The sequence below is a fragment of the Leptodactylus fuscus genome, unplaced genomic scaffold, assembly GCF_031893055.1.
Source record: "Leptodactylus fuscus isolate aLepFus1 unplaced genomic scaffold, aLepFus1.hap2 HAP2_SCAFFOLD_210, whole genome shotgun sequence".
NCBI lineage: Eukaryota > Metazoa > Chordata > Amphibia > Anura > Leptodactylidae > Leptodactylus > Leptodactylus fuscus.
The window spans coordinates 5,001-125,000 of record NW_027440233.1 but is presented as its reverse complement, the minus strand read 5'-3'; the positions used below and the strand labels follow the sequence as shown (position 1 = coordinate 125,000).

The 120,000-nt window shown below is 50.2% G+C and overlaps 1 protein-coding gene and 2 long non-coding RNA genes across 3 annotated transcripts; 2 read left to right on the top strand and 1 right to left on the bottom strand.

Annotated features, from left to right (window-relative positions):
- Positions 1-42,673: 42,673 nt before the first annotated feature.
- Positions 42,674-118,925, bottom strand: LOC142187372 (uncharacterized; the record flags this gene model as incomplete). Its single annotated transcript, XM_075261577.1, has 16 exons — positions 42,674-43,668; positions 64,925-64,984; positions 65,267-65,545; positions 65,625-65,705; positions 67,160-67,300; positions 67,690-67,737; positions 74,978-75,046; positions 75,183-75,311; positions 80,391-80,651; positions 87,478-87,534; positions 87,707-87,985; positions 88,060-88,125; positions 116,112-116,222; positions 117,258-117,384; positions 117,999-118,223; positions 118,635-118,925. Coding segments are annotated over 16 exons (2,529 nt in total), but the record flags the coding sequence as incomplete, so codon positions are not given.
- Positions 46,702-48,648, top strand: LOC142187370 (uncharacterized). Its single transcript, XR_012712579.1, has 3 exons — positions 46,702-46,788; positions 47,926-47,977; positions 48,574-48,648. It is a non-coding gene; the product is annotated as an uncharacterized LOC142187370 (long non-coding RNA).
- LOC142187371 (uncharacterized) lies at positions 50,159-53,401 on the top strand. Its single transcript, XR_012712580.1, has 3 exons — positions 50,159-50,218; positions 52,520-52,578; positions 53,345-53,401. It is a non-coding gene; the product is annotated as an uncharacterized LOC142187371 (long non-coding RNA).
- Positions 118,926-120,000: the final 1,075 nt, after the last annotated feature.

The window sequence follows — 120,000 nt, the reverse complement described above, 5'->3', positions numbered from 1 at the left end:
CATCCTGTCAGTGACCCATTGGGGTGACGTCCTGTCAGTGACCCATTGGGGTGACGCCCTGTAAATGACCCATTGGGGTGACGCCCTGTCAGTGACCCATTGGGGTGACGCCATGTAAATGACCCATTGGGGTGACATCCTGTCAGTGACCCATTGTGGAGACGCCCTGTCAGTGACCCATTGGGGTGACATCCTGTCAGTGACCCATTGGGGTGACATCCTGTCAGTGACCCATTGGGGTGACGTCCTGTCAGTGACCCATTGGGGTGACGTCCTGTCAGTGACCCATTGGGGTGACGTCCTGTCAGTGACCCATTGGGGTGACATCCTGTCAGTGACCCATTGGGGTGACGCCCTGTCAGTGACCCATTGGGGAGACGCCCTGTCAGTGACCCATTGGGGTGACGCCCTGTCAGTGACCCATTGGGGTGACGCCCTGTCAGTGACCCATTGGGGTGACGCCCTGTCAGTGACCCATTGGGGTGACGTCCTGTCAGTGACCCATTGGGGTGACATCCTGTCAGTGACCCATTGGGGTGACGCCCTGTCAGTGACACATTGGGGTGACGCCCTGTAAATGACCCATTGGGGTGACATCCTGTCAGTGACCCATTGGGGTGACATCCTGTCAGTGACCCATTGGGGTGACGCCCTGTCAGTGACCCATTGGGGAGACACCCTGTCAGTGACCCATTGGGGAGACACCCTGTAAATGACCCATTGGGGTGACGCCCTGTCAGTGACCCATTGGGGTGACGCCCTGTAAATGACCCATTGGGGTGACATCCTGTCAGTGACCCATTGGGGTGACATCCTGTCAGTGACCCATTGGGGAGACGCCCTGTAAATGACCCATTGGGGTGACATCCTGTCAGTGACCCATTGGGGTGACATCCTGTCAGTGACCCATTGGGGTGACGCCCTGTCAGTGACACATTGGGGTGACGCCCTGTAAATGACCCATTGGGGTGACATCCTGTCAGTGACCCATTGGGGTGACATCCTGTCAGTGACCCATTGGGGTGACGCCCTGTCAGTGACCCATTGGGGAGACGCCCTGTCAGTGACCCATTGGGGTGACGCCCTGTAAATGACCCATTGGGGAGACGCCCTGTCAGTGACCCATTGGGGTGACGCCCTGTAAATGACCCATTGGGGTGACATCCTGTCAGTGACCCATTGGGGTGACATCCTGTCAGTGACCCATTGGGGAGACGCCCTGTCAGTGACACATTGGGGAGACACCCTGTCAGTGACCCATTGGGGAGATACCCTGTCAGTGACCCATTGGGGTGACACCCTGTAAATGACCCATTGGGGTGACGCCCTGTCAGTGACCCATTGGGGTGACGCCCTGTAAATGACCCATTGGGGTGACGCCCTGTAAATGACCCATTGGGGTGACATCCTGTCAGTGACCCATTGGAGTTACACCCTGTCAGTGACCCATTGGGGTGACATCCTGTCAGTGACCCATTGGGGTGACATCCTGTCAGTGACCCATTGGGGAGACGCCCTGTCAGTGACCCATTGGGAGACGCCCTGTCAGTGACCCATTGGGGTGACGCCCTGTCAGTGACCCATTGGGGAGACGCCCTGTCAGTGACCCATTGGGGTGACGCCCTGTAAATGACCCATTGGGGTGACATCCTGTCAGTGACCCATTGGGGTGACATCCTGTCAGTGACCCATTGGGGAGACGCCCTGTCAGTGACCCATTGGGGAGACGCCCTGTCAGTGACCCATTGGGGTGACGCCCTGTAAATGACCCATTGGGGAGACGCCCTGTCAGTGACCCATTGGGGTGACGCCCTGTAAATGACCCATTGGGGTGACATCCTGTCAGTGACCCATTGGGGTGACATCCTGTCAGTGACCCATTGGGGTGACGCCCTGTCAGTGACCCATTGGGGTGACGCCCTGTCAGTGACACATTGGGGTGACGCCCTGTAAATGACCCATTGGGGTGACATCCTGTCAGTGACCCATTGGGGTGACATCCTGTCAGTGACCCATTGGGGTGACACCCTGTAAATGACCCATTGGGGAGACGCCCTGTCAGTGACCCATTGGGGTGACGCCCTGTAAATGACCCATTGGGGTGACATCCTGTCAGTGACCCATTGGGGTGACATCCTGTCAGTGACCCATTGGGGTGACGCCCTGTCAGTGACCCATTGGGGAGACGCCCTGTCAGTGACCCATTGGGGTGACGCCCTGTAAATGACCCATTGGGGTGACGCCCTGTCAGTGACCCATTGGGGTGACGCCCTGTAAATGACCCATTGGGGTGACGCCCTGTAAATGACCCATTGGGGTGACATCCTGTCAGTGACCCATTGGAGTTACACCCTGTCAGTGACCCATTGGGGTGACATCCTGTCAGTGACCCATTGGGGTGACATCCTGTCAGTGACCCATTGGGGAGACGCCCTGTCAGTGACCCATTGGGAGACGCCCTGTCAGTGACCCATTGGGGTGACGCCCTGTCAGTGACCCATTGGGGAGACGCCCTGTCAGTGACCCATTGGCGTGACGCCCTGTAAATGACCCATTGGGGTGACATCCTGTCAGTGACCCATTGGGGTGACATCCTGTCAGTGACCCATTGGGGAGACGCCCTGTCAGTGACACATTGGGGAGACGCCCTGTCAGTGACCCATTGGAGTTACACCCTGTCAGTGACCCATTGGGGAGATGCCCTGTCAGTGACACATTGGGGAGACGCCCTGTAAGTGACCCATTGGGGAGACACCCTGTCAGTGACCCATTGGGGAGACGCCGTGTCAGTGACCCATTGGGGAGACGCCCTGTCAGTGACCCATTGGGGTGACGCCCTGTCAGTGACCCATTGGGGAGACGCCCTGTCAGTTACCCATTGGGGTGACGCCCTGTCAGTGACCCATTGGGGTGACGCCCTGTCAGTGACCCATTGGGGAGATGCCCTGTCAGTGACACATTGGGGAGACGCCCTGTAAATGACCCATTGGGGAGACGCCCTGTCAGTGACCCATTGGGGAGACGCCCTGTCAGTGACCCATTGGGGAGACGCCGTGTCAGTGACCCATTGGGGAGACACCCTGTCAGTGACCCATTGGGGTGACATCCTGTCAGTGACCCATTGGGGAGACGCCCTGTCAGTGACACATTGGGGAGACGCCCTGTCAGTGACCCATTGGAGTTACACCCTGTCAGTGACCCATTGGGAAGACGCCCTGTCAGTGACCCATTGGAGTTACACCCTGTCAGTGACCCATTGGAGTGACGCCCTGTCAGTGACCCATTGGGGAGACGCCCTGTCAGTGACCCATTGGGGAGACGCCCTGTCAGTGACACATTGGGGAGACGCCCTGTCAGTGACCCATTGGGGAGACGCCCTGTCAGTGACACATTGGGGAGACGCCCTGTCAGTGACCCATTGGAGTTACACCCTGTCAGTGACCCATTGGGAAGACGCCCTGTCAGTGACCCATTGGAGTTACACCCTGTCAGTGACCCATTGGGGAGACGCCCTGTCAGTGACCCATTGGGGTGACGCCCTATCAGTGACCCATTGGGGTGACGCCCTGTCAGTGACCCATTGGGGTGACGCCCTGTCAGTGACCCATTGGGGAGATGCCCTGTCAGTGACACATTGGGGAGACGCCCTGTAAATGACCCATTGGGGAGACGCCCTGTCAGTGACACATTGGGGAGACGCCCTGTCAGTGACACATTGGGGAGACGCCCTGTCAGTGACCCATTGGAGTTACACCCTGTCAGTGACCCATTGGGGAGACGCCGTGTCAGTGACCCATTGGGGAGACACCCTGTCAGTGACCCATTGGGGAGACGCCCTGTCAGTGACCCATTGGGGTGACGCCCTGTCAGTGACCCATTGGGGTGACGCCCTGTCAGTGACCCATTGGGGTGACGCCCTGTCAGTGACCCATTGGGGTGACATCCTGTCAGTGACCCATTGGGGAGACGCCCTGTCAGTGACACATTGGGGAGACGCCCTGTCAGTGACCCATTGGGGAGACGCCCTGTCAGTGACACATTGGGGAGACGCCCTGTCAGTGACCCATTGGGGAGACGCCCTGTCAGTGACACATTGGGGAGACGCCCTGTCAGTGACCCATTGGAGTTACACCCTGTCAGTGACCCATTGGGAAGACGCCCTGTCAGTGACCCATTGGAGTACACCCTGTCAGTGACCCATTGGGGAGACGCCCTGTCAGTGACCCATTGGGGAGACGCCCTGTAAATGACCCATTGGGGTGACATCCTGTCAGTGACCCATTGGGGTGACATCCTGTCAGTGACCCATTGGGGAGACGCCCTGTCAGTGACACATTGGGGAGACGCCCTGTCAGTGACCCATTGGAGTTACACCCTGTCAGTGACCCATTGGGGAGATGCCCTGTCAGTGACACATTGGGGAGACGCCCTGTAAGTGACCCATTGGGGAGACACCCTGTCAGTGACCCATTGGGGAGACGCCGTGTCAGTGACCCATTGGGGAGACGCCCTGTCAGTGACCCATTGGGGTGACGCCCTGTCAGTGACCCATTGGGGAGACGCCCTGTCAGTGACCCATTGGGGTGACGCCCTGTCAGTGACCCATTGGGGTGACGCCCTGTCAGTGACCCATTGGGGTGACGCCCTGTCAGTGACCCATTGGGGAGATGCCCTGTCAGTGACACATTGGGGAGACGCCCTGTAAATGACCCATTGGGGAGACGCCCTGTCAGTGACCCATTGGGGAGACACCCTGTCAGTGACCCATTGGGGAGACGCCGTGTCAGTGACCCATTGGGGAGACGCCCTGTCAGTGACCCATTGGGGTGACATCCTGTCAGTGACCCATTGGGGAGACGCCCTGTCAGTGACACATTGGGGAGACGCCCTGTCAGTGACCCATTGGAGTTACACCCTGTCAGTGACCCATTGGGAAGACGCCCTGTCAGTGACCCATTGGAGTTACACCCTGTCAGTGACCCATTGGAGTGACGCCCTGTCAGTGACCCATTGGGGAGACGCCCTGTCAGTGACCCATTGGGGAGACGACCTGTCAGTGACACATTGGGGAGACGCCCTGTCAGTGACCCATTGGGGAGACGCCCTGTCAGTGACACATTGGGGAGACGCCCTGTCAGTGACCCATTGGAGTTACACCCTGTCAGTGACCCATTGGGAAGACGCCCTGTCAGTGACCCATTGGAGTGACGCCCTGTCAGTGACCCATTGGGGAGACGCCCTGTCAGTGACCCATTGGGGTGACGCCCTGTCAGTGACCCATTGGGGTGACGCCCTGTCAGTGACCCATTGGGGTGACGCCCTGTCAGTGACCCATTGGGGTGACACCCTGTCAGTGACCCATTGGGGTGACATCCTGTCAGTGACCCATTGGGGAGACGCCCTGTCAGTGACCCACTGGGAGACGCCCTGTCAGTGACCCATTGGGGTGACGCCCTGTCAGTGACCCATTGGGGAGATGCCCTGTCAGTAACCCATTGGGGTGACGCCCTGTAAATGACCCATTGGGGTGACATCCTGTCAGTGACCCATTGGGGTGACATCCTGTCAGTGACCCATTGGGGAGACGCCCTGTCAGTGACCCATTGGGGTGACGCCCTGTAAATGACCCATTGGGGAGACGCCCTGTCAGTGACCCATTGGGGTGACGCCCTGTAAATGACCCATTGGGGTGACATCCTGTCAGTGACCCATTGGGGTGACATCCTGTCAGTGACCCATTGGGGTGACGCCCTGTCAGTGACACATTGGGGTGACGCCCTGTAAATGACCCATTGGGGTGAAATCCTGTCAGTGACCCATTGGGGTGACATCCTGTCAGTGACCCATTGGGGTGACGCCCTGTCAGTGACCCATTGGGGAGACGCCCTGTCAGTGACCCATTGGGGTGACGCCCTGTAAATGACCCACTGGGGAGACGCCCTGTCAGTGACCCATTGGGGGTGACGCCCTGTAAATGACCCATTGGGGTGACATCCTGTCAGTGACCCATTGGGGTGACATCCTGTCAGTGACACATTGGGGAGACACCCTGTCAGTGACCCATTGGGGAGACACCCTGTCAGTGACCCATTGGGGTGACACCCTGTAAATGACCCATTGGGGTGACGCCCTGTCAGTGACCCATTGGGGTGACGCCCTGTAAATGACCCATTGGGGTGACGCCCTGTAAATGACCCATTGGGGTGACATCCTGTCAGTGACCCATTGGAGTTACACCCTGTCAGTGACCCATTGGGGTGACATCCTGTCAGTGACCCATTGGGGTGACATCCTGTCAGTGACCCATTGGGGAGACGCCCTGTCAGTGACCCATTGGGAGACGCCCTGTCAGTGACCCATTGGGGTAACGCCCTGTCAGTGACCCATTGGGGAGACGCCCTGTCAGTGACCCATTGGGGTGACGCCCTGTAAATGACCCATTGGGGTGACATCCTGTCAGTGACCCATTGGGGTGACATCCTGTCAGTGACCCATTGGGGAGACACCCTGTCAGTGACCCATTGGAGTTACACCCTGTCAGTGACCCATTGGGGTGACGCCCTGTCAGTGACACATTGGGGAGACGCCCTGTCAGTGACCCATTGGAGTTACACCCTGTCAGTGACCCATTGGGGAGATGCCCTGTCAGTGACACATTGGGGAGACGCCCTGTAAATGACCCATTGGGGAGACACCCTGTCAGTGACCCATTGGGGAGATGCCGTGTCAGTGACCCATTGGGGAGACGCCCTGTCAGTGACCCATTGGGGTGACGCCCTGTCAGTGACCCATTGGGGAGACGCCCTGTCAGTGACCCATTGGGGTGACGCCCTGTCAGTGACCCATTGGGGTGACGCCCTGTCAGTGACCCATTGGGGTGACGCCCTGTCAGTGACCCATTGGGGTGACGCCCTGTCAGTGACCCATTGGGGTGACGCCCTGTCAGTGACCCATTGGGGTGACGCCCTGTAAATGACCCATTGGGGTGACATCCTGTCAGTGACACATTGGGGAGACACCCTGTCAGTGACCCATTGGGGAGACACCCTGTCAGTGACCCATTGGGGTGACACCCTGTAAATGACCCATTGGGGTGACGCCCTGTCAGTGACCCATTGGGGTGACGCCCTGTAAATGACCCATTGGGGTGACGCCCTGTAAATGACCCATTGGGGTGACATCCTGTCAGTGACCCATTGGAGTTACACCCTGTCAGTGACCCATTGGGGTGACATCCTGTCAGTGACCCATTGGGGTGACATCCTGTCAGTGACCCATTGGGGTGACATCCTGTCAGTGACCCATTGGGGAGACGCCCTGTCAGTGACCCATTGGGAGACGCCCTGTCAGTGACCCATTGGGGTAACGCCCTGTCAGTGACCCATTGGGGAGACGCCCTGTCAGTGACCCATTGGGGTGACGCCCTGTCAGTGACCCATTGGGGAGACGCCCTGTCAGTGACCCATTGGGGTGACGCCCTGTCAGTGACCCATTGGGGTGACGCCCTGTCAGTGACCCATTGGGGTGACGCCCTGTCAGTGACCCATTGGGGTGACGCCCTGTCAGTGACACATTGGGGAGACGCCCTGTAAATGACCCATTGGGGTGACGCCCTGTCAGTGACCCATTGGGGTGACGCCCTGTCAGTGACCCATTGGGGTGATGCCCTGTCAGTGACCCACTGTATAATACTGCCACATGTCTCTATAAGAAGAGAGGCAGAGGGATTGTCCTGTACAGATTTCTTATACTATATGGTCTGAATAAGAAGCTTTATGGCGACATCTAGCAATGGCCTCGAGCGTCTGGTGTCAGCAATATCCTGAGAGTTTCATCATCTTCCAGGAATATGGAGAAATAAAGACACAATAAAGAGAGGAGCGGCGAGGAGAGCGGACATCTCCTCTAAGAGCGGCCATGATGGTGCCCTGGAGGCTGTCACTGCTGCTCCTCGCGGCTCTCACATTACACGCCTGTCTCTCTGCACAGTCTGAGGTCTCAGATGGAAGATCTAGAAGAGACATCATCGCCCTGTACAACCAGAGAGAAGGGGTCACATACTTATACAAAGCCCTGGAGGTAACGCACACAGCACGAGACGTCTCCAGAATACGGCCGCCATGTAGATGCCAGGACTGCAGAGAACAATCCATTTATACTCCAGTCACATTCAAAGCTGCAGCCCCAAGCGGAGGAATCCTGAGACAGCTCTGGATGTGTAACTGCCATCTGAGACCTCACAAGGCTCTGCACACTGGAACAAGGAAACCAGAGAAGAGTCGCTGCAGCTTTATATGTGACTGGAGTAGAAGAAACAAAGATACGAAAAAGAAGGATTAGAAAGTGAGAAACTGAATAAGAAATAAATCACTAAAGTAATTGTCAGCTCTTCAGGCTCCAGTGCGCACTATACAGAGAGAGTGTAAGATACTAACCATGTGCTTACTAATAATCCTATAAAGGAGGAAGAAACCGCGGACAGAAGAAACCTCATCATTAAGGAGACAAAGTGCCTGAAATCTGACAACCAGGATGTATCCCAATGTGACTACAAGCCAGATGGAGTAAGTATGACTAAAATAATACTGCCCCCTATGTACAAGAATATAACTACTATAATAATACTGCCCCCTATGTACAAGAAAATAACTACTATAATACTACCTCCTATGTACAAGAATATAACTACTATAATACTACCTCCTATGTACAAGAATATAACTACTATAATACTACTCCTATGTACAGGAATATAACTACTATAATACTACTCCTATGTACAAGAATATAACTACTATAATACTGCTCCTATGTACAAGAATATAACTACTATAATACTGCTCCTATGTACAAGAATATAACTACTATAATACTACTACTATGTACAAGAATATAACTACTATAATACTACTCCTATGTACAAGAATATAACTACTATAATACTACTCCTATGTACAAGAATATAACTACTATAATACTGCCCCCTATGTACAAGAATATAACTACTATAATAATACTGCCCCCCTATGTACAAGAAAATAACTACTATAATACTGCTCCTATGTACAAGAATATAACTACTACAATTCTACTCCTATGTACAAGAATATAACTACTATAATACTACTCCTATGTACAAGAATATAACTACTATAATACTGCTCCTATGTACAAGAATATAACTACTATAATACTGCTCCTATGTACAAGAACATAACTACTATAATACTACCTCCTATGTACAAGAATATAACTACTATAATACTGCTCCTATGTACAAGAATATAACTACTATAATACTGCTCCTATGTACAAGAATATAACTACTATAATACTACTCCTATGTACAAGAATATAACTACTATAATACTGCTCCTATGTACAAGAATATAACTACTATAATACTGCTCCTATGTACAAGAATATAACTACTATAATACTGCTCCTATGTACAAGAATATAACTACTACAATTCTACTCCTATGTACAAGAATATAACTACTATAATACTACTCCTATGTACAAGAATATAACTACTATAATACTACTCCTATGTACAAGAATATAACTACTATAATACTGCTCCTATGTACAAGAATATAACTACTATAATACTGCTCCTATATACAAGAATATAACTACTATAATACTACTACTATGAACAAGAATATAACTACTATAATACTACTCCTATGTACAAGAATGTAACTACTATAATACTACTCCTATGTACAAGAATATAACTACTATAATACTACTCCTATGTACAAGAATATAACTACTATAATACTGCCCCCTATGTACAAGAATATAACTACTATAATAATACTGCCCCCTATGTACAAGAAAATAACTACTATAATACTGCTCCTATGTACAAGAATATAACTACTATAATACTACCTCCTATGTACAAGAATATAACTACTATAATACTACTCCTATGTACAAGAATATAACTACTATAATACTACTATATACAAGAATATAACTACTATAATACTACTACTATGAACAAGAATATAACTACTATAATACTGCTCCTATGTACAAGAATATAACTACTATAATACTACTCCTATGTACAAGAATATAACTACTATAATACTACTCCTATGTACAAGAATATAACTACTATAATACTACCTCCTATGTACAAGAATATAACTACTATAATACTACCTCCTATGTACAAGAATATAACTACTATAATACTACCTCCTATGTACAAGAATAAAACTACTACAATTCTACTCCTATGTACAAGAATATAACTACTATAATACTGCTCCTATGTACAAGAAAATAACTACTATAATATTGCTCCTATGTACAAGAATATAACTACTATAATACTACTCCTATGTACAAGAATATAACTACTATAATACTACATCTATGTACAAGAATATAACTACTATAATACTACTCCTATGTACAAGAATATAACTACTATAATACTACCTCCTATGTACAAGAATATAACTACTATAATACTACTCCTATGTACAAGAATATAACTACTATAATACTGCTCCTATGTACAAGAATATAACTACTATAATACTACCTCCTATGTACAAGAATATAACTACTATAATACTACATCTATGTACAAGAATATAACTACTATAATACTACCTCCTATGTACAAGAATATAACTACTATAATACTACCCTCCTATGTACAAGAATATAACTACTATAATACTACTCCTATGTACAAGAATATAACTACTATAATACTGCTCCTATGTACAAGAATATAACTACTATAATACTACCTCCTATGTACAGGAATATAACTACTATAATACTGCTCCTATGTACAAGAATATAACTACTATAATACTACCTCCTATGTACAAGAATATAACTACTATAATACTGCTCCTATATACAAGAATATAACTACTATAATACTGCCCCTATGTACAAGAATATAACTACTATAATACTACCTCCTATGTACAAGAATATAACTACTATAATACTGCCCCTATGTACAAGAATATAACTACTATAATACTGCTCCTATATACAAGAATATAACTACTATAATACTGCCCCTATGTACAAGAATATAACTACTATAATACTGCTCCTATGTACAAGAATATAACCACTATAATACTACTCCTATGTACAAGAATATAACTACTATAATACTGCTCCTATGTACAAGAATATAACTACTATAATACTGCTCCTATGTACAAGAATATAACTACTATAATACTACTCCTATATACAAGAATATAACTACTATAATACTGCTCCTATATACAAGAATATAACTACTATAATACTGCTCCTATATACAAGAATATAACTACTATAATACTGCCCCTATGTACAAGAATATAACTACTATAATACTACTCCTATATACAAGAATATAACTACTATAATACTGCTCCTATATACAAGAATATAACTACTATAATACTGCTCCTATATACAAGAATATAACTACTATAATACTGCCCCCTATGTACAAGAATATAACTACTATAATACTACTCCTATATACAAGAATATAACTACTATAATACTGCTCCCTATATACAAGAATATAACTACTATAATACTACTCCTATGTACAAGAATATAATTACTATAATACTACTCCTATGTACAAGAATATAACTACTATAATACTACTCCTATGTACAAGAATATAATTACTATAATACTACTCCTATGTACAAGACTATAACTACTATAATACTGCTCCTATATACAAGAATATAACTACTATAATACTGCCCCTATGTACTATGTACCTCCATTATACTATATCCTTTCCTCTCTCCTGTAGATTATATTTTCTTTCTCTCTTTCGCAGGATGTGCGGATTTGTTCTCTGGATTTGGGTGATGTTGACTCTGAGGACATAAGGTGTTCCAGCCTGACCCAGGTAACCCCATTACGTACCATCATACGCCCCCTATGATATACGACCACCATATCTACTCTGATGCTCCTTAACATCTTCCTTTGACTCTTCAGATTTCTCTATGTTTCTCTCTGAGCAGATGACATGCCACCGATCTTGTCTCCATCTTGGCTGCTCCTCTTTCCTTCCTCCTGTCACTCTCCGTCTCAGTCCTCAGTGACACTTTGTGGAGTCTTCTTGCTCCTCTTCCTGGGGGTATCTTGCAGTCTGGGTCACTGCTGACACTTGTGATTGTGCTTTAGTAGTCACATGGGGTGCACCAAACTTCATGAAGTCACCAGAATCTCAGAAGAGGTCCTGAGAGAGCCAAGAAGGCCTAAAGGAGGTCCAGAAAGGAGCGGGAAGTGTAATTGTTTATTCCACCTGAAGTGTTTGAGAAAAACAATCCAAATCTGAAACAAAAAGGAACAGTTAGCGGTCCGCCCTTCCCTATTGGCCATATAACGCCCCCCCCCCCCCTTCACACACCTAGTCTATAAAGCCCATCCACAATGACTACAGTCTCAATATTAGGACCCCCCAGAAACCAAGCCCGATCCACGTGAACAAAAGCAGCCAGAGATGCTTCACCTTGATTTGGAAGGTCCCAAAACATCAATTATAAATTCACCTTGTTTTGTCAGGAGCCTAGAGGAGGATGGAGTAGTCTAGAGGGGGACTGAGGAGTTGAGAGGGGATGGAGGAGTCTAGAGGAGAACAAGGGAATCTTGAGGAGGACTGAGGAGTCTATAGGAGGACAGGGGAATCTCAAGGAGGACTGGAGAGTCTAGAGGAGGACTGAGGAGACTAGAGGAGGACTGAGGAGTCTTCAGAGGGACTGAGGAGTCTACAGGGGGACTGTGGAGGATGGAGTAGTCTAGAGGGGGACGGAAGAGTCTAGAGGAGGACAGGGGAGTCTCAATTAGCACTGAGGTGTCTAGAGGAGGACAGGGAAATCTCGAGGAGGAATGAGGTGTCTAGAGGAGGACAGGAGAATCTAGAGGAAGACTGAGGAATCTAGAGGAGGACAGGAGAATCTCAAGGAGGACTGAGGAGACTAGAGGGGGACTGTGGAAGATGGAGTAGCCTAGAGGGGGACTGAGGGGGATGGAGTAGCCTAGAGGGGGACTGAGGGGGATGGAGTAGCCTAGAGGGGGACTGAGGGGGATGGAGTAGCCTAGAGGGGGACTGAGGGGGATGGAGTAGCCTAGAGGGGGACTGAGGGGGATGGAGTAGCCTAGAGGGGGACTGAGGGGGATGGAGTAGCCTAGAGGGGGACTGAGGAGTCTAGAGGGGACTGAGGAGTTGGGAGGGGGATGAAGGAGTCTAGAGTAGAACAGGGGAATCTCGAGGAGGACTGAGGAGTCTAGAAGAGGACTGAGGAGTTTAGAGGAGGACTGAGGAGTCTAGAGGGGGTGGAGTAGTCTAGAGAAAGACAGGGAAGTCTAGAAGGAAACAGAGGATTCTGAAGGGGGCAGAGGATTATGGAGGAGGACAGAGGAGTTTGGAGGGGACTGCTCTTGATACTGGTGTGGACACACGGCTTGGATTCTGCCCATCACTGGTAGTGTATTCGTGAGATGACAGATTTGTATATTCTAACTCTAAGGGTTTTTAGTTTGCTCCTTCTGGTCGTTTCTCTGCCTGCGGGAGTGTTGGCCACTTGTCTTTCTCTTTCTTACCCATACAAGCTGTAACGTCTCATGGATGACATCTCATCACTTTCCAATCTCTATGGTGGATGACTGAGTCAGGATCTGCAGGGTCTGCACTAAACTCCTCTCGTACAGCATGGGGTAACATGTCTCCTATATATGATATAAGTGACCAGGAAGTGAAACATGTACAGTGTGATCTCTCTAAAGGGTTAATTAGAGGAGGAGTCCCGGTCATGCTATAGATCAGGGGTAGGCAACCTTTTCTGTTCGGCGTGCCAATTTAAATTAAAAACTCAAAGATGAGGTCCTCGGAGTGCCGGGCAATAATTGTAAAGCTGACGACACCTACACTAAAGTCATATAGCACAAACCGCAACATAGGGGTGCTGTCATACTGCGCTCCCAGCCACATGCGCTCACCACTATTTGCCTGGATACACATGTGCTTTTCCTTTAGAAGCAATGTAAGTACATGCGTAACCCACAATTAGTGGTAATGTATGTGACTGGGAGCAGAGTGAGGTCATACCTGTAAAGAGCTGACACACAATGTACCTGTATGCTCCATCCAGTCCTCGGCCGTTAGTAACTTCAGTTTTCTGTAAGGGAGCGTTCACACTACCGTCGGTGTCTGACAGCTAGTGTCCGCTGCTAATGTCTGTTCAGAATCTATGTGCGGATATTAGTATCGGACACTAGCTGTGTCCGTGACATTTTGCATGGATTTAAATGGACACCTGGTGTGTTCTTTTACTGTTCATGGGTGTCCTTAAGTGTCCGTTCTCCAAGATGTCCGACTTTTCAAGCGGACAGAAAAACCCGACATGTAGGTTTTTCTTTCCGCTTGAAAAGTCAGACATCTTTGGGAACGGACAGTTAAGGACACCCATGAACAGTAAACGAACGCACCCAATGTCCATTTAAATCCATGCAAAATGTCACAGACACAGCGAGTGTCCGATACTAATATCCGCACAAGATTCTGAACAGACATTAGCAGCGGACACTAGCTGTCAGACACCGACGGTAGTGTGAACGCTCCCTAAGTGAAACGCAGATTAATTTGTCACTTTTAGTTCCTGGCGGTGCAGTAACAGCAAAACCCCAGCCAGGAATTAATGGGTGTCACACTTACACCAAAGTGACCGCACTGGTGCCCAGGAACTGGATTTGGCTATAATTGCATCAAAATCTGCAACAAAAATGCTGCATTTCTGCAACGTGGGGCCTCAGCCTTAGGCCTCCTGCATACAAGTGGCACACATGTGGTTCTCACTGACCTATACATTAAAAATGAATAGACAGGGCTGCAAATGCAGACAGATATAGGGGATGTATAGGACAGATATAGGGGATGTATAGGACAGATATAGGGGATGTATAGGACAGATATAGGGTATGTATAGGACAGATATAGGGGATGTATAGGACAGATATAGGGTATGTATAGGGCAGATATAGGGGATGTATAGGACAGATATAGGGGATGTATAGGACAGATATAGGGGATGTATAGGACACATATAGGGGATGTATAGGACAGATATAGGGTATGTATAGGACAGATATAGGGGATGTATAGGACAGATATAGGGTATGTATAGGGCAGATATAGGGGATGTATAGGACAGATATAGGGGATGTATAGGACAGATATAGGGTATGTATAGGGCAGATATAGGAGACATATAGGACAGCTATAGGGGATGTATAGGACAGATATAGGGGATGTATAGGACAGATATAGGGGATGTATAGGACACATATAGGGGATGTATAGGACAGATATAGGGGATGTATAGGACACATATAGGGGATGTATAGGACAGATATAGGGTATGTATAGGGCAGATATAGGGGATGTATAGGACAGATATAGGGGATGTATAGGACAGATATAGGGTATGTATAGGGCAGATATAGGAGACATATAGGACAGCTATAGGGGATGTATAGGACAGATATAGGGGATGTATAGGACAGATATAGGGGATGTATAGGACACATATAGGGGATGTATAGGACAGATATAGGGTATGTATAGGGCAGATATAGGGGATGTATAGGACACATATAGGACCTGCTCAATAGTTTTCAGATCTTCAATTTGGCCCAGATACACAGCCACAAAAAGAATGGCTGTATATATGGGTCAATTGAAATATATTGGTCTGTACTTTTATCCACAGTTGTAGATAGAGTCTGGTCATGTATATTACAGGTTACAACTCAATGTGCCTCATATTAATAGCAGTTAACCCCATCATGTCCCTCACATTAACCCCCTGTGTGCTTTACATAAGGGGCACTGATATGTGAGACATATGGAGGTAATAAGTGAATATCTTCATTATATAAGTCCTTCATTAGTACCCCCATGTCTCACACCTCAGTAACCCTTATGTGAGCCACACAGGGTTAATGTGAGGGACATGATGGGGTTAACTGCTATTAATGTGAGGCACATGGAGTTACTAACACTAAAGTAATAACCCCAAATGCCTGACAGTAATAAGAATAGTCAGTAACACACGTACCTGGTGTTTCTACTTTCACTTTGCTCCTCTCCTCCTCCTCAGGGCTGCAGACGGCAGGGGCTCCTCCTCAGGGCTGCAGACGGCAGGGGCTCCTCCTCAGGGCTGCAGACGGCAGGGGCTCCTCCTCAGGGCTGCAGACGGCAGGGGCTCCTCCTCAGGGCTGCAGACGGCAGGGGCTCCTCCTCAGGGCTGCAGACGGCAGGGGCTCCTCCTCAGGGCTGCAGACGGCAGGAACTCCTCCTCAGGGCTGCAGACGGCAGGGGCTCCTCCTCAGGGCTGCAGACGGCAGGGGCTCCTCCTCAGGGCTGCAGACGGCAGGGGCTCCTCCTCAGGGCTGCAGACGGCAGGGGCTCCTCCTCAGGGCTGCAGACGGCAGGAGCTCCTCCTCAGGGCTGCAGACGGCAGGGGCTCCTCCTCAGGGCTGCAGACGGCAGGGGCTCCTCCTCAGGGCTGCAGACGGCAGGAGCTCCTCCTCAGGGCTGCAGACGGCAGGGGCTCCTCCTCACATGTAGCAGCAGCTCCAGGGAGCCCTTATCCTGTGCAGTGAGAGGCTCACCTCTGATTGGTGGGCAGGGAGAGAAGGGGGCGTGTCTCTAGCAGAGCACTGAAGGGGCGCTCTCTCTCTCTCTCTAAATTTAGTGCATGAAGGTTGCAGGCTGGCTGCCGTGCCAGCAACATATGCCTCGCGTGCCAGGGGTTGCCGACCCCTGCTATAGATAATGATGGATACATGATCCATGTCATATTGCTGGGGTCTGAGCCGCATCAGCTCCTTACAGCAGATACCAACACTGGACCATACACAGAGGACAAAGTAACAAGCAGGCAGCCAAAGTCTCTGTGATGTGGCCTTAGCGGGTCACTGCCACCACCTCTCTGTATTCGCTCTGTCACTGGCAGCCGCTTCGTGTCCTATCCCAACAATCGGATACAAATCAAGAACTAAGAAAAACCCTCTAAGCCTTGGCTGGGAAAAGCAGGATCTGCAGGAACTGTAGCGAGCAGCTCACTCCTACTTAGTCAGGATTGGTGTAACGTCCGGAGTCTTAAGCTGTCACTTCTTGGCAGGTGACTTACTTACAAGGCTGATACTGTAGTCAGGAGGAAGCCAGTGGTGGAGGCAGAAGATGAGCAGGAGAGAGCGGCTAGATTACAGGCAGAGCTCAATAATCTCACAAGGCAGGAGGTGCGAGGCCGGGTTATATAGGAAGCTCAATCAGACAACAGGGCGGAGCAACCCAGAGAGGCGGGAACTGAAACTAGAGGCCCCGGGAACCAGATCAGATCAGCACCGGAGCTGTCCAGGAGGAGGAATAGCTCAGATGGAAGAGCTGCAGCCTGGGACACTGAAGTCCTGGGGTTCAAGTCCTGACAATTGGCTGGTAAAACAGGATTGACCAGACAACTAGTCCTTCCCATGGCGCATTCTCATACAGAGGAATGACACACTGCCTTCTACTGTTACCATTGGGGTTAAAAATGGTGAAACTGAAAGGAGGCGAGAACTGCTGGACAAGGCTTATCTGGATTTTGAGAAGAGTATTCTAGAAAGATCAACTTGAGTGTAACTACAATGTGCCTTATTCTTACTCTGTTCCCTTCCAGGGCATTCGGGTGAAGAGGTCCAGGCAACGACCATGCAGAAGGAGGCCCTGCGGGAACCGTCTCACAGGAGGCGGAAGTCTTGTTGCCAGACCTGCTAATAATAACAACAAAATTAACCCTCAGCTGAACTGGGTGTGAAGATCCTCAGTCACCAGTAGATCTGAGAATGCAGCTTCTGGAAAACATGCTTTTCTTATGCCATGTATCTTCTGGAGAACCTTCCTGTGGGATGTCATGTATCTTCTGGAGAACATTCTCCTGGGATGTCATGTATCTTCTGGAGAACCTTCCTGTGGGATGTCATGTATCTTCTGGAGAACCTTCCTGTGGGATGTCATGTATCTTCTGGAGAACATTCTCCTGGGATGTCATGTATCTTCTGGAGAACGCTCTCCTGAGATGTCATGTATCTTCTGGAGAACGCTCTCCTGAGATGTCATGTATCTTCTGGAGAACATTCTCCTGGGATGTCATATATCTTCTGGAGAACGCTCTCCTGAGATGTCATGTATCTTCTGGAGAACGCTCTCCTGAGATGTCATGTATCTTCTGGAGAACGCTCTCCTGAGATGTCATGTATCTTCTGGAGAACGTTCCCCTGGGATGTCATGTATCTTCTGGAGAACGTTCCCCTGGGATGTCATGTATCTTCTGGAGAACGTTCCCCTGGGATGTCATGTATCTTCTGGAGAACATTCCCCTGGGATGTCATGTATCTTCTGGAGAACATTCTCCTGTGATATCATGTATCTTCTGGAGAACATTCTCCTGGGAGGTCATGTATCTTCTGGAGAACGTTCCCCTGGGATGTCATGTATCTTCTGGAGAACATTCTCCTGTGATATCATGTATCTTCTGGAGAACATTCTCCTGGGAGGTCATGTATCTTCTGGAGAACATTCTCTTGGGATGTCATGTATCTTCTGGAGAACATTCTCTTGTGATATCATGTACCTTCTGGAGAACATTCTCTTGTGATATCATGTATCTTCTGGAGAACATTCTCCTGGGAGGTCGTGTATCTTCTGGAGAACGTTCTCCTGGGAGGTCATGTACCTTCTGGAGAACATTCTCCTGTGATATCATGTATCTTCTGGTGAACATTCTCTTGTGATATCATGTATCTTCTGGAGAACATTCTCTTGGGATATCATGTATCTTCTGGAGAACATTCTCCTGTGATGTCATGTATCTTCTGGAGAACGTTCTCCTGTGATGTCATGTATCTTCTGGAGAACGTTCTCCTGGGATGTCATGTATCTTCTGGAGAACGTTCTCCTGGGATGTCATGTATCTTCTGGAGAACATTCTCTTGGGATATCATGTATCAGATCTGCCAGGTTCTGTCTGGAGAAACGTCTGCTTTTATTTTGTAACAAGTTTAATGAATGCAAGAATAGAAATAAACTGCAAGAAATAACCGTTCCGGTGTCCTTCATGGAGGTGGAGGATGGTGAGAAGGAGATTGCATGATGAGGAGGATGAACGAGTGTGGGCGCAGATCCATTGACAGCACATTGTGGAGTCTCCACTTCCTACAGTACTAATGATTTATACCGCCCTCCAGTCAGAGGTTCTGTTTGGCACAAAGAATAATACTGTACACATCGAATCCTCTGGAGTCAGTTCACACAGGGATTTTATGATGTAAGTCGGTGGCATTAGTGCAGGGTTACGTGTCATCTATGAGTTACTAGTGGACGATGGGAGTAGTAATAATAACGCCCTCCTGTGGACAATTCTCTCTAAAGGTGGGGATTACAGAGGGGCAAATTGGTTGGTTAATGAACCAGATCTGACCCAAATATTCCAAGAATTTTACTGAAACCGAACAAATGGCGATTGGTTTCGGATAAACAAAAATGAGCACATTACGAGAAAATGGCTTCCACCACGTGTGTGATCGGGAAGTACCGAGCGCACACAAGTGATTCTCCATGACATGGTAGAATCATGGGATAGCCTTGCAGTGGACCTTACAGTCCTATCACTGTCCTATGGAGCGTAGAAGCTTGGACACTTGTATCAGTCTTTAGTTGGCGTAATGGTGGACATGTGAACAGATCTGTGATCCATCTCACTGCCTCATAGGCCATAGTTATAGGAGGACGAGGAGAGCTTAGAGACCCCGGACATGACTGCTAGAGATGGCCTCATGGACAGTGACACAGTAGTAATGTAAATAGCAGCATGATTGTTGTCATTCCTGACAGTGAAGACTTAGTGGTTTAGTGCAGAAAGATATTGCATCTGAGAGTGATGTGATCTTTAGTCAGACTTCAGTGTGTTCCTCCTCCTACAAAACACGTCATTTATCTCAGGGCCTTCCTGGACTGTCAATCAGATCTCCTTCCCATTCTTCACTGGCACAGATCCCTAGTCGTGATAGAACGCCTGCCGAGCAATCTAATTCTCCTAGTCAGAGTCTTCCTCCTCTCTTTGATGAGCTGGATGAGAATAGTCAGCATTGTGTGCAAGCAAAAGAGGAAGACATGACTGGTGGTGGAGGTGGAGGTAAAAGCAGCAGGGCTTGTGGAGATACTACTACTGGAAGTTCTTCTGATATGGGAACTAGGGGATATCTGGAGGTGGAGGTGGTAAGCATGGCCATGATGATGTCTTAATAATGATGATAATGGCATCATGATGATTCTATGAGGACCTGGGTCAGGGTGACATAAGATGACGAGGGTGGTGGCAGTGGTGATAATAATTCCAGCCATTGTACAGGCCCAATATACAAAATGTCTGAACCTGTCGGGGTGGGGGTGGTGGCAATGGGACACTTGTTTCTCCTGCTGCAACCTTCACCGTTACACCATTCAGAATCCGGATTGTTCTGCAACTTCCTTAGTCTTGTCTTTACCATTGTAGTAATTGGCTTATAGATGTCACCGATTCTGTGGCCAATCACAGTCTAGCCCGTCCTCTATATACCCACAGCCGACGCCATCGTGTACTGATGATTCTGGATGTTCATTCCTGACTCCTCCTGTGTACTGACCTCTGTATACACCTGACTACGGCTGTATACTGCTCCGGTGTACTGACCTCTGTATACACCTGACTACGGCTGTATACTGCTCCGGTGTACTGACCTCTGTATACACCTGACTACGGCTGTATACTGCTCCTGTGTACTGACCTCTGTATATACCTGACTACGGCTGTATACTGCTCCGGTGTACTGACCTCTGTATACACCTGACTACGGCTGTATACTGCTCCGGTGTACTGACCTCTGTATACACCTGACTACGGCTGTATACTGCTCCGGTGTACTGACCTCTGTATACACCTGACTACGGCTGTATACTGCTCCTGTGTACTGACCTCTGTATTCACCTGACTACGGCTGTATACTGCTCCGGTGTACTGACCTCTGTATTCACCTGACTACGGCTGTATACTGCTCCGGTGTACTGACCTCTGTATACACCTGACTACGGCTGTATACTGCTCCGGTGTACTGACCTCTGTATACACCTGACTACGGCTGTATACTGCTCCGGTGTACTGACCTCTGTATACACCTGACTACGGCTGTATACTGCTCCGGTGTACTGACCTCTGTATACACCTGACTATGACTGTATACTGCTCCGGTGTACTGACCTCTGTGACATCTGCACACAGTATTATACTCCATAGTGGCCCCTGTACACAGTATTATACTCCATAGTGGCCCCTACACACAGTATTATACCCCATAGTGGCCCCTGCACACAGTATTATACCCCATAGTGGCCCCTGCACACAGTATTATACTCCATAGTGGCCCCTGTACACAGTATTATGTCCCATAGTGGCCCCTGCACTCAGTATTATGCCCAATAGTGGCCCCTGCACACAGTATTATGTCCCATAGTGGCCCCTGCACACAGTATTATGTCCCATAGTGGCCCCTGCACACAGTATTATGCCCAATAGTGGCCCCTGCACACAGTATTAAGTCCCATAGTGGCCCCTGCACACAGTATTATGCCCAATAGTGGCCCCTGCACACAGTATTATGTCCCATAGTGGCCCCTCCACACAGTATTATGTCCCATAGTGACCCCTGCACACAGTATTATCCCCCATAGTGTCCCATGCACACAGTATTATGTCCCATAGTGGCCCCTGCACACAGTATTATGTCCCATAGTGGCCCCTGCACACAGTATTATGTCCCATAGTGACCCCTGCACACAGTATTATCCCCCATAGTGACCCCTGCACACAGTATTATGTCCCATAGTGACCCCTGCACACAGTATTATCCCCCATAGTGTCCCCTGCACACAGTATTATGTCCCATAGTGGCCCCTGCACACAGTATTATGTCCCATAGTGGCCCCTGCACACAGTATTATCCCCCATAGTGACCCCTGCACACAGTATTATGTCCCATAGTGGCCCCTGCACACAGTATTATGTCCCATAGTGTCCCCTGCACACAGTATTATATCCCATAGTGGCCCCTGCACACAGTATTATCCCCCATAGTGTCCCCTGCACACAGTATTATGTCCCATAGTGGCCCCTGCACACAGTATTATCCCCCATAGTGGCCCCTGCACACAGTATTATGTCCCATAGTGGCCCCTGCACACAGTATTATGCCCAATAGTGGCCCCTCCATACAGTATTATCCCCCATAGTGACCCCTGCACACAGTATTATCCCCCATAGTGTCCCCTGCACACAGTATTATGTCCCATAGTGGCCCCTGCACACAGTATTATCCCCCATAGTGGCCCCTGCACACAGTATTATGTCCCATAGTGGCCCCTGCACACAGTATTATGCCCCATAGTGGCCCCTGCACACAGTATTATGCCCAATAGTGGCCCCTGCACACAGTATTATGTCCCATAGTGGCCCCTGCACACAGTATTATGTCCCATAGTGGCCCCTGCACACAGTATTATGTCCCATAGTGGCCCCTGCACACAGTATTATGTCCCATAGTGGCCCCTGCACACAGTATTATGTCCCATAGTGGCCCCTGCACACAGTATTATGTCCCATAGTGGCCCCTGTACACAGTATTATGTCCCATAGTGGCCCCTGCACACAGTATTATGCCCCATAGTGACCCCTGCACACAGTATTATGTCCCATAGTGGCCCCTGCACACAGTATTATGTCCCATAGTGACCCCTGCACACAGTATTATCCCCCATAGTGGCCCCTGCACACAGTATTATCCCCCATAGTGGCCCCTGCACACAGTATTATGTCCCATAGTGGCCCCTGCACACAGTATTATCCCCCATAGTGGCCCCTGCACACAGTATTATGTCCCATAGTGGCCCCTGCACACAGTATTATACCCCATAGTGACCCCTGCACACAGTATTATGTCCCATAGTGGCCCTTGCACACAGTATTATGTCCCATAGTGACCCCTGCACACAGTATTATGTCCCATAGTGGCCCCTGCACACAGTATTATCCCCCATAGTGGCCCCTGCACACAGTATTATGTCCCATAGTGGCCCCTGCACACAGTATTATACCCCATAGTGACCCCTGCACACAGTATTATGTCCCATAGTGGCCCCTGCACACAGTATTATGTCCCATAGTGGCCCTTGCACACAGTATTATGTCCCATAGTGACCCCTGCACACAGTATTATGTCCCATAGTGGCCCCTGCACACAGTATTATCCCCCATAGTGGCCCCTGCACACAGTATTATGTCCCATAGTGGCCCCTGCACACAGTATTATCCCCCATAGTGGCCCCTGCACACAGTATTATCCCCCATAGTGACCCCTGCACACAGTATTATCCCCCATAGTGACCCCTGCACACAGTATTATACCCCATAGTGACCCCTGCACACAGTATTATGTCCCATAGTGGCCCCTGCACACAGTATTATGTCCCATAGTGGCCCCTGCACACAGTATTATCCCCCATAGTGGCCCCTGTACACAGTATTATGTCCCATAGTGGTCCCTGCACACAGTATTATACCCTATAGTGGCCCCTGCACACAGTATTATCCCCCATAGTGGCCCCTGCACACAGTATTATGTCCCATAGTGGCCCCTGCACACAGTATTATCCCACATAGTGGCCCCTGCACACAGTATTACGCCCCATAGTGGCCCCTGCACACAGTATTATGTCCCATAGTGGCCCCTGCACACAGTATTATGTCCCATAGTGGCCCCTGCACACAGTATTATGTCCCATAGTGGCCCCTGCACACAGTATTATCCCCCATAGTGACCCCTGCACACAGTATTATCCCCCATAGTGGCCCCTGCACACAGTATTATCCCCCATAGTGGCCCCTGCACACAGTATTATGTCCCATAGTGGCCCCTGCACACAGTATTATCCCCCATAGTGGCCCCTGCACACAGTATTATCCCCCATAGTGGCCCCTGCACACAGTATTATCCCCCATAGTGGCCCCTGCACACAGTATTATCCCCCATAGTGGCCCCTGCACACAGTATTATGTCCCATAGTGACCCCTGCAGACAGTATTATCCCCCATAGTGGCCCCTGCACACAGTATTATCCTCCATAGTGGCCCCTGCACACAGTATTATGTCCCATAGTGGCCCCTGCACACAGTATTATGTCCCATAGTGGCCCCTGCACACAGTATTATGTCCCATAGTGGCCCCTGCACACAGTATTATGTCCCATAGTGGCTCCTGCACACAGTATTATGTCCCATAGTGGCCCCTGCACACAGTATTATGTCCCATAGTGGCCCCTGCACACAGTATTATGTCCCATAGTGGCCCCTGCACACAGTATTATGTCCCATAGTGGCCCCTGCACACAGTATTATGTCCCATAGTGGCCCCTGCACACAGTATTATGTCCCATAGTGGCTCCTGCACACAGTATTATGTCCCATAGTGGCCCCTGCACACAGTATTATCCCCCATAGTTGCCCCTGCACACAGTATTATGTCCCATAGTGGCCCCTGCACACAGTATTATGTCCCATAGTGGTCCCTGCACACAGTATTATCCCCCATAGTGGCCCCTGCACACAGTATTATGTCCCATAGTGGCCCTGCACACAGTATTATGTCCCATAGTGGCCCCTGCACACAGTATTATCCCCCATAGTGGCCCCTGCACACAGTATTATGTCCCATAGTGGCCCTGCACACAGTATTATGTCCCATAGTGGTCCCTGCACACAGTATTATCCCCCATAGTGGCCCCTGCACACAGTATTATGTCCCATAGTGGCCCCTGCACACAGTATTATGTCCCATAGTGACCCCTGCACACAGTATTATGTCCCATAGTGGCCCATGCACACAGTATTATCCCCCATAGTGACCCCTGCACACAGTATTATGTCCCATAGTGGCCCCTGCACACAGTATTATGTCCCATAGTGGCCCCTGCACACAGTATTATGTCCCATAGTGACCCCTGCACACAGTATTATGTCCCATAGTGGCCCATGCACACAGTATTATCCCCCATAGTGGCCCCTGCACACAGTATTATCCCCCATAGTGGCCCCTGCACACAGTATTATCCCCCATAGTGGCCCCTGCACACAGTATTATGTCCCATAGTGGCTCCTGCACACAGTATTATCCCCCATAGTGGCCCCTGCACACAGTATTATCCCCCATAGTGGCCCCTGCACACAGTATTATCCCCCATAGTGGCCCCTGCACACAGTATTATGCCCCATAGTGGCCCCTGCACACAGTATTATGTCCCATAGTGGCCCCTGCACACAGTATTATCCCCCATAGTGGCCCCTGCACACAGTATTATGTCCCATAGTGGCCCCTGCACACAGTATTATGTCTCATAGTGAACCTGCACACAGTATTATCCCCCATAGTGGCCCCTGCACACAGTATTATCCCCCATAGTGGCCCCTGCACACAGTATTATCCCCCATAGTGGCCCCTGCACACAGTATTATCCCCCATAGTGGCCCCTGCACACAGTATTATGTCCCATAGTGGCCCCTACACACAGTATTATGTCCCATAGTGGTCCCTGCACACAGTATTATGTCCCATAGTGGCCCCTGCACACAGTATTATGTCTCATAGTGAACCTGCACACAGTATTATGTCCCATAGTGGCCCCTGCACACAGTATTATGTCCCATAGTGGCCCCTGCACACAGTATTATCCCCTATAGTGGCCCCTGCACACAGTATTATGTCTCATAGTGAACCTGCACACAGTATTATGTCCCATAGTGACCCCTGTACACAGTATTATCCCCCATAGTGGCCCCTGCACACAGTATTATCCCCCATAGTGGCCCCTGCACACAGTATTATCCCCCATAGTGTCCCCTGCACACAGTATTATGTCCCATAGTGGCACCTGCACACAGTATTATGTCCCATAGTGACCCCTGCACACAGTATTATCCCCCATAGTGTCCCCTGCACACAGTATTATGTCCCATAGTGGCACCTGCACACAGTATTATGTCCCATAGTGGCCCCTGCACACAGTATTATCCCCCATAGTGTCCCCTGCACACAGTATTATGTCCCATAGTGGCACCTGCACACAGTATTATGTCCCATAGTGGCCCCTGCACACAGTATTATGTCCCATAGTGACCCCTGCACACAGTATTATGCCCCATAGTGACCCCTGCACACAGTATTATGTCCCATAGTGGCCCCTGCACACAGTATTATGTCCCATAGTGACCCCTGCACACAGTATTATGTCCCATAGTGGCCCCTGCACACAGTATTATGTCCCATAGTGGTCCCTGCACACAGTATTATGTCCCATAGTGGCCCCTACACACAGTATTATGTCCCATAGTGGCCCCTGCACACAGTATTATCCCCCATAGTGACCCCTGCACACAGTATTATGTCCCATAGTGGCCCCTGCACACAGTATTATGTCTCATAGTGGCCCCTGCACACAGTATTATCCCACATAGTGGCCCCTGCACACAGTATTATGTCCCATAGTGGCCCCTGCACACAGTATTATGTCCCATAGTGGCCCCTGCACACAGTATTATGTCCCATAGTGGCCCCTGCACACAGTATTATGTCCCATAGTGGCCCCTGTACACAGTATTATGTCCCATAGTGGCCCCTGCACACAGTATTATGTCCCATAGTGGCCCCTGCACACAGTATTATGTCCCATAGTGACCCCTGCACACAGTATTATCCCCCATAGTGGCCCCTGCACACAGTATTATGTCCCATAGTGGCCCCTGCACACAGTATTATCCCCCATAGTGGCCCCTGCACACAGTATTATGTCCCATAGTGGCCCCTGCACACAGTATTATGTCCCCATAGTGACCCCTGCACACAGTATTATGTCCCATAGTGGCCCCTGTACACAGTATTATGTCCCATAGTGACCCCTGCACACAGTATTATGTCCCATAGTGGCCCCTGCACACAGTATTATGTCCCATAGTGACCCCTGCACACAGTATTATCCCCCATAGTGGCCCCTGCACACAGTATTATGTCCCATAGTGGCCCCTGCACACAGTATTATCCCCCATAGTGGCCCCTGCACACAGTATTATGTCCCATAGTGGCCCCTGCACACAGTATTATACCCCATAGTGACCCCTGCACACAGTATTATGTCCCATAGTGGCCCTTGCACACAGTATTATGTCCCATAGTGACCCCTGCACACAGTATTATGTCCCATAGTGGCCCCTGCACACAGTATTATCCCCCATAGTGGCCCCTGCACACAGTATTATGTCCCATAGTGGCCCCTGCACACAGTATTATACCCCATAGTGACCCCTGCACAAAGTATTATGTCCCATAGTGGCCCCTGCACACAGTATTATGTCCCATAGTGGCCCCTGTACACAGTATTATCCCCCATAGTGGCCCCTGCACACAGTATTACGCCCCATAGTGGCCCCTGCACACAGTATTATGTCCCATAGTGGCCCCTGCACACAGTATTATGTCCCATAGTGGCCCCTGCACACAGTATTATGTCCCATAGTGGCCCCTGCACACAGTATTATACCCCATAGTGGCCCCTGTACACAGTATTATGTCCCATAGTGGCCACTGCACACAGTATTATCCCCCATAGTGGCCCCTGTACACAGTATTATGTCCCATAGTGGTCCCTGCACACAGTATTATACCCTATAGTGGCCCCTGCACACAGTATTATCCCCCATAGTGGCCCCTGCACACAGTATTATGTCCCATAGTGGCCCCTGCACACAGTATTATCCCCCATAGTGGCCCCTGCACACAGTATTACGCCCCATAGTGGCCCCTGCACACAGTATTATGTCCCATAGTGGCCCCTGCACACAGTATTATCCCCCATAGTGACCCCTGCACACAGTATTATCCCCCATAGTGGCCCCTGCACACAGTATTATCCCCCATAGTGGCCCCTGCACACAGTATTATGTCCCATAGTGGCCCCTGCACACAGTATTATCCCCCATAGTGGCCCCTGCACACAGTATTATCCCCCATAGTGGCCCCTGCACACAGTATTATCCCCCATAGTGGCCCCTGCACACAGTATTATCCCCCATAGTGGCCCCTGCACACAGTATTATGTCCCATAGTGACCCCTGCACACAGTATTATCCCCCATAGTGGCCCCTGCACACAGTATTATGTCCCATAGTGGCCCCTGCACACAGTATTATACCCCATAGTGGCCCCTGCACACAGTATTATCCTCCATAGTGGCCCCTGCACACAGTATTATGTCCCATAGTGGCCCCTGCACACAGTATTATGTCCCATAGTGGCCCCTGCACACAGTATTATGTCCCATAGTGGCTCCTGCACACAGTATTATGTCCCATAGTGGCCCCTGCACACAGTATTATCCCCCATAGTTGCCCCTGCACACAGTATTATGTCCCATAGTGGCCCCTGCACACAGTATTATGTCCCATAGTGGTCCCTGCACACAGTATTATCCCCCATAGTGGCCCCTGCACACAGTATTATGTCCCATAGTGGCCCTGCACACAGTATTATGTCCCATAGTGGCCCCTGCACACAGTATTATCCCCCATAGTGGCCCCTGCACACAGTATTATGTCCCATAGTGGCCCTGCACACAGTATTATGTCCCATAGTGGTCCCTGCACACAGTATTATCCCCCATAGTGGCCCCTGCACACAGTATTATGTCCCATAGTGACCCCTGCACACAGTATTATGTCCCATAGTGGCCCCTGCACACAGTATTATCCCCCATAGTGGTCTCTGCACACAGTATTATGTCCCATAGTGGCCCCTGCACACAGTATTATGTCTCATAGTGAACCTGCACACAGTATTATCCCCCATAGTGGCCCCTGCACACAGTATTATCCCCCATAGTGGCCCCTGCACACAGTATTATCCCCCATAGTGGCCCCTGCACACAGTATTATCCCCCATAGTGGCCCCTGCACACAGTATTATGTCCCATAGTGGCCCCTACACACAGTATTATGTCCCATAGTGGTCCCTGCACACAGTATTATGTCCCATAGTGGCCCCTGCACACAGTATTATGTCTCATAGTGAACCTGCACACAGTATTATGTCCCATAGTGGCCCCTGCACACAGTATTATGTCCCATAGTGGTCCCTGCACACAGTATTATACCCCATAGTGGCCCCTGCACACAGTATTATGTCCCATAGTGTCCCCTGCACACAGTATTATACCCCATAGTGGCCCCTGCACACAGTATTATGTCCCATAGTGGTTCCTGCACACAGTATTATACCCCATAGTGGCCCCTGCACACAGTATTATGTCCCATAGTGTCCCCTGCACACAGTATTATACCCCATAGTGGCCCCTGCACACAGTATTATACCCCATAGTGGCCCCTGCACACAGTATTATGTCCCATAGTGGCCCCTGCACACAGTATTATGTCCCATAGTGGCCCCTGCACACAGTATTATGTCCCATAGTGACCCCTGCACACAGTATTATCCCCCATAGTGGCCCCTGCACACAGTATTATGTCCCATAGTGGCACCTGCACACAGTATTATGTCCCATAGTGACCCCTGCACACAGTATTATGTCCCATAGTGGTCCCTGCACACAGTATTATGTCCCATAGTGGTCCCTGCACACAGTATTATTTCCCATAGTGGCCCCTGCACACAGTATTATGTCTCATAGTGAACCTGCACACAGTATTATGTCCCATAGTGGCCCCTGCACACAGTATTATGTCCCATAGTGGCCCCTGCACACAGTATTATCCCCCATAGTGGCCCCTGCACACAGTATTATCCCCCATAGTGTCCCCTGCACACAGTATTATGTCCCATAGTGGCACCTGCACACAGTATTATGTCCCATAGTGACCCCTGCACACAGTATTATCCCCCATAGTGTCCCCTGCACACAGTATTATGTCCCATAGTGGCACCTGCACACAGTATTATGTCCCATAGTGGCCCCTGCACACAGTATTATCCCCCATAGTGTCCCCTGCACACAGTATTATGTCCCATAGTGGCACCTGCACACAGTATTATGTCCCATAGTGGCCCCTGCACACAGTATTATGTCCCATAGTGACCCCTGCACACAGTATTATACCCCATAGTGACCCCTGCACACAGTATTATGTCCCATAGTGGCCCCTGCACACAGTATTATGTCCCATAGTGACCCCTGCACACAGTATTATGTCCCATAGTGGCCCCTGCACACAGTATTATGTCCCATAGTGGTCCCTGCACACAGTATTATGTCCCATAGTGGCCCCTACACACAGTATTATGTCCCATAGTGACCCCTGCACACAGTATTATGTCCCATAGTGGCCCCTGCACACAGTATTATGTCCCATAGTGGTCCCTGCACACAGTATTATGTCCCATAGTGGCCCCTGCACACAGTATTATGTCCCATAGTGGCCCCTGCACACAGTATTATGTCCCATAGTGGTCCCTGCACACAGTATTATGTCCCATAGTGGCCCCTGCACACAGTATTATGTCCCATAGTGGCCCCTGCACACAGTATTATGTCCCATAGTGGCCCCTGCACACAGTATTATCCCCCATAGTGACCCCTGCACACAGTATTATGTCCCATAGTGGCCCCTGCACACAGTATTATGTCTCATAGTGGCCCCTGCACACAGTATTATCCCACATAGTGGCCCCTGCACACAGTATTATCCCCCATAGTGGCCCCTGCACACAGTATTATCCCCCATAGTGGCCCCTGCACACAGTATTATGTCCCATAGTGACCCCTGCACACAGTATTATGTCCCATAGTGGCCCCTGCACACAGTATTATGTCCCATAGTGGCCCCTGCACACAGTATTATGTCCCATAGTGGCCCCTGTACACAGTATTATGCCACATAGTGGCCCCTGCACACAGTATTATCCCACATAGTGGCCCCTGCACACAGTATTATCCCCCATAGTGGCCCCTGCACACAGTATTATCCCCCATAGTGGCCCCTGCACACAGTATTATGTCCCATAGTGGCCCCTGCACACAGTATTATGTCCCATAGTGGCCCCTGCACACAGTATTATGTCCCATAGTGGCCCCTGCACACAGTATTATCCCCCATAGTGACCCCTGCACACAGTATTATGTCCCATAGTGGCCCCTGCACACAGTATTATCCCCCATAGTGGCCCCTGCACACAGTATATGCCCCATAGTGGTCCCTGCACACAGTATTATGTCCCATAGTGGCCCCTGCACACAGTATATGCCCCATAGTGGCCCCTGCACACAGTATTATCCCCCCTAGTGGTCCCTGCACACAGTATTATCCCCCATAGTGACCCCTGCACACAGTATTATGTCCCATAGTGGCTCCTGCACACAGTATTATGTCCCATAGTGGCCCCTGCACACAGTATTATGCCCCATAGTGGCCCCTGCACACAGTATTATGTCCCATAGTGACCCCTGCACACAGTATTATGTCCCATAGTGGCCCCTGCACACAGTATTATGCCCCATAGTGGCCCCTGTACACAGTATTATACCCCATAGTGGCCCCTGCACACAGTATTATGTCCCATAGTGACCCCTGCACACAGTATTATGTCCCATAGTGGCCCCTGCACACAGTATTATGCCCCATAGTGGCCCCTGTACACAGTATTATACCCCATAGTGGCCCCTGCACACAGTATTATGTCCCATAGTGGCCCCTGCACACAGTATTATACCCCATAGTGGCCCCTGTACACAGTATTATGTCCCACAGTGGCCCCTGCACACAGTATTATGTCCCATAGTGGCCCCTGCACGCAGTATTATGTCCCATAGTGGCCCCTGCACACAGTATTATGTCCCATAGTGGCCCCTGCACACAGTATTATGTCCCATAGTGGCCCCAGTACACAGTATTATGTCCCATAGTGGCCCCTGCACACAGTATTATGCCCCATAGTGGCCCCTGCACACAGTATTATGTCCCATAGTGGCCCCTGCACACAGTATTATCCCCCATAGTGACCCCTGCACACAGTGTTATGTCCCATAGTGGCCCCTGCACACAGTATTATGTCCCATAGTGGCCCCAGTACACAGTATTATGTCCCATAGTGGCCCCTGCACACAGTATTATGCCCCATAGTGGCCCCTGCACACAGTATTATGTCCCATAGTGGCCCCTGCACACAGTATTATCCCCCATAGTGACCCCTGCACACAGTGTTATGTCCCATAGTGGCCCCTGCACACAGTATTATGTCCCATAGTGGTCCCTGCACACAGTATTATGTCCCATAGTGGTCCCTGCACACAGTATTATGTCCCATAGTGGCCCCTGCACACAGTATTATGTCCCATAGTGGCCCCTACACACAGTATTATGTCCCATAGTGGCTCCTGCACACAGTATTATGTCCCATAGTGGCCCCTACACACAGTATTATGTCCCATAGTGGCTCCTGCACACAGTATTATGTCCCATAGTGGCCCCTGCACACAGTATTATCCCCCATAGTGGTCCCTGCACACAGTATTATGTCCCATAGTGGCTCCTGCACACAGTATTATACCCCATAGTGACCCCTGCACACAGTATTATGTCCCATAGTGGCTCCTGCACACAGTATTATGTCCCATAGTGGCCCCTGCACACAGTATTATGTCCCATAGTGGCCCCTGCACACAGTATTATGTCCCATAGTGGCCCCTGCACACAGTATTATCCCCCATAGTGGCCCCTGCACACAGTATTATGTCCCATAGTGTCCCCTGCACACAGTATTATGTCCCATAGTGGTCCCTGCACACAGTATTATGTCCCATAGTGGCCCCTGCACACAGTATTATGTCCCATAGTGGTCCCTGCACACAGTATTATGTCCCATAGTGGCCCCTGCACACAGTATTATGTCCCATAGTGGTCCCTGCACACAGTATTATGTCCCATAGTGGCCCCTGCACACAGTATTATGTCTCATAGTGAACCTGCACACAGTATTATCCTCCATAGTGGCCCCTGCACACAGTATTATCCCCCATAGTGGCCCCTGCACACAGTATTATCCCCCATAGTGGCCCCTGCACACAGTATTGTCCCATAGTGACCCCTGCACACAGAATTATGTCCCATAGTGGCTCCTGCACACAGTATTATGTCCCATAGTGACCCCTGCACACAGTATTATCCCCCATAGTGGCCCCTGCACACAGTATTGTCCCATAGTGACCCCTGCACACAGTATTATGTCCCATAGTGGTCCCTGCACACAGTATTATGTCTCATAGTGAACCTGCACACAGTATTATCCCCCATAGTGGCCCCTGCACACAGTATTATCCCCCATAGTGGCCCCTGCACACAGTATTATCCCCCATAGTGGCCCCTGCACACAGTATTATCCCCCATAGTGGCTCCTGCACACAGTATTATGTCCCATAGTGGCCCCTGCACACAGTATTATGTCCCATAGTGACCCCTGCACACAGTATTATGTCCCATAGTGGCCTCTGCACACAGTATTATCCCCCATAGTGACCCCTGCACACAGTATTATGTCCCATAGTGGCTCCTGCACACAGTATTATACCCCATAGTGGTCCCTGCACACAGTATTATCCCCCATAGTGGCCCCTGCACACAGTATTATCCCCCATAGTGACCCCTGCACACAGTGTTATGTCCCATAGTGGCCCCTGCACACAGTATTATGTCCCATAGTGGTCCCTGCACACAGTATTACACCCCATAGTGGCCCTGCACACAGTATTATGTCCCATAGTGGCTCCTGCACACAGTATTATCCCCCATAGTGGTCCCTGCACACAGTATTATGTCCCATAGTGACCCCTGCACACAGTATTATGTCCCATAGTGGCTCCTGCACACAGTATTATGTCCCATAGTGGCCCCTGCACACAGTATTATGTCCCATAGTGGCCCCTGCACACAGTATTATGTCCCATAGTGGCCCCTGCACACAGTATTATGTCCCATAGTGGCCCCTGTACACAGTATTATGTCCCATAGTGGCCCCTGCACACAGTATTATGTCCCATAGTGGCCCCTGCACACAGTATTATCCCCCATAGTGGCCCCTGCACACAGTATTATCCCCCATAGTGGCTCCTGCACACAGTATTATGTCCTATAGTGGCCCCTGCACACAGTATTATGTCCCATAGTGGTCCCTGCACACAGTATTATGTCCCATAGTGGCCCCTGCACACAGTATTATGTCTCATAGTGAACCAGCACACAGTATTATCCTCCATAGTGGCCCCTGCACACAGTATTATCCCCCATAGTGGCCCCTGCACACAGTATTATCCCCCATAGTGGCTCCTGCACACAGTATTATCCCCCATAGTGACCCCTGCACACACTATTATACTCCATAGTGGCCCCTGCACACAGTATTATGTCCCATAGTGACCCCTGCACACAGTATTGTCCCATAGCGACCCCTGCACACAGAATTATGTCCCATAGTGGCTCCTGCACACAGTATTATGTCCCATAGTGACCCCTGCACACAGTATTATACTCCATAGTGGCCCCTGCACACAGTATTATGTCCCATAGTGGCCCCTGCACACAGTATTATGTCTCATAGTGAACCTGCACACAGTATTATCCCCCATAGTGGCCCCTGCACACAGTATTATCCCCCATAGTGGCCCCTGCACACAGTATTATCCCCCATAGTGGCCCCTGCACACAGTATTATCCCCCATAGTGGCCCCTGCACACAGTATTATGTCCCATAGTGACCCCTGCACACAGTATTGTCCCATAGTGTCCCCTGCACACAGAATTATGTCCCATAGTGACCCCTGCACACAGTATTATACTCCATAGTGGCCCCTGCACACAGTATTATGTCCCATAGTGGTCCCTGCACACAGTATTATGTCCCATAGTGACCCCTGCACACAGTATTATGTCCCATAGTGGCCCCTGCACACAGTATTATACCCCATAGTGGCCCCTGCACACAGTATTATGCCCCACAGTGACCCCTGCACACAGTATTATGTCCCATAGTGGCCCCTGCACACAGTATTATGTCTCATAGTGAACCTGCACACAGTATTATCCCCCATAGTGGCCCCTGCACACAGTATTATCCCCCATAGTGGCCCCTGCACACAGTATTATCCCCCATAGTGGCCCCTGCACACAGTATTATCCCCCATAGTGGCCCCTGCACACAGTATTATGTCCCATAGTGGCCCCTGCACACAGTATTGTCCCATAGTGACCCCTGCACACAGTATTATGTCCCATAGTGGCCCCTGCACACAGTATTATGTCCCATAGTGACCCCTGCACACAGTATTATGTCCCATAGTGGCCTCTGCACACAGTATTATCCCCCATAGTGACCCCTGCACACAGTATTATCCCCCATAGTGGCCCCTGCACACAGTATTATGTCCCATAGTGGCCCCTGCACACAGTATTATGTCCCATAGTGGCTCCTGCACACAGTATTATGTCCCATAGTGGCTCCTGCACACAGTATTATACCCCATAGTGGTCCCTGCACACAGTATTATGTCCCATAGTGGCCCCTGCACACAGTATTATCCCCCATAGTGGCCCCTGCACACAGTATTATGTCCCATAGTGGCCCCTGCACACAGTATTATCCCCCATAGTGGCCACTGCACACAGTATTATCCCCCATAGTGGCCCCTGCACACAGTATTATGTCCCATAGTGGCCCTGCACACAGTATTATGTCCCATAGTGGCCCCTGCACACAGTATTATCCCCCATAGTGGCCCCTGCACACAGTATTATACCCCATAGTGGCCCCTGCACACAGTATTATACCCCATAGTGGCCCCTGCACACAGTATTATACCCCATAGTGGCCCCTGCACACAGTATTATCCCCCATAGTGGCCCCTGCACACAGTATTATGTCCCATAGTGGCCCTGCACACAGTATTATGTCCCATAGTGGTCCCTGCACACAGTATTATTCCCCATAGTGGCCCCTGCACACAGTATTATGTCCCCATAGTGACCCCTACACACAGTATTATCCCCCATAGTGGCCCCTGCACACAGTATTATGTCCCATAGTGGCCCCTACACACAGTATTATGTCCCATAGTGACCCCTGCACACAGTATTATGTCCCATAGTGGCCCCTGCACACAGTATTATGTCCCATAGTGGCCCCTGCACACAGTATTATCCCCCATAGTGGCCCCTGCACACAGTATTATGTCCCATAGTGGCCCCTGCACACAGTATTATCCCCCATAGTGACCCCTGTACACAGTATTATGTCCCCATAGTGGCTCCTGCACACAGTATTATGTCCCATAGTGGCCCCTGCACACAGTATTATGTCCCATAGTGGCCCCTGCACACAGTATTATCCCCCATAGTGTCCCCTACACACAGTATTATACCCCATAGTGGCCCCTGCACACAGTATTATGTCCCATAGTGGCCCCTGCACACAGTATTATGCCCCATAGTGGCCCCTCCATACAGTATTATGTCCCATAGTGGCCCCTGCACACAGTATTATCCCCCATAGTGGCCCCTGCACACAGTATTATCCCCTATAGTGGCCCCTGCACACAGTATTATACCCCATAGTGACCCCTGCACACAGTATTATGTCCCATAGTGACCCCTGCACACAGTATTATGTCCCATAGTGGCCCCTGCACACAGTATTATGTCCCATAGTGACCCCTGCACACAGTATTATGTCCCATAGTGGCCCCTGCACACAGTATTATCCCCCATAGTGGCCCCTGCACACAGTATTATGTCCCATAGTGGCCCCTGCACACAGTATTATCCCCCATAGTGGCCACTGCACACAGTATTATGTCCCATAGTGGCCCTGCACACAGTATTATGTCCCATAGTGGTCCCTGCACACAGTATTATTCCCCATAGTGGCCCCTGCACACAGTATTATGTCCCCATAGTGACCCCTACACACAGTATTATCCCCCATAGTGGCCCCTGCACACAGTATTATGTCCCATAGTGGCCCCTGCACACAGTATTATGTCCCATAGTGGCCCCTGCACACAGTATTATCCCCCATAGTGGCCCCTGCACACAGTATTATGTCCCATAGTGGCCCCTGCACACAGTATTATCCCCCATAGTGACCCCTGCACACAGTATTATGTCCCATAGTGGCCCCTGCACACAGTATTATGTCCCATAGTGGCCCCTGCACACAGTATTATCCCCCATAGTGTCCCCTACACACAGTATTATACCCCATAGTGGCCCCTGCACACAGTATTATGTCCCATAGTGGCCCCTGCACACAGTATTATGCCCCATAGTGGCTCCTGCACACAGTATTATGTCCCATAGTGACCCCTGCACACAGTATTATGTCCCATAGTGACCCCTGCACACAGTATTATCCCCCATAGTGGCCCCTGCACACAGTATTATACTCCATAGTGGCCCCTGCACACAGTATTATGCCCCATAGTGGCTCCTGCACACAGTATTATGTCCCATAGTGACCCCTGCACACAGTATTATGTCCCATAGTGACCCCTGCACACAGTATTATCCCCCATAGTGGCCCCTGCACACAGTATTATACTCCATAGTGGCCCCTGCACACAGTATTATCCCCCATAGTGGCCCCTGCACACAGTATTATCCCCCATAGTGGCCCCTGCACACAGTATTATACTCCATAGTGGCCCCTGCACACAGTATTATTCCCCATAGTGGCCCCTGCACACAGTATTATGTCCCATAGTGGCCCCTGCACACAGTATTATCCCACATAGTGGCCCCTGCACACAGTATTATGTCCCATAGTGGCCCCTGCACACAGTATTATCCCACATAGTGGCCCCTGCACACAGTATTATGTCCCATAGTGGCCCCTGCACACAGTATTATCCCACATAGTGGCCCCTGCACACAGTATTATGTCCCATAGTGGCCCCTGCACACAGTATTATCCCACATAGTGGCCCCTGCACACAGTATTATGTCCCATAGTGGCCCCTGCACACAGTATTATCCCACATAGTGGCCCCTGCACACAGTATTATGTCCCATAGTGGCCCCTGCACACAGTATTATCCCACATAGTGACCCCTGCACACAGTATTATCCCCCATAGTGGCCCCTGCACACAGTATTATCCCACATAGTGGCCCCTGCACACAGTATTATGTCCCATAGTGGCTCCTGTACACAGTATTATGTCCCATAGTGGCCCCTGCACACAGTATTATCCCCCATAGTGTCCCCTGCACACAGTATTATGTCCCATAGTGTCCCCTGCACACAGTATTATGTCCCATAGTGGCCCCTGCACACAGTATTATCCCCCATAGTGGCCCCTGCACACAGTATTATCCCCCATAGTGACCCCTACACACAGTATTATGTCCCATAGTGGCCCCTGCACACAGTATTATGTCCCATAGTGGCCCCTGCACACAGTATTATGTCCCATAGTGACCCTGCACACAGTATTATGTCCCATAGTGGCCCCTGCACACAGTATTATGTCCCATAGTGGCCCCTGCACACAGTATTATGTCCCATAGTGGCCCCTGCACACAGTATTATGTCCCATAGTGGCCCCTGCACACAGTATTATGCCCCATAGTGGCCCCTGCACACAGTATTATGTCCCATAGTGACCCCTGCACACAGTATTATCCCCCATAGTGGCCCCTGCACACAGTATTATGCCACATAGTGGCCCCTGCACACAGTATTATGTCCCATAGTGGCCCCTGCACACAGTATTATGTCCCATAGTGGCCCCTGCACACAGTATTATGTCCCATAGTGACCCCTGCACACAGTATTATCCCCCATAGTGGCCCCTGCACACAGTATTATGCCACATAGTGGCCCCTGCACACAGTATTATGTCCCTTAGTGGCCCCTGCACACAGTATTATGTCCCATAGTGACCCCTGCACACAGTATTATGTCCCATAGTGGCCCCTGCACACAGTATTATGTCCCATAGTGGCCCCTGCACACAGTATTATGTCCCATAGTGGCCCCTGCACACTGTATTATGTCCCATAGTGGCCCCTGCACACAGTATTATCCCCCATAGTGACCCCTGCACACAGTATTATCCCCCATAGTGGCCCCTGCACACAGTATTATCCCCCATAGTGGCCCCTGCACACAGTATTATGTCCCATAGTGGCCCCTGCACACAGTATTATGCCCCATAGTGGCCCCTGTACACAGTATTATGTCCCATAGTGGCCCCTACACACAGTATTATGTCCCATAGTGGCCCCTGCACACAGTATTATCCCCCATAGTGGCCCCTGCACACAGTATTATCCCCCATAGTGGCCCCTGCACACAGTATTATGTCCCATAGTGGCCCCTGCACACAGTATTATGTCCCATAGTGGCCCCTGCACACAGTATTATGTCCCACAGTGGCCCCTGCACACAGTATTATGTCCCATAGTGGCCCCTGTACACAGTATTATGTCCCATAGTGGCCCCTGCACACAGTATTATGTCCCATAGTGACCCCTGCACATAGTATTATGTCCCACAGTGGCCCCTGCACACAGTATTATGTCCCATAGTGGCCCCTGTACACAGTATTATGTCCCATAGTGACCCCTGTACACAGTATTATGTCCCACAGTGGCCCCTGCACACAGTATTATGTCCCATAGTGGCCCCTGTACACAGTATTATGTCCCATAGTGGCCCCTGCACACAGTATTATGTCCCATAGTGACCCCTGCACATAGTATTATGTCCCACAGTGGCCCCTGCACACAGTATTATGTCCCATAGTGGCCCCTGCACACAGTATTATGTCCCATAGTGACCCCTGCACATAGTATTATGTCCCATAGTGGCCCCTGCACACAGTATTATGTCCCATAGTGGCTCCTGCACACAGTATTATGTCCCATAGTGGCCCCTGCACACAGTATTATGTCCCATAGTGGCCCCTGCACACAGTATTATGTCCCATAGTGGCCCCTGCACACAGTATTATCCCCCATAGTGGCCCCTGCACACAGTATTATCCCCCATAGTGGCCCCTGCACACAGTAGTATGTCCCATAGTGTCCCCTGCACACAGTATTATCCCCCATAGTGGCCCCTGCACACAGTATTATGTCCCATAGTGACCCCTGCACACAGTATTATGTCCCATAGTGGCCCCTGCACACAGTATTATGTCCCATAGTGGCCCCTGCACACAGTATTATGTCCCATAGTGGCCCCTGCACACAGTATTATCCCCCATAGTGGCCCCTGCACACAGTATTATCCCCCATAGTGGCCCCTGCACACAGTATTATCCCCCATAGTGGCCCCTGCACACAGTATTATCCCCCATAGTGGCCCCTGCACACAGTATTATGTCCCACAGTGGCCCCTGCACACAGTATTATGTCCCATAGTGACCCCTGCACACAGTATTATGTCCCATAGTGGCCCCTACACACAGTATTATGTCCCATAGTGGCTCCTGCACACAGTATTATCCCCCATAGTGACCCCTGCACACAGTATTATGTCCCATAGTGTCCCCTGCACACAGTATTATGTCCTATAGTGGCCCCTGCACACAGTATTATGTCCCATAGTGGCCCCTGCACACAGTATTATGTCCCATAGTGACCCCTGCACACAGTATTATGTCCCATAGTGGCCCCTGCACACAGTATTATCCCCCATAGTGGCCCCTGCACACAGTATTATCCCCCATAGTGGCCCCTGCACACAGTATTATGTCCCATAGTGGCCCCTGCACACAGTATTATCCCCCATAGTGGCCCCTGCACACAGTATTATCCCCCATAGTGGCTCCTGCACACAGTATTATGTCCCATAGTGGCCCCTGCACACAGTATTATCCCCCATAGTGGCCCCTGCACACAGTATTATCCCCCATAGTGGCCCCTGCACACAGTATTATGTCCCATAGTATCCCCTGCACACAGTATTATACTCCATAGTGGCCCCTGCACACAGTATTATCCCCCATAGTGGCCCCTGCACACAGTATTATGTCCCATAGTGACCCCTGCACACAGTATTATGTCCCATAGTGGCCCCTGCACTCAGTATTATGTCCCATAGTGGCTCCTGCACACAGTATTATGTCCCATAGTGGCCCCTGCACTCAGTATTATGTCCCATAGTGGCCCCTGCACACAGTATTATGTCCCATAGTGGCCCCTGCACACAGTATTATACCCCATAGTGGCCCCTGCACACAGTATTATGTCCCATAGTGGCACCTGCACACAGTATTATGTCCCACAGTGGCCCCTGCACACAGTATTATGTCCTATAGTGGCCCCTGCACACAGTATTATGTCCCATAGTGGCCCCTGCACACAGTATTATGTCCCATAGTGGCCCCTGCACACAGTATTATCCCCCATAGTGGCCCCTGCACAAAGTATTATGTCCCATAGTGGCTCCTGCACACAGTATTATGTCCCATAGTGGCCCCTGCACACAGTATTATCCCCCATAGTGGCCCCTGCACACAGTATTATCCCCCATAGTGGCCCCTGCACACAGTATTATGTCCCATAGTGACCCCTGCACACAGTATTATGTCCCATAGTGGCTCCTGCACACAGTATTATGTCCCATAGTGGCCCCTGCACACAGTATTATGTCCCATAGTGGCCCCTGCACACAGTATTATGTCCCATAGTGGCCCCTGCACACAGTATTATGTCCCATAGTGGCCCCTGCACACAGTATTATGTCCCATAGTGGCCCCTGCACACAGTATTATCCCCCATAGTGGCCCCTGCACACAGTATTATCCCCCATAGTGACCCCTGCACACAGTATTATGTCCTATAGTGGCCCCTGCACACAGTATTATGTCCCATAGTGGCCCCTGCACACAGTATTATCCCCCATAGTGGCCCCTGCACACAGTATTATCCCCCATAGTGACCCCTGCACACAGTATTATGTCCTATAGTGGCCCCTGCACACAGTATTATTACAAGTACTCTTGTATTGTTGTATACTTGTATTAGTTGATAAGGGGTCCAGAGATTGCCAGACCTTTCCATTAACAAGAGAAACAGTGGCCAGGGCACCAGGTTTCCTCCAACTGGTATCATGGTTGGCCGTGGCCATTTCCATCTGGTCTCGGGCCCTGCACCTCTCCAGGCCCAGTTACACCCCTTTCACCACAATTGTTACGCCACTGGCCTAGCTTGGGGTGGAGATGTGTTCAGCCTGAGAGGTCATGTGTGCCCGCCGTTTAGGAAAATATTAGGATGTGACCTACTGCTTCTGACCCAGTGGCAGAGTAATCCCTAAACACATGGAGGAACTCAAAAGACCATCCATGTGCCATGGCAGAGATGGCAGGAGACTGCTGCCACTTCTAACCGGCCCACAGTTCTTCAGGCACTCGTCCCTTTCTTGTGCCTTTAAGTCTAGAGCAACCAAACGTTCTCGTGAGATCAATCAGGTGGCAAACGGAGAGCAAGAATATTTTATTAGCGGTATCGAGATCCAAAGAGAATCGGCAGCTGTAGGCGAAGTGGACACAGGGAGTTGATGGAGAACCTAAGAGGAGGATGAAGATGGAAAGCTTCACACAATGTATCACTCCCATCATCCCTGACCCCAGGAGCTGACAATCTAATCATCCCTGACCCCAGGAGCTGACAATCTAATCATCGCTGACCCCAGGAGCTGACAATCTAATCATCGCTGACCCCAGGAGCTGACAATCTAATCATCGCTGACCCCAGGAGCTGACAATCTAATCATCGCTGACCCCAGGAGCTGACAATCTAATCATCCCTGACCCCAGGAGCTCACAATCTAATCATCCTCTCCCAAAGACAATGTATCACTCCCCTCATCCCTGTATGGCTCAATGAAACAATGAAGGACGTGAACAATGATGTCATGGGTGTGGGTGGCGGTATAAGAAGACGTAATGATGTACACAGTGCGATGTCATTGTGTGAGAGTCCTAACGTTCCAGGAGACGTCTCCCCACCACTGATGATGTCAGCACACAGCTCGCTTCGGTAAGATACGAGGACCATGTCTGAGACCTCCTCTGGATCCTTAAGGACAGCGGCAATCGGAGGGAACTAAATCTGAAGCTTCCTTCCTCTAGGACAATCTGGACGATCAGAATCCTGGACTCAGATACTTTATTGCATCTGAGACGTCTCCAGCTCGGCGCCATCGTCCATGTTGAGGTCGGCTTTCCGTAGGAGTTCCTGACGCTGGTCTACCCGCCGCAGTAATCGCTCCATACGTAAAATGTGAAGCGCCATGTGACGATTTTTTTTCAATCGTGCCATAGAGAAGGAGTTTTTAAGTTTTGGAAGCCCAATGTGGTGCCAAGGTGTCTTGGGTGTGTTCTCCTCAGGAGGGTCCTGCCGAACCTGCTCCGGGGGCTGCACCTCCTCCTTTATGGTTTGCTGGGGCAAATGGGAACGTCTCCAATTCCTCCCTAGGAAAATGAACATAAAAACATGAGAATAAAGATGGACAGGAGATTAGGACATGTATGGAGAGGACAGGAGATTACATGTGAGGAGAGGACAGGAGATTAGGTCGTGTATGGAGAGGACAGGAGATTACATGTGAGGAGAGGACAGGAGATTAGGTCATGTACGGAGAGGACAGGAGATTACATGTATGGAGAGGACAGGAGATTACATGTGAGGGGGTATCAGGAGATTAGGACATGTATGGAGAGGACAGGTTGTGGAGATTACATGTGAGGAGGTATCAGGAGATTAGGTCATGTATGGAGAGGGCAGGAGATTACATGTGAGGAGGGATCAAGAGATTAGGTCATGTATGGAGAGGACAGGAGATTAGGACATGTATGGAGAGGACAGGAGATTACATGTGAGGAGGTATCAGGAGATTAGGTCATGAATGGAGAGGACAGGAAACTACATGTATGGAGAGGACAGGAGATTACATGTGAGGAGAGGACAGGAGATTAGGTCATGCATGGAGAGGACAGGTTGTGGAGATTACATGTGAGGAGGTATCAGGAGATTAGGACATGTATGGAGAGGACAGGAGATTACATGTGAGGGGGTATCAGGAGATTAGGACATGTATGGAGAGGACAGGTTGTGGAGATTACATGTGAGGAGGTATCAGGAGATTAGGTCATGTATGGAGAGGACAGGAGATTACATGTGAGGAGAGGACAGGAGATTAGGTCATGTATGGAGAGGGCAGGAGATTACATGTGAGGAGAGGACAGGAGATTAGGTCGTGTATGGAGAGGACAGGTTGTGGAGATTACATGTGAGGAGAGGACAGGAGATTAGGTCATGTATGGAGAGGACAGGTTGTGGAGATTACATGTGAGGGGGTATCAGGAGATTAGGTCATGTATGGAGAGGAAAGGTTGTGGAGATTACATGTGAGGAGAGGACCGGAGATTAGGTCATGTATGGAGAGGACAGGTTGTGGAGATTACATGTGCGGAGGTATCAGGAGATTAGGACATGTATGGAGAGGACAGGAGATTACATGTGAGGAGGTATCAGCAGATTAGGACATGTATGGAGAGGACAGGAGATTACATGTGAGGAGAGGACAGGAGATTAGGACATGTATGGAGAGGACAGGAGATTACATGTGAGGAGGTGACAGGAGATTAGGTCGTGTATGGAGAGGACAGGTTGTGGAGATTACATGTGAGGAGAGGACAGGAGATTAGGTCATGTATGGAGAGGACAGGTTGTGGAGATTACATGTGAGGGGGTATCAGGAGATTAGGACATGTATGGAGAGGACAGGTTGTGGCGATTACATGTGAGGAGAGGACAGGAGATTAGGACATGTATGGAGAGGACAGGTTGTGGAGATTACATGTGAGGAGGTATCAGGAGATTAGGTCATGTATGGAGAGGACAGGAGATTACATGTGAGGAGAGGACAGGAGATTAGGTCGTGTATGGAGAGGACAGGTTGTGGAGATTACATGTGAGGAGAGGACAGGAGATTAGGTCATGTATGGAGAGGAGAGGTTGTGGAGATTACATGTGAGGAGAGGACAGGAGATTAGGTCATGTATGGAGAGGACAGGTTGTGGAGATTACATGTGAGGGGGTATCAGGAGATTAGGTCATGTGTGGAGAGGAAAGGTTGTGGAGATTACATGTGTGGAGAGGACAGGAGATTAGGACATGTATGGAGAGCACAGGAGATAACATGTGAGGAGAGGACAGGAGATTAGGTCGTGTATGGAGAGGACAGGTTGTGGAGATTACATGTGAGGAGAACACCGGAGATTAGGTCATGTATGGAGAGGACAGGTTGTGGAGATTACATGTGAGGAGGTATCAGGAGATTAGGTCATGTATGGAGAGGACAGGTTGTGGAGATTACATGTGAGGAGGTATCAGGAGATTAGGTCATGTATGGAGAGGACAGGTTGTGGAGATTACATGTGAGGAGGTATCAGGAGATTAGGACATGTATGGAGAGGACAGGAGATTACATGTGAGGAGGTATCAGCAGATTAGGACATGTATGCAGAGGACAGGAGATTACATGTGAGGAGAGGACAGGAGATTAGGTCATGTATGGAGAGGACAGGTTGTGGAAATTACATGTGAGGAGGTATCAGGAGATTAGGACATGTATGGAGAGGACAGGAGATTACATGTGAGGAGGTATCAGAAGATTAGGTCATGTATGGAGAGGACAGGTTGTGGAGATTACATGTGAGGGGGTATCAGGAGATTAGGACATGTATGGAGAGGACAGGTTGTGGAGATTACATGTAAGGAGAGGGCAGGAGATTAGGACATGTATGGAGAGGACAGGTTGTGGAGATTAAATGTGAGGAGAGGACAGGAGATTAGGTCGTGTATGGAGAGGACAGGTTGTGGAGATTACATGTGAGGAGGTATCAGGAGATTAGGTCATGTATGGAGAGGACAGGAGATTACATGTGAGGAGGTATCAGCAGATTAGGACATGTATGGAGAGGACAGGAGATTACATGTGAGGAGAAGACAGGAGATTAGGACATGTATGGAGAGGACAGGTTGTGGAAATTACATGTGAGGAGGTATCAGGAGATTAGGACATGTATGGAGAGGACAGGAGATTACATGTGAGGAGGTATCAGGAGATTAGGTCATGTATGGAGAGGACAGGTTGTGGAGATTACATGTGAGGGGGTATCAGGAGATTAGGACATGTATGGAGAGGACAGGAGATTACATGTGAGGAGAGGACAGGTTGTGGAGATTACATGTGAGGAGAGGACGAGAGATTAGGACATGTATGGAGAGGACAGGAGATTACATGTGAGAGAGGACAGGAGATTAGGACATGTATGGAGAGGACAGGAGATTACATGGGAGAGAGGACAGGAGATTACATGTGAGGAGAGGACAGGAGATTAGGACATGTATGGAGAGGACAGGAGATTACATGTGAGGAGAGGACAGGAGATTACGACATGTATGGAGAGGACAGGAGATTACATGTGAGGAGAGGACAGGAGATTAGGTCATGTATGGAGAGGACAGGTTGTAGAGATTACATGTGAGGAGGTATCAGGAGATTAGGACATGTATGGAGAGGACAGGTTGTGGAGATTACATGTGAGGAGGTATCAGGAGATTAGGACATGTATGGAGAGGACAGGAGATTACATGTATGGAGAGGACAGGAGATTACATGTGAGGGGGTATCAGGAGATTAGGACATGTATGGAGAGGACAGGTTGTGGAGATTACATGTGAGGAGAGGACAGGAGATTAGGTCGTGTATGGAGAGGACAGGTTGTGGAGATTACATGTGAGGAGGTATCAGGAGATTAGGACATGTATGGAGAGGACAGGAGATTACATGTGAGAGAGGACAGGAGATTACATGTGAGGAGAGGACAGGAGATTAGGACATGTATGGAGAAGACAGGTTGTGGAGATTACATGTGAGGAGGTATCAAGAGATTAGGTCATGTATGGAGAGGACAGGCTGTGGAGATTACATGTGAGGAGAGGACAGGAGATTAGGACATGTATGGAGAGGACAGGTTGTGGAGATTACATGTGAGGAGGTATCAGGAGATTAGGACATGTATGGAGAGGACAGGAGATTACATGTGAGGAGAAGACAGGAGATTAGGACATGTATGGAGAGGACAGGTTGTGGAAATTACATGTGAGGAGGTATCAGGAGATTAGGACATGTATGGAGAGGACAGGAGATTACATGTGAGGAGGTATCAGCAGATTAGGACATGTATGGAGAGGACAGGAGATTACATGTGAGGAGAAGACAGGAGATTAGGACATGTATGGAGAGGACAGGTTGTGGAAATTACATGTGAGGAGGTATCAGGAGATTAGGACATGTATGGAGAGGACAGGAGATTACATGTGAGGAGGTATCAGGAGATTAGGTCATGTATGGAGAGGACAGGTTGTGGAGATTACATGTGAGGGGGTATCAGGAGATTAGGACATGTATGGAGAGGACAGGAGATTACATGTGAGGAGAGGACAGGTTGTGGAGATTACATGTGAGGAGAGGACGGGAGATTAGGACATGTATGGAGAGGACAGGAGATTACATGGGAGAGAGGACAGGAGATTACATGTGAGGAGAGGACAGGAGATTAGGACATGTATGGAGAGGACAGGAGATTACATGTGAGGAGAGGACAGGAGATTACGACATGTATGGAGAGGACAGGAGATTACATGTGAGGAGAGGAAAGGAGATTAGGTCATGTATGGAGAGGACAGGTTGTAGAGATTACATGTGAGGAGGTATCAGGAGATTAGGACATGTATGGAGAGGACAGGTTGTGGAGATTACATGTGAGGAGGTATCAGGAGATTAGGACATGTATGGAGAGGACAGGAGATTACATGTATGGAGAGGACAGGAGATTACATGTGAGGGGGTATCAGGAGATTAGGACATGTATGGAGAGGACAGGTTGTGGAGATTACATGTGAGGAGAGGACAGGAGATAAGGTCGTGTATGGAGAGGACAGGATGTGGAGATTACATGTGAGGAGGTATCAGGAGATTAGGACATGTATGGAGAGGACAGGAGATTACATATGAGAGAGGACAGGAGATTACATGTGAGGAGAGGACAGGAGATTAGGACATGTATGGAGAAGACAGGTTGTGGAGATTACATGTGAGGAGGTATCAAGAGATTAGGTCATGTATGGAGAGGACAGGCTGTGGAGATTACATGTGAGGAGAGGACAGGAGATTAGGACATGTATGGAGAGGACAGGTTGTGGAGATTACATGTGAGGAGGTATCAGGAGATTAGGTCATGTATGGAGAGGACAGGTTGTGGAGATTACATGTGAGGAGAGGACAGGAGATTAGGACATGTATGGAGAGGACAGGTTGTAGAGATTACATGTGAGGAGAGGACAGGAGATTAGGACATGTATGGAGACGACAGATTGTGGAGATTATTTGTGAGGAGAGGACAGGAGATTAGGTCATGTATGGAGAGGACAGGTTGTGGAGATTACATGTGAGGAGGTATCAGGAGATTAGGTCATGTATGGAGAGGGCAGGAGATTACATGTGAGGAGGTATCAGGAGTTTAGGTCATGTATGGAGAGGACAGGTGGTGGAGATTACATGTATGGAGAGCACAGGTTGTGGAGATTACATGTGAGGAGAGGACAGGAGATTAGGTCATGTATGGAGAGGACAGGAAACTACATGTATGGAGAGGAGAGGAGATTACATGTGAGGAGAGGACAGGAGATTAGGTCATGTATGGAGAGGACAGGTTGTGGAGATTACATGTGAGGAGAGGACCGGAGATTAGGACATGTATGGAGAGGACAGGTTGTGGAGATTACATGTGAGGAGGTATCAGGAGATAAGGACATGTATGGAAAGGACAGGAGATTACATGTATGGAGAGGACAGGAGATTACATGTGAGGGGGTATCAGGAGATTAGGACATGTATGGAGAGGACAGGTTGTGGAGATTACATGTGAGGAGAGGACAGGAGATTAGGACATGTATGGAGAGGACAGGTTGTGGAGATTACATGTGAGGAGGTATCAGGAGATTAGGTCATGTATGGAGAGGACAGGAGATTACATGTGAGGAGAGGACAGGAGATTAGGTCGTGTATGGAGAGGACAGGTTGTGGAGATTACATGTGAGGAGAGGACAGGAGATTAGGTCATGTATGGAGAGGACAGGTTGTGGAGATTACATGTGAGGGGGTATCAGGAGATTAGCTCATGTGTGGAGAGGAAAGGTTGTGGAGATTACATATGAGGAGGTATCAGGAGATTAGGACATGTATGGAGAGGACAGGAGATTACATGTGAGGAGGTATCAGGAGATTAGGACATGTATGGAGAGGACAGGAGATTACATGTGAGGAGGTATCTGCAGATTAGGACATGTATGGAGAGGACAGGAGATTACATGTGAGGAGAGGACAGGAGATTAGGTCATGTATGGAGAGGACAGGTTGTGGAAATTACATGTGAGGAGGTATCAGGAGATTAGGACATGTATGGAGAGGACAGGTTGTGGAGATTACATGTGAGGGGGTATCAGGAGATTAGGACATGTATGGAGAGGATAGGTTGTGGAAATTACATGTAAGGAGAGGGCAGGAGATTAGGACATGTATGGAGAGGACAGGTTGTGGAGATTACATGTGAGGAGGTATCAGGAGATTAGGACATGTATGGAGAGGACAGGAGATTACATGTGAGGAGGTATCAGGAGATTAGGTCATGTATGGAGAGGACAGGTTGTGGAGATTACATGTGAGGGGGTATCAGGAGATTAGGACATGTATGGAGAGGACAGGTTGTGGAGATTACATGTGAGGAGAGGACAGGAGATTAGGACATGTATGGAGAGGACAGGAGATTACATGTGAGGAGAGGACAGGAGATTACGACATGTATGGAGAGGACAGGAGATTACATGTGAGGAGAGGACAGGAGATTAGGTCATGTATGGAGAGGACAGGTTGTAGAGATTACATGTGAGGAGGTATCAGGAGATTAAAACATGTATGGAGAGGACAGGTTGTGGAGATTACATGTGAGGAGGTATCAGGAGATTAGGTCATGTGTGGAGAGGAAAGGTTGTGGAGATTACATGTGAGGAGAGGACAGGAGATTAGGACATGTATGTAGAGGACAGGTTGTGGAGATTACATGTGAGGAGAGGACAGGAGATTAGGTCGTGTATGGAGAGGACAGGTTGTGGAGATTACATGTGAGGAGAGGACCGGAGATTAGGTCATGTATGGAGAGGACAGGTTGTGGAGATTACATGTGAGGAGGTATCAGGAGATTAGGACATGTATGGAGAGGACAGGAGATTACATGTGAGGAGGTATCAGGAGATTAGGACATGTATGGAGAGGACAGGAGATTACATGTGAGGAGAGGGCAGGAGCTTAGGACATGTATGGAGAGGACAGGTTGTGGAGATTACATGTGAGGAGAGGGCAGGAGCTTAGGACATGTATGGAGAGGACAGGTTGTGGAGATTACATGTGAGGAGAGGACGGGAGATTAGGACATGTATGGAGAGGACAGGAGATTACATGTGAGGGGGTATCAGGAGATTAGGACATGTATGGAGAGGACAGGTTGTGGAGATTACATGTGAGGAGAAGGCAGGAGATTAGGACATGTATGGAGAGGACAGGTTGTGGAGAATACATGTGAGGAGAGGACAGGAGATTAGGACATGTATGGTGAGGACAGGAGATTACATGTGAGGGGGTATCAGGAGATTAGGACATGTATGGAAAGGACAGGTTGTGGAGAATACATGTGAGGAGAGTACGGGAGATTAGGACATGTATGGAGAGGACAGGAGATTACATGTGAGAGAGGACAGGAGATTAGGACATGTATGGAGAGGACAGGAGATTACATGTGAGGGGGTATCAGGAGATTAGGACATGTATGGAGAGGACAGGTTGTGGAGATTACATGTGAGGAGAGGACGGGAGATTAGGACATGTATGGAGAGGACAGGAGATTACATGTGAGGAGGTATCAGGAGATTACGTCATGTATGGAGAGGACAGGTTGTGGAGATTACATGTGAGGGGGTATCAGGAGATTAGGACATGTATGGAGAGGACAGGAGATTACATGTGAGAGAGGACAGGAGATTACATGTGAGGAGAGGACAGGAGAATAGGACATGTATGGAGAGGACAGGAGATTACATGTGAGGAGAGGACAGGAGATTAGGACATGTATGGAGAGGACAGGTTGTGGAGATTACATGTGAGGAGAGGACAGGAGATTAGGACATGTATGGAGAGGACAGGTTGTGGAGATTACATGTGAGGAGGTATCAGGAGATTAGGTCATGTATGGAGAGGACAGGTTGTGGAGATTACATATGAGGAGGTATCAGGAGATTAGGACATGTATGGAGAGGACAGGAGATTACATGTGAGAGAGGACAGGAGATTAGGACATGTATGGAGAGGACAGGAGATTACATGTGAGGGGGTATCAGGAGATTAGGACATGTATGGAGAGGACAGGTTGTGGAGATTACATGTGAGGAGAGGACGGGAGATTAGGACATGTATGGAGAGGACAGGAGATTACATGTGAGGAGGTATCAGGAGATTACGTCATGTATGGAGAGGACAGGTTGTGGAGATTACATGTGAGGGGGTATCAGGAGATTAGGACATGTATGGAGAGGACAGGAGATTACATGTGAGAGAGGACAGGAGATTACATGTGAGGAGAGGACAGGAGAATAGGACATGTATGGAGAGGACAGGAGATTACATGTGAGGAGAGGACAGGAGATTAGGACATGTATGGAGAGGACAGGTTGTGGAGATTACATGTGAGGAGAGGACAGGAGATTAGGACATGTATGGAGAAGACAGGTTGTGGAGATTACATGTGAGGAGGTATCAGGAGATTAGGTCATGTATGGAGAGGACAGGTTGTGGAGATTACATGTGAGGAGAGGACAGGAGATTAGGACATGTATGGAGAGGACAGGTTGTGGAGATTACATGTGAGGAGGTATCAGGAGATTAGGTCATGTATGGAGAGGACAGGTTGTGGAGATTACATATGAGGAGGTATCAGGAGATTAGGACATGTATGGAGAGGACAGGAGATTACATGTGAGGAGGTAATGTATGGAGAGGACAGGTTGTGGAGATTACATGTGAGGAGGCATCAGGAGATTAGGACATGTATGGAGAGGACAGGTTGTGGAGATTACATGTGAGGAGAGGACAGGAGATTAGGTTGTGTATGGAGAGGACAGGTTGTGGAGATTACATGTGAGGAGAGGACAGGAGATTAGGTCATGTATGGAGAGGACAGGTTGTGGAGATTACATGTGAGGAGGTATCAGGAGATTAGGTCATGTGTGGAGAGGAAAGGTTGTGGAGATTACATGTGAGGAGAGGACAGGAGATTAGGACATGTATGTAGAGGACAGGTTGTGGAGATTACATGTGGGGAGAGGACAGGAGATTAGTACATGTATGTAGAGGACAGGTTGTGGAGATTACATGTGAGGAGAGGACCGGAGATTAGGTCATGTATGGAGAGGACAGGTTGTGGAGATTACATGTGAGGAGGTATCAGGAGATTAGGACATGTATGGAGAGGACAGGAGATTACATGTGAGGAGAGGACAGGAGATTAGGTCGTGTATGGAGAGGACAGGTTGTGGAGATTACATGTGAGGAGAGGACAGGAGATTAGGTCATGTATGGAGAGGACAGGTTGTGGAGATTACATGTGAGGAGAGGACGGGAGATTAGGACATGTATGGAGAGGACAGGAGATTACATGTGAGAGAGGACAGGAGATTAGGACATGTATGGAGAGGACAGGAGATTACATGTGAGAGTGGACAGGAGATTACATGTGAGGAGAGGACAGGAGATTAGGACATGTATGGAGAGGACAGGAGATTACATGTGAGGAGAGGACAGGAGATTAGGACATGTATGGAGAGGACAGATTGTGGAGATTACATGTGAGGAGAGGACAGGAGATTAGGACATGTATGGAGAAGACAGGTTGTGGAGATTACATGTGAGGAGAGGACAGGAGATTAGGACATGTATGGAGAAGACAGGTTGTGGAGATTACATGTGAGGAGGTATCAAGAGATTAGGTCATGTATGGAGAGGACAGGCTGTGGAGATTACATGTGAGGAGAGGACAGGAGATTAGGACATGTATGGAGAGGACAGGTTGTGGAGATTACATGTGAGGAGGTATCAGGAGATTAGGTCATGTATGGAGAGGACAGGTTGTGGAGATTACATATGAGGAGGTATCAGGAGATTAGGACATGTATGGAGAGGACAGGTTGTGGAGATTACATGTGAGGAGAGGACAGGAGATTAGGTCATGTATGGAGAGGACAGGTTGTGAAGATTACATGTGAGGAGGTATCAGGAGATTAGGTCATGTATGGAGAGGGCAGGAGATTACATGTGAGGAGGTATCAGGAGATTAGGTCATGTATGGAGAGCACAGGTTGTGGAGATTACATGTGAGGAGAGGACAGGAGATTAGGTCATGTATGGAGAGGACAGGTTGTGGAGATTACATGTGAGGAGGTATCAGGAGATTAGGTCATGTATGGAGAGGAAAGGTTGTGGAGATTACATGTGTGGAGAGGACAGGAGATTAGGACATGTATGGAGAGGACAGGTTGTGGAGATTACATGTGAGGGGGTATCAGGAGATTAGGTCATGTGTGGAGAGGAAAGGTTGTGGAGATTACATGTGAGGAGAGGACAGGAGATTAGTACATGTATGTAGAGGACAGGTTGTGGAGATTACATGTGAGGAGGTATCAGGAGATTAGGACATGTATGGAGAGGACAGGAGATTACATGTGAGGAGGTATCAGGAGATTAGGACATGTATGGAGAGGACAGGAGATTACATGTGAGGAGAGGACAGGAGATTAGGTCATGTGTGGAGAGGACAGGTTGTGGAGATTACATGTGAGGAGAGGACAGGAGATTAGGTCATGTATGGAGAGGACAGGTTGTGGAGATTACATGTGAGGGGGTATCAGGAGATTAGGTCATGTATGGAGAGGACAGGTTGTGGAGATTACATGTGAGGAGGTATCAGGAGATTAGGACATGTATGGAGAGGACAGGAGATTAGGTCATGTGTGGAGAGGACAGGTTGTGGAGATTACATGTGAGGAGAGGACAGGAGATTAGGTCATGTATGGAGAGGACAGGTTGTGGAAATTACATGTGAGGAGGTATCAGGAGATTAGGTCATGTATGGAGAGGACAGGTTGTGGAGATTACATGTGAGGAGAGGACGGGAGATTAGGACATGTATGGAGAGGACAGGAGATTACATGTGAGAGAGGACAGGAGATTAGGACATGTATGGAGAGGACAGGAGTTTACATGTGAGGAGAGGACAGGAGATTAGGACATGTATGGAGAGGACAGGAGATTACATGTGAGGAGAGGACAGGAGATTAGTACATGTATGGAGAGGACAGATTGTGGAGATTACATGTGAGGAGAGGACAGGAGATTAGGACATGTATGGAGAAGACAGGTTGTGGAGATTACATGTGAGGAGGTATCAAGAGATTAGGTCATGTATGGAGAGGACAGGTTGTGGAGATTACATGTGAGGAGAGGACAGGAGATTAGGACATGTATGGAGAGGACAGGTTGTGGAGATTACATGTGAGGAGGTATCAGGAGATTAGGTCATGTATGGAGAGGACAGGTTGTGGAGATTACATATGAGGAGGTATCAGGAGATTAGGACATGTATGGAGAGGACAGGTTGTGGAGATTACATGTGAGGAGAGGACAGGAGATTAGGACATGTATGGAGACGACAGATTGTGGAGATTATTTGTGAGGAGAGGACAGGAGATTAGGTCATGTACGGAGAGGACAGGTTGTGGAGATTACATGTGAGGAGGTATCAGGAGATTAGGTCATGTATGGAGAGGGCAGGAGATTACATGTGAGGAGGTATCAGGAGTTTAGGTCATGTATGGAGAGGACAGGTGGTGGAGATTACATGTATGGAGAGCACAGGTTGTGGAGATTACATGTGAGGAGAGGACAGGAGATTAGGTCATGTATGGAGAGGACAGGTCGTGGAGATTACATGTGAGGAGGTATCAGGAGATTAGGTCATGTATGGAGAGGAAAGGTTGTGGAGATTACATGTGTGGAGAGGACAGAAGATTAGGACATGTATGGAGAGGACAGGTTGTGGAGATTACATGTGAGGGGGTATCAGGAGATTAGGTCATGTGTGGAGAGGAAAGGTTGTGGAGATTACATGTGAGGAGAGGACAGGAGATTAGGACATGTATGTAGAGGACAGGTTGTGGAGATTACATGTGAGGAGAGGACAGGAGATTAGTACATGTTTGTAGAGGACAGGTTGTGGAGATTACATGTGAGGAGGTATCAGGAGATTAGGACATGTATGGAGAGGACAGGAGATTACATGTGAGGAGGTATCAGGAGATTAGGACATGTATGGAGAGGACAGGAGATTACATGTGAGGAGAGGACAGGAGATTAGGTCATGTATGGAGAGGACAGGTTGTGGAGATTACATGTGAGGAGAGGACAGGAGATTAGGACATGTATGGAGAGGACAGGTTGTGAAGATTACATGTGAGGAGAGGACAGGAGATTAGGACATGTATGGAGAGGACAGGAGATTACATGTGAGGAGAGGACAGGAGATTAGGACATGTATGGAGAGGACAGGTTGTGGAGATTACATGTGAGGAGAGGGGACAGGAGATTAGGACATGTATGGAGAGGACAGGTTGTGGAGATTACATGTGAGGAGATATCAGATTAGGTCATGTATGGAGAGGACAGGTTGTGGAGATTACATGTGAGGAGAGGACCGGAGATTAGGACATGTATGGAGAGGACAGGAGATTACATGTGAGGAGGTATCAGGAGATTAGGTCATGTATGGAGAGGACAGGAGATTACATGTGAGGAGAGGACAGGAGATTAGGACATGTATGGAGAGGACAGGAGATTACATGTGAGGAGAGGACAGGAGATTAGGTCATGTATGGAGAGGACAGGTTGTGGAGATTACAAGTGAGGAGAGGATGGGAGATTAGGACATGTATGGAGAGGACAGGAGATTACATGTGAGAGAGGACAGGAGATTAGGTCATGTATGGAGAGGACAGGAGATTACATGGGAGAGAGGACAGGAGATTACATGTGAGGAGAGGACAGGAGATTAGGACATGTATGGAGAGGACAGGAGATTACATGTGAGGAGAGGACAGGAGATTACGACATGTATGGAGAGGACAGGTTGTGGAGATTACATGTGAGGAGGTATCAGGAGATTAGGTCATGTATGGAGAGGACAGGTTGTGGAGATTACATGTGAGTGAGTATCAGGAGATTAGGTCATGTATGGAGAGGACAGGTTGTGGAGATTACATGTGAGGAGGTATCAGGAGATTAGGACATGTATGGAGAGGACAGGTTGTGGAGATTACATGTGAGGAGAGGACAGGAGATTAGGACATGTATGGAGAAGACAGGTTGTGGAGATTACATGTGAGGAGGTATCAGGAGATTAGGTCATGTGTGGAGAGGAAAGGTTGTGGAGATTACATGTGTGGAGAGGACAGGAGATTAGGACATGTATGTAGAGGACAGGTTGTGGAGATTACATGTGAGGAGAGGACAGGAGATTAGGTCGTGTATGGAGAGGACACGTTGTGGAGATTATTTGTGAGGAGAGGACAGGAGATTAGGACATGTATGGAGAGGACAGGTTGTGGAGATTACATGTGAGGAGGTATCAGGAGATTAGGACATGTATGGAGAGGACAGGAGATTACATGTGAGGAGGTATCAGGAGATTAGGACATGTATGGAGAGGACAGGTTGTGGAGAGTTGTGGAGATTACATGTGAGGAGAGGGCAGGAGATTAGGACATGTATGGAGAGGACAGGTGGTGGAGATTACATGTGAGGAGAGGACAGGAGATTAGGACATGTATGGTGAGGACAGGAGATTACATGTGAGGGGGTATCAGGAGATTAGGACATGTATGGAGAGGACAGGTTGTGGAGATTACATGTGAGGAGAGGACGGGAGATTAGGACATGTATGGAGAGGACAGGAGATTACATGTGAGAGAGGACAGGAGATTAGGACATGCATGTAGAGGACAGGAGATTACATGTGAGGGGGTATCAGGAGATTAGGACATGTATGGAGAGGACAGGTTGTGGAGATTACATGTGAGGAGAGGACGAGAGATTAGGACATGTATGGAGAGGACAGGAGATTACATGTGAGAGAGGACAGGAGATTAGGACATGTATGGAGAGGACAGGTTGTGGAGATTACATGTGAGGAGAGGACAGGAGATTAAGACATGTATGGAGAGGACAGGTTGTGGAGATTATATGTGAGGAGAGGACAGGAGATTAGGACATGTATGGAGAAGACAGGTTGTGGAGATTACATGTGAGGAGGTATCAGGAGATTAGGTCATGTATGGAGAGGACAGGTTGTGGAGATTACATGTGAGGAGAGGACAGGAGATTAGGACATGTATGGAGAGGACAGGTTGTGGAGATTACATGTGAGGAGGTATCAGGAGATTAGGTCATGTATGGAGAGGACAGGTTGTGGAGATTACATATGAGGAGGTATCAGGAGATTAGGACATGTATGGAGAGGACAGGTTGTGGAGATTACATGTGAGGAGAGGACAGGAGATTAGGACATGTATGGAGAGGACAGGTTGTGGAGATTACATATGAGGAGAGGACAGGAGATTAGGTCATGTATGGAGAGGGCAGGAGATTACATGTGAGGAGGTATCAGGAGATTAGGTCATGTATGGAGAGGACAGGTGGTGGAGATTACATGTATGGAGAGCACAGGTTGTGGAGATTACATGTGAGGAGAGGACAGGAGATTAGGTTGTGTATGGAGAGGACAGGTTGTGGAGATTACATGTGAGGAGAGGACAGGAGATTAGGTCATGTATGGAGAGGACAGGTTGTGGAGATTACATGTGAGGAGGTATCAGGAGATTAGGTCATGTATGGAGAGGACAGGTTGTGGAGATTATATGTGAGGAGAGGACAGGAGATTAGGACATGTATGGAGAAGACAGGTTGTGGAGATTACATGTGAGGAGGTATCAGGAGATTAGGTCATGTATGGAGAGGACAGGTTGTGGAGATTACATGTGAGGAGAGGACAGGAGATTAGGACATGTATGGAGAGGACAGGTTGTGGAGATTACATGTGAGGAGGTATCAGGAGATTAGGTCATGTATGGAGAGGACAGGTTGTGGAGATTACATATGAGGAGGTATCAGGAGATTAGGACATGTATGGAGAGGACAGGTTGTGGAGATTACATGTGAGGAGAGGACAGGAGATTAGGACATGTATGGAGAGGACAGGTTGTGGAGATTACATATGAGGAGAGGACAGGAGATTAGGTCATGTATGGAGAGGGCAGGAGAAAAAATGTGAGGAGGTATCAGGAGATTAGGTCATGTATGGAGAGGACAGGTGGTGGAGATTACATGTATGGAGAGCACAGGTTGTGGAGATTAGATGTGAGGAGAGGACAGGAGATTAGGTTGTGTATGGAGAGGACAGGTTGTGGAGATTACATGTGAGGAGAGGACAGGAGATTAGGTCATGTATGGAGAGGACAGGTTGTGGAGATTACATGTGAGGAGGTATCAGGAGATTAGGTCATGTATGGAGAGGAAAGGTTGTGGAGATTACATGTGTGGAGAGGACAGGAGATTAGGGCATGTATGGAGAGGACAGGTTGTGGAGATTACATGTGAGGAGGTATCAGGAGATTAGGTCATGTATGGAGAGGACAGGTTGTGGAGATTACATGTGAGGAGAGGACAGGAGATTAGGACATGTATGGAGAGGACAGGTTGTGGAGATTACATGTGAGGAGGTATCAGGAGACTAGGACATGTATGGAGAGGACAGGAGATTACATGTGAGGAGAGGACAGGAGATTAGGACATGTATGGAGAGGACAGGTTGTGGAGATTACATGTGAGGAGGTATCAGGAGATTAGGTCATGTATGGAGAGGACAGGTTGTGGAGATTACATATGAGGAGGTATCAGGAGATTAGGACATGTATGGAGAGGACAGGTTGTGGAGATTACATGTGAGGAGAGGACAGGAGATTAGGACATGTATGGAGAGGACAGGTTGTGGAGATTACATATGAGGAGAGGACAGGAGATTAGGTCATGTATGGAGAGGGCAGGAGATTACATGTGAGGAGGTATCAGGAGATTAGGTCATGTATGGAGAGGACAGGTGGTGGAGATTACATGTATGGAGAGCACAGGTTGTGGAGATTACATGTGAGGAGAGGACAGGAGATTAGGTTGTGTATGGAGAGGACAGGTTGTGGAGATTACATGTGAGGAGAGGACAGGAGATTAGGTCATGTATGGAGAGGACAGGTTGTGGAGATTACATGTGAGGAGGTATCAGGAGATTAGGTCATGTATGGAGAGGAAAGGTTGTGGAGATTACATGTGTGGAGAGGACAGGAGATTAGGGCATGTATGGAGAGGACAGGTTGTGGAGATTACATGTGAGGAGGTATCAGGAGATTAGGTCATGTATGGAGAGGACAGGTTGTGGAGATTACATGTGAGGAGAGGACAGGAGATTAGGACATGTATGGAGAGGACAGGTTGTGGAGATTACATGTGAGGAGGTATCAGGAGATTAGGTCATGTATGGAGAGGACAGGTTGTGGAGATTACATATGAGGAGGTATCAGGAGATTAGGTCATGTATGGAGAGGACAGGTTGTGGAGATTACATGTGAGGAGAGGACAGGAGATTAGGTCATGTATGGAGAGGACAGGTTGTGGAGATTACATGTGAGGAGAGGACAGGAGATTAGGACATGTATGGAGAAGACAGGTTGTGGAGATTATTTGTGAGGAGAGGACAGGAGATTAGGTCATGTATGGAGAGGACAGGTTGTGGAGATTACATGTGAGGAGGTATCAGGAGATTAGGTCATGTATGGAGAGGGCAGGAGATTACATGTGAGGAGGTATCAGGAGATTAGGTCATGTATGGAGAGGACAGGTGGTGGAGATTACATGTATGGAGAGAGGACAGGAGATTAGGACATGTATGGAGAGGACAGGTGGTGGAGATTACATGTGAGGAGAGAACAGGCGATTAGGTTGTGTATGGAGAGGACAGGTTGTGGAGATTACATGTGAGGAGAGGACCGGAGATTAGGTCATGTGTGGAGATGACAGGTTGTGGAGATTACATGTGTGGAGAGGACAGGAGATTAGGACATGTATGGAGAGGACAGGTTGTGGAGATTACATGTGAGGAGGTATCAGGAGATTAGGACATGTATGGAGAGGACAGGAGATTACATGTGAGGAGAGGACAGGAGATTAGGTCATGTATGGAGAGGACAGGAGATTACATGTGAGGAGAGGACAGGAGATTAGGTCGTGTGTGGAGAGGACAGGTTGTGGAGATTACATGTGAGGAGAGGACAGGAGATTAGGTCATGTATGGAGAGGACAGGTTGTGGAAATTACATGTGAGGAGGTATCAGGAGATTAGGTCATGTATGGAGAGGACAGGTTGTGGAGATTACATGTGAGGGGGTATCAGGAGATTAGGTCATGTATGGAGAGGACAGGAGATTACATGTGAGGGGGTATCAGGAGATTAGGTCATGTATGGAGAGGATAGGTTGTGGAAATTACATGTCAGGAGGTATCAGGAGATTAGGTCATGTATGGAGAGGACAGGTTGTGGAGATTACATGTGAGGGGGTATCAGGAGATTAGGTCATGTATGGAGAGGACAGGTTGTGGAGATTACATGTGAGGAGGTATCAGGAGATTAGGTCATGTATGGAGAGGACAGGTTGTGGAGATTACATGTGAGGGGGTATCAGGAGATTAGGTCATGTATGGAGAGGACAGGTTGTGGAGATTACATGTGAGGAGGTATCAGGAGATTAGGACATGTATGGAGAGGACAGGAGATTACATGTGAGGAGAGGACAGGAGATTAGGTCATGTATGGAGAGGACAGGTTGTGGAGATTACATGTGAGGAGAGAGGACAGGAGATTAGGACATGTATGGAGAGGACAGGTTGTGGAGATTACATGTGAGGAGAGGACAGGAGATTAGGTCATGTATGGAGAGGACAGGTTGTGGAGATTACATGTGAGGAGGTATCAGGAGATTAGGTCATGTATGGAGAGGAAAGGTTGTGGAGATTACATGTGTGGAGAGGACAGGAGATTAGGGCATGTATGGAGAGGACAGGTTGTGGAGATTACATGTGAGGAGGTATCAGGAGATTAGGTCATGTATGGAGAGGACAGGTTGTGGAGATTACATGTGAGGAGAGGACAGGAGATTAGGACATGTATGGAGAGGACAGGTTGTGGAGATTACATGTGAGGAGGTATCAGGAGATTAGGTCATGTATGGAGAGGACAGGTTGTGGAGATTACATATGAGGAGGTATCAGGAGATTAGGTCATGTATGGAGAGGACAGGTTGTGGAGATTACATGTGAGGAGAGGACAGGAGATTAGGACATGTATGGAGAAGACAGGTTGTGGAGATTATTTGTGAGGAGAGGACAGGAGATTAGGTCATGTATGGAGAGGACAGGTTGTGGAGATTACATGTGAGGAGGTATCAGGAGATTAGGTCATGTATGGAGAGGGCAGGAGATTACATGTGAGGAGGTATCAGGAGATTAGGTCATGTATGGAGAGGACAGGTGGTGGAGATTACATGTATGGAGAGAGGACAGGAGATTAGGACATGTATGGAGAGGACAGGTGGTGGAGATTACATGTGAGGAGAGAACAGGCGATTAGGTTGTGTATGGAGAGGACAGGTTGTGGAGATTACATGTGAGGAGAGGACCGGAGATTAGGTCATGTGTGGAGATGACAGGTTGTGGAGATTACATGTGAGGAGGTATCAGGAGATTAGGACATGTATGGAGAGGACAGGAGATTACATGTGAGGAGGTATCAGGAGATTAGGACATGTATGGAGAGGACAGGAGATTACATGTGAGGAGAGGACAGGAGATTAGGTCATGTATGGAGAGGACAGGAGATTACATGTGAGGAGAGGACAGGAGATTAGGTCGTGTGTGGAGAGGACAGGTTGTGGAGATTACATGTGAGGAGAGGACAGGAGATTAGGTCATGTATGGAGAGGACAGGTTGTGGAAATTACATGTGAGGAGGTATCAGGAGATTAGGTCATGTATGGAGAGGACAGGTTGTGGAGATTACATGTGAGGGGGTATCAGGAGATTAGGTCATGTATGGAGAGGACAGGAGATTACATGTGAGGGGGTATCAGGAGATTAGGTCATGTATGGAGAGGATAGGTTGTGGAAATTACATGTCAGGAGGTATCAGGAGATTAGGTCATGTATGGAGAGGACAGGTTGTGGAGATTACATGTGAGGGGGTATCAGGAGATTAGGTCATGTATGGAGAGGACAGGTTGTGGAGATTACATGTGAGGAGGTATCAGGAGATTAGGTCATGTATGGAGAGGACAGGTTGTGGAGATTACATGTGAGGGGGTATCAGGAGATTAGGTCATGTATGGAGAGGACAGGTTGTGGAGATTACATGTGAGGAGGTATCAGGAGATTAGGACATGTATGGAGAGGACAGGAGATTACATGTGAGGAGAGGACAGGAGATTAGGTCATGTATGGAGAGGACAGGTTGTGGAGATTACATGTGAGGAGAGAGGACAGGAGATTAGGACATGTATGGAGAGGACAGGTTGTGGAGATTACATGTGAGGAGAGGACAGGAGATTAGGTCATGTATGGAGAGGACAGGTTGTGGAGATTACATGTGAGGAGGTATCAGGAGATTAGGTCATGTATGGAGAGGACAGGTTGTGGAGATTACATGTGAGGAGAGGACAGGAGATTAGGTCATGTATGGAGAGGACAGGTTGTGGAGATTACATGTGAGGAGGTATCAGGAGATTAGGTCATGTATGGAGAGGACAGGTTGTGGAGATTACATATGAGGAGGTATCAGGAGATTAGGTCATGTATGGAGAGGACAGGTTGTGGAGATTACATGTGAGGAGAGGACAGGAGATTAGGTCATGTATGGAGAGGACAGGTTGTGGAGATTACATGTGAGGAGAGGACAGGAGATTAGGACATGTATGGAGAAGACAGGTTGTGGAGATTATTTGTGAGGAGAGGACAGGAGATTAGGTCATGTATGGAGAGGACAGTTTGTGGAGATTACATGTGAGGAGGTATCAGGAGATTAGGTCATGTATGGAGAGGGCAGGAGATTACATGTGAGGAGGTATCAGGAGATTAGGTCATGTATGGAGAGGACAGGTGGTGGAGATTACATGTATGGAGAGAGGACAGGAGATTAGGACATGTATGGAGAGGACAGGTGGTGGAGATTACATGTGAGGAGAGAACAGGCGATTAGGTTGTGTATGGAGAGGACAGGTTGTGGAGATTACATGTGAGGAGAGGACCGGAGATTAGGTCATGTGTGGAGATGACAGGTTGTGGAGATTACATGTGTGGAGAGGACAGGAGATTAGGACATGTATGGAGAGGACAGGTTGTGGAGATTACATGTGAGGAGGTATCAGGAGATTAGGACATGTATGGAGAGGACAGGAGATTACATGTGAGGAGGTATCAGGAGATTAGGACATGTATGGAGAGGACAGGTTGTGGAGATTACATGTGAGGGGGTATCAGGAGATTAGGTCATGTATGGAGAGGACAGGAGATTACATGTGAGGGGGTATCAGGAGATTAGGTCATGTATGGAGAGGATAGGTTGTGGAAATTACATGTCAGGAGGTATCAGGAGATTAGGTCATGTATGGAGAGGACAGGTTGTGGAGATTACATGTGAGGGGGTATCAGGAGATTAGGTCATGTATGGAGAGGACAGGTTGTGGAGATTACATGTGAGGAGGTATCAGGAGATTAGGTCATGTATGGAGAGGACAGGTTGTGGAGATTACATGTGAGGAGAGGACAGGAGATTAGGACATGTATGGAGAGGACAGGTTGTGGAGATTACATGTGAGGAGGTATCAGGAGATTAGGACATGTATGGAGAGGACAGGAGATTACATGTGAGGAGAGGACAGGAGATTAGGTCATGTATGGAGAGGACAGGTTGTGGAGATTACATGTGAGGAGAGAGGACAGGAGATTAGGACATGTATGGAGAGGACAGGTTGTGGAGATTACATGTGAGGAGATATCAGATTAGGTCATGTATGGAGAGGACAGGTTGTGGAGATTACATGTGAAGAGAGGACAGGAGATTAGGTCGTGTATGGAGAGGACAAGTTGTGGAGATTACATATGAAGCGGCAGGGACAGGACTGTAGCCTTGCACCATCCATACATAGGTCAGCAGTCACATAGCAGCGCCCCCTGCAGGTAATTCTCATACTCTAATGTATCAAATGGAGAAACTTCAATAATTCTGATCCATTCACTTCTAATAAAATACTCAGTGTACATTATCATACTTGGATATGACTTAGACCACCCTGGTGTATCCTCTGGGGGCGGGGGTCTTCTATAGTACATTATCCATGTTGCTTTGTTACCTGCGGTGGAGGTCGACTCTGCGACTTTACTCGGCTTCATACATGACTCCTGTCGTCCAGCTGTAAAGCAGAGCAATAGGAACACATCATCAGAGGTTATAAGACATGACCGGCCGCGATCTAGAACACAACAGAGTCACTCCAGTCTAGAACCTGCTCTGCCCTGTCCTTGGCCTGTGCTCCTTCTGTTATACACTAATGGGGGTGCTCGAGGCACCCCCCCCCCCCCCACCATAGGATCTGTGCATTAATAGCAGCCACTAGATGACCGCTGCAGTGATGTCCTAACGGGGAACCAATCGGATGGTCATCCTGACATGACACGACCTTCCCAGCAGTTACCTCTCCTAAGACGATGTCTTATCTCTTCCAGCCGGTCTGGGTCGCGGTTATTGAAGTCAGTCCAGCGATGTCGGAGCTGTCGGGGGGTGCGCAAACAGCCAGAAAGAGGCTCCAAGCGTCGGGCAATCTCCAGAAGGATGGCTTTACGCTGTCTTATGGGGATGGCTCCGGCTCGTATGCGATTATCAGGCAAGAAGTGATCCATGAGCGCCACAAAACACTCCAGCTCTGCCGGAGAGAAGTTTGGAGACCTCTTGATGGATCTTGCCCCAGGATGGACTGTTTAAAAAGAACTGATATGAACATCACTGTGGCAAAGCAGAACCAATTACAGGACCGTACCCCGCGGATTCCTCACCTTCTCGCTCCGTATATGTCGGTGACTCTGGTAAATATGGTCCCGATGAAAGGTCAAACTCCATTTTCACATCAGTGCGACCTGTGAACCGCGCAGGAGAACCATTACGTACTTTATATCAGTACAATTATAATACAACCATAATATTTGGGGAGGAGCAGTATCCTCAAGTGCTAACCCTCAGCACTGCAGGATAATGGCTGCCCAGTATGTGCTTCCTGATCCACACAATCCATGGAAGCAGATCAACACCTTCAATATTTTTTAGTTAGAAAAAAAACACATATTTACTAAGAAAAACTCTCCAGAATTCTGTCACTGTCTATGCCAAAAACTGTCTAACATGCCTAGCACCACATTTACCAAGTATTATAAACACTTTGGGGACATAGGTGCAAATGGGTGTGGCTTCTGGAAAGTGGGAGCAGCCCAATTTGTGACACCAAAACATGGACAACAAGTAACAAACAAAAAGGTGTAACGTTAGATAAGACAGTACAACACTGTTAAAGAGCCATCATCCAACATCAATCACTGTGATAAATCTGGTGTAGTATAAGACTGTCTAGTCTAAGGTTACACTGTCTAATATTATACAGGATTAGTAATCTGTACAATGTATCATCCAGTATCAGTCACTGTGATAAATCTGTACAGTATAAGACTGTCTAGTATAAGGTTACACTGTCTAATATTACACAGGATTAGTAATCTGTACAATGTATCATCCAGTATCAGTCACTGTGATAAATCTGTACAGTATAAGACTGTCTAATCTAAGGTTACACTGTCTAATATTACACCGGATTAGTAATCTGTACAACGTATCACCCAGTATCAGTCACTGTGATAAATCTGTACAGTATAAGACTGTCTAGTATAAGGTTACACTGTCTAATATTACACAGGATTAGTAATCTGTACAATGTATCATCCAGTATCAGTCACTGTGATAAATCTGTACAGTATAAGACTGTCTAGTATAAGGTTACACTGTCTAATATTACACAGGATTAGTAATCTGTACAATGTATCATCCAGTATCAGGTACTGTGATAAATCTGTACAGTATAAGACTGTCTAGTCTAAGGTTACACTGTCTAATATTACACAGGATTAGTAATCTGTACAATGTATCATCCAGTATCAGGTACTGTGATAAATCTGTACAGTATAAGACTGTCTAGTCTAAGGTTACACTGTCTAATATTACACAGGATTAGTAATCTGTACAATGTATCATCCAGTATCAGGTACTGTGATAAATCTGTACAGTATAAGACTGTCTAGTCTAAGGTCACACTGTCTAATATTACACAGGATTAGTAATCTGTACAATGTATCATCCAGTATCAGGCACTGTGATAAATCTGGTGTAGTATGAGACTGTCTAGTAGTCTGTATAGTGCACCATCCAGGATCAGTCCTACATACACCCACAGTAGGTGGGACCTGCTATATGTGCAGGACACGGGGCCAGGACTCTGCTGTATATATAGCTATGTGCACCCTGATCACTAGCTATAACCTCTCACCTCCAGTAGGGGGCTCTCTATAGGGGTTGGGATTCTCTGGTGATGGCTGCTCAGCGCTCGCCCCCTCGCTCAGTTTTCTCCTGTGACTCCTGTTGGACACCACCGACTCCGGGGAGGGAATGTCGAGACTCCAACTTCCACCTATAAGACATGAAAGGACGGCCTGACATTGTGCTATTGTGTTCTGCAGACACAGAGCCCGCCCCCTTGTCACAGTTCCGGTGCTAGATGGAGATCTCTTCACGCCCTGACGCTTCTCCCCGCCATGCTATCCACTAGATCTACTCCCATGAATACTGATGGATCCAGTTTCTCTTGCCAAACCATTATTTGCATTGTGTCAATGGGGCGTGTTCTGTGCTACATCCGGAGATTCCTTCAGTGTTACTTTTGTGTGCAGTAAGATTTCTCTTCCAAAGTCTTCTTTAGACCCAAATGAACTGCCCCAAGTTTGGCTCTGGGGTCTATCGTGGCGGGGGCTCCCCCTGATGCTGCTGCTGGTGTCAGTTTACCCTTGTACCGCTCCTCACCTCCTTCGTCTTCTTCACTGTCTGGCTCCAGTTTTATCGTCCGAAGTCCTAAAAGTCAATCACAGGAGATAAAGGTCACAGAAAAGTAAAACCTGACTATAGAAGAGGGCGCAAAAGACCGACCAATCAGAGCCCAGAACGAGGGTCATCTGATACCGCAATCAATAGACACAGACCCCAGTCACATCACCATCCCAAATATCACCCCAACAAATGTATCACAACATGGACATCTCCATCACCAGCAACACAACATGGACATCTCCATCACCAGCAACACAACATGGACATCTCCATCACCAGCAACACAACATGGACATCTCCATCACCAGGAACACAACATGGACATCTCCATCACCAGCAACACAACATGGACATCTCCATCACCAGGAACACAACATGGACATCTCCATCACCAGCAACACAACATGGACATCTCCATCACCACAAACACAACATGGACATCTCCATCACTAGGAACACAACATGGACATCTCCATCACTAGGAACACAACATGGACATCTCCATCACCAGCAACACAACATGGACATCTCCATCACCAGGAACACAACATGGACATCTCCATCACCAGCAACACAACATGGACATCTCCATCACCAGCAACACAACATGGACATCTCCATCACCACAAACACAACATGGACATCTCCATCACCAGGAACACAACATGGACATCTCCATCACCAGCAACACAACATGGACATCTCCATCACCAGGAACACAACATGGACATCTCCATCACCAGCAACACAACATGGACATCTCCATCACCACAAACACAACATGGACATCTCCATCACCAGGAACACAACATGGACATCTCCATCACCAGCAACACAACATGGACATCTCCATCACCAGCAACACAACATGGACATCTCCATCACCAGGAACACAACATGGACATCTCCATCACCAGCAACACAACATGGACATCTCCATCACCAGGAACACAACATGGACATCCCCATCACCAGCAACACAACATGGACATCTCCATCCCCATCACCACAAACACAACATGGACATCTCCATCACCAGGAACACAACATGGACATCTCCATCACCAGCAACACAACATGGACATCTCCATCACCACAAACACAACATGGACATCTCCATCACCAGCAACACAACATGGACATCCCCATCACCAGGAACACAACATGGACATCTCCATCACCAGCAACACAACATGGACATCTCCATCACCAGCAACACAACATGGACATCTCCATCACCAGGAACACAACATGGACATCCCCATCACCAGGAACACAACATGGACATCTCCATCACCAGGAACACAACATGGACATCTCCATCACCAGCAACACAACATGGACATCCCCATCACCAGCAACACAACATGGACATCTCCATCACCAGCAACACAACATGGACATCCCCATCACCAGCAACACAACATGGACATCCCCATCACCAGCAACACAACATGGACATCTCCATCACCAGCAACACAACATGGACATCTCCATCACCAGCAACACAACATGGACATCTCCATCACCAGGAACACAACATGGACATCTCCATCACCAGGAACACAACATGGACATCTCCATCACCAGGAACACAACATGGACATCTCCATCACCAGGAACACAACATGGACATCCCCATCACCAGGAACACAACATGGACATCTCCATCACCAGCAACACAACATGGACATCTCCATCACCAGCAACACAACATGGACATCTCCATCACCACGAACACAACATGGACATCCCCATCACCAGCAACACAACATGGACATCTCCATCACCAGCAACACAACATGGACATCTCCATCACCAGGAACACAACATGGACATCTCCATCACCAGGAACACAACATGGACATCTCCATCACCAGCAACACAACATGGACATCTCCATCACCAGCAACACAACATGGACATCTCCATCACCAGGAACACAACATGGACATCTCCATCAACCAGCAACACAACATGGACATCCCCATCACCAGCAACACAACATGGACATCTCCATCACCAGCAACACAACATGGACATCTCCATCACCAGGAACACAACATGGACATCTCCATCACCAGCAACACAACATGGACATCTCCATCACCAGGAACACAACATGGACATCTCCATCACCAGCAACACAACATGGACATCTCCATCACCACGAACACAACATGGACATCTCCATCACCAGGAACACAACATGGACATCTCCATCACCAGGAACACAACATGGACATCCCCATCACCAGCAACACAACATGGACATCTCCATCACCAGCAACACAACATGGACATCTCCATCACCAGGAACACAACATGGACATCCCCATCACCAGGAACACAACATGGACATCTCCATCACCAGGAACACAACATGGACATCCCCATCACCAGGAACACAACATGGACATCCCCATCACCAGCAACACAACATGGACATCTCCATCACCAGCAACACAACATGGACATCCCCATCACCAGGAACACAACATGAACATCTCCATCACCAGCAACACAACATGGACATCCCCATCACCAGCAACACAACATGGACATCTCCATCACCAGCAACACAACATGGACATCCCCATCACCAGGAACACAACATGGACATCTCCATCACCAGCAACACAACATGGACATCTCCATCACCAGCAACACAACATGGACATCTCCATCACCACGAACACAACATGGACATCCCCATCACCAGCAACACAACATGGACATCTCCATCACCAGCAACACAACATGGACATCTCCATCACCAGGAACACAACATGGACATCTCCATCACCAGGAACACAACATGGACATCTCCATCACCAGCAACACAACATGGACATCTCCATCACCAGCAACACAACATGGACATCTCCATCACCAGGAACACAACATGGACATCTCCATCACCAGCAACACAACATGGACATCCCCATCACCAGCAACACAACATGGACATCTCCATCACCAGCAACACAACATGGACATCTCCATCACCAGGAACACAACATGGACATCTCCATCACCAGCAACACAACATGGACATCTCCATCACCAGGAACACAACATGGACATCTCCATCACCAGCAACACAACATGGACATCTCCATCACCACGAACACAACATGGACATCTCCATCACCAGGAACACAACATGGACATCTCCATCACCAGGAACACAACATGGACATCCCCATCACCAGTAACACAACATGGACATCTCCATCACCAGCAACACAACATGGACATCTCCATCACCAGGAACACAACATGGACATCCCCATCACCAGGAACACAACATGGACATCTCCATCACCAGGAACACAACATGGACATCCCCATCACCAGGAACACAACATGGACATCCCCATCACCAGCAACACAACATGGACATCTCCATCACCAGCAACACAACATGGACATCCCCATCACCAGCAACACAACATGGACATCCCCATCACCAGCAACACAACATGGACATCTCCATCACCAGCAACACAACATGGACATCCCCATCACCAGCAACACAACATGGACATCCCCATCACCAGCAACACAACATGGACATCTCCATCACCAGCAACACAACATGGACATCTCCATCACCAGCAACACAACATGGACATCTCCATCACCAGGAACACAACATGGACATCTCCATCACCAGGAACACAACATGGACATCTCCATCACCAGGAACACAACATGGACATCTCCATCACCAGGAACACAACATGGACATCCCCATCACCAGGAACACAACATGGACATCTCCATCACCAGCAACACAACATGGACATCTCCATCACCAGCAACACAACATGGACATCTCCATCACCACGAACACAACATGGACATCCCCATCACCAGCAACACAACATGGACATCTCCATCACCAGCAACACAACATGGACATCTCCATCACCAGGAACACAACATGGACATCTCCATCACCAGGAACACAACATGGACATCTCCATCACCAGCAACACAACATGGACATCTCCATCACCAGCAACACAACATGGACATCTCCATCACCAGGAACACAACATGGACATCCCCATCACCAGCAACACAACATGGACATCTCCATCACCAGCAACACAACATGGACATCTCCATCACCAGGAACACAACATGGACATCTCCATCACCAGCAACACAACATGGACATCTCCATCACCAGGAACACAACATGGACATCTCCATCACCAGCAACACAACATGGACATCTCCATCACCACGAACACAACATGGACATCTCCATCACCAGGAACACAACATGGACATCTCCATCACCAGGAACACAACATGGACATCCCCATCACCAGCAACACAACATGGACATCTCCATCACCAGCAACACAACATGGACATCTCCATCACCAGGAACACAACATGGACATCCCCATCACCAGGAACACAACATGGACATCTCCATCACCAGGAACACAACATGGACATCCCCATCACCAGGAACACAACATGGACATCCCCATCACCAGCAACACAACATGGACATCTCCATCACCAGCAACACAACATGGACATCCCCATCACCAGGAACACAACATGAACATCTCCATCACCAGCAACACAACATGGACATCCCCATCACCAGCAACACAACATGGACATCTCCATCACCAGCAACACAACATGGACATCCCCATCACCAGGAACACAACATGGACATCTCCATCACCAGCAACACAACATGGACATCTCCATCACCAGCAACACAACATGGACATCTCCATCACCACGAACACAACATGGACATCCCCATCACCAGCAACACAACATGGACATCTCCATCACCAGCAACACAACATGGACATCTCCATCACCAGGAACACAACATGGACATCTCCATCACCAGGAACACAACATGGACATCTCCATCACCAGCAACACAACATGGACATCTCCATCACCAGCAACACAACATGGACATCTCCATCACCAGGAACACAACATGGACATCTCCATCACCAGCAACACAACATGGACATCCCCATCACCAGCAACACAACATGGACATCTCCATCACCAGCAACACAACATGGACATCTCCATCACCAGGAACACAACATGGACATCTCCATCACCAGCAACACAACATGGACATCTCCATCACCAGGAACACAACATGGACATCTCCATCACCAGCAACACAACATGGACATCTCCATCACCACGAACACAACATGGACATCTCCATCACCAGGAACACAACATGGACATCTCCATCACCAGGAACACAACATGGACATCCCCATCACCAGTAACACAACATGGACATCTCCATCACCAGCAACACAACATGGACATCTCCATCACCAGGAACACAACATGGACATCCCCATCACCAGGAACACAACATGGACATCTCCATCACCAGGAACACAACATGGACATCCCCATCACCAGGAACACAACATGGACATCCCCATCACCAGCAACACAACATGGACATCTCCATCACCAGCAACACAACATGGACATCCCCATCACCAGGAACACAACATGAACATCTCCATCACCAGCAACACAACATGGACATCCCCATCACCAGAAACACAACATGGACATCTCCATCACCAGGAACACAACATGGACATCCCCATCACCAGCAACACAACATGGACATCTCCATCAGCAGCAACACAACATGGACATCTCCATCACCACGAACACAACATGGACATCCCCATCAAAAGCAACACAACATGGACATCTCCATCACCAGCAACACAACATGGACATCCCCATCACTAGGAACACAACATGGACATCTCCATCACCAGCAACACAACATGGACATCTCCATCACCAGCAACACAACATGGACATCTCAATCACCAGCAACACAACATGGACATCTCCATCACCAGGAACACAACATGGACATCCCCATCACCAGGAACACAACATGGACATCTCCATCACCAGCAACACAACATGGACATCCCCATCACCAGGAACACAACATGGACATCCCCATCACCAGCAACACAACATGGACATCTCCATCACCAGCAACACAACATGGACATCCCCATCACCAGGAACACAACATGAACATCTCCATCACCAGCAACACAACATGGACATCCCCATCACCAGAAACACAACATGGACATCTCCATCGCCAGCAACACAACATGGACATCCCCATCACCAGGAACACAACATGAACATCTCCATCACCAGCAACACAACATGGACATCTCCATCACCAGCAACACAACATGGACATCTCCATCACCAGGAACACAACATGGACATCTCCATCACCAGGAACACAACATGGACATCTCCATCACCAGCAACACAACATGGACATCCCCATCACCAGGAACACAACATGGACATCTCCATCACCAGGAACACAACATGGACATCCCCATCACCAGGAACACAACATGGACATCTCCATCAAAAGCAACACAACATGGACATCTCCATCACCAGGAACACAACATGGACATCTCCATCACCAGCAACACAACATGGACATCTCCATCACCAGCAACACAACATGGACATCTCCATCAGCAGCAACACAACATGGACATCTCCATCACCACGAACACAACATGGACATCTCCATCACCAGGAACACAACATGGACATCTCCATCACCAGGAACACAACATGGACATCCCCATCACTAGGAACACAACATGGACATCTCCATCACCAGCAACACAACATGGACATCCCCATCACCAGGAACACAACATGGACATCTCCATCACCACGAACACAACATGGACATCTCCATCACCAGCAACACAACATGGACATCTCCATCACCAGGAACACAACATGGACATCCCCATCACCAGGAACACAACATGGACATCCCCATCACCAGCAACACAACATGGACATCTCCATCACCATGAACACAACATGGACATCTCCATCACCAGCAACACAACATGGACATCTCCATCACCAGCAACACAACATGGACATCTCCATCACCAGAAACACAACATGGACATCTCCATCACCAGGAACACAACATGGACATCTCCATCACCAGCAACACAACATGGACATCTCCATCACCAGGAACACAACATGGACATCCCCATCACCAGCAACACAACATGGACATCTCCATCACCATGAACACAACATGGACATCTCCATCACCAGGAACACAACATGGACATCTCCATCACCAGGAACACAACAATCTACTACAAATCTACATGTGATACTAAGGTCTTACCCTGCACATCACTGCCTAGGTCTGCACATCTTGCATGTGTCTCTGGCTTCAGATCTATCACAGGGTCACCTATCCCATGTAAAAGGGAAAAACGGACGTGATGAAAGATCAGCTCGTATACGGCGAGGGCATGGACTATCACATGTGCCACAATCCTGCAGAAAGTCCTGGTAACAGGAACCTCCAGGACACTGGGCAGATTTACCTCCTTCATGTAGAGATAATAGTGTAGACATGGCTCTTCCTGGAGATCTCTGGGACGCTGCTGGAGATCCATGTAGATCACTCTGCTTCTCCATCCACTCTCCAGCACAATCCTGCCACTGCCTGCCTCCTGAGTAGAAACATCATACATCATGTCTGACAAGTCCTAGAACATGTTCATGATACAGGTCACTCTAAAGCCAAATGTTGGGCCAACCCCGTGCGGGCCACGATGTTCTATTCCAGTTCTTTACGTCTGCAACCTCCATCCCAAGACATAGGAACTGCCGACCTATCTGTATGGTCCTTCAGTAGCACATAATAACTACCTCTGCCAGGTCCAATCTAGATACCACCCATAGCACTATCCACAGCCTCCCCCAACTCCAGTCTAGATACGCACCATCCACAGCCTCCCCCAACTCCAGTCTAGATACGCACCATCCACAGCCTCCCCCAACTCCAGTCTAGATACGCACCATCCACAGCCTCCCCCGACTCCAGTCTAGATACGCACCATCCACAGCCTCTCCCGACTCCAGTCTAGATACGCACCATCCACAGCCTCCCCCGGGTACAGTCTAGATACGCACCATGCACAGCCTCCCCCGACTCCAGTCTAGATACGCACTATCCACAGCCTCCCCCAACTCCAGTCTAGATACGCACCATCCACAGCCTCCCCCAACTCCAGTCTAGATACGCACCATCCACAGCCTCTCCCGACTCCAGTCTAGATACGCACCATCCACAGCCTCCCCCGGGTACAGTCTAGATACGCACCATGCACAGCCTCCCCCGACTCCAGTCTAGATACGCACCATCCACAGCCTCCCCCGACTCCAGTCTAAATACGCACCATCCACAGCCTCTCCCGAGTACAGTCTAGGTACGCACCATCCACAGCCTCCCCCGGGTACAGTCTAGATACGCACCATCCACAGCCTCCCCCAACTCCAGTCTAGATACGCACCATCCACAGCGTCCCCCGACTCCAGTCTAGATACGCACCATCCACAGCCTCCCCCGACTCCAGTCTAGATACGCACCATCCACAGCCTCCCCCGACTCCAGTCTAGATACGCACCATCCACAGCCTACACCAGGTCCAGTCAAGATACGCACCATCCACAGCCTACACCAGGTCCAGTCAAGATACGCACCATCCACAGCCTCCCCTGACTCCAGTCTAGATACGCACCATCCACAGCGTCCCCCGACTCCAGTCTAGATACGCACCATCCACAGCCTACACCAGGTCCAGTCAAGATACGCACCATCCACAGCCTCCCCCGACTCCAGTCTAGATACGCACCATCCACAGCCTCCCCTGACTCCAGTCTAGATACGCACCATCCACAGCCTCCCCCAACTCCAGTCTAGATACGCACCATCCACAGCCTCCCCCGACTCCAGTCTAGATACGCACCATCCACAGCCTCTCCCGACTCCAGTCTAGATACGCACCATCCACAGCCTCCCCCAACTCCAGTCTAGATACGCACCATCCACAGCCTCCCCCGACTCCAGTCTAGATACGGACCATCCACAGCCTCCCCCGACTCCAGTCTAGATACGCACCATCCACAGCCTCTCCCGACTCCAGTCTAGATACGCACCATCCACAGCCTCTCCCGACTCCAGTCTAGATACGCACTATCCACAGCCTCCCCCAACTCCAGTCTAGATACGCACCATCCACAGCCTCCCCCGACTCCAGTCTAGATACGCACCATCCACAGCCTCCCCCAACTCCAGTCTAGATACGCACCATCCACAGCCTCTCCCGAGTACAGTCTAGGTACGCACCATCCACAGCCTCCCCCGGGTACAGTCTAGATACGCACCATCCACAGCCTCCCCCAACTCCAGTCTAGATACGCACCATCCACAGCGTCCCCCGACTCCAGTCTAGATACGCACCATCCACAGCCTCCCCCGACTCCAGTCTAGATACGCACCATCCACAGCCTACCCCAGGTCCAGTCAAGATACGCACCATCCACAGCCTCCCCCGACTCCAGTCTAGATACGCACCATCCACAGCGTCCCCCGACTCCAGTCTAGATACGCACCATCCACAACCTCCGCCGGCTCCAGTCTAGATACGCACCATCCACAGCCTCCCCCGACTCCAGTCTAGATACGCACCATCCACAGCGTCCCCCGACTCCAGTCTAGATACGCACCATCCACAGCCTCCCCCGACTCCAGTCTAGATACGCACCATCCACAGCCTCTCCCGACTCCAGTCTAGATACGCACCATCCACAGCCTCCCCTGGCTCTAGTCTAGATACGCACCATCCACAGCCTCTCCCGACTACAGTCTAGATACGCACCATTCACAGCCTCCGCCGGCTCCAGTCTAGATACGCACCATCCACAGCCTCCCCCGACTCCAGTCTAGATACGCACCATCCACAGCCTCTCCCGACTCCAGTCTAGATACGCACCATCCACAACCTCCGCCGGCTCCAGTCTAGATACGCACCATCCACAGCCTCCCCCGACTCCAGTCTAGATACGCACCATCCACAGCGTCCCCCGACTCCAGTCTAGATACGCACCATCCACAGCCTCCCCCAGCTCCAGTCTAGATACGCACCATTCACAGCCTCCGCCGGCTCCAGTCTAGATACGCACCATCCACAGCCTCCCCCGACTCCAGTCTACATACGCACCATCCACAGCCTCCCCCAGCTCCAGTCTAGATACGCACCATCCACAGCCTCCCCCGGGTACAGTCTAGATACGTACCATCCACAGCCTCCCCCGACTCCAGTCTAGATACGCACCATCCACAGCCTCCCCCGACTCCAGTCTAGATACGCACCATCCACAGCGTCCCCCGACTCCAGTCTAGATACGCACCATCCACAGCCTCCCCCGACTCCAGTCTAGATACGCACCATTCACAGCCTCCGCCGGCTCCAGTCTAGATACGCACCATCCACAGCCTCCCCCGTCTCCAGTCTAGATACGCACCATCCACAGCCTCTCCCGACTCCAGTCTAGATACACACCATCCACAGTCTAGATACGCACCATCCACAGCCTCCCCAGACTCCAGTCTAGATACACACCATCCACAGTCTAGATACGCACCATCCACAGCCTCCCCCGACTCCAGTCTAGATACGCACCATCCACAGCCTCCCCCAACTCCAGTCTAGATACGCACCATCCACAACCTCCCCCGACTCCAGTCTAGATACGCACCATTCACAGCCTCCGCCGGCTCCAGTCTAGATACGCACCATCCACAGCCTCCCCCGACTCCAGTCTAGATACGCACCATCCACAGCCTCTCCCGACTCCAGTCTAGATACACACCATCCACAGTCTAGATACGCACCATCCACAGCCTCCCCAGACTCCAGTCTAGATACACACCATCCACAGTCTAGATACGCACCATCCACAGCCTCCCCTGGCTCTAGTCTAGATACGCACCATCCACAGCCTCCCCCGACTCCAGTCTAGATGCGCACCATTCACAGCCTCCGCCGGCTCCAGTCTAGATACGCACCATCCACAGCCTCCCCCGACTCCAGTCTAGATACGCACCATCCACAGCCTCTCCCGACTCCAGTCTAGATACACACCATCCACAGTCTAGATACGCACCATCCACAGCCTCCCCAGACTCCAGTCTAGATACACACCATCCACAGTCTAGATACGCACCATCCACAGCCTCCCCTGGCTCTAGTCTAGATACGCACCATCCACAGCCTCCCCCGACTCCAGTCTAGATGCGCACCATTCACAGCCTCCGCCGGCTCCAGTCTAGATACGCACCATCCACAGCCTCCCCCGACTCCAGTCTAGATACGCACCATCCACAGCCTCTCCCGACTCCAGTCTAGATACGCACCATCCACAGCCTCCCCCGACTCCAGTCTAGATACGCACCATCCACAGCCTCCCCTGACTCCAGTCTAGATACGCACCATCCACAGCCTCCCCTGACTCCAGTCTAGATACGCACCATCCACAGCCTCCCCTGACTCCAGTCTAGATACGCACCATCCACAGCCTCCCCTGACTCCAGTCTAGATACGCACCATCCACAGCCTCTCCCGGGTACAGTCTAGATACGCACCATCCACAGCCTCTCCCGGGTACAGTCTAGATACGCACCATCCACAGCCTCCCCTGACTCCAGTCTAGATACGCACCATCCACAGCGTCCCCCGACTCCAGTCTAGATACGCACCATCCACAGCCTCCGCCGACTCCAGTCTAGATACGCACCATCCACAGCCTCCCCTGACTCCAGTCTAGATACGCACCATCCACAGCCTCCCCTGACTCCAGTCTAGATACGCTCCCTCCACAGCCTCTCCCGGCTCCAGTCTAGATACGCACCATCCACAGCCTCCCCTGACTCCAGTCTAGATACGCACCATCCACAGCCTCCCCTGACTCCAGTCTAGATACGCACCATCCACAGCCTCCCCTGACTCCAGTCTAGATACGCACCATCCACAGCCTCCCCTGACTCCAGTCTAGATACGCACCATCCACAGCCTCCCCTGACTCCAGTCTAGATACGCACCATCCACAGCCTCCCCTGACTCCAGTCTAGATACGCACCATCCACAGCCTCCCCTGACTCCAGTCTAGATACGCACCATCCACAGCCTCCCCTGGGTACAGTCTAGATACGCACCATCCACAGCGTCCCCCGACTCCAGTCTAGATACGCACCATCCACAGCCTCCCCTGACTCCAGTCTAGATACGTTCCCTCCACAGCCTCTCCCGGCTCCAGTCTAGATACGCACCATCCACAGCGTCCCCCGACTCCAGTCTAGATACGCACCATCCACAGCCTCCCCTGACTCCAGTCTAGATACGCACCATCCACAGCCTCCCCCGACTCCAGTCTAGATACGCTACATCCACAGCCTCTCCCGACTCCAGTCTAGATACGCACCATCCACAGCCTCTCCCGACTCCAGTCTAGATACGCTCCCTCCACAGCCTCTCCCGGCTCCAGTCTAGATACGCACCATCCACAGCCTCTCCCGGCTCCAGTCTAGATCCGCAACATTTTCGTAAATGATCAGATCTACCATGAATGTATGACACAGTGTCTTCTATTGCCTCAGTATCGCCCTCTCCCACAGGTCTCCACAATGTAGTCACAGTCAGAGATGGCGCGCAGTCATTTAGTTGTACAGCTGCAGTTTCTAAGCTTACCAGGATTAGGGGTCGGTGGTGGCACAATGTAGCGCCCCTCTGCATCAATGTGGGTGGGCAATGGAGCCTGACGAGGAGGGTCAGTCACGACAGGGAAATAAAGAGTGGAGGACTCATGAAGAGCCTCATCCCACTCAACACTCAAAAGGTCCCCGCAAGCCTCCTCTCCTTCCTCTGAGGAGCACGATGATGATGCTGATGATGAGGATGATGATGAAGAAGAATCGAGTGGGCAAGAAATCCTTCGTTTCCACCTCCTTTCTGGTGTTATAACAGAAAAGATAAAAATATAATTATAACATATGATCAAAGAAGGGGCAGCCTGCAGACATGTGACCAGCGAGGGAGGGAGCAGCCTGCAGACATGTGACCAGCGAGGGAGGGAGCAGCCTGCAGACATGTAACCAGCGAGGGAGGGAGCAGCCTGCAGACATGTGACCAGCGAGGGAGGGAGCAGCCTGCAGACATGTGACCAGCGAGGGAGGGAGCAGCCTGCAGACATGTGACCAGCGAGGGAGGGAGCAGCCTGCAGACATGTGACCAGCGAGGGAGGGAGCAGCCTGCAGACATCTGACCAGCGAGGGAGGGAGCAGCCTGCAGACATGTGACCAGCGAGAGAGGGAGCAGCCTGCAGACATGTGACCAGCGAGGGAGGGAGCAGCCTGCAGACATGTGACCAGCGAGGTAGGGAGCAGCCTGCAGACATGTGACCAGCGAGGGAGGGAGCAGCCTGCAGACATGTGACCAGCGAGGGAGGGAGCAGCCTGCAGACGTGACCAGCGAGGTAGGGAGCAGCCTGCAGACATGTGACCAGCGAGGGAGGGAGCAGCCTGCAGACATGTGACCAGCGAGGTAGGGAGCAGCCTGCAGACATGTGACCAGCGAGGGAGGGAGCAGCCTGCAGACGTGACCAGCGAGGTAGGGAGCAGCCTGCAGACATGTGACCAGCGAGGGAGGGAGCAGCCTGCAGACGTGACCAGCGAGGTAGGGAGCAGCCTGCAGACATGTGACCAGCGAGAGAGGGAGCAGCCTGCAGACATGTGACCAGCGAGGGAGGGAGCAGCCTGCAGACGTGTCCAGCGAGGTAGGGAGCAGCCTGCAGACATGTGACCAGCGAGGGAGGGAGCAGCCTGCAGACATGTGACCAGCGAGAGAGGGAGCAGCCTGCAGACATGTGACCAGCGAGGGAGGGAGCAGCCTGCAGACATGTGACCAGCGAGGTAGGGAGCAGCCTGCAGACATGTGACCAGCGAGGGAGGGAGCAGCCTGCAGACATGTGACCAGCGAGAGAGGGAGCAGCCTGCAGACATGTGACCAGCGAGGGAGGGAGCAGCCTGCAGACATGTGACCAGCGAGGTAGGGAGCAGCCTGCAGACATGTGACCAGCGAGAGAGGGAGCAGCCTGCAGACATGTGACCAGCGAGGGAGGGAGCAGCCTGCAGACGTGTCCAGCGAGGTAGGGAGCAGCCTGCAGACATGTGACCAGCGAGGGAGGGAGCAGCCTGCAGACATGTGACCAGCGAGAGAGGGAGCAGCCTGCAGACATGTGACCAGCGAGGGAGGGAGCAGCCTGCAGACATGTGACCAGCGAGGTAGGGAGCAGCCTGCAGACATGTGACCAGCGAGGGAGGGAGCAGCCTGCAGACATGTGACCAGCGAGAGAGGGAGCAGCCTGCAGACATGTGACCAGCGAGGGAGGGAGCAGCCTGCAGACATGTGACCAGCGAGGTAGGGAGCAGCCTGCAGACATGTGACCAGCGAGGTAGGGAGCAGCCTGCAGACATGTGACCAGCGAGGGAGGGAGCAGCCTGCAGACATGTGACCAGCGAGGGAGGGAGCAGCCTGCAGACATGCGACCAGCGAGAGAGGGAGCAGCCTGCAGACATGTGACCAGCGAGGGAGGGAGCAGCCTGCAGACATGTGACCAGCGAGAGAGGGAGCAGCCTGCAAACATGTAACCAGCGAGGGAGGGAGCAGCCTGCAGACATGTGACCAGCGAGGGAGGGAGCAGCCTGCAGACATGTGACCAGCGAGGGAGGGAGCAGCCTGCAGACATGTGACCAGTGAGGGAGGGAGCAGCCTGCAGACATGTGACCAGCGAGAGCGGGAGCAGCCTGCAGACATGTGACCAGCGAGGGAGGGAGCAGCCTGCAGACATGTGACCAGCGAGGGAGGGAGCAACCTGCAGACATGTAACCAGCGAGGGAGGGAGCAGCCTGCAGACATGTAACCAGCGAGGGAGGGAGCAGCCTGCAGACATGTAACCAGTGAGGGAGGGAGCAGCCTGCAGACATCTAACCAGCGAGGGAGGGAGCAGCCTGCAGACATGTGACCAGCGAGAGAGGGAGCAGCCTGCAGACATGTAACCAGCGAGGGAGGGAGCAGCCTGCAGACATGTAACCAGTGAGGGAGGGAGCAGCCTGCAGACATCTAACCAGCGAGGGAGGGAGCAGCCTGCAGACATGTGACCAGCGAGGGAGGGAGCAGCCTGCAGACATGTGACCAGCGAGGGAGGGAGCAGCCTGCAGACATGTGACCAGCGAGGGAGGGAGCAGCCTGCAGACATGTAACCAGCGAGGGAGGGAGCAGCCTGCAGACATGTAACCAGCGAGGGAGGGAGCAGCCTGCAGACATGTAACCAGCGAGGGAGGGAGCAGCCTGCAGACATGTAACCAGCGAGGGAGGGAGCAGCCTGCAGACATGTAACCAGCGAGGGAGGGAGCAGCCTGCAGACGTGTGGAGCGCCTGTCGGTACTTTAATGATTCAAGCATAGCACCTGTCAATACACTGATCATTCCCATGTAGCTCCTGTCAGTAATTTGATCATTCACATGTAGCGCCTGTCAGTACATTTATCATTCACATGTAGCGCCTGTCAGTACTTTGATCATTCACATGTAGCACCTGTTAGTACTTTGATCATTCACATGTAGCGCCTCTCAGTACTTTGATCATTCACATGTAGCTCCTTTCAGTACTTTGATCATTCACATGTAGCGCCTGTCAGTACTTTGATCATTCACATGTAGCGCCTGTCAGTACTTTGATCATTAAGATGTAGCGCCTGTCAGTACTTTGATCATTCACATGTAGCGCCTGTTAGTATTTTGATCATTCAAATGTAGCGCCTCTCAGTACTTTGACCATTTACATGTGGCGCCTGTCAGTACTTTGACCATTTACATATAGCGCCTGTCAGTACTTTGACCATTTACATGTAGCGCCTGTCAGTACTTTGATCATTCACATGTAGCGCCTGTCAGTACTTTGATCATTAAGATGTAGCGCCTCTCAGTACTTTGACCATTTACATGTGGCGCCTGTCAGTACTTTGACCATTTACATATAGCGCCTGTCAGTACTTTGACCATTTACATGTGGCGCCTGTCAGTACTTTGATCATTCACATGTAGCGCCTGTCAGTACTTTGACCATTCACATATGGCGCCTGTCAGTACTTTGATCATTCACATGTAGCGCCTGTCAGTACTTTGACCATTCACATATGGCACCTGTCAGTACTTTGATCATTCACATGTAGCACCTGTCAGTGCTTTGACCATTCACATATGGCGCCTGTCAGTACTTTGATCATTCACATGTAGCGCCTGTCAGTACTTTGACCATTCACATGTGGCGCCTGTCAGTACTTTGACCATTTACATGTGGCGCCTGTCAGTACTTTGACCATTCACATGTGGCGCCTGTCAGTACTTTGACCATTCACATGTAGCGCCTGTCAGTACTTTGATCATTCACATGTGGCGCCTGTCAGTACTTTGATCATTCACATGTAGCGCCTGTCAGTACTTTGACCATTCACATATGGCGCCTGTCAGTACTTTGATCATTCACATGTAGCGCCTGTCAGTACTTTGATCATTCACATGTAGCGCCTGTTAGTACTTTGATCATTCACATGTGGCACCTGTCAGTACTTTGATCATTCACATGTAGCGCCTGTCAGTACTTTGATCATTCACATGTAGCGCCTGTCAGTACTTTGATCATTCACATGTGGCGCCTGTCAGTACTTTGATCATTCACATGTAGCGCCTGTCAGTACTTTGACCATTCACATATGGCGCCTGTCAGTACTTTGATCATTCACATGTAGAGCCTGTCAGTACTTTGACCATTCACATGTGGCACCTGTCAGTACTTTGACCATTCACATGTGGCGCCTGTCAGTACTTTGATCATTCACATGTGGTGCCTGTCAGTACTTTGATCATTCACATGTGGCGCCTGTCAGTACTTTGACCATTCACATATGGCACCTGTCAGTACTTTGATCATTCACATGTAGCACCTGTCAGTACTTTGACCATTCACATATGGCGCCTGTCAGTACTTTGATCATTCACATGTAGAGCCTGTCAGTACTTTGACCATTCACATGTGGCGCCTGTCAGTACTTTGACCAGTCACATGTGGCGCCTGTCAGTACTTTGATCATTCACATGTGGTGCCTGTCAGTACTTTGACCATTCACATGTGGCGCCTGTCAGTACTTTGACCATTCACATGTGGCGCCTGTCAGTACTTTGACCAGTCACATGTGGCGCCTGTCAGTACTTTGACCATTCACATATGGCGCCTGTCAGTACTTTGATCATTAAGATGTAGCGCCTCTCAGTACTTTGACCATTTACATGTGGCGCCTGTCAGTACTTTGACCATTTACATATAGCGCCTGTCAGTACTTTGACCATTTACATGTGGCGCCTGTCAGTACTTTGATCATTCACATGTAGCGCCTGTCAGTACTTTGACCATTCACATATGGCGCCTGTCAGTACTTTGATCATTCACATGTAGCGCCTGTCAGTACTTTGACCATTCACATATGGCACCTGTCAGTACTTTGATCATTCACATGTAGCACCTGTCAGTGCTTTGACCATTCACATATGGCGCCTGTCAGTACTTTGATCATTCACATGTAGCGCCTGTCAGTACTTTGACCATTCACATGTGGCGCCTGTCAGTACTTTGACCATTTACATGTGGCGCCTGTCAGTACTTTGACCATTCACATGTGGCGCCTGTCAGTACTTTGACCATTCACATGTAGCGCCTGTCAGTACTTTGATCATTCACATGTGGCGCCTGTCAGTACTTTGATCATTCACATGTAGCGCCTGTCAGTACTTTGACCATTCACATATGGCGCCTGTCAGTACTTTGATCATTCACATGTAGCGCCTGTCAGTACTTTGATCATTCACATGTAGCGCCTGTCAGTACTTTGATCATTCACATGTGGCACCTGTCAGTACTTTGATCATTCACATGTAGCGCCTGTCAGTACTTTGATCATTCACATGTAGCGCCTGTCAGTACTTTGATCATTCACATGTGGCGCCTGTCAGTACTTTGATCATTCACATGTAGCGCCTGTCAGTACTTTGACCATTCACATATGGCGCCTGTCAGTACTTTGATCATTCACATGTAGAGCCTGTCAGTACTTTGACCATTCACATGTGGCGCCTGTCAGTACTTTGACCATTCACATGTGGCGCCTGTCAGTACTTTGATCATTCACATGTGGCGCCTGTCAGTACTTTGATCATTCACATGTGGCGCCTGTCAGTACTTTGACCATTCACATATGGCACCTGTCAGTACTTTGATCATTCACATGTAGCGCCTGTCAGTACTTTGACCATTCAGATATGGCGCCTGTCAGTACTTTGATCATTCACATGTAGAGCCTGTCAGTACTTTGACCATTCACATGTGGCGCCTGTCAGTACTTTGACCAGTCACATGTGGCGCCTGTCAGTACTTTGATCATTCACATGTGGCACCTGTCAGTACTTTGACCATTCACATGTGGCGCCTGTCAGTACTTTGACCAGTCACATGTGGCGCCTGTCAGTACTTTGATCATTCACATGTGGCGCCTGTCAGTACTTTGACCATTCACATGTGGCGCCTGTCAGTACTTTGACCATTCACATGTGGCGCCTGTCAGTACTTTGACCAGTCACATGTGGCGCCTGTCAGTACTTTGACCATTCACATATGGCACCTGTCAGTACTTTGATCATTCACATGTAGCGCCTGTCAGTACTTTGACCATTCACATGTGGCGCCTGTCAGTACTTTGACCAGTTACATGTGGCGCCTGTCAGTACTTTGACCATTCACATATGGCGCCTGTCAGTACTTTGACCATTCACATGTGGCGCCTGTCAGTACTTTGACCATTCACATGTGGCGCCTGTCAGTACTTTGACCATTCACATGTGGCGCCTGTCAGTACTTTGACCAGTCACATGTGGCGCCTGTCAGTACTTTGATCATTCACATGTGGCACCTGTCAGTACTTTGACCATTCACATGTGGCGCCTGTCAGTACTTTGACCAGTCACATGTGGCGCCTGTCAGTACTTTGATCATTCACATGTGGCGCCTGTCAGTACTTTGACCATTCACATGTGGCGCCTGTCAGTACTTTGACCAGTCACATGTGGCGCTTGTCAGTACTTTGACCATTCACATATGGCGCCTGTCAGTACTTTGATCATTCACATGTAGCGCCTGTCAGTACTTTGACCATTCACATGTGGCGCCTGTCAGTACTTTGACCATTCACATGTGGCGCCTGTCAGTACTTTGACCAGTTACATGTGGCGCCTGTCAGTACTTTGACCATTCACATGTGGCGCCTGTCAGTACTTTGACCATTCACATGTGGCGCCTGTCAGTACTTTGACCAGTTACATGTGGCGCCTGTCAGTACTTTGATCATTCACATGTGGCGCCTGTCAGTACTTTGACCATTCACATGTAGCGCCTGTCAGTACTTTGACCATTCACATGTGGCGCCTGTCAGTACTTTGACCATTCACATGTGGCGCCTGTCAGTACTTTGACCAGTTACATGTGGCGCCTGTCAGTACTTTGATCATTCACATGTGGCGCCTGTCAGTACTTTGACCAGTTACATGTGGCGCCTGTCAGTACTTTGATCATTCACATGTGGCGCCTGTCAGTACTTTGACCATTCACATGTAGCGCCTGACCACCTTATATCCTCTACACACCGCAGAAGTTGCAGGACGTGATGCCTACCCTGATAGGATCCTGACTGCATTTCTGATAAATTCCATTTTTGGTCATGACTCCCGCCTGGAACAAGAGACAATAAAAGACATTTAGCTCAACCAATCACTAGCTGATGTCAGATCACATGGTCAGATTTAGTACTTCTTCCCCCTCCCCCCATAATGTGACAGGTTAGTCGCCACTCATAGGTGATGACCGTGCACTCCGTCACACACAAGTATCGCACACGTCTCACCAAGGTGGAGCTGCATCCGTATCTCCATCAGCCGCTCAGGGTCTCTGTTGTTGAAATCTGCCCATCGGTGCAGCAGCTGGCGCGGGGTGCGGAGACATCCGGACATGGGCTCCAGGCAGCGGGCGATCTCCTGGAGGATGGCGCGGCGCTGCCGCAGAGAGATGGCGCCCACCCGCTGCAGCTCATCCGGCAGGTAACGATCCATTAACGAGACAAAACACTCCAGTTCTACACGGGAAAAGTTGGGGGACCTGCGGCCGCAGCGCTTCCTCACCACCCCTGAAATGTAAACAGGGGGCGCTATAATAACTGGGGAAACACAATACTCAGATAAAGAAGCCTCCGGAACTCACGTCTGCGGTAAGTGAGCGGCCGCCGATCTGACCAATCTCTCCGAAACCACACGATATCTCTGAGATCTATAACGGCAGCAGAATGATGATGTCACCAGAGGTGTAAACCCGTCATACATGACTGCAAGAGTGTGCAACATATCAAATTCTATCCACATCATACATACATTGTCACGTCTTCACACATTTGTCTCAGCACACATCTGTCCCATCACACGTTCCACATCACACATCTGTCCCGTCACACGTCACACATCACACATCTGTCCCGTCACACGTACCACATCACACATCTGTCCCATCACACGTCACACATCACACATCTGTCCCGTCACACGTACCACATCACACATCTGTCCCGTCACACGTACCACATCACACATCTGTCCCGTCACACGTACCACATCACACATCTGTCCCAACACACATACCACATCACACATTTGTCCCATCACACGTACCACATCACACATCTGTCCCGTCACACGTACCACATCACACATCTGTCCCGTCACACGTACCACATCACACATCTGTCCCGTCACACGTACATCACACATCTGTCCCATCACATGTACATCACACATCTGTCCCGTCACACGTACCACATCACACATCTGTCCCGTCACACGTACCACATCACACATCTGTCCCGTCACACGTACCGCATCACACATCTGTCCCGTCACACGTACCGCATCACACATCTGTCCCGTCACACGTACCGCATCACACATCTGTCCCGTCACACGTACCGCATCACACATCTGTCCCGTCACACGTACCGCATCACACATCTGTCCCGTCACACGTACCGCATCACACATCTGTCCCGTCACACGTACCTCATCACACATCTGTCCCGTCACACATACATCACACATCTGTCCCATCACATGTACATCACACATCTGTCCCGTCACACGTACCACATCACACATCTGTCCCATCACACGTACCGCATCACACATCTGTCCCGTCACACGTACCACATCACACATCTGTCCCGTCACACGTACCACATCACACATCTGTCCCGTCACACGTACCACATCACACATCTGTCCCATCACACGTACCACATCACATCTGTCCCGTCACACGTACCACATCACACATCTGTCCCGTCACACGTACCACATCACACATCTGTCCCGTCACACGTACCACATCACACATCTGTCCCATCACACATCTGTCCCATCACACGTACCACATCACACATCTGTCCCGTCACACGTACCACATCACACATCTGTCCCATCACACATCTGTCCCATCACACATTTGTCCCGTCACACGTACCACATCATACATCTGTCCCAACACACGTACCACATCACACATCTGTCCCGTCACACGTACCGCATCACACATCTGTCCCATCACATGTACCACATCACACATCTGTTCCGTCACACGTACCGCATCACACATCTGTCCCATCACATGTACCACATCACACATCTGTCCCATCACATGTACCACATCACACATCTGTCCCATCACATGTACCACATCACACATCTGTCCCGTCACACGTACCACATCACACATCTGTCCCGTCACACGTACCACATCACACATCTGTCCCGTCACACGTACCACATCACACATCTGTCCCATCACACGTCACACATCACACATCTGTCCCGTCACACGTACCACATCACACATCTGTCCCGTCACACGTACCACATCACACATCTGTCCCAACACACATACCACATCACACATTTGTCCCATCACACGTACCACATCACACATCTGTCCCATCACACGTACCACATCACACATCTGTCCCGTCACACGTACATCACACATCTGTCCCATCACATGTACATCACACATCTGTCCCGTCACACGTACCACATCACACATCTGTCCCGTCACACGTACCACATCACACATCTGTCCCGTCACACGTACCGCATCACACATCTGTCCCGTCACACGTACCGCATCACACATCTGTCCCGTCACACGTACCGCATCACACATCTGTCCCGTCACACGTACCGCATCACACATCTGTCCCGTCACACGTACCGCATCACACATCTGTCCCGTCACACGTACCGCATCACACATCTGTCCCGTCACACGTACCTCATCACACATCTGTCCCGTCACACATACATCACACATCTGTCCCATCACACGTACATCACACATCTGTCCCGTCACACGTACCACATCACACATCTGTCCCGTCACACGTACCACATCACACATCTGTCCCGTCACACGAACCACATCACACATCTGTCCCGTCACACGTACCACATCACACATCTGTCCCGTCACACGTACAACATCACACATCTGTCCCGTCACACGTACCGCATCACACATCTGTCCCGTCACACGTACCGCATCACACATCTGTCCCGTCACACGTACCGCATCACACATCTGTCCCGTCACACGTACCGCATCACACATCTGTCCCGTCACACGTACCGCATCACACATCTGTCCCGTCACACGTACCACATCACACATCTGTCCCGTCACACGTACCACATCACACATCTGTCCCATCACACGTACCACATCACACATCTGTCCCATCACACGTACCACATCACATCTGTCCCGTCACACGTACCACATCACACATCTGTCCCGTCACACGTACCACATCACACATCTGTCCCGTCACACGTACCACATCACACATCTGTCCCATCACACATCTGTCCCATCACACGTACCACATCACACATCTGTCCCGTCACACGTACCACATCACACATCTGTCCCATCACACATCTGTCCCATCACACATTTGTCCCGTCACACGTACCACATCATACATCTGTCCCAACACACGTACCACATCACACATCTGTCCCGTCACACGTACCGCATCACACATCTGTCCCATCACATGTACCACATCACACATCTGTTCCGTCACACGTACCGCATCACACATCTGTCCCATCACATGTACCACATCACACATCTGTCCCATCACATGTACCACATCACACATCTGTCCCATCACACGTACCACATCACACATCTGTCCCGTCACACGTACCACATCACACATCTGTCCCGTCACACGTACCACATCACACATCTGTCCCGTCACACGTACCACATCACACATCTGTCCCGTCACACGTACCACATCACACATCTGTCCCGTCACACGTACCACATCACACATCTGTCCCGTCACACGTACCACATCACACATCTGTCCCAACACACATACCACATCACACATTTGTCCCGTCACACGTACAACATCACACATCTGTCCCGTCACACGTACCACATCACACATCTGTCCCGTCACACGTACATCACACATCTGTCCCATCACATGTACATCACACATCTGTCCCGTCACACGTACCACATCACACATCTGTCCCGTCACACGTACCGCATCACACATCTGTCCCGTCACACGTACCGCATCACACATCTGTCCTGTCACACGTACCGCATCACACATCTGTCCCGTCACACGTACCGCATCACACATCTGTCCCGTCACACGTACCGCATCACACATCTGTCCCGTCACACGTACCGCATCACACATCTGTCCCGTCACACGTACCGCATCACACATCTGTCCCGTCACACGTACCGCATCACACATCTGTCCCGTCACACGTACCTCATCACACATCTGTCCCGTCACACATACATCACACATCTGTCCCATCACATGTACATCACACATCTGTCCCGTCACACGTACCACATCACACATCTGTCCCGTCACACGTACCACATCACACATCTGTCCCGTCACACGAACCACATCACACATCTGTCCCGTCACACGTACCACATCACACATCTGTCCCGTCACACGTACAACATCACACATCTGTCCCGTCACACGTACCGCATCACACATCTGTCCCGTCACACGTACCGCATCACACATCTGTCCCGTCACACGTACCGCATCACACATCTGTCCCGTCACACGTACCGCATCACACATCTGTCCCGTCACACGTACCACATCACACATCTGTCCCGTCACACGTACCACATCACACATCTGTCCCGTCACACGTACCACATCACACATCTGTCCCATCACACGTACCACATCACATCTGTCCCGTCACACGTACCACATCACACATCTGTCCCGTCACACGTACCACATCACACATCTGTCCCGTCACACGTACCACATCACACATCTGTCCCATCACACATCTGTCCCATCACACGTACCACATCACACATCTGTCCCGTCACACGTACCACATCACACATCTGTCCCATCACACATCTGTCCCATCACACATTTGTCCCGTCACACGTACCACATCATACATCTGTCCCAACACACGTACCACATCACACATCTGTCCCGTCACACGTACCGCATCACACATCTGTCCCATCACATGTACCACATCACACATCTGTTCCGTCACACGTACCGCATCACACATCTGTCCCATCACATGTACCACATCACACATCTGTCCCATCACATGTACCACATCACACATCTGTCCCATCACATGTACCACATCACACATCTGTCCCGTCACACGTACCACATCACACATCTGTCCCGTCACACGTACCACATCACACATCTGTCCCGTCACACGTACCACATCACACATCTGTCCCATCACACGTCACACATCACACATCTGTCCCGTCACACGTACCACATCACACATCTGTCCCGTCACACGTACCACATCACACATCTGTCCCAACACACATACCACATCACACATTTGTCCCATCACACGTACCACATCACACATCTGTCCCGTCACACGTACCACATCACACATCTGTCCCGTCACACGTACATCACACATCTGTCCCATCACATGTACATCACACATCTGTCCCGTCACACGTACCACATCACACATCTGTCCCGTCACACGTACCACATCACACATCTGTCCCGTCACACGTACCGCATCACACATCTGTCCCGTCACACGTACCGCATCACACATCTGTCCCGTCACACGTACCGCATCACACATCTGTCCCGTCACACGTACCGCATCACACATCTGTCCCGTCACACGTACCGCATCACACATCTGTCCCGTCACACGTACCGCATCACACATCTGTCCCGTCACACGTACCTCATCACACATCTGTCCCGTCACACATACATCACACATCTGTCCCATCACATGTACATCACACATCTGTCCCGTCACACGTACCACATCACACATCTGTCCCGTCACACGTACCACATCACACATCTGTCCCGTCACACGAACCACATCACACATCTGTCCCGTCACACGTACCACATCACACATCTGTCCCGTCACACGTACAACATCACACATCTGTCCCGTCACACGTACCGCATCACACATCTGTCCCGTCACACGTACCGCATCACACATCTGTCCCGTCACACGTACCGCATCACACATCTGTCCCGTCACACGTACCGCATCACACATCTGTCCCGTCACACGTACCACATCACACATCTGTCCCGTCACACGTACCACATCACACATCTGTCCCGTCACACGTACCACATCACACATCTGTCCCATCACACGTACCACATCACATCTGTCCCGTCACACGTACCACATCACACATCTGTCCCGTCACACGTACCACATCACACATCTGTCCCGTCACACGTACCACATCACACATCTGTCCCATCACACATCTGTCCCATCACACGTACCACATCACACATCTGTCCCGTCACACGTACCACATCACACATCTGTCCCATCACACATCTGTCCCATCACACATTTGTCCCGTCACACGTACCACATCATACATCTGTCCCAACACACGTACCACATCACACATCTGTCCCGTCACACGTACCGCATCACACATCTGTCCCATCACATGTACCACATCACACATCTGTTCCGTCACACGTACCGCATCACACATCTGTCCCATCACATGTACCACATCACACATCTGTCCCATCACATGTACCACATCACACATCTGTCCCATCACATGTACCACATCACACATCTGTCCCGTCACACGTACCACATCACACATCTGTCCCGTCACACGTACCACATCACACATCTGTCCCGTCACACGTACCACATCACACATCTGTCCCGTCACACGAACCACATCACACATCTGTCCCGTCACACGTACCACATCACACATCTGTCCCGTCACACGTACAACATCACACATCTGTCCCGTCACACGTACCGCATCACACATCTGTCCCGTCACACGTACCGCATCACACATCTGTCCCGTCACACGTACCGCATCACACATCTGTCCCGTCACACGTACCGCATCACACATCTGTCCCGTCACACGTACCACATCACACATCTGTCCCGTCACACGTACCACATCACACATCTGTCCCGTCACACGTACCACATCACACATCTGTCCCATCACACGTACCACATCACATCTGTCCCGTCACACGTACCACATCACACATCTGTCCCGTCACACGTACCACATCACACATCTGTCCCGTCACACGTACCACATCACACATCTGTCCCATCACACATCTGTCCCATCACACGTACCACATCACACATCTGTCCCGTCACACGTACCACATCACACATCTGTCCCATCACACATCTGTCCCATCACACATTTGTCCCGTCACACGTACCACATCATACATCTGTCCCAACACACGTACCACATCACACATCTGTCCCGTCACACGTACCGCATCACACATCTGTCCCGTCACACGTACCACATCACACATCTGTCCCGTCACACGTACCACATCACACATCTGTCCCGTCACACGTACCGCATCACACATCTGTCCCATCACATGTACCACATCACACATCTGTTCCGTCACACGTACCGCATCACACATCTGTCCCATCACATGTGCCACATCACACATCTGTCCCATCACATGTACCACATCACACATCTGTCCCATCACATGTACCACATCACACATCTGTCCCGTCACACGTACCACATCACACATCTGTCCCGTCACACGTACCACATCACACATCTGTCCCGTCACACGTACCACATCACACATCTGTCCCATCACACGTCACACATCACACATCTGTCCCGTCACACGTACCACATCACACATCTGTCCCGTCACACGTACCACATCACACATCTGTCCCGTCACACGTACCACATCACACATCTGTCCCAACACACATACCACATCACACATTTGTCCCATCACACGTACCACATCACACATCTGTCCCGTCACACGTACCACATCACACATCTGTCCCGTCACACGTACATCACACATCTGTCCCATCACATGTACATCACACATCTGTCCCGTCACACGTACCACATCACACATCTGTCCCGTCACACGTACCACATCACACATCTGTCCCGTCACACGTACCGCATCACACATCTGTCCCGTCACACGTACCGCATCACACATCTGTCCCGTCACACGTACCGCATCACACATCTGTCCCGTCACACGTACCGCATCACACATCTGTCCCGTCACACGTACCGCATCACACATCTGTCCCGTCACACGTACCGCATCACACATCTGTCCCGTCACACGTACCTCATCACACATCTGTCCCGTCACACATACATCACACATCTGTCCCATCACATGTACATCACACATCTGTCCCGTCACACGTACCACATCACACATCTGTCCCGTCACACGTACCACATCACACATCTGTCCCGTCACACGTACCACATCACACATCTGTCCCGTCACACGTACCACATCACACATCTGTCCCGTCACACGTACCACATCACACATCTGTCCCATCACACGTACCACATCACATCTGTCCCGTCACACGTACCACATCACACATCTGTCCCGTCACACGTACCACATCACACATCTGTCCCGTCACACGTACCACATCACACATCTGTCCCATCACACATCTGTCCCATCACACATACCACATCACACATCTGTCCCGTCACACGTACCGCATCACACATCTGTCCCATCACATGTACCACATCACACATCTGTTCCGTCACACGTACCGCATCACACATCTGTCCCATCACATGTACCACATCACACATCTGTCCCATCACATGTACCACATCACACATCTGTCCCATCACATGTACCACATCACACATCTGTCCCGTCACACGTACCACATCACACATCTGTCCCGTCACACGTACCACATCACACATCTGTCCCGTCACACGTACCACATCACACATCTGTCCCATCACACGTCACACATAACACATCTGTCCCGTCACACGTACCACATCACACATCTGTCCCGTCACACGTACCACATCACACATCTGTCCCGTCACACGTACCACATCACACATCTGTCCCAACACACATACCACATCACACATTTGTCCCATCACACGTACCACATCACACATCTGTCCCGTCACACGTACCACATCACACATCTGTCCCGTCACACGTACATCACACATCTGTCCCATCACATGTACATCACACATCTGTCCCGTCACACGTACCACATCACACATCTGTCCCGTCACACGTACCGCATCACACATCTGTCCCGTCACACGTACCGCATCACACATCTGTCCCGTCACACGTACCGCATCACACATCTGTCCCGTCACACGTACCGCATCACACATCTGTCCCGTCACACGTACCGCATCACACATCTGTCCCGTCACACGTACCGCATCACACATCTGTCCCGTCACACGTACCGCATCACACATCTGTCCCGTCACACGTACCTCATCACACATCTGTCCCGTCACACATACATCACACATCTGTCCCATCACATGTACATCACACATCTGTCCCGTCACACGTACCGCATCACACATCTGTCCCGTCACACGTACCGCATCACACATCTGTCCCGTCACACGTACCGCATCACACATCTGTCCCGTCACACGTACCGCATCACACATCTGTCCCGTCACACGTACCGCATCACACATCTGTCCCGTCACACGTACCGCATCACACATCTGTCCCGTCACACGTACCGCATCACACATCTGTCCCGTCACACGTACCTCATCACACATCTGTCCCGTCACACATACATCACACATCTGTCCCATCACACGTACCGCATCACACATCTGTCCCGTCACACGTACCACATCACACATCTGTCCCGTCACACGTACCACATCACACATCTGTCCCGTCACACGTACCACATCACACATCTGTCCCATCACACGTACCACATCACATCTGTCCCGTCACACGTACCACATCACACATCTGTCCCGTCACACGTACCACATCACACATCTGTCCCGTCACACGTACCACATCACACATCTGTCCCATCACACATCTGTCCCATCACACGTACCACATCACACATCTGTCCCGTCACACGTACCACATCACACATCTGTCCCATCACACATCTGTCCCATCACACATTTGTCCCGTCACACGTACCACATCATACATCTGTCCCAACACACGTACCACATCACACATCTGTCCCGTCACACGTACCGCATCACACATCTGTCCCATCACACGTACCACATCACACATCTGTTCCGTCACACGTACCGCATCACACATCTGTCCCATCACATGTACCACATCACACATCTGTCCCATCACATGTACCACATCACACATCTGTCCCATCACATGTACCACATCACACATCTGTCCCGTCACACGTACCACATCACACATCTGTCCCGTCACACGTACCACATCACACATCTGTCCCGTCACACGTACCACATCACACATCTGTCCCATCACACGTCACACATCACACATCTGTCCCGTCACACGTACCACATCACACATCTGTCCCGTCACACGTACCACATCACACATCTGTCCCAACACACATACCACATCACACATTTGTCCCATCACACGTACCACATCACACATCTGTCCCATCACACGTACCACATCACACATCTGTCCCGTCACACGTACATCACACATCTGTCCCATCACATGTACATCACACATCTGTCCCGTCACACGTACCACATCACACATCTGTCCCGTCACACGTACCACATCACACATCTGTCCCGTCACACGTACCGCATCACACATCTGTCCCGTCACACGTACCGCATCACACATCTGTCCCGTCACACGTACCGCATCACACATCTGTCCCGTCACACGTACCGCATCACACATCTGTCCCGTCACACGTACCGCATCACACATCTGTCCCGTCACACGTACCGCATCACACATCTGTCCCGTCACACGTACCTCATCACACATCTGTCCCGTCACACATACATCACACATCTGTCCCATCACACGTACATCACACATCTGTCCCGTCACACGTACCACATCACACATCTGTCCCGTCACACGTACCACATCACACATCTGTCCCGTCACACGAACCACATCACACATCTGTCCCGTCACACGTACCACATCACACATCTGTCCCGTCACACGTACAACATCACACATCTGTCCCGTCACACGTACCGCATCACACATCTGTCCCGTCACACGTACCGCATCACACATCTGTCCCGTCACACGTACCGCATCACACATCTGTCCCGTCACACGTACCACATCACACATCTGTCCCGTCACACGTACCACATCACACATCTGTCCCATCACACGTACCACATCACACATCTGTCCCATCACACGTACCACATCACATCTGTCCCGTCACACGTACCACATCACACATCTGTCCCGTCACACGTACCACATCACACATCTGTCCCGTCACACGTACCACATCACACATCTGTCCCATCACACATCTGTCCCATCACACGTACCACATCACACATCTGTCCCGTCACACGTACCACATCACACATCTGTCCCATCACACATCTGTCCCATCACACATTTGTCCCGTCACACGTACCACATCATACATCTGTCCCAACACACGTACCACATCACACATCTGTCCCGTCACACGTACCGCATCACACATCTGTCCCATCACATGTACCACATCACACATCTGTTCCGTCACACGTACCGCATCACACATCTGTCCCATCACATGTACCACATCACACATCTGTCCCATCACATGTACCACATCACACATCTGTCCCATCACACGTACCACATCACACATCTGTCCCGTCACACGTACCACATCACACATCTGTCCCGTCACACGTACCACATCACACATCTGTCCCGTCACACGTACCACATCACACATCTGTCCCGTCACACGTACCACATCACACATCTGTCCCGTCACACGTCACACATCACACATCTGTCCCGTCACACGTACCACATCACACATCTGTCCCGTCACACGTACCACATCACACATCTGTCCCGTCACACGTACCACATCACACATCTGTCCCAACACACATACCACATCACACATTTGTCCCGTCACACGTACAACATCACACATCTGTCCCGTCACACGTACCACATCACACATCTGTCCCGTCACACGTACATCACACATCTGTCCCATCACATGTACATCACACATCTGTCCCGTCACACGTACCGCATCACACATCTGTCCCGTCACACGTACCGCATCACACATCTGTCCCGTCACACGTACCGCATCACACATCTGTCCCGTCACACGTACCGCATCACACATCTGTCCCGTCACACGTACCGCATCACACATCTGTCCCGTCACACGTACCGCATCACACATCTGTCCCGTCACACGTACCGCATCACACATCTGTCCCGTCACACGTACCGCATCACACATCTGTCCCGTCACACGTACCGCATCACACATCTGTCCCGTCACACGTACCTCATCACACATCTGTCCCGTCACACATACATCACACATCTGTCCCATCACATGTACATCACACATCTGTCCCGTCACACGTACCACATCACACATCTGTCCCGTCACACGTACCACATCACACATCTGTCCCGTCACACGAACCACATCACACATCTGTCCCGTCACACGTACCACATCACACATCTGTCCCGTCACACGTACAACATCACACATCTGTCCCGTCACACGTACCGCATCACACATCTGTCCCGTCACACGTACCGCATCACACATCTGTCCCGTCACACGTACCGCATCACACATCTGTCCCGTCACACGTACCGCATCACACATCTGTCCCGTCACACGTACCACATCACACATCTGTCCCGTCACACGTACCACATCACACATCTGTCCCGTCACACGTACCACATCACACATCTGTCCCATCACACGTACCACATCACATCTGTCCCGTCACACGTACCACATCACACATCTGTCCCGTCACACGTACCACATCACACATCTGTCCCGTCACACGTACCACATCACACATCTGTCCCATCACACATCTGTCCCATCACACGTACCACATCACACATCTGTCCCGTCACACGTACCACATCACACATCTGTCCCATCACACATCTGTCCCATCACACATTTGTCCCGTCACACGTACCACATCATACATCTGTCCCAACACACGTACCACATCACACATCTGTCCCGTCACACGTACCGCATCACACATCTGTCCCATCACATGTACCACATCACACATCTGTTCCGTCACACGTACCGCATCACACATCTGTCCCATCACATGTACCACATCACACATCTGTCCCATCACATGTACCACATCACACATCTGTCCCATCACATGTACCACATCACACATCTGTCCCGTCACACGTACCACATCACACATCTGTCCCGTCACACGTACCACATCACACATCTGTCCCGTCACACGTACCACATCACACATCTGTCCCATCACACGTCACACATCACACATCTGTCCCGTCACACGTACCACATCACACATCTGTCCCGTCACACGTACCACATCACACATCTGTCCCAACACACATACCACATCACACATTTGTCCCATCACACGTACCACATCACACATCTGTCCCGTCACACGTACCACATCACACATCTGTCCCGTCACACGTACATCACACATCTGTCCCATCACATGTACATCACACATCTGTCCCGTCACACGTACCACATCACACATCTGTCCCGTCACACGTACCACATCACACATCTGTCCCGTCACACGTACCGCATCACACATCTGTCCCGTCACACGTACCGCATCACACATCTGTCCCGTCACACGTACCGCATCACACATCTGTCCCGTCACACGTACCGCATCACACATCTGTCCCGTCACACGTACCGCATCACACATCTGTCCCGTCACACGTACCGCATCACACATCTGTCCCGTCACACGTACCTCATCACACATCTGTCCCGTCACACATACATCACACATCTGTCCCATCACATGTACATCACACATCTGTCCCGTCACACGTACCACATCACACATCTGTCCCGTCACACGTACCACATCACACATCTGTCCCGTCACACGAACCACATCACACATCTGTCCCGTCACACGTACCACATCACACATCTGTCCCGTCACACGTACAACATCACACATCTGTCCCGTCACACGTACCGCATCACACATCTGTCCCGTCACACGTACCGCATCACACATCTGTCCCGTCACACGTACCGCATCACACATCTGTCCCGTCACACGTACCGCATCACACATCTGTCCCGTCACACGTACCACATCACACATCTGTCCCGTCACACGTACCACATCACACATCTGTCCCGTCACACGTACCACATCACACATCTGTCCCATCACACGTACCACATCACATCTGTCCCGTCACACGTACCACATCACACATCTGTCCCGTCACACGTACCACATCACACATCTGTCCCGTCACACGTACCACATCACACATCTGTCCCATCACACATCTGTCCCATCACACGTACCACATCACACATCTGTCCCGTCACACGTACCACATCACACATCTGTCCCATCACACATCTGTCCCATCACACATTTGTCCCGTCACACGTACCACATCATACATCTGTCCCAACACACGTACCACATCACACATCTGTCCCGTCACACGTACCGCATCACACATCTGTCCCATCACATGTACCACATCACACATCTGTTCCGTCACACGTACCGCATCACACATCTGTCCCATCACATGTACCACATCACACATCTGTCCCATCACATGTACCACATCACACATCTGTCCCATCACATGTACCACATCACACATCTGTCCCGTCACACGTACCACATCACACATCTGTCCCGTCACACGTACCACATCACACATCTGTCCCGTCACACGTACCACATCACACATCTGTCCCGTCACACGAACCACATCACACATCTGTCCCGTCACACGTACCACATCACACATCTGTCCCGTCACACGTACAACATCACACATCTGTCCCGTCACACGTACCGCATCACACATCTGTCCCGTCACACGTACCGCATCACACATCTGTCCCGTCACACGTACCGCATCACACATCTGTCCCGTCACACGTACCGCATCACACATCTGTCCCGTCACACGTACCACATCACACATCTGTCCCGTCACACGTACCACATCACACATCTGTCCCGTCACACGTACCACATCACACATCTGTCCCATCACACGTACCACATCACATCTGTCCCGTCACACGTACCACATCACACATCTGTCCCGTCACACGTACCACATCACACATCTGTCCCGTCACACGTACCACATCACACATCTGTCCCATCACACATCTGTCCCATCACACGTACCACATCACACATCTGTCCCGTCACACGTACCACATCACACATCTGTCCCATCACACATCTGTCCCATCACACATTTGTCCCGTCACACGTACCACATCATACATCTGTCCCAACACACGTACCACATCACACATCTGTCCCGTCACACGTACCGCATCACACATCTGTCCCGTCACACGTACCACATCACACATCTGTCCCGTCACACGTACCACATCACACATCTGTCCCGTCACACGTACCGCATCACACATCTGTCCCATCACATGTACCACATCACACATCTGTTCCGTCACACGTACCGCATCACACATCTGTCCCATCACATGTGCCACATCACACATCTGTCCCATCACATGTACCACATCACACATCTGTCCCATCACATGTACCACATCACACATCTGTCCCGTCACACGTACCACATCACACATCTGTCCCGTCACACGTACCACATCACACATCTGTCCCGTCACACGTACCACATCACACATCTGTCCCATCACACGTCACACATCACACATCTGTCCCGTCACACGTACCACATCACACATCTGTCCCGTCACACGTACCACATCACACATCTGTCCCGTCACACGTACCACATCACACATCTGTCCCAACACACATACCACATCACACATTTGTCCCATCACACGTACCACATCACACATCTGTCCCGTCACACGTACCACATCACACATCTGTCCCGTCACACGTACATCACACATCTGTCCCATCACATGTACATCACACATCTGTCCCGTCACACGTACCACATCACACATCTGTCCCGTCACACGTACCACATCACACATCTGTCCCGTCACACGTACCGCATCACACATCTGTCCCGTCACACGTACCGCATCACACATCTGTCCCGTCACACGTACCGCATCACACATCTGTCCCGTCACACGTACCGCATCACACATCTGTCCCGTCACACGTACCGCATCACACATCTGTCCTGTCACACGTACCGCATCACACATCTGTCCCGTCACACGTACCTCATCACACATCTGTCCCGTCACACATACATCACACATCTGTCCCATCACATGTACATCACACATCTGTCCCGTCACACGTACCACATCACACATCTGTCCCGTCACACGTACCACATCACACATCTGTCCCGTCACACGTACCACATCACACATCTGTCCCGTCACACGTACCACATCACACATCTGTCCCGTCACACGTACCACATCACACATCTGTCCCATCACACGTACCACATCACATCTGTCCCGTCACACGTACCACATCACACATCTGTCCCGTCACACGTACCACATCACACATCTGTCCCGTCACACGTACCACATCACACATCTGTCCCATCACACATCTGTCCCATCACACATACCACATCACACATCTGTCCCGTCACACGTACCGCATCACACATCTGTCCCATCACATGTACCACATCACACATCTGTTCCGTCACACGTACCGCATCACACATCTGTCCCATCACATGTACCACATCACACATCTGTCCCATCACATGTACCACATCACACATCTGTCCCATCACATGTACCACATCACACATCTGTCCCGTCACACGTACCACATCACACATCTGTCCCGTCACACGTACCACATCACACATCTGTCCCGTCACACGTACCACATCACACATCTGTCCCATCACACGTCACACATAACACATCTGTCCCGTCACACGTACCACATCACACATCTGTCCCGTCACACGTACCACATCACACATCTGTCCCGTCACACGTACCACATCACACATCTGTCCCAACACACATACCACATCACACATTTGTCCCATCACACGTACCACATCACACATCTGTCCCGTCACACGTACCACATCACACATCTGTCCCGTCACACGTACATCACACATCTGTCCCATCACATGTACATCACACATCTGTCCCGTCACACGTACCACATCACACATCTGTCCCGTCACACGTACCGCATCACACATCTGTCCCGTCACACGTACCGCATCACACATCTGTCCCGTCACACGTACCGCATCACACATCTGTCCCGTCACACGTACCGCATCACACATCTGTCCCGTCACACGTACCGCATCACACATCTGTCCCGTCACACGTACCGCATCACACATCTGTCCCGTCACACGTACCGCATCACACATCTGTCCCGTCACACGTACCTCATCACACATCTGTCCCGTCACACATACATCACACATCTGTCCCATCACATGTACATCACACATCTGTCCCGTCACACGTACCGCATCACACATCTGTCCCGTCACACGTACCGCATCACACATCTGTCCCGTCACACGTACCGCATCACACATCTGTCCCGTCACACGTACCGCATCACACATCTGTCCCGTCACACGTACCGCATCACACATCTGTCCCGTCACACGTACCGCATCACACATCTGTCCCGTCACACGTACCGCATCACACATCTGTCCCGTCACACGTACCTCATCACACATCTGTCCCGTCACACATACATCACACATCTGTCCCATCACATGTACATCACACATCTGTCCCGTCACACGTACCACATCACACATCTGTCCCGTCACACGTACCACATCACACATCTGTCCCGTCACACGAACCACATCACACATCTGTCCCGTCACACGTACCACATCACACATCTGTCCCGTCACACGTACAACATCACACATCTGTCCCGTCACACGTACCGCATCACACATCTGTCCCGTCACACGTACCGCATCACACATCTGTCCCGTCACACGTACCGCATCACACATCTGTCCCGTCACACGTACCGCATCACACATCTGTCCCGTCACACGTACCACATCACACATCTGTCCCGTCACATGTACCACATCACACATCTGTCCCGTCACACGTACCACATCACACATCTGTCCCATCACACGTACCACATCACATCTGTCCCGTCACACGTACCACATCACACATCTGTCCCGTCACACGTACCACATCACACATCTGTCCCGTCACACGTACCACATCACACATCTGTCCCGTCACACGTACCACATCACACATCTGTCCCATCACACATCTGTCCCATCACACATTTGTCCCGTCACACGTACCACATCATACATCTGTCCCAACACACGTACCACATCACACATCTGTCCCGTCACACGTACCGCATCACACATCTGTCCCATCACATGTACCACATCACACATCTGTTCCGTCACACGTACCGCATCACACATCTGTCCCATCACATGTACCACATCACACATCTGTCCCATCACATGTACCACATCACACATCTGTCCCATCACATGTACCACATCACACATCTGTCCCGTCACACGTACCACATCACACATCTGTCCCGTCACACGTACCACATCACACATCTGTCCCGTCACACGTACCACATCACACATCTGTCCCATCACACGTCACACATCACACATCTGTCCCGTCACACGTACCACATCACACATCTGTCCCGTCACACGTACCACATCACACATCTGTCCCAACACACATACCACATCACACATTTGTCCCATCACACGTACCACATCACACATCTGTCCCGTCACACGTACCACATCACACATCTGTCCCGTCACACGTACATCACACATCTGTCCCATCACATGTACATCACACATCTGTCCCGTCACACGTACCACATCACACATCTGTCCCGTCACACGTACCACATCACACATCTGTCCCGTCACACGTACCGCATCACACATCTGTCCCGTCACACGTACCGCATCACACATCTGTCCCGTCACACGTACCGCATCACACATCTGTCCCGTCACACGTACCGCATCACACATCTGTCCCGTCACACGTACCGCATCACACATCTGTCCCGTCACACGTACCGCATCACACATCTGTCCCGTCACACGTACCTCATCACACATCTGTCCCGTCACACATACATCACACATCTGTCCCATCACATGTACATCACACATCTGTCCCGTCACACGTACCACATCACACATCTGTCCCGTCACACGTACCACATCACACATCTGTCCCGTCACACGAACCACATCACACATCTGTCCCGTCACACGTACCACATCACACATCTGTCCCGTCACACGTACAACATCACACATCTGTCCCGTCACACGTACCGCATCACACATCTGTCCCGTCACACGTACCGCATCACACATCTGTCCCGTCACACGTACCGCATCACACATCTGTCCCGTCACACGTACCGCATCACACATCTGTCCCGTCACACGTACCACATCACACATCTGTCCCGTCACACGTACCACATCACACATCTGTCCCGTCACACGTACCACATCACACATCTGTCCCATCACACGTACCACATCACATCTGTCCCGTCACACGTACCACATCACACATCTGTCCCGTCACACGTACCACATCACACATCTGTCCCGTCACACGTACCACATCACACATCTGTCCCATCACACATCTGTCCCATCACACGTACCACATCACACATCTGTCCCGTCACACGTACCACATCACACATCTGTCCCATCACACATCTGTCCCATCACACATTTGTCCCGTCACACGTACCACATCATACATCTGTCCCAACACACGTACCACATCACACATCTGTCCCGTCACACGTACCGCATCACACATCTGTCCCATCACATGTACCACATCACACATCTGTTCCGTCACACGTACCGCATCACACATCTGTCCCATCACATGTACCACATCACACATCTGTCCCATCACATGTACCACATCACACATCTGTCCCATCACATGTACCACATCACACATCTGTCCCGTCACACGTACCACATCACACATCTGTCCCGTCACACGTACCACATCACACATCTGTCCCGTCACACGTACCACATCACACATCTGTCCCGTCACACGAACCACATCACACATCTGTCCCGTCACACGTACCACATCACACATCTGTCCCGTCACACGTACAACATCACACATCTGTCCCGTCACACGTACCGCATCACACATCTGTCCCGTCACACGTACCGCATCACACATCTGTCCCGTCACACGTACCGCATCACACATCTGTCCCGTCACACGTACCGCATCACACATCTGTCCCGTCACACGTACCACATCACACATCTGTCCCGTCACACGTACCACATCACACATCTGTCCCGTCACACGTACCACATCACACATCTGTCCCATCACACGTACCACATCACATCTGTCCCGTCACACGTACCACATCACACATCTGTCCCGTCACACGTACCACATCACACATCTGTCCCGTCACACGTACCACATCACACATCTGTCCCATCACACATCTGTCCCATCACACGTACCACATCACACATCTGTCCCGTCACACGTACCACATCACACATCTGTCCCATCACACATCTGTCCCATCACACATTTGTCCCGTCACACGTACCACATCATACATCTGTCCCAACACACGTACCACATCACACATCTGTCCCGTCACACGTACCGCATCACACATCTGTCCCATCACATGTACCACATCACACATCTGTTCCGTCACACGTACCGCATCACACATCTGTCCCATCACATGTGCCACATCACACATCTGTCCCATCACATGTACCACATCACACATCTGTCCCATCACATGTACCACATCACACATCTGTCCCGTCACACGTACCACATCACACATCTGTCCCGTCACACGTACCACATCACACATCTGTCCCGTCACACGTACCACATCACACATCTGTCCCAACACACATACCACATCACACATTTGTCCCATCACACGTACCACATCACACATCTGTCCCGTCACACGTACCACATCACACATCTGTCCCGTCACACGTACATCACACATCTGTCCCATCACATGTACATCACACATCTGTCCCGTCACACGTACCACATCACACATCTGTCCCGTCACACGTACCACATCACACATCTGTCCCGTCACACGTACCGCATCACACATCTGTCCCGTCACACGTACCGCATCACACATCTGTCCCGTCACACGTACCGCATCACACATCTGTCCCGTCACACGTACCGCATCACACATCTGTCCCGTCACACGTACCGCATCACACATCTGTCCCGTCACACGTACCGCATCACACATCTGTCCCGTCACACGTACCTCATCACACATCTGTCCCGTCACACATACATCACACATCTGTCCCATCACATGTACATCACACATCTGTCCCGTCACACGTACCACATCACACATCTGTCCCGTCACACGTACCACATCACACATCTGTCCCGTCACACGTACCACATCACACATCTGTCCCGTCACACGTACCACATCACACATCTGTCCCGTCACACGTACCACATCACACATCTGTCCCATCACACGTACCACATCACATCTGTCCCGTCACACGTACCACATCACACATCTGTCCCGTCACACGTACCACATCACACATCTGTCCCGTCACACGTACCACATCACACATCTGTCCCATCACACATCTGTCCCATCACACATACCACATCACACATCTGTCCCGTCACACGTACCGCATCACACATCTGTCCCATCACATGTACCACATCACACATCTGTTCCGTCACACGTACCGCATCACACATCTGTCCCATCACATGTACCACATCACACATCTGTCCCATCACATGTACCACATCACACATCTGTCCCATCACACGTACCACATCACACATCTGTCCCGTCACACGTACCACATCACACATCTGTCCCGTCACACGTACCACATCACACATCTGTCCCGTCACACGTACCACATCACACATCTGTCCCATCACACGTCACACATAACACATCTGTCCCGTCACACGTACCACATCACACATCTGTCCCGTCACACGTACCACATCACACATCTGTCCCGTCACACGTACCACATCACACATCTGTCCCAACACACATACCACATCACACATTTGTCCCATCACACGTACCACATCACACATCTGTCCCGTCACACGTACCACATCACACATCTGTCCCGTCACACGTACATCACACATCTGTCCCATCACATGTACATCACACATCTGTCCCGTCACACGTACCACATCACACATCTGTCCCGTCACACGTACCACATCACACATCTGTCCCGTCACACGTACCGCATCACACATCTGTCCCGTCACACGTACCGCATCACACATCTGTCCCGTCACACGTACCGCATCACACATCTGTCCCGTCACACGTACCGCATCACACATCTGTCCCGTCACACGTACCGCATCACACATCTGTCCCGTCACACGTACCGCATCACACATCTGTCCCGTCACACGTACCTCATCACACATCTGTCCCGTCACACATACATCACACATCTGTCCCATCACATGTACATCACACATCTGTCCCGTCACACGTACCGCATCACACATCTGTCCCGTCACACGTACCGCATCACACATCTGTCCCGTCACACGTACCGCATCACACATCTGTCCCGTCACACGTACCGCATCACACATCTGTCCCGTCACACGTACCGCATCACACATCTGTCCCGTCACACGTACCACATCACACATCTGTCCCGTCACACGTACCACATCACACATCTGTCCCGTCACACGTACCACATCACACATCTGTCCCGTCACATGTACCACATCACACATCTGTCCCATCACACGTACCACATCACACATCTGTCCCGTCACACGTACCACATCACACATCTGTTCCGTCACACGTATCACATCACACATCTGTCCCGTCACACGTACCACATCACACATCTGTCCCGTCACACGTACCACATCACACATCTGTCCCATCACATGTACCACATCACACATCTGTCCCATCACACGTACCGCATCACACATCTGTCCCATCACACGTACCACATCACACATCTGTCCCGTCACACGTACCACATCACACATCTGTCCCGTCACACGTACCGCATCACACATCTGTCCCATCACACGTACCACATCACACATCTGTCCCGTCACACGTACCACATCACACATCTGTCCCATCACACGTACCACATCACACATCTGTCTCATCACACGTACCACATCACACATCTGTCCCGTCACACGTACCGCATCACACATCTGTCCCGTCACACGTACCGCATCACACATCTGTCCCGTCACACGTACCTAATCACACATCTGTCCCGTCACACATACATCACACATCTGTCCCGTCACACGTACCACATCACACATCTGTCCCATCACACGTACCACATCACATCTGTTCCGTCACACGTACCACATCACACATCTGTCCCATCACACATCTGTCCCGTCACACGTACCACATCACACATCTGTCCCATCACACATCTGTCCCGTCACACGTACCACATCACACATCTGTCCCATCACACGTACCACATCACATATGTTCCATCACACGTACCACATCACACATCTGTTCCGTCACACGTACCACATCACACATCTGTCCCGTCACACGTACCACATCACACATCTGTCCCATCACACATCTGTCCCATCACACGTACCACATCACACATCTGTCCCGTCACACGTACCACATCACACATCTGTCCCATCACACATCTGTCCCATCACACATTTGTCCCGTCACACGTACCACATCACACATCTGTCCCAACACACGTACCACATCACACATCTGTCCCGTCACACGTACCGCATCACACATCTGTCCCATCACATGTACCACATCACACATCTGTCCCGTCACACGTACCACATCACACATCTGTCCCGTCACATGTACCACATCACACATCTGTCCCATCACATGTACCACATCACACATCTGTCCCGTCACACGTACCACATCACACATCTGTTCCGTCACACGTATCACATCACACATCTGTCCCGTCACACGTACCACATCACACATCTGTCCCGTCACACGTACCACATCACACATCTGTCCCATCACATGTACCACATCACACATCTGTCCCATCACACGTACCGCATCACACATCTGTCCCATCACATGTACCACATCACACATCTGTCCCATCACATGTACCACATCACACATCTGTCCCATCACACGTACCGCATCACACATCTGTCCCATCACATGTACCACATCACACATCTGTCCCATCACATGTACCACATCACACATCTGTCTCATCACACGTACCACATCACATCTGTTCCGTCACACGTACCACATCACACATCTGTCCCATCACACATCACACATCTGTCCCGTACCACATCACACATCTGTCCCGTCACACGTACATCACACATCTGTCCCGTCACACGTACCACATCACACATCTGTTCCGTCACACGTATCACATCACACATCTGTCCCGTCACACGTACCACATCACACATCTGTCCCATCACACGTACCGCATCACACATCTGTCCCATCACACGTACCACATCACACATCTGTCCCATCACACGTCACACATCACACATCTGTCCCGTCACACGTACCACATCACATCTGTTCCGTCACACGTACCACATCACACATCTGTCCCGTCACACGTACCACATCACACATCTGTCCCATCACACATCACACATCTGTCCCGTACCACATCACACATCTGTCCCGTCACACGTACCACATCACACATCTGTCCCATCACACATTCCACATCACACATCTGTTCCGTCACACGTATCACATCACACATCTGTCCCATCACACATCTGTCCCATCACACGTACCGCATCACACATCTGTCCCGTCACACGTACCACATCACACATCTGTCCCATCACACGTACCACATCACACATCTGTCCCATCACACGTACCACATCACACATCTGTCCCATCACACGTACCACATCACATCTGTCCCGTCACACGTACCACATCACACATCTGTCCCGTCACACGTACCACATCACACATCTGTCCCATCACACATCACACATCTGTCCCGTACCACATCACACATCTGTCCCGTCACACGTACCACATCACACATCTATCCCATCACACGTACCGCATCACACATCTGTCCCGTCACACGTACCACATCAAACATCTGTCCCATCACACATTCCACATCACACATCTGTTCCGTCACACGTATCACATCACACATCTGTCCCATCACACGAACCGCATCACACATCTGTCCCATCACATGTACCACATCACACATCTGTCCCATCACACGTACCACATCACACATCTGTCCCATCACATGTACCACATCACACATCTGTCCCATCACACGTACCACATCACACATCTGTCCCGTCACACGTACCACATCACACATCTGTTCCGTCACACGTATCACATCACACATCTGTCCCGTCACACGTACCACATCACACATCTGTCCCGTCACACGTACCACATCACACATCTGTCCCGTCACACGTACCGCATCACACATCTGTCCCATCACACGTACCGCATCACACATCTGTCCCGTCACACGTACCACATCACACATCTGTCCCATCACACGTACCGCATCACACATCTGTCCCATCACACGTACCGCATCACACATCTGTCCCGTCACACGTACCACATCACACATCTGTCCCATCACACATTCCACATCACACATCTGTCCCGTCACACGTACCACATCACATCTGTTCCGTCACACGTACCACATCACACATCTGTCCCGTCACACGTACCACATCACACATCTGTCCCGTCACACGTACCACATCAAACATCTGTCCCATCACACATTCCACATCACACATCTGTTCCGTCACACGTATCACATCACACATCTGTCTCATCACACATCTGTCCCATCACACGAACCGCATCACACATCTGTCCCATCACACGTACCACATCACACATCTGTCCCGTCACACGTACCATATCACACATCTGTCCCGTCACACGTACCACATCACACATCTGTCCCATCACATGTACCACATCACACATCTGTCCCATCACACGTACCACATCACACATCTGTCCCATCACACGTACCACATCACACATCTGTCCCATCACACGTACCACATTACACATCTGTTCCGTCACACGTACCACATCACACATCTGTCCCATCACACGTACCACATCACACATCTGTCCCGTCACACGTACCACATCACACATCTGTCCCGTCACACGTACCACATCACACATCTGTCCCATCACACATTCCACATCACACATCTGTCCCGTCACACGTACCACATCACATCTGTTCCGTCACACGTACCACATCACACATCTGTCCCGTCACACGTACCACATCACACATCTGTCCCATCACACATCACACATCTGTCCCGTACCACATCACACATCTGTCCCGTCACACGTACCACATCACACATCTGTCCCATCACACATTCCACATCACACATCTGTTCCGTCACACGTATCACATCACACATCTGTCCCATCACACATCTGTCCCATCACACGTACCGCATCACACATCTGTCCCGTCACACGTACCACATCACACATCTGTCCCATCACACGTACCACATCACACATCTGTCCCATCACACGTACCACATCACACATCTGTCCCATCACACGTACCACATCACATCTGTTCCGTCACACGTACCACATCACACATCTGTCCCGTCACACGTACCACATCACACATCTGTCCCATCACACATCTGTCCCGTACCACATCACACATCTGTCCCGTCACACGTACAACATCACACATCTGTCCCATCACACGTACCGCATCACACATCTGTCCCGTCACACGTACCACATCACACATCTGTCCCATCACACATTCCACATCACACATCTGTTCCGTCACACGTATCACATCACACATCTGTCTCATCACACATCTGTCCCATCACACGAACCGCATCACACATCTGTCCCATCACACGTACCACATCACACATCTGTCCCATCACATGTACCACATCACACATCTGTCCCATCACACGTACCACATCACACATCTGTCCCATCACACATCACACATCTGTCCCGTCACACGTACCACATCACACATCTGTCCCATCACACATCACACATCTGTCCCGTACCACATCACACATCTGTCCCGTCACACGTACCACATCACACATCTATCCCATCACACGTACCGCATCACACATCTGTCCCGTCACACGTACCACATCACACATCTGTCCCATCACACATTCCACATCACACATCTGTTCCGTCACACGTATCACATCACACATCTGTCTCATCACACATCTGTCCCATCACACGAACCGCATCACACATCTGTCCCATCACACGTACCACATCACACATTTGTCCCGTCACACGTACCACATCACACATCTGTCCCGTCACACGTACCACATCACACATCTGTCCCGTCACACGTACCACATCACATCTGTCCCATCACACGTACCACATCACACATCTGTCCCGTCACACGTACCACATCACACATCTGTCCCGTCACACGTACCACATCACACATCTGTCCCATCACACATTCCACATCACACATCTGTTCCGTCACACGTACCACATCACACATCTGTCCCATCACACGTACCACATCACACATCTGTCCCGTCACACGTACCACATCACACATCTGTCCCATCACACGTACCACATCACACATCTGTCCCGTCACACGTACCACATCACACATCTGTCCCATCACACGTACCACATCACACATCTGTCCCATCACACATCTGTCCCATCACACATCACACATCTGTCCCATCACACATTCCACATCACACATCTGTTCCGTCACACGTACCGCATCACACATCTGTCCCATCACACGTACCACATCACACATCTGTCCCATCACACATCACACATCACACATCTGTTCCGTCACACGCACCACATCACACATCTGTCCCGTCACACGTACCACATCACACATCTGTCCCATCACACGTCACACATCACACATCTGTCCCGTCACACGTACCACATCACACATCTGTCCCATCACACATTCCACATCACACATCTGTTCCGTCACACGTACCACATCACACATCTGTCCCGTCACACGTACCACATCACACATCTGTCCCGTCACACGTACAACATCACACATCTGTCCCATCACATGTACCACATCACACATCTGTCCCATCACACGTACCGCATCACACATCTGTCCCATCACATGTACCACATCACACATCTGTCCTATCACATGTACCACATCACACATCTGTCCCGTCACACGTACCACATCACACATCTGTCCCATCACACATCTGTCCCATCACACGTACCACATCACACATCTGTCCCATCACACATCTGTCCCATCACACGTACCACATCACACATCTGTCCCGTCACACGTACCACATCACACATTAACCCTTATTTAGCCCACATTACATGCTGACGGTCTCATTGGTGACACTGACCTAGGGCACTTGGTGGCTCCCAGCCCACCTCTTCCCACCTTACACCCGGCACACACGGCTCCTCTCCACTTTCGATCAGTACCAGGAGCTCGGACTTCACCAGGGGGACCCCTGCCCGAGACAAAGAGAAGAAATCACCCGACTACACAGGTGTGGCAGAGCACAACTCATCCTGGTTGTCAGGTTGTCATGGTCCTGGTAACTGGGAGTGGACTGGGAAGACTGAGGCTGTGACTACTGAGAGGGGAGTGGGCTGGGAAGATATTGTCAGTGACTACTGAGAGGGGAGTGGGCTGGGAAGATAATGGGAGTGACTACTGAGAGGGGAGTGGGCTGGGAAGATATTGTCAGTGACTACTGAGAGGGGAGTGGGCTGGGAAGATATTGTCAGTGACTACTGAGAGGGGAGTGGGCTGGGAAGATAATGGGAGTGACTACTGAGAGGGGAGTGGGCTGGGAAGATAATGGGAGTGACTACTGAGAGGGGAGTGGGCTGGGAAGATAATGGGAGTGACTACTGAGAGGGGAGTGGGCTGGGAAGATAATGGGAGTGACTACTGAGAGGGGAGTGGGCTGGGAAGATAATGGGAGTGACTACTGAGAGGGGAGTGGGCTGGGAAGATATTGTCAGTGACTACTGAGAGGGGAGTGGGCTGGGAAGACTGAGGCTGTGACTACTGAGAGGGGAGTGGGCTGGGAAGACTGAGGCTGTGACTACTGAGAGGGGAGTGGGCTGGGAAGATAATGGGAGTGACTACTGAGAGGGGAGTGGGCTGGGAAGATATTGTCAGTGACTACTGAGAGGGGAGTGGGCTGGGAAGATATTGTCAGTGACTACTGAGAGGGGAGTGGGCTGGGAAGATATTGTCAGTGACTACTGAGAGGGGAGTGGGCTGGGAAGATATTGTCAGTGACTACTGAGAGGGGAGTGGGCTGGGCAGCATTCACATGTAGTGGTTGTGGTACATGCTGCTGCAGCACTACTTACTGTTGTGTTATTACTAGAAGAGCCCTACTGTAATGAAGGGGAGCAGGGGCCACTGCAGGGGCCACTAAGGACTGACTTGTTTGCCTTCAGGTCTGGTGTTGTTGCGTCTCTTCCCCCAGGTCCTGAGGTATAAGCCGCTCACATGCCTATTATCTTACCCAGTGACTGCAGCATACGGTAATTGTCCATCATCACCTCCTTATACAGCTCCTTCTGCCATCCTTCTAGGCGCCCCCACTCCTCATGGGTGAAGAATATGGCCACATCATCAAACAACAGAGGCCCCTGAAAAAAAGCACAGGACTCACTGACAAGTCCACAAGTAGGACCATAAAACTTACATGAGAAGTCCTGAGCTAGGACCACAAAGTCCCCTGAGAAATCCTGAGCTAGGACCATAGAGTCCCCCTGAGAAATCCTGAGCTAGGACCATAGAGTCCCCCTGAGAAATCCTGAGCTAGGACCACAAAGTCCCCTGAGAAATCCTGAGCTAGGACTATAGAGTCCCCCTGAGAAATCCTGAGCTAGGACCATAGAGTCCCCCTGAGAAATCCTGAGCTAGGACCACAAAGTCCCCTGAGAAATCCTGAGCTAGGACCATAGAGTCCCCCTGAGAAATCCTGAGCTAGGACCATAGAGTCCCCTGAGAAATCCTGAGCTAGGACCACAAAGTCCCCCTGAGAAATCCTGAGCTAGGACCATAGAGTCCCCTGAGAAATCCTGAGCTAGGACCACAAAGTCCCCTGAGAAATCCTGAGCTAGGACCACAAAGTCCCCTGAGAAATCCTGAGCTAGGACTATAGCGTCCCCCTGAGAAATCCTGAGCTAGGACCACAAAGTCCCCTGAGAAATCCTGAGCTAGGACTATAGAGTCCCCCTGAGAAATCCTGAGCTAGGACCACAAAGTCCCCTGAGAAATCCTGAGCTAGGACCACAAAGTCCCCTGAGAAATCCTGAGCTAGGACCACAAAGTCCCCTGAGAAATCCTGAGCTAGGACCACAAAGTCCCCTGAGAAATCCTGAGCTAGGACCACAAAGTCCCCTGAGAAATCCTGAGCTAGGACCACAAAGTCCCCTGAGAAATCCTGAGCTAGGACTATAGCGTCCCCCTGAGAAATCCTGAGCTAGGACCACAGAGTCCCCTGAGAAATCCTGAGCTAGGACTATAGAGTCCCCCTGAGAAATCCTGAGCTAGGACCACAAAGTCCCCTGAGAAATCCTGAGCTAGGACCACAAAGTCCCCCTGAGAAATCCTGAGCTAGGACCATAGAGTCCCCCTGAGAAATCCTGAGCTAGGACCACAGAGTCCCCAGAGAAATCCTGAGCTAGGACCACAGAGTCCCCCCTGAGAAATCCTGAGCTAGGACCACAAAGTCCCCTGAGAAATCCTGAGCTAGGACCACAAAGTCCCCTGAGAAATCCTGAGCTAGGACCATAGAGTCCCCCTGAGAAATCCTGAGCTAGGACCACAGAGTCCCCAGAGAAATCCTGAGCTAGGACCACAGAGTCCCCCCTGAGAAATCCTGAGCTAGGACCACAAAGTCCCCTGAGAAATCCTGAGCTAGGACCACAAAGTCCCCTGAGAAATCCTGAGCTAGGACCACAAAGTCCCCTGAGAAATCCTGAGCTAGGACCACAAAGTCCCTGAGAAATCCTGAGCTAGGACTATAGAGTCCCCCTGAGAAATCCTGAGCTAGGACCACAAAGTCCCCTGAGAAATCCTGAGCTAGGACCACAAAGTCCCCTGAGAAATCCTGAGCTAGGACCACAAAGTCCCCTGAGAAATCCTGAGCTAGGACTATAGAGTCCCCCTGAGAAATCCTGAGCTAGGACCACAAAGTCCCCTGAGAAATCCTGAGCTAGGACCATAGAGTCCCCCTGAGAAATCCTGAGCTAGGACCACAGAGTCCCCAGAGAAATCCTGAGCTAGGACCACAGAGTCCCCCCTGAGAAATCCTGAGCTAGGACCATAGAGTCCCCCTGAGAAATCCTGAGCTAGGACCATAGAGTCCCCTGAGAAATCCTGAGCTAGGACCATAGAGTCCCCCTGAGAAATCCTGAGCTAGGACCATAGAGTCCCCCTGAGAAATCCTGAGCTAGGACCACAGAGTCCCCCTGAGAAATCCTGAGCTAGGACTATAGAGTCCCCCTGAGAAATCCTGAGCTAGGACCATAGAGTCCCCCTGAGAAATCCTGAGCTAGGACCATAGAGTCCCCTGAGAAATCCTGAGCTAGGACCATAGAGTCCCCCTGAGAAATCCTGAGCTAGGACCATAGAGTCCCCCTGAGAAATCCTGAGCTAGGACCACAGAGTCCCCCTGAGAAATCCTGAGCTAGGACTACTGGGGAGGAGGTGTATACTGGACCATATCTTCACCCTGCACAGGCTCATCAAGACGCACGTCCACAACACCAGAAGAGGCAAGATATTCGCCTGCTTCGTGGACTTTAAGAAGGCGTTTGATTCAGTATGGCACCCAGGCCTACTTCTAAAACTCCTAGAGAGTGGAATAGGAGGAAGAACGTACGACGTCATCAAGAGCTCCTACACCGGAAACCAGTGCAGTGTGAAGGTGAATGGGAAAAGGACAGCATACTTCCAACAGGCCCGAGGGGTCAGACAAGGCTGTAGCCTGAGCCCAACGCTCTTCAACATCTATATCAATGAACTGGCTACAGCCCTGGAGGCCTCACCAACCCCAGGCCTCACCCTGAACAATCGAGAGGTGAAGTTCCTGCTATACGCCGATGACCTCCTACTCCTGGCCCCCACCGAGAAAGACCTCCAAGAAAGCCTGTCAGTGCTGGAAAAATTCAGCACCACATGGGCCCTACCCATCAACCAGAAGAAGACCAAAATCATGGTATTCCAGAAGAAGGGCCACAATAAAGCCTCCACCA